Source organism: Diadema setosum, chromosome 18 (genome assembly GCF_964275005.1).
Source record: "Diadema setosum chromosome 18, eeDiaSeto1, whole genome shotgun sequence".
NCBI classification, from domain to species: Eukaryota; Metazoa; Echinodermata; class Echinoidea; order Diadematoida; family Diadematidae; genus Diadema; species Diadema setosum.
The window spans coordinates 14,020,999-14,165,177 of NC_092702.1; the positions used below are offsets into that span (position 1 = coordinate 14,020,999).

Sequence of the window (144,179 nt, forward strand, 5' to 3'; positions counted from 1 at the left end):
GAAGTTCATCTTATCTCACTGAAAACATTGTTAAATGATGTACCCACATGCACATCATCATTAAGAGTTGTCACCATGACATAGAAAAGCTTGCTAAGCATATTTCCACCTAGACAAAAAAGTACACGTTAAAAGAAAACGAATGGATTCGGCGAAATAAAGACACAAAAAATCGGTGAAAATCTAAAGAAAAAGTAATGATCTAAAACTTAAATTATGTCATTATATCGTGTCATGATGTGTCCATCATGGTGTGATTTGTCTGGGTTAAATGATTATTAGGAAGACAGTATAATGATGCATGTCATCAAATTTCTTCAGGAGTTATAAAGATTATAACCCTTCCCATGCCAATGAAGGAAATGTGCCAAAATTTCGGGATCATCCCACAAGACCGACACCCACAAGTCATACAGCCCACGAGTTCGATATTGAAAAGAGGTCCATGAGTCATACAGCCCACGAGTCATACAGCCCATGAGTTCGACACTAGGCAAATAAAGCCCATGAGTTCGACACTAGGTAAAACGAGCCCACGAGTCCGACAGATATAACACGGGACTTAGTATCGGTCTCGTGGGCCTTGTTAGCTTAGTGTCGAACTCATGGGCTGAATGACTCGTGAGCTCTATGACTCGTGGGCTGTATGACTCGTGGATGTCGGTCTCGTGACGTGCACCCAAAATTTCACCCACAAACCTATGGACAAGAATTCAATGTGGCACGCAGAGGGTTAAGGGGAGTAGTCAGTAAATGTAGTCGCCGAAATTACTAATGGAAGAATGATGAGGTGGTGGCATTATCCAACATGTTAAATTTACATCAAACAAAACGTGAGTGTGACTGGTATCTCACTAGTTTCCGAAAACAAAACAAGTTAATTTGACTCGTGATTCTGTTTGTTTGTTTTACTCTTTGTTTTTATATTTTTCTTGTAATAGAGCCAACTTGAACATCGGAAGTCGAGTTCTCTTGTCACTATTCCTCCAATGTTCCATTGGATCCGTCCATTAATAAGAAACAAAACTATAATAGCAAAAGTATACGAGATCTATTACTTTCATTGCTGCAGTGGTAAGCTCGATATTGATTAATCAAAAAGGCATTTTATTTATCTATTCATTCATCTACTTTTTATTGTTATTGTTATCATCATGAACATTTTTGATATTTGCAACCATCCACCTCCACAATGTGAATCATCACTACTCGTATGATTATTGTAAGCTAATTACGCGTGTATAAAGGGAATGGAGGACCCTTAAAAAAATCGTTGTAGACTATGTTTTTGTTTTGTTTTGAGGGGACTGCACTTTTTTTACACTAAAATCTTATCAGCCCCCCCCCCCAAAAAAAATAGATTAAAAAAAAAAAATAGAAAAAAAAAATAGAAAAAAAAAATCGCCAAATATGATGCTTGCTTGTGCCGGGTTGCATCCATAGTCAACCAGACCTAATCAAAATTCGTGAGAGGACACCACGACATTAGTGTCAGTCAGTGTCCGGTGGGTTGTACTATTTTATTCATAGAACAGGGGCCTGTTTCATATATTGCGATTGATCTTACGATCGGCTTATTGAGCGTATACCTTCGATGGAGACTGCAAAATACGTCTCACGAGGAGACTGCAAAATACAAGCTTAGCTTTTTAGCATGTCTCCTCCATTTCCTGCAACTTTAGTTTTAATTCAATTTTCATTGTTTACTTTGCTTTTGTGATGCGTAGTATTGTCAACTTCACGTATTTTTCTTTGTTACTACATTGCATTGATGTTGTGTTATATTGAGTATGAAAATGTTGTTGGAAATGAAATAAATGAAACGAAAAAATGAATGATGTTGAGCGTAAGTCGTGTTTCATAGAGACACTCACGCTTGATTTCAAGAAAAATCAAGCGTAACTTTCAGTAGATTGGGCGTTAATTGCGATCAATCGCAAGGCAGTTCATGAAACGCAATTTGCAATTGACTGCAACCAAGGAGCTTCTAATCTTTATGCAACAGGCCCCATTAATGTTGTGTCAATTGACGTAGATGGCGCTTTTGAGAAAAGGCTCTGGTTCGTGTACTATAATACAGATCTCTATCGTGTAGAGTTCTTGTACACTGGGTCAGAAGGGAAATCTTCTGGAACGTTTCGTGCACATAAATAGAGAGATTTTCGCGTTGACGCCATCTGGTAGCAATCGTTAAAATGAGTACTGTTGGGATGAAAGAGTGAGAAAGGCAGTTACAGAAAAAGGGGTGTACCTACTTATCGATGATGATGATGATGATGTTGATGATGATGATAGGCCTAGTAGTAGTAGTAGTAGTAGTAGTAGTAGTAGTAGTAGTAGTAGTAGTAGTAGTAGTAGTAGTAGTAGTTAGTAGTAGTAGTAGTAGTAGTAGTAGTAGTAGTAGTAGTAATGATAATAATAAAAACTTACGCTGTCTTGTTTCTTTAGTTCTATTGTCTAGTGCATTGTACATTGCAAATAAGTGTATACAGACTGTAATTCTAAATCGTGTTCCAGGAGATTTTATCTAGATGCTCTATCTACACTCGACCTGAATTGTACAATTGGTTGTCTACTCACCTAAATATGATATTGAGCGCTAGAGAACTATCTTATACTACAGTATGTCATAAGTCACACAGTGCATGACATGATTTGGACGTGATAAATTGTTAGTTGTTCCCTACAATTTTTTTTTTTTCTGGGTGAAATCGATATTTGTGCTTTACTCAGGTGGGTTTTCAGATTAGAGATAAAAAGGTAAAAAGAGAAAACACTGCAAGACAGAAATACCGTGTGTCATCAGGGAGGTGAGAACTCCTTGGAGTCAGGGTGTGCTTCCGTGTGTAAGTGTGTTTACAGTAATTGTAAGGATGCGCTGTTCACTCATTTAAAAAAAAGTTTCATCAATGTTCTGGTAACGGCCGTACGATGAGGAGAAGCAGGAAAAGAACGTACAGAAAGGAAGAGCGAGAAAGAGAGAAAGAATGAATAGAAAATTGCTATATAAAAAAGGACAAAAAATTCAACTGAAATCATACACATGTCTGTTTTGATGGTCGAAGATGCCTTTCCCATTTTAAAAGTCGTATTTCCCTTTGACAAACATGAAATTTTGCTTGGTTGAACAATTACTTTATTTAACGTTTGATCAATTCATTTCTTTACTTAGCATTGATACTTTATGTATAATCATGAACATCATATAATACTTTGTACTTCCGTAAACTTTGTTATATTCTCGACGTATTGTATTCTTGCATGTTTCATCATTTTTGTCATTGACATATTGTACTAATTTAAACGCTTGTATTATATCTTTGGAACCTACATCCTACAAGCTTTTCTTTTTAGTAGGTTACTCATAATCTTGCCTACACATAGATGTCTTTATACAATTGTGCAATTTTGTTTCAAATTGACTGTTGTGTTAAACATTTTTTCCTGAAATCAAATGGAATATAAAACTTGCTGTATGAAATGTGGAATATTTAACAAGAACAAAAAAAAAAATTATCTTTCTATAGATTTATCTAATTTCGTGGTATCTTACGGTAATACACCACAGAGTTTAAAACAGAGAAAACTAACCCCATCTCACTCAAGAATATGCTGCCCTATTTACCCTAAAATAACGGTTGGACTCACATTTCTTTTCTTTCTTTTTTTTTTTTTGGGGGGGGGGATGTTCTGAATAAATGCACTTGAAATCTATAGTATTGTTTATACCCCTCCATCACGAAGGAAGTTTCCGGTCTTATTATTCTGAAGAAAACTCTGAATTACAGTACCTACCTCTATAAAACATAATGAATGGAATCCATTAAATTTTCGGAGTTGCAAAAGGGACACATGAACTTTACAGAGAGAAATTTTCTGAGGTTAATTAAACCAAGGAGGTTTTATATATACACGGAGTTCCAACTGGCTGTAATTATTCCAACAGTTGTCAGATTTCTATTGATGTACAAAAGAATTCCACAGGTGCACTTGTGCCTTTGATGATCGATGTTCCAAGCCGCCGTCTTGCTGAGCAATCTGAAGATTCATTTTGAACGTTATCATAATATTGGCCATATTTTACTTATTTATTTATTAAATGAAATGAAATTTCACTTGATAATAAAGCATGTAAAACAAAAGTCAATTCCGTTCAGAAATTTGCGCAAAAGTGTAAATCAGAGCTGTATTATGTGAAAATGTTTAAAACTGTACCATCCTGGAAAGCTGGTTTTATCACTTTTCGACTTAATTTCCCCAAATAAAACTAACATAATCTTCAAGTATTCTTTATTGATAAATATATCAGATTAGTGCCCGCGTATGCCCAGTCGAGTAATTTTCATCTTCATTTCAGCATTTTTTCCTCAATTTCTGTTCGTGCATCCTCGTGTCTGTACCACCTAGCTTTTATAAGAAGGGATAGCGAAAAGTAATTACCATCTTCCTTTGAAAGTGGCTGGTGATTATGCAATGAGACACGAGTCAATTGTCTTCGTATCGGCGCGGCAGATCCTGTTTGGCACGTGCTTCAAATATTTTTGAGCGGCGGCTTCGAACATAGATCAAAGGGAATAACTCTGTTGTTACTCCATCTTCAACCTCCTTGATTAAACGGTATATTGAGTGATTATCCATGAAGCATCACCACACAGTTTGCGTATCATTATCATAAAAGATCATTGAAATGCATGTACATGTATACAGTAACACAATATTATTCACCAAGCAAATCCGTGGAGAATTTTGCTCAGGAAATTGTCATCTTTCCATCACACCTCAGAATGTATCGGCGGGATAGTTTGGAATTAGTCTGCACGAACGTAAGAAAGATACTTGCAAAACTTTAGAGGGATTCGGGAAGTTTAATCCTGTGGCTACAAATCTAGAATCGCTTTTGAATTTTCCGGTGATTTATGTGATATGACATGTAGACTGTATCACATGAAGTGTGATACACCCAAAGATACACCTTACTGATCGCAAAAAGTTTAGGAAACGGTACAATCATATCACGAGATTGCTATGGACAAAATAGACAACAGAACCTAGTGACGAATGTATGCTCATCCACTAAAAATAGATTGGCTCCGTTTCTCTAGACCCTGATTGGTCAAACTATTTGACAAATAGGTCATATGATTTAGGAACAAGATTGTGATTGGCTGGTGCACTAAACACAATCGTGCACGTCTAGCTAGCTGCGCTTCGATTACCCTTTGTTATGTTGGACATTTATCGCCATGTAGAGCGTCGGAACTGAATGTGAAATCCTGCGATCGTTTTCGGGCATTTCTGCCACTATCAGCCACCCCCACATCATCAGAATCAAGATATTGATAACCTGCTAATCCTTCCGCCTGGAAAAAAGTCCATTTAATTCCCCAAACCCAGTAGATTCTCCCCGAAATACCGTGTTTCTTCGACACCTGGACGCACTGTCTTCATCGCATCATATCGGCCTGTTTGTTTTGTAAGTGTCAATCTGACGCCATATTGACAACCTTCCAAATAAACGCAAAGAACCTTTTGGCTTTGCTTAGAATTACTTCGTTAGTCCTTCTCTGTACGTATGTATGTATTTGCAGCTTGCCACTGCGTCCTCTTTAAATTGGAAGCCATGTATCAATATATGTTATACTGGTAAACTCTTTTCAAACCTGACTTTTGTTGGCTTGATATAGATGCCGAGTGACGTCGTCCTTCCCATATCCCGATCCTGGGCTACGTGCTGTGGCCGTAATCCGTATCTACTTGCGTAAGTTGCTACATCTCTCGACTTCGTCCCACGCCCAGCCAGCGACTTCCCGTACTCTGTGGACTGGATGGACGAGACTGCTGTGTGACTGTGTGAGCCCCGAGATTTCAAACTGGAGTGGTTTGTCCTACAGCGATAGAGTCGGAAACTGGTATTAGAGTTTGTTGTGTCGTACTGATTGGCTTGTGCATGCTGTGTAAGTAGACTTATCGGCAACTGGCTGATGAACGTCTATTGACGCTGCCTTAATTCCTTGTCTGAAAATGCCTCCCAATCCATCAAAAAGTATGGCACCGGTACAAATTCACTCTCCGAGCCAGAAAAGGCAAAAGGCAAATACTGTAATAGGGCTTGATGCTACCACTAACAGTAACAGAGAGAGGATAAATCTGAATGGCCAGATGACTGTAAAAGACAGAGGGCACAGTAACAGAGATGGGCGGCCAAATGCTAGAGGGTCTCCAAAAATGACTCAAATTTCAAACCAGAGACAGAGTCCGACAATGCCACCACACAAACAACCTATCAAGCCTGCTGTAGCTCCTTCAAAGTCAAGCCAATATGCAGGAAGAAAGAGCGTATCTCCCGAGGTTGGGTCTTATGCCGGCGCCAAATTCAGTGAAGCTCCAACTCCAGACAAATTGCCTATGCCTCCGTCTCACTGGTTGAGCACTTTCTCCATGCCTGTGAGGGTATGCAGTGGTGTGACTGCCAAAAGTTGTCCTCCTTCCTTTAGTGCTGCAAATGGACAATCACCATTTGATCAGATGGCTAAAGATCTGAAAACTCTGCTCAAAGTTGAGGCTTAAAAAGAATGGTTCCAAGTAATGGCATTTCCTACTTTGCCACGTGATTTACTGCAGCTTTTACAAAGAGGTGTTTCATGCTATGATTTTAAGTGCTTTTGTATGCCTGTAAAATTTGGAAGTAAGTGGTATTGTAAGGCCAACTCTTGCTATGTGTTGTCAAGAGATCGCCAATTAGCAAAAAGACTTGCGAAGAAGTGTGTATGGTGATGTGAAATGTGTGCAAATGTTGATCATTTTGAACTTGTCGCTGTTGACTATAAAGTATCAGTTTTCATGAGTGAGCTGACATGTAATGTAGGCATGATAACTGGTGCATTGTTGATGACTACAGAATTTGATTCACTCCTTTAAAATCAATGGTTTTCACCTCGATCATTTTTTTTTTTTACCATCTAAACCACAAATCTTTAAAATCTGTCTCATCTATACAAATCAGATGCTTCAGGACGATACTACTGTATTTCAGATGAATTGTACTGTACTCTACAATCATACCTTCCAAACAGGCTTTCTGTGGTCTGCATGGTTAGACCTTCTTCCAGTTTACAACTCGATGTTTTTTTATGCATTGCCAAAACATCACGGCACCAAAGGAGGAGCATAGATTTTTTAGGAGTGAATTTTACCTGTGTCATTTGCAGTGACTATGTGGTGTGATGATTGTGTAGGTGTGAGGTATTTTTAAAGTTTGTGTGTGTGTGTGTGTGTCTGGTGTGAGGGAGAAAGAGAGTGTGTTTGTGAGTGAGTATTTCTGTTTGTGTTCAAGCACAAGGGAAGCAATGATCAGTAATCTTTTTAATCTTGATATTAAAAGAGGACAGTTTTGCCAATGTGGACATGTTAACTCGCTAAGAATTTTACATGACGCATTGTTCTTTGTACTTTTATACAAAATTACAGATTTGTAAGATTGTAATTATGTACAAATGCATATATTGTACAAATTGAAAATCTTATGTGTATATTGGGAAGGTACTAAAATATATAGAGAGCCTGGTACAAGTAGCAAGCCCAGATGGAAAATGCAAATTTTCAAAGACATTGCATTGCTAGTTGATTGAATAAGAACAGTGCTCTTTTATTATTTCACCTGTGCAAAGTTTTTGATTGTCGCTTTGGAATTTAACTTTCCCAAACCATTCAAAGTAGCAAGTTGATAACTTCTGTTCTCCTATTTTGATTTGAAGTATCCCAGGACATTTTATCACCCTCAGTTTCAGTGGTTGTGCATCAGTGCATGTATTTGTATACATGTCTATTATTTTTTCCTCTCATGAATGTTGATAATGGACCTAAAAATGTCAACACCTTGAAAAATGTGTGCTCACGGCTCAGTGGCATCTCTATGTCTGTTTAAAAGATTCCATCCCTCTTTTGATTTAATGCTGATTCAGTCCTGTCATGCTGGCTACATGGCAGTGTACATTATGCCAAGATAATGTGCTATGTGCAGACAACCATGGTATTGTCACTCAGCTATACGTGTTTCACACCAGTCTATTGAACATGTACCAAACAAATTTTGCTGTTAGGTGAAAGTTAAAAAGAGCGCTGTTCTTATTGAAAGGTATACACATTAGAGAGTGAGGGAGAGGCATGTAGCGAGAGAGAATTGTGTAAATAGTTGGTGATGGTGCGCTTCAAAAGTGCCAAAGATCACCTGCTTTTTAGATTGCCTCAGCAACCTCGATTTCTACAGATAAAATCATGAAGTGTACTATGGTTATAGATTCTGAACAGGGGAGTAATGAAACAATAACACTTTTATGTTGAGTATGAGAGCACAACTTCAGGAGTTTATTTTACATTTATATCAGAAATATTACCACAAGCTGAGGCATTCTAAAAATCATCATGTCAATTGTAAGCCTTGTCATCATTGAAAACAATCAGAATTATTAAACAATGAAACTTTTACATGAATGATTGAGACATTTTCAAATTATCCAAAGATATTTTTTTTTTAAAGTTTCACACACACAAAAATGCTCTGTGAAAGCGACAAAGATGATGACAAGACTTCCAGTGCAATTTATGTGTGTGTCTGACATTCACAGCATGACAGCACATAATGTACATAGAAAACAAAGTATTTTTAAGTATCTTTATACCAGTGTCAAAGTGGTGCTAACAGCAAAATCATGAAGGTGTTTTTTCACTGCCCAAGTGATATGATCTCAAATGTTTGCGCCCTATCTGTGCACTGTGTTGTCCTAACAAGTTTTGATTTATCTGGATTGCAACATCATGACTGCTTTTACCCTTACTAGGAAAACTTTTGAGACATAAACCAAATAAGAAACAAGTAGTTCAGAAAAAATGTAGACTTTCATAAATCACATCAGTGATAGGTAGAAAAGCTGATGCTTGGAATGCATAGCACTCAACTTTGCCTGAATAATAGTGATTCATAATATGATTTGCTCAATTATAAGTAAGCCAGTGCCAGTTACGTATACAACGTCACGTTGCTTGCAGAGCTGCAAATTTGTAAAAGCTTGTAGTTTATATATTTTCTGCCTCTTATTTACATACCAACTGCTATATCAACACTCTACAAAAGTACTGAGATGATTTTTTTTTTTTTTAATGCCAAAATTTGTGAATCAGATCCATTCCTTTGAACCTCCATCCCCATAACTGAATGATTAGGAAAAACATGAATATTCAAAGTGGTGTGTACCGTTATTTGTCAGTGTTTTCATTCATAGGAATGTAAAACTAATGTAAGAAAACTTACAGCTGTAGCATGACTGATATCAAGCCATGGCTTGCCAAACTCTTAAAGAAGCATGTGTTTCAGGTGCTTGTGAACACTTGCTGGTAATGTGATTTTGGCTACAAGTCATCTCGGTACAGGGTCAATGCCTGAAATAGCTGAAAAATTTCCCTGGTTTTTCTTTTGTGTGTGTGTGTCTGCTCTTGTCCTTTATTTTACAGCAGATCTACAATGTATACAAATTATACGGTGATAGTGCATTTCCATTTTAAGAGCTTGATGTGTGAATGCTCGATGTTTCAAAACATTCCAATAATTCTTGTAAACCAATTTAGATGATTTTGTTTGTAACATGGCTAAGAAACACCTCGGTAAATTACTGCAAAAGCAAAATATACATGTATGTGGAACCTTTAAAGCGGAGACATTTCTGCAGCTGATGTCTTGCCTCCAGGACAATCATGCAAGTCAGTATTACAATGTATTTGACCTGCCACTATCTGATCAGTGTTTGAAAGACTGAACCAAGTGCTGGCACTCTGACGGATCCCTATTGCATCAGTGCTTCCAGCGGGGATCTCGATGTCCAGGCAGTTACAGTGGAGAGCAGCACAACACGGGCGCAGAAGTGGACTTCACCTTGAGAATCAGCTTCTAGTCCTCCTAGAGATTTCGTCCTCTGGACCAGCGTGCACTTGGCTGTCCAGGAACGTCTGACCAAGCCTGGATGCACCTGCCTGAGAAACTTCTTCGAAGTTACCACCTGCTACTCGGCAATGCCTGATCCAGCTGCAAAGCTGTCGTATCGGCAACCAAACAATTCTCAGCTTTCTCTCTTCACCCTTCTTTCAACTTGTCTTTACCTTTTTCTCTTCCGGCCCTCTTTAGGGCCACCAAATAGCCCAGAAAGAATCTGAATTTTACTCTCAAAATGGGATTCTGTGTCTGTGTGTGTGCGCTTTATGTATGTCTGTTTGTTTCAAGAGGGCAATGTGAAATGTCTTAGGTACAGTCAAGCCAGTTTTAGCAGCCACTTGCCCTGTGCAGCCACTAAAAAGATTCCCCTGAGAGAGGTTCTTACCTTGTCCGTGACAGCTACCAGTCCATAACATTCCCTTTTTGTCGAGCCCACAGGAGGGTGCGGGGAGACTAGGGGATCATTGCCTGCGGCGTTCGTCCGTCCGTCCGTCCGTCGTCTGTCCGTAACGCTACGAAAACTTCAATAACTCTTTACTCTGGGCTTCAATTGCAATCAAACTTCGAGGGAAGAGGGGTCATACAAAGTTTTACATTTTACCATACATGAAGGTCACCTCAAGGTCAAAGCTCACAGGCAGGTGTCAATAAACTTTCGGGCCCAATGTTAAGTTTTTATGGCACATTTCTAGTATGGGTAATAACTTTTGATCCATAACTCTATTTGTGATCAAACTTGGATGGTAGATGTCCTTTGGGGAGTGGATGGTCACCGCAAGGTCAAAGGTCACAGGCAGGGGTCAACAAACTTTTAGAGCACAATGTTAAGTTTTTATGGCGCGTTTCTATTATGGGTCGTAACTTTTGATCCATAACTCCATTTGTGACCAAACTTGGATGGTAGATGTCCCTTGGGGAGTGGATGGTCACCACAAGGTCAAAAGTCACAAGCATGGGTCAATGAACTTTTAAAGCCCAATTTTAAGTTTTTATGGCGCGTTTCTATTATGGGTCATTAACTTTTGATCCATAGGTCTGTTTGTTACCAAACTTGGATGGTAGATGTCCCTTGGGGAGTGGATGGTCACCACAAAGTCAAAGGTCACAGGCAGGGGTCAACAAACTTTAAGGGCTCAATGTTAAGTTTTTATGGCATGTTTCTCTTTTGCCATAAATTTTTACTCTGTTATATCTCTTTTTTTAATCTGTTATATCCCATTCGCGTACAATTTCTTGAACGCGAATGGGCGAGACACATTATGGCACTTGCCTTGTTTGTCTCCATAGGGTGGTCGCTATTGATGAATTTGACTGTACTGTCTTTTTTTTTTTCCAACTTTCTAATGTGTGTCATACACCATGTTGGTGTATTTTGGTCCTTGCAAATGCAACGAAAGATAATCACACCACTTGCTAATTATTCTAAGGCAAAGAAAACCCTTGGCCAGGGTCCTGTTTTATCAAAAGATATTTATTTGATTTAAAATTTCCTTAACACACAGGCTGCCATAGACTAACAATATGACAGAAATCAACTTTATAATCTTTAAGTCTTCATAAAACAGGGCTCTGATTCGATAACCAAACTGATTAACTTAAATAGTGGTGTGCTCTAGATCTAGTGTTGCAAGAACTATTAACTTTTTGTTTAGAAATTGGTTGTTTTTTTGTGGAAGAGTTTTCATGTGTGTGTGTGTGTGGGTGTACTTGTGTGTGCATGCCTGTGTATGTGCGTGTGTGGGTATATGTCCACTTATGGATGTATTTGTGCTTGTGTGATGATGATGATGATGATGATGAAACAGCATTTATATAGCACCATTTATCTGTTGAAACATTCAAAGGCACCCAGCTCCCACAAAGTGTCACACAAAGTGTGCCTTGTTTTTCATTTTTGTGTTTACAACTGTCTAAGTTGGTGTGCTAGTAATCTGGAAGGTGAAAAGTTGAAGCTGTCTGCAATGGGTCATGCAAGCAATGATAGCCCCAGTGTGTGTTCTGAGTGGGCATCTACGTCAGAACATCGCCCAGATGGGAAAACATTAATTATCTTTATCTTGTTTTAAATTTCTGTGGTAAATCTCAACCTTCAGCTCACTAATCCGCAGCTATTTCAGGACTACTGGCTCTAATGGTGCACCTTTTCATGTTGCAAGAGTTTTAGTTCGTCTTGATTTTCTTTTCCATTTTGGCTCCCCAAAGTTTGCCAAATATAAACCACCAACTGCAGGTAATGTTAATGCACGAGTTGCTATTTTCAGGTCTCCCCAAAAAAGTGATCATGATCCTTAACATGACCTTTTCACCACTGCCAAAGAGGGGGGGGGGGGGGGGGGAGCACTTCCGGGTTTCATTAAAAAAAAAGGTCCTCGGCTCATCTCTCCCCCTTCCGCTTCCGGTTTTGTTCAGCTCACAAGCAAAAAAAAAACAAACAAAAAAAGTCCCCCAGATCATCTTTCCCCTTCCATTTCTGGGGTTTGTTCAGCTGACGAGCATTAAAAAAAAAAAAAAAGGGTCCCCAGATCATCTTTCCCCTTCCATTTCCGGGGTTTGTTCAGCTGACAAGCAAAAAAAAAAAAGTGTCTTCAGCTCATCTTTCTCCTTCAACTTCCGGGTTTCTTCAGCTGACAAGCAAAAGTTTTTGCATACTTCCAGGTTAAGAATAGTGGGGGGGGGGGGGCTTGCTTAGTGACAAGTGCTTGCTTAGTACTCAATCTCTTGCTGTTACTCAGGAGTGCAGTTCACTTTTTTTTTTTTTTTAATGTATTCTAGAAGGAGTTACTACCAGCACTTATTACAGTGTATGCCTTCTCTAGATAATGATTATACCCCCGCCAAACGAAGTTTGAAGGGGGTATATAGGAATCGTCGGGCGGTCGGTTCGTTGCAAATCTTGCGTCGCGAACTACTTCCTCAGTTTTCAACCGATTCCCATTAAACTTGCATGGCACAGATGTGTGCCTTGGGTTGTAGATGTGCAAGACGTATTTTTTGACAGTACCCAAAAGTACGTTGCCATGGTAACGGCATATTATGGGCAAAAATGGGTACAAATCTTGCGTCGCGAACTCCTCCCACAGTTTTTGATCAATTTTTGTGAAATTAGGTACAGATGTTCATCTGAATATGTTAATGTGCAAGACACATATTTCCGCAGTGGCAAAAAGTGCGTTGCCATGGTAACGGCATGTTATTGGTAAAATATAGGGCAAAATGCTTCATGGCAAAACTGCTTCATCAGTGTTCTTCCAATTCTCATGGAATTCATATTGAATGTTTGTCTTAGGATATAGGTCAGCATGACACATTTCTTGACAGTGACAAAAAGTATGTTGCCATGGTAACAGCTCACATATTATGAGCCAAAATGATGGAAAATTTTGTGTTGCAAACTACTTCCTCAGTTTTTGCCCAATTTCCATGAAACTTGGTACAGATGTGTGCCTTTGGTTGTAGATGTGCAAGACGCATTTTTCGACAGTACCCGAAAGTACGTTGCCATGGTAACGGCATATTAATGGCAGAAGATCAAGGAAAGATCTTGCGGATTTAACTACTTCCTCAGTTTTTTGACCAAAGCTTATGAAATGTTGTTTTGACCAAAGCTTATGAAATGTCGTTTGGCGGGGGTATAACCAGTCGCTGTAGCGACATTTCTAGTTTTATTAGTTACATGTAGCTTTACTGTATTTCATGGAATACAAGGGATTATCATCTATATAGGATGTTTTTAGCGGCGCATTAAAAACGCGCATTGAAGTCCGCTCAATTTTTACCGTTCAATATCAGAGCATATTGAACGAAACGCATAGGCTAACGTATTAATTCCCCATAGGCTACCGTTGTTACTTGCCGTTCAAGATCATACCATATTCAATTCTGTCTCGTCTATTGCGCGAGCGCTTGCTGAATGCGCAAACGCTTGCTACTAGTGCGCGTCGTTTTTGTTACAATTCACAAGCGCGCAAGCATCTTGCTAGTTGTTTGTTTCATGTACGCAGTTTTAGGGGCTTCTCCTTTTCAGCGCTGGGATGTGACTGCTGAGTCAACTTCCAAGACGAGTAGAAGCCGGGTAATTTTGTGCAGTTTATGCTTGCACTACTTGATTGTATAGATGATAATAATTATATTGGATGGCCTTGATTCATGGAATACCAGGGAATATTGCACTCGTTAGGGCCAATATTGCACTCATCTTCGATTCGTGCAATATTGGCCCTAACTCGTGCAATATTCCCTGGTATCCCATTCATAGCCCTCCAATATAATATAAACATTGCATTGTATATTGCATTGTATATTTAACATTGCATAGTGCACTCATCTTCAAATTCTGCAATATTGGCCATAATTTGTGCAATATCCCTTTTTATGCCATTTTCATTGCCATCCAATATAATATGAATATTGATTTCACCCAGTCTCATTTCTTGCCCATGAGGAAGTGTTAGCTGAGATAATGAGAAAACTCTTCTGAAATATGAATGAGCATGTACATTGTGTAATTGTTTGAGGAATTCAAAGTTTATTTTATGAAAATCGATTTTGAAATGGCCGAGATATCCAAAACACACCGATTCTATTAAATAAAGATGGGGCCCACCTTTGATTAGGATTGTTTTCTTTGTTTTTGGATATCTCGGCCATTTCAAAACCTATTTACATCAAATAAACTTTGAATTCCTCGTAGAATTGTGTGCTCCTTCACATTTCATAAAGTGGTTTGTAAGTATCTTGCACGAACTTAAAAGCTGAATCCTAATCTCAACCAATGCTAGACACCCCCCCCCCCTTTAGTCCAAGGTAACTGGTAAACTCTCTCTTTGTGCCAGTCTGCCTCAATAACAACCTGGGCTTTCTTGCATAAAAAGATGCAAATTGAACATGGGTCAGAAAGTCATAAGTAAGTCAGGTATCGGCCAATCAGAATTGAGTACATGTATTCAGAGACATACATACAGAGTGTATATGTTTAAAGGACAAGTTCACCTTCATAGACATGTGGGTTTAGTGAATGCAGCAATATTAGTAGAACACATCAGTGGGAGTTTGAGGAAAATCGGACAATCCGTTCAAAAGTTATGAATTTTTGAAGTTACTCCTCAATCACGACTGGATGAGAAGACTACCATGGCTTGTGATGTCACATGAGTACAACGATATAAAGAAAGAATAAAGAAAATTCAACATATTTCCATTTTTCTCGCATAACGAAAGCACACTCAACTTGTCTCTTTCAGAAGGCAGGGGGAATAATACTACCCTTAAAGGAGACCTCCGGGTGATTTTCAGATTTTTACATTTGAACAACTATAGATTAGTTATACTGAGGACAGAATTTGTGATAATTGGGATGAAGAATAAGAATATTTTCGAAATTTAAAACAAATTGCAATGAACAAGGATGATGACATGGCAGAGTCACCAGAAGAATGCATGAGTTGGGGCTCAAGGAAGCAGAACAAAAGAAGAAGGCATGCATAGATTATACACAGGTGAACTCGCAAGCAAGCGGATATTGTAATGGAATTTCACTGCTACATTTCTGAAATATGTGAACCTCCTATGTCATCATCCTTGTTCAGTGTAATTTGTTTAAGGTTTTTCAAACGATTGTTTCTCTGCTCAAGAACCACAATAAATTCGACAAATCTATACACGGAGTTGTCGATTTATGTACTACATTATGTGAAATTATGAAAATTGTCTGGAATGTCCCTTTAATATACGTCAGTAACAAGTCGAAGAAATGTGCACTTTATTCAAAAGGTAAAGTTTTGTGAACTTCTCTTTTTATTTTCCTTATATCGTTGTACGCATGTGACATCATACACTGTAGTAGTCTTCTTATCCAGCAGTGACTGTGCAGATATTTTAAAAATTCATAGCTTTTGAACGGATTGTCCGATTTTCCTCAAACTTTCACTGTTGTGTTCTACTAATATTGCGGCATTCTCTCAATCCTTATGTTTATGAAGGTGAACTTGTCCTTTAATGTTTTGATGTACATATGTTTGATCTCAACTTTTGTGCAACAGGGCCCAGCACATGGTACGTTTGCTGCTGATGTACATGAACCAAAAATATGTTGCATTCACTTTCCTCCATGAATGAAGATGATTTGGAGATTTATGAAAAAAGAAGAAAGGGTAAGAATGTAACAAAAGGGCCAGCCACTGGGTTCATACAGCTTTCTTTCTGATGTAAACAATTGAGGTCACCTTAAAATGTTGCGTGTTTTGAAAGTTTACACAGCAATAGCCGATTGTATGCACCACAGAGTGGGTGTGAATGCACTATTTAACCCAACCTTGTACTAGAACATTCTACATGGTTCTTATCAGTATAAGTTCCTGTGACTTGCCAGGTAATTACAATGTAACTTCCCTTTAAAAAGAAACAAATAAAATAATACACTGTACAAGCTTGTCCTGGAAAGAACTGGTAAGTGCAGCTAACCCACCCTTACAGGAACAAACAAACCGTAACACCTGTGCACCCCCACGCAATTGGATATGAGTCATGTCTAGTTGCCATGGTGACGGCTGTTCAGGACCTGCTGGATGGTCTGTGTATTATGTGTTGTGTGTGTATACATGTATGTGTACACTAGCAGCTATCGCTGTTCAGTGTATAAAGAATATGTGCCAAAGATGACTAAATGTCATGCACTTTGTGGCGCCAGGGTCACCTCTCTTCCAAGCTAGGCTATGTAATCAAATACAATGTAATTATAGTCAAATATACTAACAAAAACAAGGCTCTGGTGGGAATCTACAGTTGTTACCCTTTATTGTGAGAACCAAAATGGATTATCCTGCCGGTACCGGTACATGATTTCTATAATCTGTGTGAAATATGTTGACTGCGTAAAAATTTGTGTCAAATTTGTAACCCCAGGGTCCTGTTTTATGAAGAGTTAAAATTGCTTATATAGTTGATTTCTATAAGTCAATGGCAGCGTGTTTGTTAAGGAAATTTATAATCAATTGTATCTTTTGATAAAACGGTGCCCGGAAGTACAGTATTATCAAAATTATACATACAAAGTATTATCATTAGTATACATTACAAAAGTTAGAGAATTTGAAAGGTTTACATGTTTTCACCAGTTATATTGATTGCAAATCACATTTGCAAAGTAGGTGAGTTGAAGTCATTGCCTCACAAGTCTTGTGCAAGTCTTCTCTAAAATTTCATTTTTGAGCTGACATTAAAAAAAAAAAAGTATGTACACTACACTACTGTAGGCTATGTAGAATTGTACAGTACATGAAGTAATTTAGCAAGTGGTTCTACAGTGTAGGTAGCTGCTAAATTTACCAAGTTATTTGTAGTACATTGTACGCGTTTATGTACAAAGCAAACGGAAAGATTCATTACAGTATTACCTCATTCAGTTCCCTCTTTGACTACATGTATGATCGACAATTATCAGGGTTTAAAAATGAAAGAAAATGTGTGAAACTCTTCAAGATTATTATACATTGTATCTCTGTTTTTTCCCCCATCCTGTTCTGTTCTTGTGAATTTGAAATGCAGGAAACATTTTGAAATCCAGTGTTCTGGAATGAAAACTAAAAAAATTTAAATCAGTACTGTAGAAACCTCCACGGCGACCCTTTACACGATTGTACGTGTGTGTGTTCACATCATCCCTGTATTATTGGTACCCTTCTTTGTAAAAAAGTGTTAACCTGTTCCTCCCGCAATTCTCCAAGCATCTTCAATGCTCCCAAATGAGATTCTTTTTGCAGGTCGACAGAGAATGGACAGGTTGGTAATCCACCTGTGCAAAAGCAGTCAAGCGGTACATTCACCTCCTTTCCATGGTCAACTACATGTGCCATCAAACAATGGAAATACACATGTACATGTATTGATCAGGCACAAGGGATGAATGGAGTGTGTGCTGATGGGCTCACAAACTCTTTTGTTATACACAAAAGATGCACCTGAATGGGGTCAGCGAAATCAAATACATGTACAATGTATATAACTGAACTCACCCTTGGCTTGATTGCTATGTACAGTATTATCTTGAAACGAGTTTTACCGCAAAACAAGCAAATACTACATTGGGGAAAAGGCAAAGAATACTACGACACACCCAGTTTTCATACAGAGAGAAAACAGAAGTTGATAGAAGAAACTCTAATCTTTCTATTGAAGCCGTTTTTCTAGGCAGCATAACACAAATTAATATGAATTTAGACCATGAATGCAGGTACTTTTGTCTACAATTTGGGAACCTATACGAGGTTCCTGTAAGGAATGGGTTAATCATGTCTTTTATTAATGAAATTCTGTTCGCTGATTGTCTACATAGCATTATGTGATTAAACATAATATTGCTATGATGGAGATGATGTAGAAAACAAGTTGCTGACTGAGAAAAATGTGCTGGATCACGACACTTGTGATATACAATGTCGTGACAAAGATCCAATGCAATCAACGAATACCGGTAGTTGTGTACACATGTACTTTGTGAAATTGCTATCTGTATTGACCTCATAGACCACTGTGTAAATTGCAGCCACTGCAGTACACTGATCAACGGGCACTACAATATGTATAAAAAAATTTTACTCATTTTGTTGTTGTTGAAGTTTTGTGGGAGGGATACAGTATGTAAAACAAATACGCCATGCACTGTTTCAAACCAGTAGTGAATGGGTTACACAGTGACAGAAATAGCACCATTTTCTTAAGGGCTGCTCAACTCTGAAAATACTGCCACCTTGTACATGTACCGGTATTAAAGGAACTAGAGCCTCTCAGTGCATGGTATACAATGTAAACAACTTCCTAGAATGAGGCGAGTTTGATATGCATAAAATCTCTTTTGGTGCCCCAGGGGTAGACTGCTACATGTATCATTATTTGTGATTGTAAGTGTGTGTGATATCCCCTTGGATAGACACAACATCTGCAGTATGAGTGCATATGTACACGTTTACCACATGAATGTAAAAAGAAGCAATAGAAACAGGCCTACTGCACCGCACGACAAGCAAAATATCAGGGGAAACCAGTCATTTTGTTTTGCAGAAAGCTCCTTATATTCATAATTGAGTTTTTACATGTACACAGAAGCAAAGTCATAGTTCTACAGAGTAGACAGAAACTGATTTACAAAATACATAAAAGGAAATTGCTGACAAATATTGGTTATTACAATGTGATGCTTTTTTTTTTTTGGGAGGGGGGGGGGCTTTTCTTGAAGCTATTATGAGCAACAAGCTATTCCTTCTACAAAGGTAGCTGTACAATGAGAAAGTAATGTGTGCAACTTAATTAAGAGAGACCCCTCTTCATGTACATGTGAGCAGATCTTTTAAAAACAAATACATGTATTTACAGGCATTTTGACATTCACTTGTCTGGAAGATTTTTTCCTCCTTTGTATATACACTGTAAATGATACATTGGTTGTTGTAAGTTATATAGGTCTACAATGATGTACATCAAGCTGCCTTGTACATTGTGTCATCAAACTGCACACTTTCTTAATATATTTGTACCTTTCCAACCTCTAAAGTTATCAAAGGTTACCAGAGAACTATTCATTGTCACAGAAATGCAGCTGGCACACTTACCTAAAATATGTATGTACATGTACATGCATTAAGTAAATAACCATAATTTTCAAGAGTTCTGTACATAACGTTTTCCACTGCTGACTATCTAAAACATTGAAATATACAACTAGAGTACATTGACCCTTTCAGCAAAGTCTTACATACCATTAGCAGGCATAACCCTGGTGATAAGTCTCTCTTGTTATGCCATTTCCTCTGTAGTCATTACGTACAGCATGTATCTATGTTGTTTAATCAAAAAGGGAACGCATACCGATTAACCCCTACATGCATTCCTCTGATATAAGTGTCCAAGCTTTCTCATCTTGTTTTGCTTCTACTAGTGATGCGAGGTAAATACATTGTACTACAATTGTCTATCGGTAGGGCTTCACATAATTTAGCAGTGGCCCAGGAGCCACTTACATTTGATGTCGGGCCACCAAAATTCCTTCTTGGTGGTCCGATCGGTCATCTAAGATTTAGAATGAATATTCATATCTCTTCTTATTTAGGGCCAAGACATTTCTTTTTCGGGCTACCAAAATTTCATATTGAAGATTTTAGTGGCCCAAATGAGCTTTAAAAAAAACCCAACCACAACAAAGTTAGTGTTTAGCTCTTCTATAGGGAACATCAGGTTGAATGACCAGAAATGCTTTTACTGTACAGTGTTTTCAAGTGGCAAACTGTACCTGAAAAACCTAGCAGACAACAAGTATGACACAAATCTTGGCTAGTGTGCATACAGTATGTACATTATGATGAAACCACACAGAAAATGCCTCAACGTAAGTTACTGCACAACCTTGGTTCAAATTACATGGCAAGTTAAATAGTACAAGGACAAGATGATTTAATTGACAACTCACAGCAGGGCAATGCTTGTTTTTGATTAAAAAACTATGAAAAATTAAGAAAAAGAAATGTAAGAAACAAACAGAATTGCTAAATTCCAAATTGGCAGTGGTTTGCTAACAATTTCCACTACAATTCTTGCAAGTAAAATTCATTCATTGTAAGTCCTAAGTAGCCATGCTTCCTACATATCTGGTATACAGCGATTACACATTACAGCATGAGTGTCATGAGGCAGACATGTATTGCGCAAGTTGTGACGAAATGTGCAAGTGTTTTTTTTAACGCTTCCTCTTATTGCGACACCTGAAACTACATTGTACATCCACTTCCTGCTAGTCTGACATGAGCTCTGTACACAATGAAGCTATCTTAATGCAGACAATACTTTGGTATACACAACAAACATGGCATTCTTGAAAGAACCCGCAGTGTATCTGCATCGTAACGGGGAATTCCCCTAAATGGGATTCCCCCTATTTTCCTTGATTCTTATCACATGCAAGCAAGCCCCATCAAAGGAACTGCTCCTCAACATACACAAGTATGATGAAAGGTCAGGAGTTCAAGAGAGCTAAGAGGTCTATTTACATGTCATCCACAGGTAACTGCAGGTACTATGTACACCTATGTAATGTTGTTATTTTATCAATTTAGTGCTCTTTTCCCACTTTCAAGCAACCTTAATATATTTGTATGTACATATTATCTTCACCCCACAACCACATGAGAATTGGCAAAGAATGCATAATTGCTACACATAAGGATATATTTACATGTTGGTTTTCCCAAAACTGCACAGCAGACAAAGCATAGTCTTACAAAACAGACGGAAAATTTAGATGGCATATTTCTAGGTTGTTTTTTGTTTTTTTCTAAACCCAATTTCTGGATACTTATATTTTTGTGTCAACCTACAAGAATGTTCCACGATTTATTTCAGAGTGGTTCCTTGAAACACACTAAAGCTCTTTTTCAATGAGGAACCACTGAAGTTACCCTTCTGTCGGTCATACTCTTCAAATACGTGCCCCTCCCCCCACCCTGGATCCGCCACTGTGTGCAAAAAAAAATGAATTGGGGGGGGGGGGGGGGGAGGAACTACGTGTATTGCTATTCATTATTTACTACTACCGGGCATATTTTTTCCATTTTAAAAACATTTCTTATAAAGCCACGTAATAGAATTAAATGCATAACTTTGTACAGTCATAGTTGGATTAAACATTTCATTTCACAGCCTTCTCATGCAAGGAAAGATAGTTCAGAGTTCCAGTTGTGATACACAATATATATCAATTAAAAACACACGGACTATCACCACTACTACAGTCAACTCTGCACAAGTTGAAGTCACACAGGTCACATTTCTGCCTTATCAAAGGTCTTGCATCAAACTGTGAATGCATGCAGTACAGTCACTTCATATCTGTCAAATATTGCTTTGTAGGTCTGTACATGTATATTCTTAGGTCCAAGTGAGATTTGAACTATGCAGTGCTGACTGTATTTCATAATCTAACTAAGTTTGCATTACATAGGTGTGAGATCACTGAAGACCCTCTTGCCTCACAGCAGTCTATGTTGGAGAGGGTACTGAGCTGCTACGGCAGTATCTCCGGGTGTTCAGTTCCAGCTCCTTCTGCAAAGAGAAAACAGAAAGAAAGGATGATTGAAATAGGTTTATTGTTTGAATCGTCTTCATACATTTCATTTTCAGTCTTGCACACATTTCCTCAATTAAATCTGCTATTTTCACGCATTTTATTCTCAGCACTGAGACAGCACAAGATAAACATACTTCTTTAATTGTTACTATCCATATTATCTCCGCCATGGGAGGAGGTTATGTTTTCATGGGCGTTGGTTTGTTTGTTTTTTGTTGGTTTGTTTATCCGTATGCAAAAAACAACAACAACAACAACAAAACAAAAAAAATCAAAAAGTTGTGAACAGATTTGGATGAAACTTACAGGAAAGTTTGAGAATGACACACAAAAAAACCCCAGATGATTAGATTTTGGTAGTGATCCGCGAATTTTATGGATTTTTATGAAGGACTTTTAATATATTGGCAGGTAGGGTCAATGAACTCGGGAGTTCAAGCTGCGCATATTTTTTTTTTTTTTTTTTAGGTTTGCATACGTGCACTTAAGTGCATGCTCTAGTTTCTGCTAGGGCGAGGCGCGCCACGCAGCTGGAATTGATGACGTAACAAAAGGCTTCAATGCAAGAGATTTTTAGGTAGAGGGGTGAAGGATGAGGTTTGAATTTTCTTCAGTTTGTCTCCCTCTAACTAATGAAATATCACATTTGATGATCTGTAATCTAACGAATTTCACTTGTTAGAGGGAGACGAACTTAGTGGGATTCACACGTAAGCGAATTAGCAGGACACAACCTCAAAATTTGCATCACAAAAATGCCACCAATTATCGTGATCTGCATCGTCACGCAAAGCCCAAGATATCTTGCGCTTATTTCTGAATTATCCTGATAATTTGACCTGCAGTGGCTGTGTGAACGCTGGACCTAATAATCTCGAGATTTTATATCCCATCATTCAAAACGCACATCACAACAACGTGCCCACCACGCCACTGTGACATGCAAGAACAAAGGGCAAAGAGAAGCGTACACAGTGAAGAGCACTGTGTACGCCAATTGGTGGGATATTTCTGTACCTGTGAACGCTTGCAAAAAAAATCTCGAGATATGGATCGCAGTTGTTATCCCGCTATTTTGTACATGTGAATGTAGCTAATGATGCCTGCTCGGGCAGATAGAATTTATGTCTCTTGTAGTACCCTGCCTAAGGGTCTACAGAAATGTAATGCCTTTCAAGCCATGAGACTGGCATGACAAAGAGCATTTGCAATATATTTACAATGTGGATTACTACATGTAAAACGCTTGCAACAAGACCTGAAATCAATTCACAGTTCTTGTCCTTTAAATGGGGGTCCATAAACTGTTGTAACAAAGAACAATGTTTTGTCAGTTTGTGTGTTGTTTTCATGCTGAATTTTCAGATAAGCCAATGATGCTTGTACTCAACTGCACTGCCAATCATAACAAAGGCTGTGTGTGTGTGTGTGTGTGTGGGGGGGGTTGAAAACCCCCCACATCTACGCACCTTCTGCATAAGTGTGCCGCTCTTTGCATAGCATTTTTGCTTCTTTCAAGTTTACACATATTTATTGGTTCGAGATGGAACCAACTGATTAGCTGTTTCTGATGAAAACTGATCATATCTTTGATGAGTGATGTGCATCGTCTTCCCTGGAGATGTTTGCCAAGTAAAGGCATACCTCATTTAGTCCTGCAAAGTAATGACAATGGCTGCATCATGATCATTCATTTTGATGCTGGCAGATGATGCAGTGTTCTTTGTGGGATTCTAGAGAATGATACTGCAAAAGCCTACAACAATGCATGCATTACCAACTCTTTACTGACTATGCCTATTGTAAAACATCTGTGTTGTAACTGCCTAAATTGATCACGCAAGTTGTTGATCTTTTCTGCAATGAACAGATACAGATACAGGCTTCATCTGTGCAATTACCAAAAATGTCAAAATCACGACAATTTCAGCATTAAGTTCCATGATTTTGCTGCTTGTCATTCAAACCATGGTACGTTGGTTTAGTGGGAAGAACTAAACCAGAAAACACAAACAAAGCCAACCTTGTGCACAAGTTTGTCATTATCTGTAATTGCATCATCTATAAGTTACCTCCATAACCTTTCGTTATATCTCTTCAGGCCTACCCTAATAATGATATCAATTGCCTTTCTGCTTGAATTCACTCTGTTTATTATATCCAACCTCAACATCAGGTGGCATCTCATTTGGTGATGCCTAGTCACAATTCAATTCATTAGTTTTTTTTTTTTTTTTTTGGGGGGGGGGGTGTGAAAATCTTCAAAGAAACAATGCACATTCTAGTGTGTGTCTTTGAGTTCATGCCATAACTTCTCTCTCTCTCTCTCATTAACTTTTTATTTTGTCTGTGTGCTTCTGAGTCAGTGTGTCTTTTTGTTCATGCGCCTGACTTGCATGAGTCTCTGGTAAGCAATTAATATATTTCACATTTGCTGGTGTCAGGACAAACAAATGTAGATTAAAAAAAAAAAAAATTTAAACCATCAGCACTATTCATTGTTTTATTGAAAGATATGCAGTTCACAGAGCAACGTAGATGCTGGAGAAAAATAAGAATACAGTAAACCTCGGATAAGTCGACGTCGAGTGAGTCGAAAATCACTTAACTCGAAGCAAAATAAAAAGTCCCGATTTTTCCCTATGTATTTTCTCTAAGAAATATTTGGATAAGCCGAAGTACGAGAGTCGAATTTCGGCTGTGTCGAAGTAAAACATTCAGTCCCTTTTGTACAAAATACACGTAGTTTACATCACTTGAGCCGAAGAAGATTTGTCTGGCATTCTCATTACATTTAGAGGAGAACAAAAAAATCGGCATGTCGCAGAACCCCGTCCCTGGCCTGCTGCAGGCAAGCATGCACACTCACCGTACCGCTCTGCACGCATGTCGAATACATACACATGTATACATGTATACACACAGCACATCGATCCATATACTTTATCCATACACACAGCACATCCATACTTTATCCATGTCAAGCCAGAACTCCTTGGTCAACCAATCGCTGCTTTAGTATTTTAGTGACAGGCCAAGTGGGCGGAGCTTGTTTGTGCGTGCCCGGCTGGCTGTATAGTTTTGTTCAATGAAGGTGGGATGGGCCTGGGAGAGTGTTTGTCTCAGGGTAGGTTGACAGAGATGGCTACCTATGTTGCACCATAGACATAGCACATGCACATTGCCACATTACAGCGCAGACATTCTCAGAACTACGTTTAACTACTAGTATTGATACAAATTCCATGTTCAATTTAGAACAAAAAAAGAACATTATCTTCAAGAACAGACAAATTTGAATGCAAACACACATATGCACGCACGCACGCACACACACACACACACACACACACATATGCATGCAAATGTACTATGATACATGTACATAACTGTGAGTCGAAAAAAAAATCGACTCTCGCGAGAGTCGAATTTCACTTAAGTCGACGCATTTTCGTCAGTCCCGAGAGCTTCGACTCATGCGAGGTTTACTGTATAAAAGAGGTGTATAAAAGGTAATACTATGAGGCAAGATGAAGAACAGAGGGAAAGAATATAATATATCATTAATTATTATTATGCTTTTGATAAAATCAGTTTGCCTCCATATAGAGATGTCTAGATGCTGTTTTGAAAGACAGGATTAGAAGAGTACAAATAGTCAGAAAAGTGTCCCATTGTCCACTTGCATAATGAAGTTTAAAGATACTTTAAGAAGCTTTGAATGGCAAAAAGGACCAAAATATGATGTAACATTTGATTACAAAAGAGTAAGGATCGATGGTATCTGTGTGTGTGTGTGTGTGTGTGTGTTTTTTTAAGAACGTAATGTCATGATTTGTTATTGACTGTAACTTAAGGATTTAACAAATCCGCATTACACATATATTGTAAATTAGCTGATCCTTTCTATCTTGTTTTGTTTTATTGGCAAATGGAGGAACACACAGCGATATGACTACCGAGATGAACTCTAGCATGCACGAAACTCACATATTTTTCCAATGGAAGCAAGTGAACACACACAAATATTTCATAATGAAAATCCCTTCCCCTAAAGTTGTGCATGTATATATATATATATATATATATATATATATATATATATATATATATCGTTCTTATACATTGTCTGATATGTTACTGAATTAATTCTTACAATACAGATCCCCCAACCTATCTGAGCACAAAATCGGTGTTGTCGAGAAGCCAGATTGATATCAAATTTTCGACTGGACTGCAAATTGCATTTCTTTCGTGAAAAAGAGGAATCTGGCATAAAACACAGTATGACAAGGACTAAAATATGGGAGTTTTTCCTCCATTTTCAGAATGGTTGGGAGATCTGCAATAAATATTTTGAGTATGAAGACTTTCTGATGACTATGCATTAGAGTGCCAATGGTTAAATGCCATTATAATATGGATTAACGCACATTAAGTAACAGTATATGTTGCATTACATGAGAGTGAAGGTAAACGAAAGGCTAGGCTTGATAAGTTTCAGTATAATATGTGTGGGACTGACCAGTCTTAGGTCTCAAGTGGCCAGTAGCCTGTGAACAGAGAAGAGAACAGAATGCACATATTACAGCCCCCGAAAAGGTGACCATTTTTGCTCTTTAGGAATTATCTCCATTCATGAAATCAACTTTCTTTTTCAAACGTTTGAAACTCAGCTTCACTTATCAGCCTCATGCATTTTCTCATCCAAAATACACACAAAATTCCAACCCTGGGTGTGGAAGTACACAGTGATAGAATCAGTCAACTTTTCAATGCACTCGGACATTTGAAAACAAAACTATTCTGAGATGTATCTTTCCTTAGTGATTCTGCTGTTTCTGAGCATTTCACTGTCTTCCTTGTTGAAATGAGGTACCATGGTCAAGAATTGACCCAAATAATACAGTCTGCAATATTATATCTCTGCACAGATTGAGAGTATTCAAGTGTGAAGAATATTTCATGTATTTAAGAATAAATGTGCTAACGAAGGGTATCAATCATACTTGAGTGTCAATCATATTTCTATAATCTTGATGACTACATCATATCCTGTATTTTCAATTATTTGTCTAAAAGCAAACTGAAAGTCGGTCATGTAGACTCCAGCAATGGACATCTCATCTGAAATGAATTTCTTCACAGGTGTCTGCATTTATTAGTAAGTATTGAGTTAATATTCAGTTCTACCTATGAGTAATAAAAATGCCTCTGCTCTCTTCTATGCTCCCGTTGATGAATTGTAAGATGAACTAGAAATGTCGCTATGGCGACTGGTATGCCTCCGCCATAATGCATGATTTTCCTAATAGGTCTATAACGGTAGTACATGTGGACAATGTGTGATTACATTTTCACAAAATTGGCAAAATATTAAAATGACATGTTTGTCACAAATGTGTTGAATGTTCACCTTCCTTGACCTACATTTAATTGGATGAATAGGAGAGCATGTATTTGGGGATTTAAGTACTTTAACTTGACTTTGACCCTTTCATAAGTTTATGCTTTGAGTAGTTTTCAAGGTATGGAGAAAAAGTGCAATTTCTGTATTGAATAGTAAATTGTTACCATTTTCATCTGGCCTTTGACCCCAAAATTCATAAGAGAATCACTGTCAGGCACAACATGCATAAGTTTCAAGATAACTTGAGCCACTTCTGAGATATGGAGGAAGAAGTAAGTTCAGCACTTTCAATTGATCTTTGACCTTTTGACCTTTGACCCTTTTGGCAAAAAAAAACAAACAAACTTCCCAGAGAATCTCTATTCGGATATACATGCATACACCAAGTTTCAAAAAAAAAATAATCCTGCTGGCATTGCATGAATACGAGGGAAATAGTAAAATTTTGAAGTGTTGCCCTTGACCTTTGACCCCTGACCCCATGAACCCAAAATTGCCTAGATAATCACTGCCAGTCAGTGGATGCATATATATTACGGTCAATGAAGATACCTTGAACAATTTCCAAGATATGGAGAAAAAAATGAAATTTTAACATTTTTACTTGATCTTTTGACTTTGACCTCACGACCCCAAACTTTCACCAGAGAATCTTAATTGGGTAATACATGTATACACTAGGTTTCAAGAAAATATCTTCAGGCATTGCATAGATATGGGGGAAATAGTGAAATTTTAAGCATTTGACCTTGACCTTTTGACTTTTGACCTTGAGCATGTGCACCCAAAAATTGATAGGCACAACTTCACTCCCTAATACACATACATGCCAAGTTTCATTAGGATACCTCCAAAGGTTTTTTAGTTACGCTGTCCACAAAATTCATTACGGACGGAAGGACGGACGGACAACCCGAAAACATAATGCCTCCGGCACCACTTCCTGGCGGAGGCATAAAAACATGTGTAATGATTACGTGAAATACAGGTTGATGCTGGGGAACTGCAGAAAGCTGACATTACATAGTGCTGTTTTTATGTAAAGTTAAAATGGATGGGATTTAGAAGATTGAGGGTGCGTTTCCAAATGCCCGTTTGTAACCGTCTGATTATCCAAGTTAAAATTAGATTTATTGACTGTAATTCAACTTGGGCACAAGAAGTATCTGAGGATACTATACTAGTATTTCAGAGATTCATAGAATGATTAAAAGACAGACTGACCATTCACATGCATCCAGACTAACTTTATTTTTAAAGAAGCGCAATCTACACTTTCAAAAGTTTTAAAAGTAAAAATCTACACATTAAATGCACACATTGTACGTGACCCAGCCCCCGTATGAAGGCTAAAGTGCCCTCAGTTTGTCCAAAATTAATAATTAGCTGACAATTTGGCTTCATTGATGTCTTATTTCTTTGATGGATGAAAAGAATTTAAGGTTTTACTATAGGAGTGAAGGAATCATTCAGTGGGCCTTTCAGAAAGAGTATTCACCAGTATGTAAACGTGCAAATGGTAGCAGACAGCAGAGCATTCTGTAACTAGCCATGTGACAACAAACTATTTTGGGACACACCTTACAATGCTGCTACGTATGTAGGTCACTTTCAACATTTAGTTTACATTTCTATCAATGACTCCTTTCTCTTGTATATGTGGGTTATGTATGTTTGTGCGTGTCATGTGTGTGTGTGTGGGCGGTCACTTTCAGTTGTGCTCTATCCCCACAGACTCTCACAATGATTATAGAAACAGAGGTTTCACTTCCAACAGTAAACAGCACAGCACAGTACAGATTGGCTATGTGCAAGAAGCCTCAGATATTCTGTCACTGCTCAGTGCGACGGTCTATGCATGGTGTCGGGACCAAGGATGAAATGTTGCAGGTAGTTTGGGTTTTTGTCGTTGATGAGTACAGTGCAGGGGAGTTGGCTTTATTGTCTGTTCTTTGCTGTTCTAGTCTAGTTTATTTGTCTGTTTTTGTTTTGTTTTTCCTGTGGTGTCACCTCTAATCCCAGGCAAGTGAAATCTAGAGCCATTCCATGGTTCACATGACTCACTTTGATGTGATGTAACCCCCTCCCCCTTTTTTTAAATCAATAAACGCAGTGAGTTCCTGTTGCACGGTTATCACACTATGTTTGCACTCTTAAGTTTTTGTTTAGGACAACTGGAGCTTAATTGTTTTGCACCATATCATTTTGCATACAATGCAGATGGACAGCAAAAAAAAAAAAAAAAAAAAAAATAATAATAATGAAATAAAATGATGTATTGACATTGGTAGGGAGGTCTCTATGAAGCCAGACAAACTTTGTTTGGTCATATGTTTCTCTCATATACTTTTGATGGGATTTGGGGGGGGGGGGGGGGGTATGTGATAACCCGAAGTGTGTTACAAGCAGCAACTGTATCACCCAAAGTCTGCCTCCAAGCATTGCACTTGTTATTTTGACAAGATGTTATCTGCTCCACAGCATTTGCTCCGGCGACAATAGCTCCCATGAAATATCTGCATGCTAAGCCAAACATAAATTCTACCCACACACATAACCCTAACCCTAATCCTAATAACAAACTAAACCTAAACCTGATCACAACCCTAACCCTTACCCTAAGTCTTTGGAGAAAATAAGACAGGGGCAATTGTTGCAGGAGCAAATGTTGTGTCACCTATGTTATCATCCATCTGTGATTTCATGTAACATCTGTAACTAGATTGACTGCCACCTGCAAACAACTGCACAGGTTACTGGTTTACAGTCTGAGGTTAAAGTCTAGCCAAACAAAAGGCAGACACAATGGATAGCAAAGATTATTTTTTCCTTTCTCATACTTGGCTTTGTCACATCCAATCTTCTTAGAAATGCAGACTCTAAGGCAACAATGCAGCCAAAATGTCTCTTATATTTGTAGCTGGTGCCATAAAAATATGCAACGCACCAGCACACCCACCACTTAAAACATCTTGTGCACTGACAGCCTTTAAGCATTGGTGTGGTGTATGAATCAGCACCACCTGTTGGCAAACTGAGACTACTGGTGTGAAAAACTCAGAGATGGCCAGATAGAATTAAAGAGAGGTCTTGAAAAAAATATCTATATGAAGCTACCTTGTACACAAAAGGGCCTGAGTTTAGGCTTTTGCAGGCATGAAAACTGGCATCGCTGAATAATCTGCATCCCCCTGTACTACACCCACAGTATGGCCCAAGGGTTGCGTGGGGTCAAACCGACTTTGTGACATTCACATGTGTGTACTGTAGAGCATGCATCTTGCAGCTAGACAAACGGTGCAACATACAAATGCGCATTTTGCACAGGTTCACTACATCTATCTGAGAGTGACCATTAGGCTTAATTGGGTGATTCTTCGTGATTACAAAGTGCATGGCAAAGGACAGGGCTAGTTTGTCCCCCCCCCCCCCCCACCTTGTGATGTCCTACTGCACCTAGTGAGAGACCATTGCTTTTTGTTCTCTTTAAAAAGATCCCACATTCATGTATAACAGGGAAAAGGACATGTAGCCCCTGTAATAAATCATTTGGAGCAGATTTTTTTTTCCAAAACAACTGAGTTTATCATGAAAGATGAACTATGCAGGGAATATGATCTAGAAATACTTGGGGTTCTTTGAAAAAAAAAAAATTCTACAACTGCAACTTGACTCGCTGATCAGGAGGGTTCTATGAAAGTAACAGTCATGAAAGGTGATGCTTTATCTCAACATTTGTATCAGGCTCTTCATAGAAGAAACTTAGCCTGTAAACCCTGCATGTGCCACATTCATAACTCATTTCCACCATGGTGTCACATTCACATTTATTGGCCCCAAAAATTCATCTAATTCAACTGAGTGCATGGATTAATCTTTTTTTTTTTTTTTTTTTTTTTACAATGAAAGGAAGCTAATATCATAGATCTGAGAAAGCTAATACACAGGTATCTGTTTTACCATATTTTGAATTCCAGAATATGCATAGTTGATGAGATTTCAATTTAGGGTGTGATGTTTGGTGGTAATATGTTTTGCCCACAAAACCCCTCTGATAATTTGAGGTTGAGTATATTGATGACCCATCCCCCCCCCCCCCCCCCCACCATGATGCTGTAAGTTTGACCAAGATAGCATGCTTGCTGCTAGATGAACAAATGCATATTGAATGAATGAATGCTGAATGAGATGTGAATACATACAGCAAAGTCAGTGTAGGTCCCACATGAGGAGGCGGTGGAGAGGGTGCTCATGTTAGTGGACTGAGTGTGGCCGCTCAATACCGTACTGGTGCTGAAGGCGGAGGACATATCGTTTCCGTTCTTCTCAGCCAGGACCCTGCGGTGGGCCAGTCGGGCAGGGGTGTTCCTCAGCGTTTTAGGGGTCTGGGGAGAAGGAGATTACAGTTTTACAAAAGATATTGAAAAGAACTTGGGGGAAAAAATTATTCTCAGGAGTTAAACTGTATATATTCAAACAAACACATTACGAAAACTGGGCACATCATCGTATTCACAACTTTTACCATGTCACCAATTGGTGTGATATAGATGACTTAAAACGAAGCATAGGAATACAAAGGAATGATGATTTTCATTCATGATAAATTGGCAATATTCAAACATGACATCACGGAGGCAGACACTCTTCTTTGTCTAAAAGCCATTGTTAATTTGCTGCTAACCCTACACTAGCTTCCCTAAATCTCTCCTGTCCCCTATCTCTTCTGCTGCCTCACAATTGCCCATTGTCTTCGCATTAAAGGGAAGGTAAACCCAAAGAGCAATGTGGATTGAGTGAAAGCAGCAACATTAGTAGAACACATCAGTGAAAGTTTGAGAAAAATCGGACAATCGATGCAAAAGTTATGAATTTTTAAAGTTTTGGTGTTGGAACCGCTGGATGAGGAGACTACTAGAGGATATGACGTATGAGTGGACAACAATACAAAGAAAATATAAAGGATATTCAACAAAAATTCACTTTTCTAGAATTATGAAAGAGCAGTGGACCAACCGCTTTCAGAAAGCAGGGGGAATAATTGCTACCCTTAACATATGTCAATATCAAGTTGATGGAATTTGTAATTTTCATGAAAGATGGATTTTTGTAGTATTTTCTTTATATTTTCTTGATATTGTAGTCCACTCATACGTCATAACCTCTAGTAGTCTCCTCATCCAGCGGTTCCAACACCAAAATTTAAAAAATTCATAACTTTTGCATCGATTGTCCGATTTTCTTCAAACTTTCACTGATGTGTTCTACTAATGTTGCTGCTTTCACTCAATCCACATTGTTCTTGGGGTTTATCTTCCCTTTAACCTTTCATGATTCCTGTGCTGCTCCTGCCCCCAACTGATGCTTTCTTCACATATTCATACATTAGTGGGGGTCAGACATACAGCATACGGACATAGCCATTGGGGTAGTCATTATCTTGATAAAATACAACAGAGGTTGTATTCATGAGATGATATTATTTCAAAGTCCGGTAGATGTTTCGCAGCATTATAATCACATATGGAAATTCTGTAGTCCTTTCTTTCTAGGTGCTGTGAACTTTAAACAGACGGGTTATGGTATTACAAATATCATCACATCAAAAACAGGTGACTTTAAAGCTATGTGGTGGATTTAGAAAAAATTCAAATTGTGGCAAACTAAGACACTGATACATGACACATTTTACTGTCAGTACAACCAGGATGGCTCATAAATTACTGTCAGCATGTTGCCCGAAAAAAAAAAAGAAAAAAAAAAAGAAGAAAAGTCTTCATATTGTGCAAGAATGTGTGTTTTCACAATCCCTTGTGGCTGGGGTGGGCTGAAGCTAGGATTGTAGTTTTCAACCTGAGACCACAGTGAATGAGTTTTAACCTACGGTCAGAGATTATTATTCCTTCTTTTTTTTTTTTTTTTTTTTTTTTTTTTTTTTTGGGGGGGGGGGTTACATTTATGGACACACTGGCTTTTTTTAAAGAGAATTTTTACTTTTGGAATATTGTCCATTGTTGGCATGGTGCCCAACATGTCTCACAAAAAAAATGAAGTCTGCCAATGCAATAAGATAAAAACCTTTCATGGACCACCCTCCTACTACGAACATGATTTTGGAGTTAGGAGTACGTTTGGTGTAAAGTGAAGCAAAGTGAAGTAGATTAAAATTGATTCCTGTCAGGAAGGCCTGATAGGATAAGAAAGATTGCAGGTCGTGGGGTTACTTACTGCAACTCTGGCTGTGTATGAAGGTGAAGGGAAAGGAATGTGCGGGGGTTTAGTGGATGACTGTGCAAGGCAGGGAGAAAAACGAAAGAATGAAAGTAAATATAGGGATCAGAAGCATGCTTGTGAAAAAGAAAAAATAAATTAAAGAATAACAAGATTGGAGTCTGCTGAGTCTCTCACTGTATGCCTGAGTGTAATCTACTGTCTGTACTGGTACATATATTGTGTGTAAGGCTGCCAACTGCTGACAACAAAAACACAAAATAAACTGATCGATGCATACTAACAGACATTTTGAAGGCTAAAATCATCAAAGTGCTAACACCTCCATTGCCAAGTGTGACTTCCGGTACAAATGCAATAAGAATACACATACAGTGCTTTCTTCAAGTGCATTTCCTTTATATACTATAAGCTGCCATATAATCGTAAAATCATAACTTGATCTGTGCTATTTAGCATACCTGTAACCTATATTCTGTGTCTCCATATCAATCTGGCAGCCTGGGGTTCCAGAGCACAATGGGCGGTGAGTTAGGCAGATACAGCTAAAAAATCCCCTTGAAATAGTGTAATAATTTCAGGAACAAGCTCTATTGATAATTTTCTTTCAAGTGTGTTATGTAATGACTCATAAACAAAATTATAATAAAAGATCAAAACAAATCAGAAGGAAAAACATACAGAGTTTTGAAGTGGGATTACTTGAAACTAGACACAAGCTGTGATGAAGGAACATGATGACGAATGCTATGAATAGTGATTTCATGCATGTGATACTGAGGAGCTTTCTATTTGTACACCTGACATGATCTGCAACACAAAATTTATTGACCATGGTGCTTCCTTATGGAAAGTGCTACATAAACGCTTGCCTAAAGGCCCGGGGAAGTGAAAAACAAAGTCTGGCAGGTGTTTTGGAATAATTAGAAAAATGCTGGCCTGAATTGGGTGAGCAAAAAGTTTTGAAACCACCATTCATCAATTTTCCCCCTTCAAACCAACAAAGTCAACCATACAGAAGTCCGAAGATGTGTAATGATGCAGTGTGCTTTAATTTTACATCAACAACACTGCAAGCTATACTGGCCACATAATTTGGCCACAATCTTGAAGCTTTCAATTTCTCACCACAAGCCATCATTACCGGGAATGCAGTTGCGGGATTGGGGTGCCAACGCCTTTTTTCAGCTTGATGCATACAGTGTACAGAATGTTTTCAGCGTCAAAATTGAGTTACAGATCATGACGGTTGTGCAAATCCTGAAATTACTGATGCCAGGACATGCAAGGAAACATGAGTACAGACGGAGAACAGCGGTGAACATGGGGGGGGGGGTGCATAGGGACAAGCATCCTTGTGTTTGGTCTCTGTCTTACCCTGGCAGTGGAGATGCCCTTGGGTGGCTTGGAGCTGGCCATCCTTGGGGACGGCATGATGCTACTGTGAGTAAGGCCAGGACGTGGTGAGGCTGGGACACCTGTCCTGTTCATCTGTGGCAGAATGAGAACGGTTGAAAAATGATTGCAACCTTCCCTTTCAATTCACTGTGAATTTCAAGAGAGGGTATACAATATACATGCCAACATTTTGCATTGAATTTTGTGAGTCACATGATAGTTGTAAATTTTGAAACTGGGCAAATTATTGCAATGTATAATTATGTTACGTTCTTGAAAAGAGATCTCATACTTTGTACTAATACTGTTCTATAATCCTCTCTCACGAATTAAACCACTTGAAGAATTGTCCTAAACATCAGAGTTCCCAAATTACATGGTATAAATAGATTTCTTCTTGAAAATCAAAACAACCGAAATACTTTTTAAAATGGAATAGAAAATTGCATGCAGTGTCAGGGGGTCTTCCAAGCAGAAGCAGACAAAGGAAACATGTGCTAATAAGATATTTGGGAACTAGTATCAGTTACTACAACTGATGTGTCAACTCCTTAAAAAATGGATAAAGCTGATTGGCTGTTGCAAAGTTGCTGCTATAGGCTACCACTCGGACACATTCGATCACTTCATTGTCTCTCCTTCTAGCGCGAGGCATCCTTACTCACCCCTCTGGGTCTCTTGTTTGGTGTCTTGGAGGAGGCTCCACCAAGGAAACGCCTCTTGACAGGCGTGTTGGGCTTGCTGCCATGCAGCATCTCTTCCTCCGTCTGCTTTTGACGGGCCCGCAGCTGTGGGAACACACCACATGGTGGGGGGGGGGGGGGGGGAGGGTATCATGTAAATTCACATCTCACATCCCTATGAACAGCATTACAGGAGAATTTCACAAAGCGGGTCTCGAACGGTAAATATGAATATGCACATGAGTGAGTTGATGATGTCCTAACTTCTTTCCGATTCTGATGAAATTTGCAATGTTGTGCTTATAAAACTTCACTCTTACTTTCTTATTTCACTAGTCCGGAATTTCCCTTCAACACATCACAAAGTGTGCTTACAACTCCTCACCAGAAAATCAGAAGTTGTGTGTTAGCATGAATACATCCTATAGGAAAGATCAGTAGATTTACATTTTTACATCAGCATAAACAAAACTACAGACATCCTGTTGAAATGCTGGAAAATCAAGCAGATGTCTTTCTAGTAAAGGTGCAAATTGTGCGAGATGAGGAAGTGAAAATTGATGAAGGTTTGAGGATGCTGCTCTCTTCAACACATTTCTCAATTTCTGCCAATCAAGAAACAAAACAAAACTATATATGCTCATAAATGAACTCATATTTGTTTTCACTTGTTTGCTCTGGTTAGAACAAATGGGAAACAAATGTCCCATAGGAGAGGAAGATTTGACATACCCTTTCCTCTTTAATCAGTTTCTTGTGGTTCTCATGGGCAGCCCACTGGGCAGCGACGTAGTCCATGAAGCGACAACCGTCTACCAGAAAGTCTCTTCCAGTCTCCTTCTCAAATTCGGCAATGCGCTCTCCAAGATCAGCCTCAATCTAGATAAAAAATAGGATAAAAACAATGCTACTAGATGGGATTTGTGGGACACCATGCACAATATTTCCGAGCTAGAGTAAGAGCATTTTCTCCACGATGAACTCTGAACAAAACTGATTAAATGCTGTTATTATCAAGCTTTATGCCCAGAAAGAAGAGCCACAGACCATTTTAAACGATCTACAATCCACCAAATGTAAGAACAGAGCCTCAAACAACATTAAAGGAACATGTTGATTACGGGCACACAACATGGTTGAAAGGGTAGAAAAATGTAATTCAACACATTTCTTCATTTCTGTCAATCACACTACACACTACAGATGAAAAGGAGAAAATGCTCTTTGAAACAAAGATCATAAAATTGCATTTGGACAGGCAACATGCACAGATACAAGTTTTGCCACATGAAAATGACATGAGAAACATTGTTCCAGAGGTTGGCGCAAACACTCAAGACACCATGCCTTGTTTCACATGAGCAGTTACAACAACTGCAACTTGCCACAAATGCGATCAATACCTACAGAAATAATGGCAATGCTCATGGCTCTCGTTGCTGGCTTCTATTACCCAGGTACCAGTATATTATCATGAGCTACTACTGATACAGCTACATTAGCCTCTGTTTAACTGACCATTTGGATTTGAAACAACGTGTCTATACAGTGGACTCCATTACAACAAAGTCCTTGGGTCTGGTTGTTTTCTATTGTTATAGCAAAAATTTGTTTCATAACCAAACAAATAAACAATAAAAAACATAGAGGCAATAATTTTGCCGCCTGAATTTTTATTTCGTTGTAACAAAAATTTCATGATAACCATATTCGCCACAACAGGAGTGCACTGTCGTCAAGACTTGATAATTCTAGTGCATGTCCAGGGGGGCATTTCATGAAGGAACTTGTCGGATAAAATGTCCGACAAGTCAATCATATCCGACAAGTTCAGAGAAATCAGCCAATCAGACTAAAGAATTTCTCAAAACTTGTCGGATATAATTGACTTGTCGCATTTTTTATCCGACAAGTTCCTTCATGAAATGCCCCCCAGGCCTCGAATTAACCGACGGCCACCGACGGCCATGGCCGTCGGTGCCCCTCTCGTTGGCCGCAATGCCTTTTTTTCCTTGATCAAAGTTACGGCCAAAAAAAAATGTGCCCTTTTTCTTGTGGCCATGGTGCCCTTTTAGAATGAAAGTTATTATTCATGACGTATAATATGCCGTTTCTCAAAGTCTACACTTTAATAAGCTTGAACTTTCCTGATCTCAAATATCATACCTTCAGTTCACTCGCGTCCAAATATATCTGATTCAAACTCAAAGTATCTTTCCGAGATACGAGACGACGTGTACGTACATGTATGCCCGACCGGCTTTTACCGTCCCGACTGCCTCCGCAGCGCAGCGGCCATAGAGTTACTAGCTAGGCAGCGGCGGGCCGGAGCAAGTGGTCGCAAGCCATGCTAAAAAATGCCAGGCCTGTCGGACGGCTGCAAGCATTGCCATCTCTCTCGCTCTGCATTCATGCCGCACCCGCATGCTCAAAGCAAAATGGCGCCAGAAGTGCTCCAAAGCGAGCGTGGCATATGCGTTGAGAACGTACTGTATTACAGAACCTACATCGTATTGCGTATGGCCTACTGCCTAACGTCGTCTGCTGCGGAGAGATCTTATGCATGCGTGCGCTGCTGGAGTGTAGCAGCACAGTCGATAGCATACAGCTCTATGGGGCATTCACATCATGTATAAACACCCAACATGCCCTTTCCAATGTGGCCTTGGTGCCCCTCTGACTGACCTAAGTGCCCTTTAATGGCTGGCCTCTTGGAAAAAGTGCCCTTTTCTAAATGGCCTTGTCCCTCCAAAATCCTATTTCAAGGCCTGCATGTCATTCACTATCAATAAATATTTGATAAGGGGCCAACATCTTTTTTTTTTTTAATTTTCAAACAATTTCATTCAGGAGAAATATCCCCAGACATATGACTTTCCCATCTTATTTGTAGAAGCTAGCCTTTATGATGACTTCATGAAATGATTTAATGATGCAAAGAGCGATGCTCAAATATGTCTGTAAAGATAGAGTGGAGCCACCTCTTAGTCTGCAGCTCTACTTTGTCAGTGTGATTTTGCATATTGTGAGCCCCGCCCATGAAGTAGTAGAGAATCACTGTATTTCAGGAAATTCGGTTCCGGGGGTTACCTTGGGTAGGTCCTTGTTGAGCTTTCTCCTTATCCTCTCTTCTTCCAGCAGGTTGCCTCCCCGGTTGTTGAAGCGGTTGGGATCATTGGCTTTTTTCTACAAAGAAAAACGAGAAGTTGTGACTGGTGAATATTTTGTATGTGTGTGTGTGTGTGTGTGCTGCTGTATGCAAAGTACATATTATTATTATTGTGGTTCTCCTTTGCTAGAATATTGCTGTGAAACCGCCATGTGAAAATGGCTTAGTCTTGTCTGGCTGTTCATTTTGGTTACTATGCATATCCCCCTTCAAAAAAAAAAAAAAAAAAATGGATTGAGTCAGTGCTAATAAAGTTAACGTTGAGTAAGCTGAGTCTATTTGGACTGAAGAGATAGCTTCGACTTGGAGAAAATTTGACTTATGAGGGATTAAAATCCATAGAATATGAAGAGAAGACGACTTGAAAAGACCTTCAACTTAGGCGATTATTCGACTTATGCGAGATCAACTACGCAAGGTTGACTGTATTTGTATTTAAAAAAGAAAAGAAAAGAAAAAGAAGACTTCCCCAGCTACCTCAAACTCCAGCATCTTCTTCCACATGTCCTCTCTCCTCCTGACAGCCTCAAGGAGTTCCTGGTTACTCTCGTAGTAGTTCTTGACCTGCACCAGGGCCTCATCGTGGAGGGTCAGCAGTTCCTCTGTGATCACATCTGAGTTTGACAAAGAAGTAGAAATATTAAAATCTTGATCATGGTTCTTCTCCGGACTTACTGTCCAGTGCATTGAGTCATTTTGTTTTGCTTTAATTTTTTTTTGTGTGTTTTTTTAAATAGAAAACATAACATGGATGATGGATGGCATGGTAGGTAACACACAGAATGTTCCATCCAAAAGGTTTTAAAGGATAAGTTCACCTTCATTAACATAAGGATTGAGAGAATGTAGCAATATTAGTAGAACACATCATTGAAAGTTTGAGGAAAATCGGACAATACGTTCAAAAGTTATGAATTTTTGAAGTTTTTGTGCAGTCACTGCTGGATGAGTAGACTACTGCAGTGTATGATGTCACATGCGTACAACAATATAAGGAAAATATAAAGAGAATTTCACAAAATTTCATCTTTTGAAAAAAGTACACATTCCCTTGACTCGTTACTGACATATGTTATGGGTAACATTATTCCCATTGCCTTTAGAAAGAGGCAAGTCAAGTGCTCTTTTATTATGCGAAAAAAAGTGAAAATATGTTGAATTTTCTTTACATTTTCTTTATACTCTTGTACACATATGACATCACGAGCCTTAGTAGTCTCCTCATCCAGTGGTTCCAACACAAAAATTTTAAAAATTCATAACTTTTGCATCGATCGTCCAATTTTCCTCAAACTTTCACTGATGTGTTCTACTAATACTGCTGCATTCTCTCAATCCTTATGTTTATGAAGGTGAACTTGTCCTTTAAATGCTTCGAGAGAGGTTATCGGTCTACATTCTCATAACCTCCGAAAAATATACCTTCAAGACCCAAGACTAGAACATCCTGTACATGCCCAAAAGTTAAAAGAAAAATAAAATAAAACAGTAATCACTAGTTTCGGTCAACATACTCTGAGAACAGATACTTTCAATTTGTAATCAAAGCTCTGAAGCTGAATTGTTGCCTGCATCCATATTCTGCTGTTGTGAGGTAATCTTATATATAACAATTCTTCTTGGCAAGGTAGAAATATGAAAATGCCCACCCTCTCCCTCCCAGCAAATATCACAGAGCCAAACAGCAGTGATACGAATTGAAATATTGCTTGTAGCTGTACAATTCTTACCTCCCTCAAGGAAGGAGAAGGTTATGTTTTCATCAGCGTTTGTTTGTGTGTCTGTGTAAAAGTTGTGGACGGATTTGGATGAAACTTGCAGGAAATGTTGATAATGGCACAACGAACAGATGTTTACTTTTTGTTAGTGATCCATGAATTTTTACGCATTTTTAAAGGATTTTTGATCTGTTGGCAGATAGGGTCAATGAATTTTGGAGTTCAAGCTGCGTGTATTTGAGGTTTGCATTTATAATCTATACGCTCTAAATCATGTGCTCTGCTCGGGTGGGGCACCGCGCAGCTGGAAGCTGATGACGTAAACAAAAGGCTTCTTTATTGGAAAATTGGGCAATTTTCAGCACGCATGTGGGGATGGAAATGAGCTACTTTGCTTATATAGTTCTCAATGTTATCATTGTTTTTTTCAGGTATACTGTTCCACAACCTCTCCTTTTCATCTAGGAAACCAGTACCACCAATCTAAAGGTGACATACAATACGGGCATTACAATATTACTGTATTGATGCCGCAGAGGTAGCTACAAATCAAGATCAATCGGGCAAACTGGATCAGAAGTGTCATCATAAGCAGGCAGTCCAACCCACCATCGTAGAAGGCCTCAAACTGGTTCCGCTGCTGCCGGCTGTAGAAGCACTTGTTCCACCATGACTCCAGCTCCTCACGGATCGCGTCCACAACTTTCTTCAGATTCTTCTTCTTCAGGTCCTCCAACTTGGCTACCTCCTCGCGCAACTAGGGAAGCCGACATGAGACAAATACAGGGAAACCCCATTACAAGGAGGTCATCGGGGGGGGGGGGGGGGGGGGCATTTCATGAAGCGTTTTGTCGCACAAATTGGTTGGACAAACTTGCTCTCAACCAATCAGATGCAAGGATCTCAGTAACTTTTAACGGTTTGTCAGAAAAAATATCTGACAAAACGCTTCATGAAATGCCTCCCCAGGAATGCCTTGTTGAACGACAAGACCTTGTTGAAAACTTACTAAAAAGTAACCAACTAAAATACACTAACAGAAAATTGGGACCTCTGAATTCACCTCATTAAATGTGGTACCTCGCTGTAAGTAAGCTCCTTATAAACTAGAAAAGCGGACATAAGACAAATACAAGGAAACCCCGTTACAAGGAGGTCACCACAATTGACTTGCTGAAAGAAAAGACCTTGCTGAAAACATACCAAAACAGTGACCAGCTAAATACTGTAACAGAAATTTGGGACCGCCGAATTCACCTCATTAAAAGTGGTACTTCGTTGTATGCAAGCTTCTTAAAAAGAGGTTTCCATGTACATCATGTATATATCGAGGGTACAGTTTAATTTGCTTTGTAAATGTGAAAGTCTGAAGAGGGCATCCATCCCAGATGGGGAAGTCTATTCTACTGCATGCGACATTGAGCTGCAACTTGTCTTTGTGTGCTGACGAATAAACGTTGCTATCTTGGATCATTTCTTCTCTGACAAACGACATCTTCCATCATTCAAGTACTTTGTTGGAAAGTTCAAATTTTCTTCTAGAATGAGGGCAACAAACATTAATCCTTTCCCCCTTTCTGTCTGTCTCAGTGTCTGTTTCTTTCTCTCTCCCTCTCGCTCCATCTCTTTCTTTCTCAGTAAAGACAGAAAATAAAAGGACTGAAAATACACAAACAGATAAGATGAGAATATCATTATAAGAACATACAGTATCCTTACGTAACAACGGAATGAGGGACCATTGCACATTACCACATTCCTAACAGCATTTCTTGGTTGCTATGTTAATTGAAAAGGAATACTAGGACCACATTTTCATGCTGTAAATTCTACAGCCATGGGAAATGCAAGAAGTTCTTCCTCTGAAGAAATAATGATGTGGGCTGAGTGGACAGTGTTGGTGCTTTCCCCGTTTTCTAATGAGCTAAATTGTTAATGGTTTTTCCTATTATCTCACACACTGAACTATCTCTGTCTTATCTAGTGGATTCTATGCTTACGGTTGTGAGTGTGCTCGGTTTGTGTCCCTCGAGCTTGCCGGCTGACACATCTCTCTCCTCCTGCGGGATGGAGAGTCGGTTCCACAATGCTGTCACTTTGTCCCTCAAGTCCTCCGCTATGTGCTTATTCTCTGTGTCCTTGAATTCCAGCTGGAGAGGGGGATTCAAAACATTTTTCATTCATAATTAACAAGTGTGTACAAGAGTTGAACTTTAACCTGTTGTGGACGAGCTGATTTTGCTGACACTCATTCCCACAGACATCTACCTGAGGAGAGTCGGGTAGTTTTAACTTTAACGGGATAACATGGAGAATAACATAGAACAGTCTTGCCTGTGACATTTTATTTGATCGCATCTCATTTACAGCAAAATCATGGCATGAACTAATATACATGCACTGTAGTACCATCAATGTACCAACAGGACATTGCTCAAATTTAGTCTCTCCTGGGGTAAAGGCACTATAGTCTCTCAGCTGTACTTATAAGGCATGAGTGTTTCATGGGGGTGGCTCTGATATGCAATTTGTTTCCTATTCTTTTTTGCTTATTTGTTTGTTAACCCTAACTAGGCCTGGGGGGGGGGGGCCCTCGCCGTTCCGTGCGATGTATCGCTATCGCGAAAAGCTATCGCCGCAATGTTTCATGACTTTTTTCTTTCGAGTCTCCCGCATCTTTTGACACCAAATTCGCGATGCCCGGGCGCGCGGTTCCGAAGTTGGGCATAAATATGTACGCGCATGTCGGACCAAATATTGCTCAAAAACGTGAATTCGTGTACAATTTCAATGCAAATTATAGAATGGGTAGCGAGAATCCTGCGATCTGATTGGTCGAGAGCTATGTATTCATTTTTACTGGCCGCACGCTGAGTCACAGTGGTAAACATGTTATCGCGCACTTAGCAAGAGTACGCGTACTTGTAACAAAGGTTCGCGCACTAAAGCAAGCGTTCGCGCACTCGGCTTGGCCATGCATCCAGTAAAAACTTATGCATGGCTGGCCATGCATCCAGTAAAAACCGTAAGTACGGGTATGCATGCCCTTTACGGAAAGCCAAAAGGAAATGCATCCAGTAATTTTGTCATCGGGTAACACGATAGAAAACTGGGTTTTTGACAAGAAAATTACCCATTCTATAAATCAAATGACGCACATGTCTTTTCGTGCGTCAGTCGGAATATAGTGTGCATGCGGTAACTATGGAATTTAGCCTAAACCCACTCGGCTTCGCCTCGTGGGTTAAGCATTCCATAGTTACCTTATGCACACAATTCCGACTGACGCATCAGACCTGTGCGTCATTTGTATACTGTGCTTACAGGCAAATTTCATAAAAGCATGATTATTCTGGGGTTTCATTGATTAAAATCAATTAATAACATATTTTCTTGTTTGGAGAAACGTCTCGGACAAATTTCAGCGAAAAAACAAAAAAAGTCAGAAAAACAAAGGAATACATAAGAAATTCAAAAAACAATAAAATACTTAAAAATTTTTTTTTTTTCTGATAGCACAAATTTTTCTCTTACGTTTGCTAAGGACACTAAAAAGAACATTTACACAAAAATGTGCCTGTTTTGAGCTTTATTTAGTGATTTATACCAAATTGTCTGATTTCATGCATCGTTATGCATAAATTAGCATAACTTAGCATACATGATAATTTAAAAAAAAATTAACTTCATGGTACTGTAGATTACGTCATAGGCAATGTGTGTGCCAATTTTCGCGCGTGATCGATGGCCGAGATCTGGAGGGGGGGCCTGGGAGCCCCCCCCCCGGCTTTATCGTCTACCTAAATAGCCCGGCCTGGTTAGGGTTAAGGATAAGTCATCTAATTCAAAACTGTGAATGAATTTTACCATCATTACAAGTCTTCAAGAGCTGTTGGCCCATAGGTTAGCGTCATGGAAGTGATAACTATTTTTTTATGTGTATAGTTCTACTCTATGATCACACATTTCAAGCAGATATCTACAAACTTCTCGAAAGTTGCTCGGTAATTATTTTAAAGGCACACGGTTCCGGTGGTTTAGTCAAATGCGTACGCGGGTGCATTGCGCAAGTTTCCTATAGAGACCTACGCTATCGACTCCTCTTTAGCGCTTACGCTGTGACCCACTTCCCCGAGTCTGAAGAAGTCCGATCCACTGTAGTCCGTGGTCCGATAACATTTCGGCTCATGATTCGGCTGAGAGGAATGACAGCTTTAGCAAACTTCTTTTGTGAAGTCATAATAAGAAGCACATGCACGCACCCTGGCATTACTACAGACTGCGCAATGCGCAGAGAAGACAACGAAGGCAATGTTACTTAGCAACACCTTCGCACTTTACTTTTGATGACAGCTAAACTTCAGTCTTCATATCAATGCTAACGGTGATCGACAGTATCATCAACAGCGCCCTCTACACTACCGGGACTATGCGCCTTGAAGAAAATACAACTATGATAAAAAAAGAAAGAAGAGGAAAGAATCCCACCTCTTGCTGAAGGTCCTTGAGGGCCTGGATGTTCTCCTTGGACAGAAGGAAGGACTCCTCCTCCTCACAGATAACCTCCCTCTCAAAGGAAGTCTCGGGCCCCTGCTCCAGGTGGTCCATGAGGACCAGGATCTCTTTCTTGGTGCTAGTGAAGGTCTTGTGCCTCTGGTCCTACAAAGAAAACAAAATGTTACCAATTACTTTGAAGTCTTTTGCTCAAGTCAACTACTATCAAATACCCTAGTCTTTGCAAAAGCTGGAACTGTAGGATTAGCACCTTAGCACAGGATGTAAGCTAGATGGGCATAGTATGGCTGAATTCACACTGAACATGTTTTTGTGATGATACTTTTTTGGTAAACTCACCAAATGTCAAACCTCATTATTGTCAGAACATAGAATTGCATACCACTTTGATATAATAGATATTTTTCAAGTGACATATAGTGCTATGGTAAAACCCCAAATGTTCACATGCACTTTAATTTTGTGAATTTTGCGAGAACCAAGATTCACAAAATAAAAATGCATGCGTCATCATGCAAATGTTCTTGTCAACACTACATGCACTGAATGCCAGTAGCAATTTGCGAAAATGTCATGCTGCAAAAAGTTTATCTGGTCAAATTTTTGCAGATTTCATGCCACAAAAATTTCTTGCTTAACGGTATCTAATTTCGGGAGGGGAAATTATTTCTTGCCATGTCATCTCTTTTTACTGTACAAGAACCTAAAAAAAAAAACCAAACAAGCAAAAAAACAAAACACTGACTGCTTTTAAGATGTCCCATGACCAACCACCAGGCTATCTGCAAGTGATGGAATTAGTTGTCAGAATAGCAAATGGATTAAGATGCAAACCTTCTCTGTGGATAGCGTATCAATGTGCTCCTTGAGAGTCTCTAGCTGTTCCTCAGTGGGTACCGTGCCCGTGGGGATGTAGTAGGGCGTGGTGCAGAGGATGTCACATAGGTGCTGCTCAACCTTCTTCAGACTCTCAAGTGACGTCATCCGCTCCTCCTTCTTGGTGCTGAGGGCATCCACCTGGAGACGCAAGGCCTTCTCTAGCTGGAGAATGGACAGCCCGGTCTCCGGCTACACACATAAAAATTCAAACATGCTAGGGCAAGTCCAAGATAACGCGCACGTTACGTATGGGACATTCAAAGACTTTTATGACCTGAAAAATAGTGTTAATGGCCTTTGATCATATTGAACTTTATCATGGTGATTGATATCTAGGAGAAGTATAACCATGTAAAAAATGGAGAAAAATGACCTTGTCAATTATATTCTAGAAGAGAAAATATGTGTCGTTACGTATGGGACCAGAAAAATTTTGTTGTTTTTTTACATTTTTTTCAACCTCAAAACTCTCTGAAAGTACTTCATTCTACAACTTGTAACTCATTGTGATGAAAGTCATAACACTCAAGATTATCAGAGGCAAGTTTCAAGTCATGAGGCAAAAAGCACTAATTACTAATTAACGACAGACATGACATGTTACGTATGAGACAGTTACAATGTACATATGGGACACTTTGTCCCGCATTCGTTTAGTGTGTGGAGAACCACGTTAATGGGTATTTTGCATAATTATTGAAGTAAAATCAGTTGAAACTACTCAAATACTGATCCACATTGTCAAGGGAACAATATTCCCCAAATATTTACCATCATGATCATATTTAATCATATTTCATAATTTGACCAACCGGAGTATTCATGGGTCAATCCACGTCAAATCAACCAGTGGTGTTAACCCGACCCCCTTCAATTTTCTTTAAACTTGCACCAAATGTGCCCCCAAGTGTCTGACGGAAGATTCTAAAATATTTTGCCCCAAGGTCAAACGGTTGCTAAGATACGGCCTCCCATAGCAACCAATGCGTGGCCAAATAACCGAGTTTAAATAAAATTTGCTATTTTTGATTGACTGCTGCAGCCAAGTTAGATGAGATACATTGCTCATTTTCTGTAAACTTGAAGAACTTTATGATGCTAACATGCACAATATGTTACAGCACGGATCTGACATTCGGTTATTGCGCAAGAGGTCACCGAAAATGGCGTTAAGCGTCAACGTTAATGTTTTTTGGTGCATGTTTGGAAGCTGATAACTTCAAAATTCAATTAGCTTAGAACCCAATATTATGCATATATAGAGACTCTCACTTGCTCTATACACCTACCAAAAATCGGACAAAAAGTATGCTCCGTTTCCTTGAAGGGCGCCCTCAAAGTTGGCTTTTTTCAAAAAGTTGCCAAGTTCAAGGTCACAAATCACCACTCGTCCCATCGAGAAGTGACACCAATTTTTGTGTATTGATAGACAGTTACCTATATTTTCATGGGTTACCAAAAAACTTTTGTAACCGGAATGTTTAATAGCTTTTTTATGCATTCGAAAATGGTCGTAAACACCCAAAAATCGACGTAAATTGACATATATAGGGTTTTCAGCATATTTCAAATGGTGATAAATCAGAGATGAAGTGCCAAGACACAATGGTATCTTCTGTGATGATAGTCTGTAACTAGTACTAAAAGGACATACATCACAACTTGTTTTGTCATATTGGCAATGACCTTGAAAATGCAGCTTAAAATCACAAAAAACAGTAAATTGCTCAATTTTCCGTGACCATAATGGTGCTAAAGTGTGTTTACATCAATTTTTAATTGTGTGCCATTTCAGTACCCATGGTGACTTTAAGCTGAAAACTGCTAATCATGTTCCATTTCTATTCTATTTCAAGCTACAAATAATATTTGAAGTCATCTCCAGATATTTTGACCTTGACATTGTTCTGAACACAGCTGTAAATTCCTTAATATTAGCATTATTCCCAACACACAAGTGATTTACAACTTTGCACACCATTTCAAACTTGAATTTCTCTCAGACAGAATGCCTGATCATATTTATATTTACAGTACTGGTAGTCTGTAATGAGCATTTAGAGGATGTAGTATCAACTGATTTGTCTCAAATGACATTGACCTTGAAAATACAGCTGAAAATCATAAAAATCAATAATCGTTCAAAATATTTTGCAATACACATTATTAGAGCCTGGGGTTTACAGTGACTCTGAATTGTGTATGATTTTTATATTGATGATGAGTTACAGCTGATAATTGCAAATTATTTCTTCCTTTTGTTCCATTTTGAGCCAAAAATAATATCAAAAATCATATGACCTTGACATTATTCTAAAAACAGTCATGAATGCCTTTGAGCATAAGAATATATCCACAACACACATAAGATACTGCTCTACAACATTATTTCGAAATTGATTTTCTCATCGACAGAATGCCTACAGTGTATGAAATTCAGAACCAGAAATTCGAAGTCAATGACATTACTAGGATGGAAGTAGTCTTGAAATTTATTCTCTTGATCATTCTATTTTTATGGCTAAAATGTTAATGGTGATTATGCATCCATTTTCTATAGGCATACAACTTGGATAAATTGGACACTACTGTAAGTGTGTGCACTGAGCATCATAGATCCTCAAAGTACCCATTACAGACTACCTTTAGTGCAAATATCAACATGACTTGGCATTCTGTCTATGAGAAAATCAATTTTGAAATGTGCTGTAGTGCTCAATGTGTGGTGAATATGCTCATTTTGAGGCATTATGGCTATTCTAAACTAAGGTCAAGGTCAAATGATATGTACATATGACTTTTGATATTATTTGCAGCTCAAGTGGAACAAAAGGGAAAATAATTAGCAATTATAGGCTGTAACACATCATTGATATATAACATACACACAATTCAAAGTCGCTGTAAACACCATTTTTAATTAAAGTGTGTATTGCAAATTTGAACGAATATTGATTTTATGATTTTAAGCTGTATTTTCAAGGTCAATGTCTTTGAGACAAATAAGTTGATACTACATCCTCTAAATTCTCATTACAGACTACCAGTACTGTAAATATAAATATGATCAGGCATTCTGTCTGAGAGAAATTCAAGTTTGAAATGGTGTACAAAGTTGTAAGTCACTTGTGTGTTAGGAAATGCTAATATTAAGGAATTTACATCTGTGTTCAGAACAATGTCAAGGTCAAAATATCTGGAGATGACTTCAAATATTATTTGTAGCTTGAAATAGAATAGAAATGGAACATGATTAGCAGTTTTCAGCTTAAAGTCACCAGGAGTACTGAAATGGCACTTAACTAAAAATTGATGTAAACACACTTTAGCACCATTATGGTCACGGAAAATTGAGCAATTTACTTTTTTTTGTGATTTTCAGCTGCATTTTCAAGGTCATTGCCAATAAGACAAAACAATTTGTGATGTATGTCCTTTTAGTACTAGTTACAGACTATCATCACAGAAGATACCATTGTGTCTTGGCACTTCATCTCTGATTTATCACCATTTGAAATATGCTGAAAACCCTATATGTCAATTTACGTCGATTTTTGGGTGTTTACGACCATTTTCGAATGTATAAAAAAGCTGTTAAACATTCCGGTTACAAAAGTTTTTTGGTAACCCATGAAAATATAGGTAAATGTCTATCAATACACAAAAATTGGTGTCACTCCTCGATGGGACAAGTGGTGATTTGTGACCTTGAACTTGGCAACTTTTTGAAAAAAACCAACTTTGAGGGCGCCCTTCAAGAAAACGGAGCATACTTTTTGTCCGATTTTTGGTAGGTGTGTAGAGCAAGTGAGAGTCTCTATATATATGCATAATATTGGGTTCTAAGCTAATTGAATTTTGAAGTTATCAGCTTCCAAACATGCACTCAAAAACATTAACGTTGACGCTTAACGCCATTTTCGGTGACCTCTTGCGCAATAACCGAATGTCAGATCCGTGCCGTAACATATTGTGCATGTTAGCATCATAAAGTTCTTCAAGTTTACAGAAAATGAGCAATGTATCTCATCTAACTTGGCTGCAGCAGTCAATCAAAAATAGCAAATTTTATTTAAACTCGGTTATTTGGCCACGCATTGGTTGCTATGGGAGGCCGTATCTTAGCAACCGTTTGACCTTGGGGCAAAATATTTTAGAATCTTCCGTCAGACACTTGGGGGCACATTTGGTGATAGTTTAAAGAAAATTGAAGGGGGTCGGGTTACAAATTGTCTGAAAATTGGTTGATTTGACGTGGATTGACCCTCATGCCTTTTGTCCCCCATGCGTTTAGTGTGTAGAGAACCATGTTCATGGGTATTTTGCATAATTATTGAAGTAGAATCAGTTGAAATTACTCAAATACTGATCCAGATTGTCAAGGGAATCAAATTTTCCCCAAATATTCACCATCATAATCACATTTAATCATATTTTATATTTTTATGACCAACCTGAGTATGCATGCCCTGTATTTTTATCAGGATAGTTACTACTAACAAATTGAATAGCAAAGTGTTTACTTTATTGATGAAGGGCAGTTTGCCATTCAGTTTCAATAAAAAACAACTTGACACAAGAAATATTAATTTTAATGAAGCTATGCAATACCTGCTGCGTGGAACCCCAGTGATCGAATAGATATATGTCTGTCTAGCCATCTGGTTGTTGATTCGAGTCACACCTTAGTATGTATACCCATGATTTTTGTCATGGCTACTACCAAAAACTTAATAACTGAGATATCCAGAAAAATGGTGTCCTAATAAAAGGTGGGTCACATATTTCATTAGGACCAATTCATTTTACTTTGTATTTGTTTGTTTTCTGATATCTCAGCCATTTCAAATTGGATCTTCATAAAATAAACTTAGAATTCCTCTAATCTTAGAATTGTATGCTCTTTAATAATTCATATAAGTGGTTTCCAATCATCTTGTAAAATGATGAAAACTGAATCCCCATTTCTATGAAAACTATACCATCCCTTTAATGCTGATTTTCATTGTGTATTTTGGCATCTCCCCCTTTCTGAAAATTGTTCAGTCAAGTACATGTATTGTTTCAAGTGTCTATAACTCAAAAGTAGCTGCAAAGTTGGGATGCTTTCTGCAGGATGATTGACGATTCGTGTATTGAGAGACCTTCCCAGCTACAATGTAGCTACATTTTGTACATGCATTCACATGCAATATGTATGAGGATGTCCCATTGCCTAATAAAAAATATTTCTTTTACTATTTTTTCTTCTTTCTGTGGTATTTAACTTCTGTAAACAATAGATTAGAACTTCCCAAAAGGGCAATCAAATAACCTTAGAAATTTCAGAAAAAACCTAAAAAAATGACCTCAACTTGTTACGTATGGGACATGTCATGATAGGACATGAGCTAATTTGCATACTCATTTGCATAATCCCTAAATTTTCATACCAAGTTAAACTATTTTATGAACTTATGTCCACATATTACTCAAATATAATTTGCTTTCCTATGAATAAATATGAATTTTTATAAATGTCCCATACGTAACGCTGTATTTCTCATTTATGCAAATGAAGCCCTTGAAATTTGCATAAATTTACATAATATCATATTTTTCTCCCTGGAATTCAAAACTTACCTCATAAGCTTCAAAATGATACCAAATATGTCAATATTCAGCAAAGATGAAATTTTGCCTTCTGAGGGGACCTTATCTTGGACTTGCCCACTAAGGTACATGCATGAAAGTATTTGGGTCCTTAAAATCTGATATTCTGGTGGGCTAAAAAATTAAGAAATGTATTGATTATATAGGATACACAGCAATTCACTTAGAATCTTAGTTGCCAAATCGGTCAGCAAAAGATCTTCTTTTTGAAAATTTGGTGGCCCCAAATATCAATTTTTAGCATCACTGGGCCACTGGTAATGTTTAGCCGTGCATAACTAATCTCTGCCTCCTGATCTTCACTGTATGGCAAGTGAGAGGATTGGTTAATACCAGGTGATTACCAGTACTCAATAGATCTTGCCAGGGCTCAAGTCAGGTGTTGTTTAAACACATTATTTCGCTGAGTTTTTATTATTGCAAAGTTTGTGAGTCTGATTACTTCAGAATTAAAGAACATGCAAGCATAATATCAACTCTGATCCCAACATGAATGTGATGTGCACGCATGTACTGGCAAGCAGTGCATAGACCATACATAAGTACCATGTATGATACACTGTGCTCCACAATCGCAGATTTAACGGTTAAGGCCACCGCACACTACACGATCAGACTGGTCTTAAAGTCTTAAGCCAAGCTGGGTCTTAAGACCAGTCGTACGACTGGACACCGCACACTATACGACCCGACTGTAAAGAGCGCGCAGTGCGCTTGCATTTCACTGCTTTGTGAATGGCTGAAAGCCTACGACCAGTCGTAGAAATTCAACATGTCAAATCTCTATGACTGGCGCTAAGACCCAGTCGTACGACCAGAAAATGGCATGAATGAATGAAAATGGGCAAAATCGTGTAGTGTGCGGCGGGCTTTAGTCCTGATGAACATAAAATTAGACTGGCTATGTAAATGGCATATTCATACTAGGTGACAGCATTTCCTGACTCACCTCAAATGGTTGCAGGCCCAGCTCCAGGCTGAGCGATGTGACCTTCTCCTTGGAGGTAGTGACGCTCTTCAGCAGCCGCTGCTGCAGGGACTCCTCCTCTTTCACCATCTCGCCCAGCAGGTTGCGGATGTGGAGCAGCACCACATTCTGCCTGTCCACGCGCTGCTCCTCGCAGATCCCGATCTCGTTCCAGATGTCGCGCAGCTTGTCCAGGGCTTGCTCCAGACACTGGCCGATCTCCATCTTCATGCTCTCTCTACAGATCCACAGCGGTCAAAGTACAAGCAAGCACAATATGAATGTAAGTTGATATTACTCAACTGTCATTCAAAAATGGTTTGAACACAACATTTCCTCCAAGACAAGGGACATGGTTGTAATTTGGCATTCTGCACATTCCATGCACCCCGGTATGTGCAATTCAAATCCCCCCCCCCCCCACTATGCACTGTTTTGACCTGAAAATGACACTTATCTTTGGTTTGTGTATGTACTCTGACATGTTTCTGTTTCTCAATGCCACTGCAAATCAAATTCGGCAAATCATTGCCATCAATGTTGCCTGATGATACAGAAATCACACATTTACTGATTTGTTACTCGCTTGCTATCTTGCGCTACTCCCCGAAATGAATGTGTACACCTAGTAGGCACATTATCTGCTGAAATTAGCCAGTCACTCTGATGGAAAGCTTGCATCTGATGTGATGCTCTTAAGCCCAGTTGTGAGAACTTGAAAAATCAGACGCAAGTCACCCAAATTGTATGCAACTTTGCATTTGAAGACAAGTCCATTGCTGAAAGGATGTTTGATTTCGTACGCATAATATCAAACGCATCTTTGACATAAACAGGTGTATGTAGATTTATCAAATGCAATTTCCAGGCGATAGTGTCTTCTTGCATTTGATGTGCAGTTGCATTTAATTGCATTCGCCTGACTGTGACAAGTCATCACGCTTGCTGGCTAATTTTGGCAGAACCGGGCGCCTACGCCAGGCATACAGTACATGCATAAGATAAGTAGCAAGCAAATCCCAATAAGTAATGGCATTCGTAATTTGTGCATGCACTCGGCAATATTTATTGCGATACCGGTAATTTCATTGTTGGACCATGCCCTACTGAGTCGGCAGAACTTGCATTGTAACTTGAAATAACATTGAAGAGGAGCTGAAATGAGTGCGAATGTTGAATTCTGAAACCTAAAACAATCATTTGATCATGGCGATTGGAGTCATTTTGAGGTCAAAATTGTGTGTAGCCACTAAACCCACCGATTGTTGTCTGTCCAGAGGAGTTTTAAATATAATCTTTTTTTTTTCTTTACTTTAGTTTAAAAAGTTTTATAATTCTTTTTTAAGTCCTCCTCAAGAGAGGGGATACAGTGATTTGTGAAGCCAAACAGAGTCTCACAGAACATATCCTCGACAACAAGATACAGTAGACTCACACTGATTTTTCGGTCAAATTCTCTAAATACTGTAGTGATGCACCTGCAACAATTAGAAGTAGGAAAATTGAGCAAAGAAAATGGGAATCCATCGGAATTAGAAGTAAATAGAATCATCACTTAATTCATGCACTCTCTGCATGTGTGAAAACGGTCTTACGACTCGAGTGTTGAGTAGAGCTCGAGTTATGTAGTGTTCCAGGGTGGTCCACAAGAGGTTTGAGCATGTGGCTGCAACATGCTCAAATTCTTATGCAACATCCTCAAAAGTCAGCAACATACATTTTGTATGCCATGCAACATGCAACATCCTCAAATACTGGCAACACGTGTTCAAAATAAAATGTAATCAACATGTGAAAAACATGTGCAAAACTTAAGAAACATCAAACTACTTTGAAAATTTGTGCGCAAAACGGGAAACAGAATAATGAAGTCAGCACATGTTGTAAAGATTGACAACAAAAAAAGCACTAGGTAGAATATCAGAATATTATTAAAGAGATGAATCAAAACTAGATGAAAGCAAAGGTGAATGGGAAGGAAAGAAAGAATCATATGTACAGGTTGAAAGCAAATTGAAGAAAAGGATACATGTAGGTACAATGTACATCAGAACAAAACATAGGAAAAAGATATTGGAGAGGAAATAAAGGAAAGGTTGATCAATGGAAGGAAAGATGTAACTCATGAAGGAAACAAAGAACAATTAGGCAGAAAGTAAGATTGAATAGGAAATTAAAAAAGTTAGAGAAGAGAAAACCCAAAAAACAAATAATTAACAAGCTAATAAGAAGGAAAGCAAAGGGGAAGTTACTTGTAGGAATACCTGAAAATGAAAGAAGAAAAGACAGAAAAGAAAGAGAAAGATGTGGGGCTGCACACACACACACACATATGCATGCATGCACGCCCTCAACTACTTTGTATAGAAGAAGCTACAGTGTACCACCGCTACCAAAAGACTTGGCTGAGGAAAAGGGAAAAAACAAATTTTAGCTTTTCAGAGACACCATAGAGTAAAGCTGCTAAGATCGCTGCATCCAGATCAAATGACCGACTCTTTTTACTGCACGTAATTACTGTGCGGATTGATTGCTTGTGTAGAGCAGCATTTTAACTGTGCTGTGAAGAAGCAATTGAGATTTTCTGAAACTTGCAAAAGTGTTTTTAAAAACTTAAAATTTCAGTTCTATTCAAATTTGGAGACTCAGATGCAAATCATGTAGAATCAATTCAGGATACTGAATACCTAGCCTACACTGACCAATTGGCAGCCATTTTAATACACGTTACGGTGAGTTTGTACCTGTTTTGAAATCATTTAGAGGAGGGAGGTGGGAAAGCTAAAAGTATCTGTAGTACTATAGCACCGAAATAGAGTACAAGTGTAATTATGTGTGTCATCATAGATTTTAGTACTACACTAGTAACTGCAACCAGCCCGAACACGAAGTATTTAAAACTCATTCATACATAACACTGAATAACAATGATCACTGTGTGAAGAAGCGCCCTAGTCTAGGCCGGGGTTAAGATTTTATATCTAACGTAGTAAGATTTGAATAGATTGTCTTGGTCTACAATGGGCATGGCATTTAGAGATATTTACAAGATTTTCACCAATCTCAATAGATTCTGCCTAGTTAGATTCACTGCATACGTGTAGATATGTATGCGTATAGTAAGGGCACTAGATCTCGCGCAGGGACTTAATGGTCGCCCATAGCGAAACTGCGAACAAGCAATATTACGCGTGGAACTAAGCGCAAAATTTACTGACATGCCCATGGAATAAACATACCTAACAACCACTAAACATGAGAAGGAAGCAGGTAAGAAATTTTGATTTCGAACAAATTTTTCACTAAATTTCCAATTTTTTCGAACAAATTTTTCACTAAATTTCCAATTTTTTACCTTGTAATTTACCTACCTTACCTTAAAATCTGTAGAAGTAGACGTGTCGTCTCGCTTGTCTCGTTCGTAGCTGACAGAATTCGTAATTTGTTCGATCGATCGTTTATTCTACGAAAGCCAAAGCACGTTACAGCCGCAAAGGGGCAGACACTTTCACGCATGAAACTACATAGGGCAGCTGCGCGACCTTTACATACTTACATAGGCCTACCCCGAGAAATTGAACGCATAATGCCATAAAATTAAGTCCGACATACAAACGGCGACAGCACACTAGTCTACTCCGTCATCGTATCATCAGGAGATTCTGGGAGGTGATTTTTCTGCATTTTCGTGATATTTATTGAGAAATTCAGGTATGATTGTGGAATAACTTCTATTATATTAGAGCATCACAAATTTTCGTGCGCGATATCTAGACCCCTCAACCATACTAGGAGTGGAGGGTCTTGTAAAGGACACAAAAGTGTATCGGTTTCAATGCTTGACAATGGCGCTGCTGTTCCCCATACAACTTCAAGCCCAGCCAGACGCACGCCATATGGGCATGGCCATGCAATGCAACCAGGCCATGTCCACACACGCGTACACATGAATAGCCAACAAGTCTACGCATTATCATTGATTGGGCCGGTAATCGAGAGGATCGAGGAATCGAACCCTCTGTTTCTAAAACCCTTTTGTACCCATAGCATTTACAATCTGTAAAACATGAATAACATCGATATAGTCATGAAATTGGTGTGATATGTATTTTACCTGCGTTTTGCTTCCATTGTCGAGGATTTTCTGGCGTCCGCGTTCGTCCAACTGTTTGCCCCACCTTTAACGCTGCACAACACACAGGTGACTTGTGTTTCGTATGTTGTTACAGTTTTGAATTGATTGCTGAAGTGTTTAGGAGCGAGTCGATTGGTCAATGCCGAGCGCCATAGGCGCAACGTTTTTCTGTAATTCCGTAGATGGCGCTATTCATTTTTTTTTCCAGAGCCGTAATAATTTTTGATACTGCTGAATACTAGTACTCTAATCTTGTACAAAGTCTATGGGTTAACTGTTAAGGGCCTTTTGGCATGAGGCCACTTATCCTTTTTGCTTGTTTTGAATTTCAAAACATGAAATTTAAAATTCGTGAAATTTATAATTCGTTTGTTTCAAAACAAGCAACGACTGAAAGGCCTACTCAAAACACATAAATCCAAACATTCTATCAAGACATTAGTAGATATGAAATAGTTTCATCATCCACCATATTCTCTGCAAGAAACATAGAATTGGGGGACGTTAATCATATATGTAAGTACAAAATACACCTAGTAATACCGGTATGTAATAGTCATGTGTATAATTTTCATTTCATTTCATTTCACACATGCATGTTCACATGCATGTTTTTTTATTTTCATTTCCAATCAAACACAGGTAATACACTTTGACATGATTACATTATATTGGAACATAATAATACACATTGGTTCTTAAAAGAGCTTCATGGAAATGAAAATTGAGGGGCTGCTAAAAAGCGAACTTGTAGATTGCAGTCCCCTCACTTACGTTACATTACTACAATACATCAATTATATATGACTTTATAACACAATACAACGATACATGTACCGTACAAGCTAGTCATTGAAAGTATACAGTTTTCATTCAATCGAATCGGATGGTTACACGAAGTATACGCTTTCACATGTATACACATACATATACACATACACATACACGTACAAATACACATACACACATACACACACACACACACACAAGCACACGCACACACACACACACACACACACACACTTACGCATACACACGCACGTACACACATACACATACGCACTATTAGTACATTTATAAACTTTGATAAATGTGATGATTTACTGGAATGATATTTGGCACTTATCCTAAAAAGACAATGTATAAATTAGTAAAATATGGATTGAAACTCGAACACTTGGAAATGCATGTATACCGGACAAAATGATTTATTCCAATTTCATTTGATCTGTTAAAAAATGTGAAGGAGCATCCTGGGCAAAATAACGAAATGAGTCATTGGTGATTGACACTTAAACACTCAAAATTATGTAATACATGTTCAGGAAAATATAACATTAGTACAGTTGATTAACACTTCAGCAATCAGAAATGTGATACAGTGTATGTGCACTGCGTGGGGAAATGTACGGTGATTAATTGATTTTGTGTAATTGTTGTCAACCTCACAAATCTGTTGTGAATATAGCCATATTGTTATTTGTCCACTGTAAGTATTTGTAAGTGTGTCATTACCTGCCATGTAGTGTCCAGAATAGGGCCATGAACCATCGACATGTCCTTTGTTTTTACTTATCAATAAAGACATGATTACGACGACATGAAGTCCCCAATATAGGTTTGGATTCAATGAGATTATCATGACATATAGTGACAATAAAGGTGAAGATAAAGGCTTTCCAGGAATATTCTGATTTAGCTATTGAGATAGAGAAAAATAAACCAAAATAGTTATTTTTACATACAATTGTCATCATTTTCCATCAAAAATGTATTTTATAAGATTTGTCTAGGGAAAATTGATTTCGTATCGGCAACAGTCTATTATGTATAATAATCAAAAGCATGAGTAAATTAATTTTCAACGCGTGAAACTATCGTCTCTTCCATAATTGTGTTAACTAACTTCAAATGTAATCCATTTTCCCCGTGAAAGTCTTTTCATGAAAATCATTTGACCCCTGTAAGTATAAAAGTACTGGAGGCTGCATGTCAGCAAAAGTAGGGGCCTGCTTTGTGCATGAATTAATAACACCATCAACTCGTTTAATTTTACAAACGTGTTATAGGAATCATGTAAAATAACTCTACTGAAACTCCAAACTTTTTAAATTTGACTCTTAGGCAAACCACTTTTTTTGTGCAGCAATGTGTTAAGATATTATATCATTATCATTATCATTATTGTTGTTTATATATATATATATATATATCACATAATATATGTACATATATATATATATATATATATATATATATATATATATATATATATAATATGTATAATATTGTTTGTTCTTTTTTTTTTTTTTTTTGTCTCGCCCACCGGAGGTGAAGGCGAGACTAAGGGATCCAAATGGCGTCCGTCCGTCGTCCTCCGTCGTCCGTCCGTCGTCCGTCGTCCGTCGTCCGCCGTCCGTCCGTCGTCCGTCGTCCGCCGTCATCCGTCGTCCGTCGTCCGTCCGTCGTCCGTCACAAATGTTAAAGTTTACCTGCAAGACTCTCTTATGATGCATAACTTGGCAACTGTTACAGCAATGGCAGCCACACTTGGGTGAAGCACTAGGGGTATCTTCATGTTATGGTGTTGTCGGAGGTCATGTGATGATGTCAAAGGTCATTTGAGGTCTATTAAAGAGTATGTGCAAGACTCTCTTTTCTATGTTAAACTTAAGGTTTACCTGCAAGACTCTCTTTTGACAAATAACTTCACATAAGTTGCTTGGATTACAACCTAACTTGGGTCATAGATGCACTGGGGGCACCTTCATGTTATGGTGCCGTAGGAGGTCACAGGATAAGGTCAAAGGTCATTGGAGGTCATAACCGTTAAAGTTTACTTGCAAGACTCTCTTATCACACGTAACTCGACACATGTTGCTACAATGGCAATCAAACTTGGGTGATGGATGCACTGGGGGTATCTTCATGTTATGGTGCCGTAAGAGGTCACATGATAAGGTCAAAGGTCGTTTGAGGTCATATGTTAAAGTTTACTTGCAAGACTCTCTTATCACACCTAACTCAGCACATGTTGCTACAATGGCAATCAAACTTGGGTGATGGTAGATGTCTCTTGGGAAGTTGAAGGTTTCCACAAGGCCAAAGGTCACAGACAGGGGTCAACGAACTTTTAGGGCCCAATGTTAAGTTTTTAGGGCGCATTTTGTTTATGGCTCATAACTTTTGATCCCTTTGTCCGTTTGTGACCAAACTTGGATGGAAGATGTCCCTTGGGGAGGTGAAGGTCGTCACAAGGTCAAAGGTCACATACAGGGGTCAACAAACTTTTAGGGCCCAATGTTATGTTTTTAGGGTGCGTTTTGATTGTGGCTCATAACTTTTGATCCCTATGTCCGTTTGTGACCAAACTTGGACGGTAGATGTCCCTTGGGGAGTTAAAGGTCATCACAAGGTCAAATGTCACAAAAAGGGGTCAACAAATTTTTAGGGCCCAATGTTAAGTTTTTATGACGCATTTCGATTATAGCTCATTACTTTTGATCCCTTTGTCCGTTTGTGACCAAACTTGGATGGTAAATGTCCCTTGGGGTGTTGAAGGTCACCACAAGGTCAAAGGTCATAAGCAGGTCAATTAACTTCTGGGAGTTATAAAAAATATTAATTTCTTGTACGTGAATGGGCGAGACACAATTTGGCACTTGCCTTGTTTTTTAATTCAACATCAATATTGCATCCTGAATGCGAAGAATGCGATTAAAAACCTGTTCCTAAAAATATGGCAGGCTGATGGATTTCAAAGCCATTTCAAGTTAAGTTTAGTATCATTCAAACACACACACATACACACACAAGAATCATAATAATAATACGTATCAAACATTATGATATATGATTGTATATATACAACACATTACGTTATGTATATATTATATTATACACATAATATGATATTTAGCAATTATCCCTATTTCATTATTTTACGATCGACTTCGGTCATAAATTTGTTTGATCACATAGCATTGAGCTTCAGAAGAAAAGCTGCAGCTCACTCTCCTCCCCCGCTTGTTTTCATCATTCATCTATCTCTCCCTCAGCTCTTCACTCACTCTCATTTGAATGGCAAAACAAAAGCAACAACAAATTTAAACACAATTAATGAAAGTATATTTGCATCAGTTACGAGTACTAACACGGTACTATGCATTTGTCTTATACGACAGTGTGGGACGAAATATCGGCACAGATTATGTACAGGTGTATTATACAAATAGACATACTCATATACATGAAAACTGTGTACATCTATTAGCGATCAAAACATCTTGGCAGGCATAAATCAGTATCAAGCAGAGTAGATCATATTCCTTTAAATCCATTTAACATTAATAAATACATTCAGCTGTTGTGCGTTCTCTCATTTACAGGAAGATAAAGCAATCGATAGTTTAAAAACGTATTTTTAATGTGTTTTTTTTTTTTTTTTTTGTAGCAGACACAAGAGGTTGACAAGCCGTGCTTTGCAACTGATATAGGCCTATTGTCTGATATGTAACGTGCTCGAGCCTCGAGCAGTCACAATGAAAAGTCGGCTCTCCATGAGCATAACAGCTGACTTGGGGCCTACACATTCGTCAACCTGATGAACATTATCCAAGAGGCGGTGTCCATACAGGCAGGCAATTAATGTGATGCATTATACACACGAGAACATTTGAGAGGAAATACATACAAGGAAATATCATCACAGCTATATCTACAAGAAAATTATTCTGTATATAGTACAGTTTTAATCTTCCTCTTACTGATCACTATACAGGTGGAATACATTCAGGTTTACTGCATACTTCTGTTGGTTGTCCTTATCACTCGGGCATATTTTAGATAATCATATCGATTTCTCAAAGATCTTGGCAGACTACAATCTTCTTATAGTGTCCATAAGGAAGATTTTAGTGCCTGGAATACTAGCATTCTAGTCATCGTGCGTCTCAAGATTGATAAGATCAACACTTGGTTCACTGATTAATGTGTTTACCGATTGGTAATGCCATTTAATATACTTTTTATGTGCATGAATGTACACACCAGTTTACGAAGTGATAATGAGCGTTCTTTTGTTGGCAGTGTAGTCTTACGTCAATATAAAGTTTTGTATAGTATGAAAAATTTGAAACGTTAGCGGAAAAAAATTGCATTCAATAATTCGAATGACTGTTCAGTGGGCTGGTTAAACTACAGAATATTAATCATATCAAACGATAAGAAATTAACGTTGAAACACTACAGTTTGATATACCAAGAATCATCCGAATGCTAGTATGACAAAATGTAGACAAGGTTTAACTAAGCACATAAGGGCAGTTTCACGTATATTATCAGCAGGCCCGTTTCCTAAATGACTGTGAATGAATGGAAATCAGTCCTAGTCATTACGGCCAACAATATTACTCTGCTGTAACATACTATGGGAAACTGCACTATCACGCGTATCCTAAACTGCCTATGTGTTCTATTTTGAGTTGATTTATGGGGATAAGTTTCCACGAAGAAATAGTCTCATGTAACAAACTCAATAATGCCCAAATTCAGTACCCACAAAATGTACAACAATGCAAATATAATTTCCCCTGCATGTTTCTGAGTTCTCATACTAGTACTACAATGTTTGTTTGTTTTTTCTGCCAGAGAGTCAACTGCAGCTAACTTTAAACTCACATACTTTTTATCTCCCTTGCGATCCCATCTACAGTATAAATGCTAGTTTACATCCCCAACACCGTATTTTTACGGTGTAACCATCAACCCGCTCTGACAGAACTCTAGCGCCCGCACACGGCAAGTGCCTTAAAGGTCCAAAACACGACCGAAGTGGCAGATGGAACAACTTCTTTCTCAACATTCCCAGACTGCCACGTTCTTTGCGTTTGAAATTCTTGGAATCAAGCGGCCCTACGCTGGTCTTCAAGAAACATGCGTGTCCAACGCATCTGCCTTTAAAACAATTACAGGTTGATGAATCACCGGACGTGAAGTTTATCATACCAGACCACGTGACCTTGATTAAGGTTTCAGTGCTATTAATCAATATTTGCCAAGTCTCACTCTCGGTCTTTGACAATATTGAGGGATGTTACTTTCGAATGTCCTGCTATACAATAATACAGACAGAGTGTCTGCTTGGGTGCATGCTATATAAAATTATCAATAATAATATTTTCATCTTAAGCATACATAAGCAGGTTTGGTTCGGAAGTAGCACATCCCGGCGTCAAAATGTCAAAATGCAGACATTGTAGGCCTCACACCTGGGGTATCACTTTGTGTCGTACCACAATACTACAATCGCGGAAATCATTTTAAAAGCAAGCCACACCAGCATTATATGAGCTAATTGACTGTAACTTTTTAGAGTGATCTCTCTACAAAACACACCTCGATGGAAGCTGGGTATATTTTTTTTTTGTCTAGATCTAGAGGAACTACAGTAAACCTCGGATAAGTCGACGTCGAGTGAGTCGAAAATCACTTAACTCGAAGCAAAATAAAAAGTCCCGATTTTTCCCTATGTATTTTCTCTAAGAAATATTTGGATAAGCCGAAGTACGAGAGTCGAATTTCGGCTGTGTCGAAGTAAAACATTCAGTCCCTTTTGTACAAAATACACGTAGTTTACATCACTTGAGCCGAAGAAGATTTGTCTGGCATTCTCATTACATTTAGAGGAGAACAAAAAAATCGGCATGTCGCAGAACCCCGTCCCTGGCCTGCTGCAGGCAAGCATGCACACTCACCGTACCGCTCTGCACGCATGTCGAATACATACACATGTATACATGTATACACACAGCACATCGATCCATATACTTTATCCATACACACAGCACATCCATACTTTATCCATGTCAAGCCAGAACTCCTTGGTCAACCAATCGCTGCTTTAGTATTTTAGTGACAGGCCAAGTGGGCGGAGCTTGTTTGTGCGTGCCCGGCTGGCTGTATAGTTTTGTTCAATGAAGGTGGGATGGGCCTGGGAGAGTGTTTGTCTCAGGGTAGGTTGACAGAGATGGCTACCTATGTTGCACCATAGACATAGCACATGCACATTGCCACATTACAGCGCAGACATTCTCAGAACTACGTTTAACTACTAGTATTGATACAAATTCCATGTTCAATTTAGAACAAAAAAAGAACATTATCTTCAAGAACAGACAAATTTGAATGCAAACACACATATGCACGCACGCACGCACACACACACACACACACACACACACATATGCATGCAAATGTACTATGATACATGTACATAACTGTGAGTCGAAAAAAAAATCGACTCTCGCGAGAGTCGAATTTCACTTAAGTCGACGCATTTTCGTCAGTCCCGAGAGCTTCGACTCATGCGAGGTTTACTGTATGTTTTATTTTTGAGAAGATTCGAATAACAAGTGGAATCTTTGAGTGTTTAAACCGTGAGTCCCTTTATAAAACATACCCCACGTTTTGCAATTTCCAGGACTGCGCTGAAACAAGTTGATTTACTTCGAGATGAAACACGAACGAAATGGAATCTTACGTGTATTTACAAATGTTTCTTTTGTACGGAGAATTACCTACAGGCGTGTGACCTGCAGCTGTAGCCTCTAACAGACCATTGTGTATATCGAACAGACGGGGGGAAACCCGGGCCTACACGCAGTAGTACTGAGACGGGTGTTTCAGACGTCTCAAACCTTCTCGAAGCTCCTGGACAAAGTCCTTTGGTTGAAGAACAACGACCAAATTTGTCTCTGTAGACAGTTTTTCCAGTCTTTGTTTGACCTGTATATGGAGGAGAAGAAGGTTGAAGGAGAGAAGGAGGGGGAGGAGGAGGATCAGGAGGAGGAGGAGAGTATGAAGAAGATTTGGACAAAGCCGAAATAAGCTCATGAGTACAACACGATGCACCTGAAGGCGAAATATGCTGTATTGGAGTCAGTCAAAACTGTGTGTTCATATTATTCCCTTTCCCTTTCTATTTTTTCCTTTTACCACAATAATGATTGATCAGCAGTACAGAGAATTATCATGCAGTTCCATCAGCTTTCTTTTACGGTAATCAGCAAGAGGGAACAGTATTATGAAGTGAGGACAGGATATAAAGTGAGACAAGAAAGTAATGATGGAAAGAATATTTGAGAACAAAGAGAGACTCGAATGAAAAGAAGAAACAAAAAGGGTAACAATTGACCAAACGAAGATTGATCTCAATTATTACATACCTCATCGTGAGGACACTTGGCGATGGGAACACGCTGATTGGCTAGTTCTGTGACAATCCACTCGCAGCTCTTGCCGCTGATGGCGCCCGTTGTGCGCAGATTTATTCCGCCAGCCAGGGCAGGACCGCCCACGCCTTTAACCTAAAATGATCAATGTGATTGAGAAGTTAGGGTCCTAATGTATAATGGAGTCAGAATGATGTGAGCTGATTAGTCTCAAATGCACACCGAACTTTTGTGGAATCCAGTGACAATTGTCTGTGTGAACCAGCGAAAGGAATTCAGAGAGTGATTTAAGGATACACAAGGGCTTATTATGTCAATGGGTATACTCATCGTGAAAAAAAATCTGCACATTCACATAACTGCTTGGTAAAAAGGCTAAGAAAACAGACAACGGATTTTAAACGATAATCTCTACTCAAAAGCTTGCAAAATAGTTAACCCTGTCAGGGTCGCTTTGTGTCGCTCGTTCTCTGACAAGATTTTGAATATTAAAACATTCACAAGATGGCCCTGTGGCACATCGAGTGTAAATTCGCAATGTCATGCTTCATCACTGTGCCAGTAGCTGGAATGTTGATATTTGTTCAGACATCTCTTGATAGTGACATTATTCTCAACACGTTTTCGTGTAGTGGGGGTGTATTTTTTTTTATCTTGCGTTTGAACATCATCTAACAGATCAGTGAGCAAAGTTCGACAATGTCTAATATTGAGTCACCACAGTATAACACAATGGTCTTCTCAAGTTTGCCCGCTTTGTAGATAGTGGCAGTCAAAGAATTCAGGTTTGCAATGCAACCAAACAATCGGAACGATGAATTGTAAGATACGTAAATGTACGAATAAATGACTAAAGGAATGAACAAGAGAATGATTGAGTGAGTGAATGAATGTATGAATGAATGAATGAATGAATGAATGAATGAATAATGGAATTAGTGATTGAGTGAGAGAGTGGATGAGCTAATGCGCGAATGAATAAATGAATAAATATATGAATGAATGAATGAATGAGTGAATGATTATTGCCACGATCCTTACTTCATTCTTGCTCACGTCGAGACCCCAGCTTTTCACGTCCGTCGCCTTACAAAGGCTCTTAATTGACGCATGAGGTAGGCGACTTAACACCAGCACGATCTATTCCGTATGGCATAACGAAACCAAACAATAAAAACAGAGTGTCATTCTCATAAAATACCAATAACGAATTCTAGATTGTATATGAATATAAACACGAATATAATTCATAAAACCGTGTTTGTGTGTGCTGAGGTTTAACCAGCTTATCAGGTCCAAACTTACGTACTCAAGTAATATGGTCACATAGTAGACACACCAATACTGCCAACAATAATGTACCAAGCAACTCACACCGTCACTACACACTCAACCAAAATGTCATCGTCCTCATTATCATTCGCTGCTTTCACTGTCACCATCGCGTCTTCGGCTGTTATACCTTCACCGTCACAATCATCATCCGTCTCCACCACCACCATCATCACTGCCACCACCAACAACACTACCTCTACCACTGCCGTCACCATCACCATCACCATCACCATCACCATCACCATCACCATCACTATCACCATCACCATCACCATCACCGTTCCAACTTTCACCTTCAGAACAACGATGACGTCCTTCACACTGAAAGCTGCCACTGCATCAAGTTTTATTTTGTTTTTGTTTTTGTCTTTTTTTTTTTACTTCTGCTACCAGTCTACCAATTTCTTAATTCATCTAAAGATGTACATCTCGCCTTGCATTATCTCCTTGCCATCTGGTGGCGCTTCAACATCATCACTTGCTGAAAATATTTCGTCTCCGAAAACTGACATATCCACACTGTTACCATAATGTTTGAAACTCCTTTGAGATGTTGGGTGATCATGTTTATATTACTGAGTATACAACAGAAGGCTGTATTTTCCGTAGTTCAGTGTGTAAATGCAACGTGCAATGTGCAATGGCGAAACACCTCAGAGAATCACCTCAGCATATACACTCATATACCAAGTGGCATGTGTCACACCGTGACCGTGCACACAGACTAACTAAATAAAGGACAAACCCTACCTCTTCTTTGGCAGACGATCTGATGAAAGTGTGTGCGCTCTCACAGTCATGCACGAGCATATCGTTCACCTGCGCCAATCTATCCCCGACGTGCAGTTTGCCGTACAATTTTTCAGATAGCTCCTTCTTCCATCCGGCGACCCTGTCCAAATTACATGTAGTTTTCGTGTACATATGAATTAAGATGCATTAGCACTGTTCGTCACAACTTTATGTACGCATTAGTGACAATGTATGCTCATGAGCACACATTACACCTAGTGTGAGGGAAAGGCCACGGAAGGCTAAGTATGCATAATGTAAGAAAGCAGCAGAGACGGGCTAACCCTTTCAGAATGACACACTGTCTCAACATTCCATTGCTCTTCTGCAGCAGAGTCTTGCCTCCACGGAATATCGCAGGTTCATCCAATGTTATTGTTTGTTTGCTTGTTTGTTTGTTTGTGTAAGCGTCCGTGTGTGTGTATGTGTTTGTGCGAGTATTTTCTGTTTGTTTTGCCTGTGTTGATGGTTTCCCCTATGATCTTTATAATATCATGTTAGGGTGATGATGGTGGCAATAATCCTCTGGATATGGGAAACTCTAATTTCGATTCCTCCACCACAGCAGTGGCAAATCTGAGCAGCAAGTCCTGAATAGATATAGTAACCTTATTAATTCTGAAGTAGTCTAATGTATGTAAAGAGTATTTTTGACAACCCTTAAATTGATAGTGGTTTGTGGCAATTTTGAATGAAATATTCATGGACACTAATAAAATCCTTCACTTTTGAAATTCGTCTTATGGGAACAGCGAAAGGTAATCTCCAAAATATTGCCTAATGTATTTAACCTCACTCGATGGCGCGTGTTGTAGTCTCTTTTTTTCCCCTTATTTTCTTCTTTTTCCTTTTTTCTTTCTTTTTTCTTTTTCCCTTCCTAAGTTGATTTCATGTCAGTTGATATTGGTTTCTTTGATTTTGTTTCATGTAATGTTTGTAGTTTCATTAATTCATTATTTGTTCTCTTATGTATTTTCCGATCTGTTAATGCATTGTATATAATTTCCCTGTTTATTTAATGGAAATGAAAATTAAAAGTTGAAGTTGAAGTTAAGACATAATGGGGGTACTTTAGTTATATTTCACTTGTATTATGACTTTGAATTTGAATTCTACATAGATTTAAGGTGTGAAACATTTTCTGCATTCAATGTTAATCGAGTTTTCCGCTCGTCAGAAGACTAAAGATCAAAATCACTGAATGTTTTCTACTTTCTTTCACTTTTATCCGCTTGTCCCACTTCTTTCTCCTCTTTTTCTTCTTCTTTTGCACTTCATTCGATTTCTTTGCTCACTGTTTCTCATTTATTATCCGTATTATCTGTTTCACTCACCAGACTCCACCGTTGATGACGACTAGCGCCAGTGTGTTGTTGATATCGGCTTTCTCCATACAAACTCGTATTGTCTGGCACGACTGTTCGTACTGAATATTTCTGTTGAAAGGAAAAGAGAATGGGAGAACAAGTTGAGCAGTAATTTTGGCAATGTATTGTAGAGTGATAACATATTCGGATATTGAAGAAATTCTAACACACAAAAAGTTGTGCTCCTTGCGATTCCCTCGATATAAATGTATCGGTATAGTACGATTTTATGTATGATGGTGACGACACAAAAACTAATCATATAATCAAATCGAATGTAATCAAATTAAGTTTTTAGACGGCATCTTTTTAAAGAAAGGGAAAGTAAAGTATAGGAGAAAAGAAGAGGAAAGAATAAAATGAGAATGATAAGACAATGACAAAGTTACCCAATGTCCTTCCAGTCTGTTTCCTGGTTGGGCTGTGGTAGCGGCCTCTTGTCGATGAGCGTTTTGGTGGCGAGTCTTGCTCGGTAATTGTCAGAAGGCACACAAACCTCCTCCGATGGGGCGCTCCCTTCCTCCACACTCTTCTCATCAGGTTCTGCTTCAACCAGGCTCCTTTTCCGATAATTTGACAGACGATCGTAAGGAGGATCCACCTGAGCCTCGGGGTCCTCATCGGGTCTGTCGTCTCGCTCGGTCTCCTCCGTCCCCTCCTCTCCATTGCCAACATCCCTACTCTCGCGTTTGGGGCGGACCGCCGTCTTGATGTGCCTCAGCAGACTGTTCCGAGAAGCCACTCCTATCGGCAGCGATCTCCCTTCCAGTTGCCTGGCAATGTCTTGCGCTCTACTAGCTGTCTTCCATCCAGCCACGGAGGCGTTCCTCTTTATCGGTTTTGGAGGAATGGATGGGTGGAGTCCCTCCGCTATCGCAGCGGTGTCCTCAGGCCCACTGGGCTGCCGCTGCTTTTTAATGAGCAGCCTGTCGTAGTCAGGTTCTCCGGTTTTCGCCGGCGGATTAGGCCACGTGGACAGTCTCATTGTGACGATGTTCTGGCGGATCTCCTGCAGTGTTGGTAGTGTTCTGGGAGCAGCTTCAGGCTTTTTGTTCTCCTCTTCTTCCGCGATTACCTCGAAGTCACCTCCGGTTGGCTTCAAGAGCGCGTCGTACGTAGATTTAGTGCTCGAACCCACGAATTGTTCTTCATAGCGGTCTGAGACAAAGTTGATATTGGTGAACGCATAACTTGTTTATGTCAAATCGTTTCAACGTCATATTTCTCACAAAACGTCATCACTTACGATTTAGCTCCTGAGGAATGTATTGCCTCCGTGAATGTTAAACTGTCATCGGCAAATTATCTATCATAAAACATTCTTTAAATCTTCGTTTTTTAATTTTTCTTTAAATTTTCGTTCATGATCTCACTTCTTTATCGTTTATCTGGTAGGACGCATGCAAGTACATTGTATTTTAGATGTACATTACATATTTCGATTCGGGAAAATCATTCATTTCAGGCGACCTGGATAACACGTTTTGCTCAGAAACGCATAGGTCTTTATGTTCAAGCTGATTTGTTGAACACGGTGTTCTTAAAGGTAGGGAATCCCGTTTGCATGCCTTAAATGAAGAGTTGTATAAATACAAAGGTATGTTGAAGAGAGTATCATTTTAGAAACTCCCATAAAGTATTGAAAGTGGAAGGTAACCTTTAGTACATTTTTATTGACCGTTAGATTTTGAATTGATTTTTTTTTTCGGGGCTCACCATAAATTCCAGTACATTACTAGGCTACCTTTGCAGACCCATGCACTGCATGTGTGTCCATCATGTATATTTTGTGAAGAAAGTTCATCAAAACTTACAAACATTTCTACATACATTCTTGCCACACACTCTATATGTTATTACATCAGCTCTTATACTTTTAGATTTGTGTTTATAGATAAAAAATACAGAAGACTGCAACAAAAAGGCTTAAGTGTGACTGACACACAGAACTACTGAGTAGTTGAGTTTTGTGCATTATTCAAATTGTAGATAACTGTTGACTTCCAAATTTCTCAGCAGTGGACTAAACAAGTCCCCTGAGGTTCATATTTAATATTTTGCTGCATTTTGGGAGGTCTGTAAAAGGTATCCCCTACCTTTAAACAAACAGTATTCATGGCAAAGTTTTCCTATCAGATTTCTCTCCTATTTTGTTCCTTTGATCTTATCCTTTTTATTTAAGTCAATAATATTCGAATTCCCATGCATTCTCCTGATCCTTTGCAAGCGGTCACATGAGAACTGAATTTGTTTGCAGTATAGCCTTAATATGGAATTAAAATATTTTTTTATCCTATCTTTTTTATATTTTTGTCCTACAATATTTCAATACACATGACTGTGTGAAAAGAGAGTTTTTACATTTGTGAAATTAGGTGCTGTTATATATTGTTAGTTTTCACAAGTTTGGAAATTACCGTACAGTAGTGATGCGTCTGTGAATTTTATTTTACCTTTATTAAGAACCATACGTGACCGTCGGTAGGACCCTTCGTGTCCAGCGGTCTCCCCTTCTTCACCTTCAACAGCGCCATCATGATCGAACTCGGAAATATCCATCTCGATCACGGTAGGGAGCAACTGGACGGCAGCCGCATCTGCCGCCGTGGTATCTATCCCGGTATCGACTCCGGTCTCTTGTCCTTTTTTCTCGTCCTCCTCTTCCTCCTCCAAAACTTGGCTGGACATCGCCGAACATCTCGGGGTGGCTGGCTCGCTCTCAATGCCACTATCTTCATGCGACCGCTTCTGATAACAAGAACATCATGCAGTATAGGTATCGGTCCAAGCAGAAAGCAAAATAGGTATTTAAATACAAAAGAATAGGTAATGCTATTCCACATTCACACGTGTTTTTTTATTTTTTATATCTGGCAAATACCCAGTTTATATATATATATTTTTAAATGCTTGTCTAGTGTGGTAAGAATCACTGCAGCATTTATCGTTACATGACAAATGTAGGCTTACGCTTGTTTAAGGTAAATATTGCATCAATGATGTAGATGACTATGTATGATCAAACGTCCCTCCAAGTTGTTATTTTTACAAGTTGAACAAAATCGTGCTTCTAGGCAAGGATTGTGTGATACCTCCTTCGTTTAGGCTTATCATAAACGTCACTATTTAGAATTGATAAATTACCATCATCAGTGGCGTATCTAGGGAAAACGGCGCCCGGGGCAAGCGCGAAAATTGCGCCCCTAATTTCTGAAAAAGTGTTCAACCCCAACCCCATCCTGGTAGGGACTCTAAAAAGAGGTCCACATGATATACTTTTTGAAGCACCTAAGAGGCACCAGGGGTCTTTTGAGGGTGATTTAAATGAAATAAATTTTGACAAATTTTGGCGAGCGAGCGTAGCGAGCGAGCCGAAAATTTTTGTATTTCAGCTTATAAAACATGGAATTCATGTCATTTTTTCTTATTAAATATTACAATTCTAATCTAGACATAGTAATGGCCTTATAGATAACGATTTATACCAACAAACTAAGGACTTGAAAAAATACTCTAAATTAGTATAATCACATGCGCGAGTGAGCCGAAATTTGTATATTTCTTCGTCATCATCACGTTTTGTTCTTATCTTCTTCTTTTTTTGGATAAATTTTGGCGAGCGAGCGCAGCGAGCGAGCGGAAAACTTGTATTTCAGCTTACAAAACATGGAATTCTTATCGTTTTTGCTTATTAAATCTTACATTTCTAATCAAGATATAGTGACGGCTTTAGAGATAACGATTAATACCAACAAACTAAGGACTTGAAAAAATACTCTAAATTATGCGCGAGTGAGCCGAAATTTGTATATTTCTGCGTCATCATCACGTTTCGTTCTTATCTTCTTCTTTTTTTTGGGATAGATTTTGGCTAGCGAGCCGAAAATTTTTGTATTTCAGCTCACAAAACATGAAATTCTTGTCTTTTTTGGCATATTAAATCTTACAGTTCTAATCAAGATATAGTGACGGCATTATAGATAGATAGTGATTCATACCAACAAACTGAGGACTTGAAAAATACTCTAAATGAGTATGCGCGAGTGATGAGCCGAAATTTGTATATTTCTGCGTCATCATCACGTTTTGTTCTTATCTTCATTTTTTTTTTTTTTGTTAATTTTTGGCGAGCGAGCGCAGCGAGCGAGCCCAAAATTTTTGTATTTCAGCTTACAAAACATGGAATTCTTGTCTTTTTTGCTTATTAAATCTTACAATTTTAATCAAGATATAGTGACGGCCTTACAGATAACGATTCATACCAACAAACTGAGGACTTGAAAAATACTCTAAATTAGTATGCGCGAGTGATGAGCCGAAATTTGTATATTTCTGCGTCATCATCACGTTTTGTTCTTATCTTCATTTTTTTTTTTTTTTTTTGGCGAGCGAGCGCAGCGAGCGAGCCGAAAATTTTTGTATTTCAGCTTACAAAACATGGAATTGGGAATTCTTGTGTGAACACAATAAACATTGTTATTTGTCCGCGTCATCATCATGTTTTGTTTTGATCTTGTTTGATTTGGTTTTCTGCGCCCCCCCCCCCCCCCCCCCCCCCCCGGTCCGGGCGAGTTTTTTTTTTTTTTGTTTCCTTCTTCTTCTTCTTCTTCTTCTTTTTCTTTCTTTTTTTTTTCTTCTTTTTTTCCCCCCGTTTTTTTGCGCCCCAAGGAGTGGCGCCCGGGGCACGTGCCCCCCTTGCCCCCCCCCCTAGATACGCCACTGACCATCATCGTTTGCAATAACTTCATTAGTAGTTAGCTAACATGCCAAGATTAATCTGAAGCCAACTCCAGAACAAGCAATTAGGTCAAAAAGGAAAACGTTATGAAGTATAAACGTCACGGTATCTTTATCCTTTATGACATCGTATAAAAAAGCTGTGGTGTGGTGGTCATAATATTCACGTAAAAAATTCAGCCTGGCGTGCGATAACATTCCATAAATATAATGTTGTTGATATATTATGTAGTATGTACATTGTACTTCCTTTTGCTGTTACAAAGTCCATCTCTACGCATAGACATTGTGTTATACACAGCACAGAGACGTACAAATCTAATGTACTTTGCTAAGTATTACAACCTCTGTGACGCACACACACACACACACACACACACACACACACACACACACACACACACACACACACACACAATGCTTCCCACTTTCTGTAAGTCTCGATTAGTTTTCTGTAAAGTTTGGCAACAAGCGCCACTATCAGAGGGAGAAGGATATGCGATCAAAAAAAAAAAAAAAAAGACCATCAAAATATTCTATAGTATCGTCTTGTAAAAGATAGGAAACAGCTTCTAGCAAGTCACACTTTAGTGAAGCCTTTTTGTTGAAGGCATAGTTTATAATTTGCAGATGAAACAAAAGCCCAGCTTCAGTGCTTCAAAATAGTTCTAAAATATGAATTAGGGATAGAACCAACCAATCTGAAATTTGAATCAGTATAATCAATGTTAAGTATAATTAAATATGCAAAATGTGAACAATAGTTATAATAAAAATGTTTCGAGACTAAACGGTCTACAGTTATGGTTTATTGAGAAAAATAGTGATATCTCCTTATATTTTAGGCGTTATTGCATTTTTTTTTACATGGTAGGATGTTTTGTGATACAACTGACCTACGCATATGCATCAAATGTGATATCTCGAACATTTTTTTTTGAATCACTGCTCCCAAAGGTAAACTGTACCTTTAATGTGACATAACTGGTACTTGGACTGGGGACCCTCTCTCTTGTTCACAATCAATCAACTTATCTAAAACCGAATGTCTTTTGCACGGCAGTTGAGATTGGGAGGGGGCAACATTTCACTTTAATCTGAAATCAATTTAATGAAGCTAAAGCCATGCAGGCCTATTTCGTAAATTGGGAAGTCTGTTGATCGAGAATAGATCGTATAACTTTGCAGATGTACTTACTGGTTTGTTCTCTCTGTTTGCCACGTCGTGTTTCTCTCCTATTGCCTCAGTCTTCTCTTCTTCCGGTGACCCTTGACCTGCCAAGGCTGCTTTACGTTCAAGAGCGTTGGATACCTTGTGAAATGCTTCCACCCATCTCATCAGGTCAACGCTGTAGAGGATGAATGCTAATGAAGAACTCTTATCTCACGATGACTGAGGCATATATATATATATATATATATATATATATATATATATATATATATATACATACATACATACACGTATCCGGGCAATTACCCCCGGCTAAGTACTTGTTAGTGGCAAGGTTAGAGTAAAGATTAGGGTTAGGGTTAGGATTAGAATTAGGGCCAGGGGAAGGGTCCGGGGTAACTGCCCAGGGGGTAATTGCCCTAGACCCATATATATATATATATATATATATATATATATATATATACTAGTATACACACACACAAACACAAACACATAATCTTCGCTGTATTTGACAGCGACATTCACCATCTTTACGATGTAGTTGTTGTTTTTTATGTGTAGAAGGCAAATTCAGTTGAAAAACAAGCATTCCCCATCGTTTGTTGCATCCATTAGTGTCCCTAATAAATTATATTTTCGTATTTTCAAATCTTCCAGATCTACAAGCCTCTCAAAGGAGATGAGTTATAGAACTTTAAGATTGAAAAGACAAACAAACCTATAACACAAAAACGGTTTGAAAGTCGACCAATGGGTATATCATATTTATTCAAAAACAAGGACAGAGCTATTTAAAGCTGTATGAAAACATACTTCACAAGAATGGACGAGTTTTAACTTTAAAAAAAAATCATTGAAATCTGGAAAGACAGTAATCAAGATATTATCAACATTATACTTTTGATCGAAAATATGTATGCCATATTAGATACTACATTATGCCAATGAGATTAAGAGATGGTGCCAACACTTCACAACTTTACCATTGGGCAATGTTGGGTTTTTACACAAACTGTGACAGTCATATTTTTGGTCGATAAGTTACCAACTACCACCCCTTTCGTCGTAGAGTTATCGTATAGCCAGGACCCTGTTTCATAAAGCTGTTCGTAAAGTTACGAACAACGTACGAGCGACTGGTGATCAGTTCTGATGTGCTATACTTATCAGAATTTCCATAATTCAGCACAAGAACTGATCACCAGTCGCTCGTAAGTTGTTCGTAACTTTATGAACAGCTTTATGAAACACCCCCTGATTATATTTGTATTTCTATATGTCAATAATTTCATGCCGGGATATGTCGTTTTCATTTCAGAAAAGGAAGTCTAGTGACGGTTTTATCAGTGTCACGTTTCATAAAACTTGCTATCAGTAACAACTGCCACATGTCTATGACAAATTTGTTCTCAATCAATCAGATGCAAGGATTTCAGTAGCTTAATAACAACTATCGTAACTTGTTATTGACAAGTTTTATGAAACGGGGCCCAGGACAATACAGGGCACTACGTGTTGTGACGTGATTACATCACCACCTCATCAATTTCTCCCTGCTATAATGTGAAGTTTAGATGTCCTAATTTCCTTGTTCTGCACCTCATCTTATTTTTCTTTTCTTTTACCATTCTGTGTATTTGACTTTAATCTTTATATTACAGCCAAAGTATAAGCTCAACTGGGCGGTGCTTGTACAAGAACACTATGGGTTCTGCAACCGCCCATGAACCGGATACCTAAATATTGTTGAGAGTCCGATACTGCACTGGGCAACAAGAGCTCAGTGGAAAATCAGAATTGGAAAGTAATAAAAAAAGGCCGCTAATCAGATATAGGAGAGCAGTGTGACTGACAAACTACTGCAATGACATTGCTAATCTTTTGCTTCTTCAGTTCTAGCGAAATAAATTATGAGGAAAAGAAATCTTTGCATTTTGCATCCAAGAGCACAACTTAAAATAGATCATTAAAGTTTGCTCGGTTATTGTATCAATGTGTTTGTGGCTGACAAATATCTTTATCTGGGTTATGTGTAACTGCATCTTGTGTCTACAAATTGGGTAAAAATAAGATCAAAGTAGCTAGAAGGATTGAGGGTGCGAAGTCAATACACACATATGCCACCCAATCATGGTTGAGGGTTAAATGTTACCTTTTCGATGGTTTCAGATATCTCGGCATGCCACCGTGCACAATGATAAGGATGCACTGGGGTTTCCCCGATTTGCCGATCTGCATGTCCAGCGAGTGGATGTGAATGTTCGTCGTAAAGTGCATAGCAGTCACTTTGGAATTTTTCTTCTCCCTCTTCAAGAAAGCCTTTTCATCCTTGAATAGTTGGAGGCAGAACAGGAATGGACCCGTTGTCTGCAACACACCAAATCGCTTACCGTTTTTCTGGAAAATCAGAGGGGAAATGTCTCTTCTGAATAGAATTGCCTTTTTTTACATCTATTCGGAAAAAAAAAATCTCCTGTCACGTGTCTGTATCTGCACTTTTGTAGTATTACGTGCTCGTCTTTCTTGAACTGTAAAATTATTCAAGAATACAGAATATTTAAAAAGGTCTAAGAAACTCTGTGAGAGTAAAAAAAAAACCAACAACAACATTTATCATTCATCAGTGATAACTCCGTGAGAGTAAAAAAAAATCGATCATTTATCAGTGATTTCATCACTTGGAGAGGAGCAAAATGTAGCAATAAAACTTGGTCACCAATGACAAAATAATTCCATTCTCTCTTTTCGTTCAAGAGACTTACTTTCTTGAGTCACATATTGTTATTTTCTGCGGTGTGGTGAGATTACTGCTAACCTTTAGCATCTTAATGTGCGACAGTGTGATTGTCATTGTATCGTTTGTGATATCTGTATTGACAATATACAAGAGTTAGAACGTATTCACACAATATGACAGCATGTCTCGCATATCTCCTAAAATGCCCCTAATCTATTGTGTTACGTATACATACCCCATGCCATGAATTGAATACATCATTATCTGTACTTTTCACACCCCGTGATAGTCAGTCATGGCTGCTGCTCGACTTCAGGTTATCAAGGTGCAGCTCACATAAATGTTTTTGAAGGCATTTTCGTCTTTCGAGAGAAATTCCTCTCAGACAAACCCGCTTATTATATCACATTTCGCGAGAAGGAAGTACCACGCAGATTTCAGCGTATGCACATAAGAGTATGTGAATTAGCCTATTATACCAGCAGTCAAACTCACCGGGAATAAAAGAGTCAGGCCTCCTTCCACTGTTTGATGTTCTCCCACAGTCACGTATCCCTGGCAGAGTATGACGCCCTCGTCGCCACCGCCTTCCGCGTCGACCTGACGCGACTCAACCTCCGAACTTTCTCCTGCCATTCTCGACGTCGAACCAAATATTCTGCCGAGCAGACTTCGATTCTGTGCAACCGACCTCGAGACTTTTCGACTTGACGCCGAACACGGGGAATGCGACGCTTGCGATTCCAAACAGAAATCTCCTTCCGTCTCAGTATTACGCATTATAGGAGTGCACTCATCCAATCTTTCCGTGGAAAAAAAAAATGTTTTCAATCTCTCGAACAAAACACATCAAACTTTGTAGGGTCACGCTCAAATGGCAAGGTATTTGTTGGTCTTTCTTTTTTTTCGATGAAGTTGTTCCTTCTTCCACACATGCAGGGAACAACCCCTCTGCGGCGTATGTTTACTGATCAACTCCCTATTTGCCGTCTGACCAAATATCAAACTGAGGAAGTCTTGTAGAGAGATGATTATCTCTGTCTAACTACCGCGAGCCAGAGTTAGAAAGGGACAGAAAGAGTGAGGAAGAGAGATAGACAAAGGGGAGGATTAAACAATCCCTACAAGTTATCCAAATCTAGTGAAATAACAACAGGAAATATCTGCTTTAACTATTTAAAACCAGGCTAACTGGAAACACACAACTATCCGAAGCGAATATGGGAAAGGCCATGACATTCTCAATGTTGCAAAAATCCCATTTTTTTCTTCGGTACCCTGGGGAGCGAAAGTCGTAAGTCTATTGCTGCTGTACCAACTAAACCCAAATTTTCGACTCCTTGCTTCTAATCATAATTCTCTCATGAAATACATTTCCTGTTTCTTTAGGGCTAGATATACAGAAGCACACACACACAACGCACATACACACACGCACACACATTCAATCTGAAAAAAAAAAATTAGCTATACACATACCTCTCCTTCCTTCTTCACAACGTTAATATAAAGTATATATTGTATAATGTTATCATGAGATATACACTACACATGTATATCTAAATTTAGGTATAGTTATCATGGTGTGACAATCTATTCAAAAAATAAAATTAAAAGAACAATTTTAGGAGATCACCTTCAAGTACGTCAACACACAGAGTGTAAAATGGACTCATACAAAGGAGTTGAATCGTGCCAAAATATAGAGGGGGTGAGAAAACCCTCCATTCACGCCCCCCTCCAATCTTCCTTGATTGGAATTAGTCACGTGAGCACTTAGGCGCAAAGTTAGTCTGGCTTCCAGACCCTCCGCTTGTACTAGTTTGCTGTACAGAATATTGACGCCCTCAATGTCGAAAACTGGAGCAAGTTACGGTGGATTTGCCCTGAAGGCGGTAACTTCGTCGCCGCGGTCGTGGCGCATTTTGTAAGAGGAGTCCAGTTGGCAAAGGGTCTGGAAACCAGACTAGCGCAAAGTATGTTTGTTTCGCAAAGACCCTTCTAATGGCTCACACCTGTAAATAAAATGTAATGTCCTTGACCGCTTCACAAAATCGTACCAAAGATACTAGAATAAATGAAGAAACAAAATGATTAACAACCAGAAATGCAGTTTGGCCAAAAAAAAAAAAAAAATGAATAGCTGCAGATATTGAATATGAATTACTCTACAAACTGCAATTTGGTTGGAAGGTGAAAGCTTTTATCATGAAATTTGAAGGGACTATATTTGGGCCCTGTTTTATCAAAAGATATAATCAATCTTAAATTTCCAGCTGCCATAGACTTATGATAGAAATCAACTCTATAGTCAAGTTTAACTCTTCATAAAACAGGGCCTTGATTAGGTGCATGTACAGAAAATAGGTGATTTTTTTTTTTTTTTGAGTGAAAAGAACTCGTAGTCTGGCTTTGCGAACCCTTCGACAGAGCTTGAGCTGAAGAACCCCCTGGGAAATTTGATGGATGAAAGGGTATATCTCACTTATCCAGGTTAGTGAAGATGAAACACCTCATTTCTCTAGCTATTTTACAGAATTTTTTGAATTTTGAATTGTGTGAGCCCCTAACGAAAAGTAGTCTGGGCTTTCGATCTAGTGCAATATCGCCCTCACGTGAACACATAACGTAAAGATGCTTCATCATGTAATGTCAACACAAGTGTTCGCTTGAGGAAGCCTGTCAAGTGTTATTGTTTATTTGTCTGTATTTGCAGTAAGAATCTCCACACAACCACATGTGGAAAATAGTGGAAAAGGTTGGCTTGTTCGAGATGTTAGATCATCGTTTACAATCATGCTATGATACTCGATCACAATTGATCTAATAAGCTTAACAGATCTGAGAGACATGTTTAAACTTTGAAAGAAACAAGAAAGCTCATGACTTTTGAATTGTCACACGTTTTTCACTGAACCGTGACACCGATCGCAACCACGTACACATTAGATAACGTGATGATTTTCAAAACTCTAAACTCTCCCGCTTTGCTTTACACAACCACACGTAATCACATCTCATTTTAATATTTGATTACGACTTGCATTCCTATTTCTAATTTGCATATGGAGTTGAAATGAATGGGAAAAATGGATATATTTTCATTTCGCTTTTCAAACAGTGATGCCAATTATTGTGACATAGCACACCAGGGATGAGTTAACCTCACAGTCTTGTAATGCGATTTACCTGAATTCAGACTTTAGAAAAAGGGAGGCCAGACCCCATATGACAGAAAAAAAAAAGTGGGGGGGGGGGGGGGAAGGGGGCTCATCTATTAGCTCCATTATTTGTCAATGACAAACACTTCTGAACGTAGGATAGGAAGCTTTGTGTTGAATATACCGAGCATGACTTCCCTTTTGCTGAGATCTTTTGTTGCGGTTTACGCACTGATTTTGCGTCTTGTGTAACGGCCGCCTGGTGAAAGGGTCTCATGACATCATAGGGAATACCCTCTGAGGAAACGACATCTTTTTTTTTTCAACTAGGCCCATCCATTCCAGTCTAATTTGTCATTATTCTTGGCAATCGCCAAAGTGAAGAAAAGTCAGTTTAAAGATATTTTTTTTTCTCCAATAAAAACTTCAGAATTCTAAGGCGCATAATGAGGTTTGTGTGAGCCAACTCTAGGGTATGATACTTTGAAGATTGACAGAAATAAGAAGTAAAATGATTTCCCGAGACAAGGCGCTGAATTAAGACTTTGCATATCTGCGGAAAGTTGATGGAAATAAGATATATAAAACATATATATTGGTCGATTGATTGATTGATTGATTGATTGATTGACTGATTGATTGAGTGAATGAGTGAGTGATTGAGAGAGAGGGGGATGAAAGAAAAAAAAGAGGTAGAGAGAAATGGGTACAACAGAAATATTACGCAGTTTTAGATCTGCGACGCTAGGGCTACGACGCGCTTTTCAGTATTAGGCAAAAATTATTCTGCGCATGTGCAAAACAGCTGTTCCCATGTTGGGCGCCTAACCTCGGAGGAGGCGTGTCATAGCATCAGCGTCATAGATCTAAAGCTGCCTATGGACAGGGACAAAGAGAAGAGGTGCAAGATCGCACATCAATATTGAATAATTGCACGAGAGCCTTCAAAACAGTTTTGTTGCTGGTAGACCTAACGAGATTTCTTTTTTGGTTAAAATGAACAATGAAATCAAACCGTCGCAGCCAACACACACAGTATCCAAAGAATATGATATACGAGAGCCTCGCAACTCACACATTAGTATATTTTCCGACGAGGCGTCTGTACATTTCCCGTTTATGCAATTTTCTTGACTTTTACATTTCCCGACGTTTGTACAAATCTCGGCTCCACAAAGACATGCTGTCGTATAACCGCCAGTGGAATTTTTCAGGCTCCAGTAGCAACTTCGTGAGCGGTGGGAAAATCTTCCGTATTAGGAGCCACCATGTTTTCCTTCATCATGTGTCTTTCCGGTAAAAACTTCTTAGTGGAGATTCACATCTTAGTGTAGAATTTCCATCTTGGTTCCGGTGCCATCTTGAGACCTTTTGTAGGCATCGTGCTAATTGCATTGCTTCAGCTGTGTGATTGGCTCTTGATCAAGTTCGGGGCCAACTTCGCATGAAATTGCAAATTCCATAATTATTTGTATTCCCATCTTGTGTCAATTTCGGGACAGTGTGACCCCCACCCCCAGCTGAAATCTGAGTGCTTAGAGGCAGTTTGAGAACTGACTAACCATAGAAGACAAGTTACCAGAGGTAAATGTCCTACCTGTGCATGAAACTGTATCATTTTGTCCGTTTGTCTGCCTACTAAATTTGTTTGTCTTTCTGTCTGTCTAACTGGCTGGGTGTGGGTATTATCTGTAATTGACTATCTGTATATATCACGATTACAGCTAGTGAGGCATCCGTTCAGAAGGTAGACAACACCTTAATGCTAAATTAAAAGACACGATTTTTTTCCCCTTCAACATCCGTGCTATGACGTCACAGAATGCTCCTCACGTAACTTTCTTGAAATTTATCTAATGATAGTATATCTATGTATATTGTTTGGAAATGGAAATGAAAAAGAAATGAATGAATGAATGAATGAATGAATGAATGAATGAATAGTGTTACAATGTGACAGTGTTACAATGGCACGCAGCTGACCATAATAAAGTATCGTTTCTGGGACCGATGGGGAGCAATTTCATTTTTTATTTTGGATTGCAAATCAGAACAAAAAACATTTATGGCAATGCCCATTATAATCAACATCAATTTTCAGAGGAAGATATACATATTTCACAATGCAGACACAGTGACATTTCAATCATCTTGTATTTCAGATAAGTATTTGCCGCAGAATATCCTGTTAAACCAGGGAGTTAACTGTAACGAGCTTGCTCTATAGTAAATCCTTGGATAAAAAAAAAAGAAAGAATAAAGAAGTAAGTAATATTGTCATAGTAACTCTTTGGTTAAACACATACTTTAAACATCTCTTCCTATCGCATAAGTTCCAGTATTAACCATAATAATCACCATTATCATTTATGCACACAGAATGATGTACAAGAATGAAAGACTCAATACAAAGAAATAGATTTGTGCTATTACACATGCAGTGAACAGGGATTGTCAAGGTATGGAAAACATTGCGCAGCAGTACCAAACGCGAAATCTTTTGTACAACAGGGGCTTGCAAATACATTGTGACCGAATATTCGCCTCTTTTTGAAATTTTCCCACTGCACTGGTGCTACGTACTGTGAGTCAGCCTGCAGGTCAGAGTACATAATATATTAAGAAAAGACAGAACACCATAGGTGTTACTGTATATTCATGAGATTTGCATTCAACGGAGAAAATACTGGACCCTGAATATTTGCAATTGCAACCAAATACCAAGATCCTTAGACAAAGTTGTTAGAGCCCTCTCTGAAAAATCTGTAGTCTATTTCTTTGGTTCGTTTGCTAGAACACAATTATCACCTAATTTTTTACAGCCTGAAAGTAAAGCTAAAGTATATGCTATTTTCTGAGGCTTTGACATTTTACTCTAACTGAAAGAATAAGTACATATTAAATATCAAAGATGACATGAATTTAAAGAGATGAACCTATTGGAACAAAACGATTCTTACGAGATGTCGTGAAGACTCGCACAGTGGCATTACTGGTAATCTTGTCCACTGAGATACAACTACTACCGTGGCCTTTGAGAGCATGATACTAACGAAATACCATGTTCATTGTATGATAATGACCAAGTATGATATCAATGCTGCTGTTATGGCAGTGATTGTCATTCTCGTTATAAATATCACCATTGTCATTAGTCCGATTATGGAATACTATTGTGATGACAACATGATTAATATATAAATATATATATATGATGTCATATCTATCATGGTTAACTTGTTCAGCGTTGGCGCTGCTAATTCAATCTGACTTACATGAATGTTTAATACGCTCTCCCCATGAAACTGAGAAAGCTTGCAAAATAAAAGATAACCAAAATTGTTAATAGAAATATGGATGAGAACATAAAAGCAAACAACATTTTGATCAACCTTTAATCAATCATTTGGACACATACAATACTAAATATAGGCATATATATATACAGTATGTCCTATATACACATTTTATGTACACATCTACAATTTCATACAGATTAATTTATCATACACATACAGAGAGACACACACATAAACCTGCGTAGAGTTGAAAATCCGATTAAAAATAGATACGTTTCAGAGTTGTTGTTGTTGTCGTTTTTAAGGAGTTTGTGGATACCGACTCCCTGATGATCAAAGGGAAATTGTTCCACAGCTTTGATGCAGTAACAGTGAAGGTACTGTCATCAGCTATAGATTATAATTGGGCAGCTGAGTTGAAGGTTGCAATGTGAGGATCTGAGATATCTGCCAGGGGTGTATACAGTTAAACATTCGCTATGTACCTAGGGACCTGACTATGAAACAATTTACTTGTCATTGTTGTTGCGTCAAACGGCTGCTAATTACTCATTTATATGTCTGTGCAAACGGGGGGGGGGGGGGGGGGAGGCATAGAACTCCTTGCCAAAGGGTGTAAGCCCCTCGCAGGATTCAAACTCAAGTCTATGGCCTTTAATCACTTTACCACATTGCTCCAATCTATCTACGTTGATCATTTAAAAACTAGCACTCGTCGCTATTTTTTCACGCTTAAAAATGATATGTATGTTACTTTAGTAAGGCAGACATTACAATATTGAATTCAGAAGTATTAAAAAAGTCTTTTTTTTTTCATCAAGCATCATTTCTCACTTACATAATAGTATATTATCACATAATCATATTAGGTGATCAATAGGAATGACTGGAATCAAAATATTGTTGATTCTTCTTTCAACCTTCATTTTTTGTCTTAATAAAAAAACTCGATCATTATTATAGTCGTATCTCCCCTACCCCTTCCCGTCAACGTATGTTTATACTGTAAGCTTCAGAAAAAAAATACAAGTCGTACTTATACGATCAATTTTTTCAGCATCTTTGATCTCAAAATACTCCAAAAACAACCCAATATCCTGGCAAACCGCGTAAGCCAAACAAGTTTCAAGGTAGAATCTTTTGATGTAATTATCACAAGCAAATTCCAAATATTGGGTGGTAGAAGGCTTCACGGTGCACCACGTATTCTTTCTAGAGTATGTGAGTGGCCCTGAAAAGGGCCTACCCAGTCCCGACGTTTCGGCAAGCATGTTCTCGCCGTTCTCAAGGGAAGCCTTCTACCACCACGGAAGCCTTCAAAGATTTCAAATTCCAAATAGTTCAAGATGAATTTTGAGCCCTTCGGAGAACCCTGTTTTGGCTTGAAGCAATGCGTCTAGTGTCTGGGTACAGCCTCATTGCGACATGGTATTTAACACTCAATTTGATCGATCAGGACGTCTTCGTATCAAAGGGAGGGTTCTCATGCAATTGACTTCCTGTCTCGGTATCATCAGTAGAACTGCGACCCGCGCTTCCTTTGTGCATCTGCAAATTTCTTCACCAGATCGCTGGGCTGGACAACCAGCTGAAGACAGTTTGAGTCGCCAGACATGATCTTCTCCTTCACGAAGTCCTGGGACATAAAGCACACACATAAAGTAAAACTTGAACTACTAGCAGTCATTTACATAGTAATGATGGAGTGGCGAAATGTGTGCATGTCTTGACAACGAAGTCTCCTCTGTACACGAAAGAACACTCGCCAGCTTCAACACAATTTAATGCAATTTTGGACCCCTCTTAACGCATCGTAATGTTCATCTGAAAAGTTAATATCTTGTGTGTTCTCTCACATGATCTGCGACTTGGTTGTGGCATTACTAGAACTGTTATACAGCTATGTATTTACAATTGAAAATGAAAGAACTTTATTCAGCAGCTCATCCACCAACAACTGCACCAAATTGATCCGTGAGTAGTTGTAAATGTAAAAATAACGTTTTGTTTTCATCAGCTTCATTCTATCAGTATATTTGTCTGTTTGTTTCACATCTGCCCTATGATCGCTTTACCTGGTTTGTTCCGCTCTTTACAAGAGGAATCGGCTTGTTGGCTATTTCTGTGATGATCCAGTCACACTCCTTCTTCGATAACGCTCCTGGTGCCTTGGTGATCAAACCAGCCTCCCGCACTTTTCCACTCTGGACTTCCTTAATCTACAGAAAGGATTACAAGATAAACAAAATAATACATGTGGATAGATATACGAATAGATAGGCAGGTATATGAGATGTAGATACCGGTTAACAGATAGATAAATAGAGAGAGAGAGAGAGAGAGATAGAGATAGATAGATTTTTTCAATTCAATTTCGGTTTTATTAAAAAAACACCAAATAAAAGTCCGAAGACTAACCATATTTGGTTTACATCAAACTTTACAGCTTTACAACAGGGAAACATAAAGAAAAGAAATAAAACAAACTGACATTTTACACAACTGATACATATGGACACCCCCGAAAAAAAGACAAACAATAATCACATTATGATAAAAATTGATAGCACCAATAATAACAACAAAGATAAGGCATCAACTGACGAGAAATTGCACACACCCTCACATACAATATACATATATTATGATAAAATTCATTATATATAATTCACACATTAAAAAACTTTAAATGTTATCATATTGATAGATAAATATTGGAGTAAAAAACCAGCAACTAAAAAGGAATGCAGTCATACACAGAAATTTAAATCAATTTCATACTAGTGCAAATAAAGTTATGAGGAAAAAAAAAACGCAGCCTAATGCAAACATCATAATGTGTCATGACAAAAAAAAAAAAAAAAATCAAGGCTATCAGTATTCAAGAAGAGAGTGAGAAAAGAAACAAAAAATCAAGGGAGTTAAATAGGAGACGTTGAATAAATATTCGCGAACAGGTGTGGAAGCGGATAAGAAATAAAAGAGGACAACCAGAAACTACAAGAGAGAGAGGGAGAGAGAAGAGACTAACATAGGGATCATGACAAGGAGGGAAACAAAGCGGAGCAGAGAGAAAAATAAGTACTCACGAGCAGGTGTGAATAAGTATTCGCAAACAGGTGTGAAAGCGAATAAGATAATCAAAGGATAGCAGCAACATATACATCGAGAGAGAACGAACGGAGAAATCAAAGAGAAGGGGTAAAACAGAAAGAAACAGGGAAAAAAAGGTTAAAAAAAACCAAAAAAAAAAACCATAGAAAAAATCCAAAAAAAACAAAAAACAAAAACAAAACCAAGATACTAATAGATAGATAGATAGATACATGCATACATAAATACATATACGTATGCAAACGTATACAAACACACATACATAAATACATACAAGCATTCAAATAACACATATATTAGGTAAAGGTAGATTGTAGAAGAGATGTAGATGTGGAGAAGAGAGGGGGAGAGGGGAGTGAGGTAAGGGTAGAAATAGGATGGCGTGGAGTGATGTTGATAAAAAGCGATAACATAGAGATTGCCTACAAAGTCCCTTGTACTTCAGGACTGGCAAAGAAGTCACTTGTAAACCTGTTTACAGGTTTAGGTGCACCTTTCGTGCTGATGCAATACCCTTCTTTGTCCTTTTTAGGATTGCTGCAAGTAAACTGAAGCATGTTCCTCTAGACTTTGTTTCTTAAATCGCACATGGTCAGTCGATGTACGGAGGTATTTTCTAAGCGAATGTTATCGACAGCAGCCTGAGCGGTATTCCTTCTTTTCTATATACAGGAAACACTATTGAGGAGGTGGATAATAGCCTGGCCTTTACTATCATTGTTGTAGTAATTCCGCCATTGTACGTACCATAGGACCGTATACGGGTACTCAAACGTGTAAGTGAATAAAAAGGTTAAAAAACTGTAAGAATGACAAATCGTCATAGACACCGTAAAGACTGGGGATTCTATTACTGAATATTTTCCTGCGTTCGTTGGATTTTTTTTTTTTTTGAGGGGGGGGGGGGGGAGAGGTGGGTGTTGACATGGCTATATCCATCGGGCTACTGCATGGATAATCTCACCACCGCTCCGTCTTGGTTATTTTGTACACTAGGATGCAAATCAGTGTGAAAGCAGGTATATAGAAGTTTAAGGAGAAAACTAATTCTATTTAGACTCCATGAGCGAGTGTAAACGACTCTAAGAGATAAAAATTGACACCATTACTGAAGTGAAATATTTATCAAGTTCTTATCGTTGCTAATGACATGAGCATCTAGTCATTGTCAATAGGACAATTCCCTTTTCACAATTCAACTATCTTTACACAGGCTTCAAATGGTGACTGCGAGACGAAGATATAAACCTGATCTTTGAACCTGACTGCTAAAACATGATTAGTATAGCAGAACAATAATTATTTGCTCTCTCCCTCCTCTCTCTCTCTCTCTCTCTCTGTCTCTTTGTGTACAAAAACGATAAGTGTTGAGCGACTGGCATGACCTGGAATCAATGGACCCCGTAATTGCAGGCATTTGTTTATTCATAGCAATTTATACAATGAAAAATGCGTCGAGGTACAACCAAGACATTAAATATCAGGATGGGATCCACGAACTTTAAAAACAACAAAAACCTCACCGGTGAAACTTCTTTCATGAAATTTTACGTCATTTATTGTGACTGCGCTGTAGCATTATCGAACTTCGTTAGGCAAATGTGATTCAACAATGTCATTTAGATACAGAATATAAGCGTAGCATAGATATGATTATTATTGTGCTATTAACTATAGCATTTCATACTGATATCATTTTACACGAGCTGAAAAAAACCTCCCAAATTTTGCGGTCTTTGTGGCTTGATATAGTAAGTCATTTTCATGTGGCGAATTGAGGTATCAGGGAACCTAAACAATCATAAACGCACTTATTTGCTACATTATTGGAAAATCGTCAATTCTAGATGACTCGCCTCTCTGTCCTGCCCACTTTGATAAAATCAAATGAAGGAAAAACACTCACGCGCTTATACACACACATACACACACACACACACACAATAGAAAGTAGAAACAAACCTCATTTTGCTTGACCACCAGACCCCAAGCCACTGAGCTATCAGATCTCTGTGTGGAGATGATGCAGGCTTTGCTCAGGCGAAATAGGGTTACATCGATCTGGGGAAAGGAATTTTATGAAATCATTCTAATTATCTTATGTAGTTTTGATGATAATGATGCCATGTCAACAATCTTATTTCGTTGTATGTTTATTAAAATTCGGTCAAAAATTCACAGAAATGAATTATATTGTATATCACATTTTGTGCATTCACTCAAGAAAGTAAAACTCATTGTAAAATGTAAGCAAATGCAAAATCTTTAACATTATAAAATATGAAAATCAAATTACTGAATGTGACATTTGTAATTTGATGGAATGTGATGAAAACTCGATGATACACACATAGATAACGAAGCCTTGTTACCCCTCTCTAATACAACATAAGATATTGCTCCTGTTGTTGTTTTTGTTGTTGATGATGCTGTGTTGTTGTTAACGTTGTTGCAGCTGTTGTTGTAATAAATCACTTTACTTTGTTGAAGAACTGATGTAATATTCCTCCCGACCAACAGAGACCAGACCCCTCGTATTCTCGTAAATGCGATATTATTCATTTTCCCGCTCTTTTTGTGCAAGAAAATCCCAGTATGGTCTAATAAAGCTGAAGTAGATACCGTATTACTGGCGGAAGACCGGACGAACTCGGCAAACAGGTCGGCAGTCTTTACCTCCTGGTTGTTCACCTGTTTGATCTTGTCTCCGACGTGGAGCCTCCCGTAGAGGTTGTTAAGGTCCTTTTTCCAGCCCGCTACCCTGATGCATTATGACCGAACAATTAGATAATCAACGTCATCATCGTCTCCCCTGACCATGTGATAGGTGTACAAATTTTCCCGTCACGGGAAATAAGGGCGGCAAAATTTGAAGAGAATTACTACCTCTATAAAAGGATACTATAACGTGATACCTCTCTGGTCGTAGTCATAAGATCATAATACCGGTACTAAGTCATTCCAGTTTTCATGATACATGTCATTTACATTCATTTAAAGCACTGGGAGGTAGGTAGGTTGTATACAGAATGTCCATACCATACTGTATATTCTCCTATGGAAGATATTTTCGAATAAATATTTCGAATTCTTCTGCTAGCGTCCTTGGACCAGATATTTATATTTATCATGTCTCTCTTTAAATATCAAGAGGAGACAAAAACAGAAATGCTGGAAGGGATGAGGTTAGTCTGGTTTCCAGACCCTTTGCCAACTGGACTCCGCGGCGACGAAGTCGCCGCCCCGCGACGAAGTCGCCGCCTTTGCCGAAGGCAAAGGCGAGAAAATCAACTTAAACTATACTAGTTTTCGACGTTGAGGGCGTTAATATCATGGATAGCGAAATAGTATGGGCAGAGGGTCTGGAAGCCAGACTAGGATGAGGTAAAATTGATGACACCACGTCTGGAATACAACAGAAGACAGCTGAAGACACCACCAAAAGACAAGGCTCTTATACAGTGTGCAGTATGCTCACTGGGTTTAAAGAAAGCATCTTTATCAGTGTAATAGGAAAAAGGTCTAAGGATCTTTCCACTCTCCTTTCCTGCACTCACCAGGTTTCTTCCCCGATGGTTACCAGTACCAATGTGTCGAGAAGCTCAGCTTTTGTAAATGTCACAACGATGCCGTCAAGGTGTTTGCTCTGTTGCCACCGTAGTTTTCTACGAATGAAATAGACGTGAGTTCACAGTGACAAACAGCTCTCCGATCTGATCTCACCATAACACCAATAATGTCAACTGCTTTTTTTATCCATAATGTCCTTGTCAAAATGATACGGCAATACTGTAAAAGACTTAGTTATGAGGTAATCACGATGTAACTTGAACAATAAACACTTTTCCAGTTGATAGACGATTCAAAAAAGAATATATTCCTCCCAATAACTTCACGGTGTGCCATTTTTTGCCCATGTTTCAATAGAAAAAAAACAACAACAATGGTCAGGATTGACTTACTCAATATAATGAATGTCATCGCTGACTTCATGAGCTTGAAAGTGTCCCGACAAACGGCTCATATCGAGGAAGGCTTTTGGGATAGAGCCCGATCGTGGTATGTTTTCATAATCTACGGTCCTGCTCCGGTGAATCCGAACGTAACAATCGGAAGGCCGAGGTGGCAAAGGAGGTGCGCTCGGCGAGTCTTGGGTATCATATTTGTCGATACAGGGAGAGCTTTTGCATCTTTCTTTAGGTCTTTTTTCAGGCAAGATAACCGATTTTCTAGGTAGTACAGGTCTATCGCCATCTTTGGTTTCACTGGCGTCATACTGATCGACCACACTGTGATGGATTATTTGAGCATATATTGCGCTCTCTGGTGCTTCGTCGCAATTATTCTTGTAAGTACCTTGCTCATCAGAATCTATGGGAGTAGATAATCAAAGTTGACAAAAATTAAGGATTGTTAGCATTTGTTTTCACATTAAGATTTTGGACTGCTCGAAGCTAGAAGGGTTGATATAACTAATTGTTATGTTCTGTTGGTTCTATCTGTGCTGTTGACTAGGTAATACCTTCCGATCATTATCTTGTTCAATGTTGCATTCAATACATTTTTTCCGTGTTTTGTATTGTACTTTAAACGCTACATATACGCTACTTATACTTTAATGATAATACCACCATGATGTAATCACGATGATAACGGTTGACGTGTAAGAAACGTGACAGAGATACAGTTGAAAATAGAGAACAAGAAGAACAGTGAAGAAAAGAGAGACAGAAATTAAAAGAATGAGACCAAACATGTGGGAGCATTGATGATGATTCACTCTTGATACGTTTTCTTTAGTATATATCCAACTTACCTTTGTCTCTCTGATCCAGTGTCCAATCGTTGTCTTCGTCGTCGTCCATCTCGAAGTCAAAGTTTATGTTCTGCAATGTGCAACTGTCATCACTTTGGTTTCCCGCTGACGAATGTGATGAAGACCGAGAGGATGCCGAACTGTGTCTGCTACCACGCTTTTGATGAGAATAAGTAAATTGGATTATCATCGAAGTGAACCCCCAAAAAGGAGGGAAAAATACAGCAGAGTTTGCTGAAATCTAGTCTTTGGTACAAATATTTGATAAGACGGCTTCGAGATACTGAATAAGGCATGAGGACTCATAACAAACATGTACACAGTATGTACAAACATTTTTGTAGACATACAAAGAAAGTAAATAATCTGAACGTTTTTCATACATTCTTTCACATTTATCTATTCATTCATTCATTCAAGTTCATTCATTTCCATCTCCAACAGAATCATTAAAATATAAACTTTTACAACAACAAAAAACTTGTTCGCATATTTTCAGCACACACAACAAACGGAAATCATAAGTATATATAACATGTAGGGTATACATTTCATGAGTGTCGTGAAAATGCTGAAAATGAAGAGGAATGCTCAAAAAGCATTGCTTGTATTGGTTTATTCGCAGCAAACATGATTACAAAAAATTACATAATTGACATGATATATTACATAATATGCCGAACAACAAAACGCAATAACCCGACTATACAACACTACTACTATACTACTACTAGGCCTACTACTGATGATGGTGGTAATAAAAACCCAATTAGCCCTAAAGAAGCACCCGGACAGTTGCATAAAAAAGGAGGGAGAGATTAAAATAAAACACAAACACGCCCAAAACTGATAGTATGGCGTGAAAGGAAAAGGTGTCGATGTCTTAATGAAGAAGTAATGGATAATCGAAATCGCTGAGCAAACGCTTGAAGTTATAGATTTTACCTTCTTTACGTCTTGCAGCTATTGATTAATGCCTTACAAGGTCTTCAGTTTCATAGTATAAATGTATACATTTTTCTCCAAGGAAGGCATTTTAACAGTATATTAGATAAGATGAATGAGAAAATGACAACGAAACAGCCATAATTGTGTCTGCATTGATTTTCTTTAATTTTAGCAGAGTGATCAATTGAACGCTCCACTGTGACCATGTTACCATTTTGACATAATTGACCTGTTTTGTTGTTGTGAGTAACTGGGGGATTGTGCCTTGAGTTGTGCTGCTCCAAAGCTTTGGAATAAATTACCTGAGAAAATGAAGAAGGCCCCATTACTTGGTGTCTTCAAATCTTTGTTGAAGACTTACCTTTCTTAGAAGCCTTTGATTAATTTATTTATTTTCTGTGTGTCAAACAGTAACAATGTTAGGAGCTCTGTTACATCACAGCGCAGTAGAGTATATCTATATAGTAGCCGCGCTATACAAATTTGTCTAATTCTTAATCATTGTTGTGAGACGATGTTAGAAAAACTTACTTGGATTGGAAAGTCTGGGTCAGCAGGTCTATCCTCTTCCGTGCTTTCATAAGAAGACTTTGTGTTTTTACGATTTCCACCTGTTTTACTCATTGACGTAGAAATGTCTTTAAACACGCCATGCCAGTCTCTGAGGTCTTTCCTGTTAGAAAAAAAAGATACAAAATTGTATTTCTTATATTTCTGATTGTCACTATGAAAGCACACAAAAATGTTTTTCTTGAATTCAAACGGACAAGACTTCAAAGGTTTAAAAAGGTAGGGAAACAGAATGTGTCTTTTTTGGTTTATTTGGTATGTAGTAAAAGAATAGTAATTTTGCAAATCTGGACAAAACTAACATGATTAACAAAAATATTTCATTCCTGTGTACTACTTCTTTTCTTTTTTCACACAGTACAAGTTGAAATGAAAATTTGACAGAGACACTTAAGTTTGTCAAACTGATAACTCTTAAATTAAAAATGCAATTGTACAGCTAAATAGAACGGAAAAATGCTACAAAATATATGATTGAATTTACACACATTTTGCACACTCACACACACATAGTTAAAAGTGCAAAAACTAATACACACACACACACACACACACACGAAAATACATGCCGCATACGTGGATTCTGTACGTATCTTTTTATTTTTTTTATTTCTATTTTCTGCAGAACATAACACAATGTACGAAAATCACAAATAATTTTGCGTGCACAGTAGTTGACTGTATACCACGATATAGAAAATATGGAGAGGCATTTAACGAATTAAAAGCATGCAAAAATATAATTAAATTCAATCCAATCTTGTGACATCACCCATGCTTCTCAGGAGAGCTTAAAGCAGACTATGAGAAATGTGACTGTTTGCTTGCTTCTTCTGTGATATATTCCTCTCAACTTCAACATTAAGCTAAATGTTGAAGGTGAAGTGTATGCAGAACAAACAAAACACTACTTATACTATTAAACCAACTGGAAAGGGTAAAATGTCTTTGCTCACTCATCATCGATTTTGAAGTAGTTTGGAAATGCGCCGTGCATAAGTATGAGCACGTGGTTCACCTTCCTCCCTATCTTCATGTCCAAACAATGGACTTTGACGCTGGTCGTGATGGCAATATGAGGGGCCAATGTAGTGGAACTCTTCCTTCGACCTCTGGGGCGGCCGGAGCTTTTCCTCTTCCCTTCAAATGTCTTCTTGTCCCTGAACCCCTCGAGCGTGAAGTTTTCATTTGAAAAAGACCACAGGACGAAGAAATACCTGTCCGATTTCTACACACAAAATAAGCAAGATATTCAAGAATGATAACGGTAATTGACAGCTCTAATATAATATTTCACCTAAACAAGTTTTGACAGTGTTTTTATGCTCTGTCCAAGATAGAATCACAGTTCTGTGTTATATGTCTTCGGACTATCGAAGAACTCTTATATCATTAATGCCTAAACAGGATGGTGATGATGCTGCTCAGTCGGAAGCGCACCTTCCTTGTTCAGGTTCGAGCCCAAAATGAATCTATGTCTGAATAATGTGTTGTGTAACTATGCTGCCCCTCCACTCCTCCTGCCCCCCCCCCCCTCCCCCCCCCCCCCGTAGAGTAAGAGGCAAAACACAAGATTTTTATCCCTCGCATTGGACAGTGAGTGACAGAGTCACGACTTATACACGTAAAACAAAATCCCACTTCATTAATTCACCGCAAAGAGCATGGAGCTAACCCAGCGAAGTGGTTCACCCATACAAACAACAAACGAACAAACACACACACACACACACACACACACACACAAACAAAGCGTTACACAATGGAAATAGTGATTAATTGCACAATAAAAAAATAAAAAAAAAATTATTTCAATTGAGTCACAGTTACATGTGTGGTTGCAGCCTCCTTGAACCGTCATTATTCTTTTTCGTGAAAACACGTGAAACATTAGAGATCCACACTCTTCTCGTTTACACCAGCACTTATTTACTGTTACTCTCGCTATCAATATAAACTTAAAAATGCTGTTGACCTTTCACTGTTAGGGAATATACCTCCATGGTATATCTTCAACAAGGGCTTGAAGCGTTGAAAGGGTTTAGTTGATGAAACAAATTATCCTTTAACTTTACTTAGATGTTATATACAATCTCTGTTTTTTTTTTTTATAATGGAATAATAATGTAATAATGTGCATAATTATACCCCCGTTATCCAAATTAATATAAATATGCTCTAGATGTTCAGTGTTAGAGTATATACTTCCATGGTATCTTCAACGTAGGCTTGAAAGGGTTTGGTTGATGAGACAAGTTATCCTTTGATTTTACTTTGATGTTATATACAACTTATGTTTGTTTTTTTTTTTTCTATCATGGAATGTAACATGAATCTAAGTTTTGTGCCTGCGTGTGATTTGTCTGCATAATTATATTAAAGATATTGTATGGTAATATAGCGTGGCTTTTTTTCTGTACTAAGGAACTTGCAACAGTTATTGAGCGCTGTTTTAAGTTTATTCAATTTCTGTATGATCGAGATTGATAAACTGAACGTGACTGAAAAGAACTTTGTATACCCGTTTTATGCTAATTTCGTCGAAATGGTGGAAATAAAGATGCTCTCGTTATTGTCCTTACTCATTGGTGCATGCGACGGGGCTTCATTATTAATTTTGTAGATAAATGTTTGCCTGCTACAATCATAGAGGTAATCACAGAATCATCAGGAAATCGCTGGAAGAAATAGAAACGGAACCAAAACGGACAAATCTTATATAATACCGCAATACTTCAATCACTTGAACAACATCAACAACAACAACAACGCCGATAACAGCAACAAAAATGTCAACAATGCCGTGGTCAACATCACACACTCCCCTAGACATCTTTATTTATTTATTTTTTTGGTAGGTATAGCCTTTTTGAAGTAGCTTTACAGCATGTGACTTCCTCTTCGATTGTTGTTGTTGTTGTTGTTTTTGTAATCACACTTTGGGGGGGGGGGGGGGTAACTGTTTATTACTACGATTATTTTTTTTTTTCCAAGCTGTAAATCATCCTCCTGACTTTGCACAAACTTATATCAAAATATTGCCTGGATTGCGGAACTTCCTAATAAAATATTTACCAAAAATACACACATGCGCGCGCGCGCGCGGGCACAAAACAAAATTACCGGAAAATCCCTTCTATTGTTCTTTTTTTTTCTCTCAACAATGTAATTAGCAGTCGTTAAGTCGTCATCTCCGACAAAATCGTTTGATTTATTCATTTGTTTGATTCAGAGTTGCTTCAACGTAGGGATCGGTGTCAGAGGCAAACGTGTCAATAACACTGCAAGGGGATAACTGTGATATTTGGACTAATATGTTCCTGTTCTATTTCTTGTGACCTCTTTCCGCTGACAGTTTTGCCCAGGAGCAAGTACCACATAAGAAATACTGCAGTATCGGTTCAATTTACAATGACGTAACTGATGACGCTCAATTCCGTTGTCTGCTCATGACGTAATGCACAATCAAAAGTCAAAACTATTCAACACTGAACGATTAAAGGAAGAAGAAAAACGATATCTTCAAAACTTCAATCCTACCTTAAACTCTACAGTGATGCCGCCATCAATTTTCTTTTCTCGGCCAACAGTAAGGTAGCCCTGGTGAATCTTATCCCGCGTGTCACTCGTATTCTCTGCCATCTTGACTCAACAAGATGCGTGGCGCTGTTCCAGTGTTAAGTCCCCGAGCAGAAAACAAACAAACAAACAAGCAAAGAGATTATCAAAACAAACAACCAAAGCCATCAAATTGATCATTTCATAATAAGTCAGTGATAATAAGCTGATCTTTTTTTACCTCTGCCTGTGCATATTTTATTCTGACGAGCTTTTGAAATGGGACTGCTATTATAAGCCCCCGTCCTTTTGAATTTTATTCATACAGTGAAATTAGCATCAGCAAAATGATCAAACTATAAGTCCTGATTAGGAACGCACTCTATACAAACTCCTCAATAGGTTATCTGTGCTAATAACAGAAAGCATACTGTATGCATGGTACAGAGTAGATCACTAATCATATTCGGTGATGGCATTTTATGGATGCATTTTGCCAAATATCGTGAAGAGGTTGTATGTCAGGATATGAATACATTAATGTACACATTGCATTTTTCGATTTCCGAAGAAATCTCAATTTCATGTTGTTATAATGATCTCGTGGGTAGGTATATATGTATTTTATGAAAAGATATCAACACAGATCCAACCGTCTCTCTCCTTATAAGGGAAATTTAAAAACTGTTTCGAAGCCATGTTCGCATCAATATAGAAGAAAACCTTTCATGTTTGATATGCATTGATGGGTTTGCTCGATTGGCTCCCACACGCCAGCAAATATTGGTTCTTCATTTTGCCGTTGTTTTGATCAATGTGATTGGCTCAGAAAGATGGCTCAGAAACAGGGAAGTGTAACTGAACAGACTTTTTCACTTCCTCCTATGACTTGAGGAATTGTGTAACATCACGCAACTGTAGATGGTGACCAAATTTTGTCGTTGTTCTTCTAAGCTACACTGCAAGGCTATTGCTTCCTGTTGGACCTGGTTTCAAAGAAGAATGACGAATACTGGAAATGAAGTCTAGTTCCATTGGAAATAGTTTAGTTTCAGTCTGATTGACTGCATTTATTACAGACGCATAGATTTTTGTGAACGAGTACTACACACGAACCTTTGTCTTGCGTACGAAAGCTGGATGTGCCAATCTAACACTGTTTTCGATATCTCCTTATCTCATTTAAAAACATTATATTAACTACATTAACATACCCATTGTAAGTTTTGTTTCTTAAATAGTGTTATGAACATGTATTAATGTGAATTAGTGTAACGTGTTCAGCCCACGTGGGCCAGAGAATGATTCTCTTTTGTTGAAAAAAAAGAAGAATAAATAATAAATGAATTTAATTGAATTTAATTGAATTCGAGACTCTTGGGACTATGGCGATCGAGGGGGCGCTGTGGCATAGTGGACAAGACTCCCGACTCCCGACTCCCGATCGGAGGACCCGAGTTCGAATCCCGCCCAGTGCTCACGTCCTTGGACAAGATGTTTTTACCCACTATGTCCCACTCGACCCAGGTGTGTAAATGGGTACCTGCATGCAACGCTTATGAATAATGGCAGGGTCCTCTGGTAGAGCAGTGGCAACACTGAAGAGGCTACCCTGGATAAATAAGACCCCTATTATTATTATAAAAAAAGTAATCTTTGATTGAAGACAGCATAATGACCAAATTGTCCTGCGTTGTTGGTTTTATTTTCCTGGGTTTGCATGGATGTTTCTGTACATGTTTGTGTTTGTGTGTGTGTGTGTGTGTGTGTGTGCGTGTGTGTGTGTCTGTCTGTTTCTTTGCTTTATTTAAACTTTATGCTCTTCTCTCTTCTCAATCGGAGTGTCCAGTCGTTTACTTACATAAGTATACCTACGTGTATATATATATATATATATATATATATATATATATATATATATATATATGAATGAAAAAACAACTGGTAACACATTTTTGGCCAATAAAGCATGAGTTTATCCGACTCAAATTTTCGGCGTCCAGAACCTTCTTGACAATGACGGTATCAAAACAAAGCAAAACAAAAATTGAACATGAAGAGCGCGCACTCATTCACGTTTATGAGTGGAAATCACTGATGTCATTTGGAGACCAAGATCAGTGTTGGAAATAAGCTGCTTGGCGGAGGTCTGCGCTCTCAGAGTGCTTCTCTAGTTTCCACTACAAGTAAAAAAAATGAGTTTTTCATTTGCGGAACTTACTTCTTGTACAAGGTTTGCTCTTTAGTAAGTCTCCTCCATATTCTTTACAATTTAGTGCTGCTTCAATTCACATTGATTTCAGAAAGATCAAAATATCTGTATATAAAGTGGATGTGGAAAAAAACCTTAAATGAAAATGAAATGAAATGAAAATGCCAAATGCCTTTACAAAAAGAAAAACTGACTTGTAACGATTGATGTCCCGGCTATACATCAGTATTTCTGCAGCTGCTATGTAGTTTGCTTCTGATGCATTTATAGTTATAAACGCGACAGAATTGTGCACATATACTTTGTACGGTCCTCTTAAGAGAGAAATGGGAAACCGGGCTGAACGTAAAGGCATTGACAATTCTATAATCCAGGGCAATTTCTCCTTCTCATTCAAAGTGCGTAATTGTGGAAGGGACTTAGGCTTATCTAGGATTTTTGTTGCTTTCTTTGTGATGTTTCACGTTGTTTTTGATAGGTTGTGAAATGTTGATGGATATTTCTTCCCCTCGCAACAGGGAGGTGGGCCTCCTACTTTGTGGTTGTGCTCAGTGAATTTTGTTGATTAGTGCGGATTGCGCAACGTTGCAACAATCGCAAGGATCTTCTTTATAACAATGTGTGGAATGCGCAGACTCAAACTTTTGATAATCACTCCACCGAGCAAAGGTTAACAAAAGACCGAATTCCTTTAAGGGGCAGTCGTTTTGTGACTGCCGAGAGGCTGAAAATGAAGGAAAGGTGTATGAACATGAGAAAAAGAATTCAAAACCGGTGGATCGAACCATTTTCACCTCCAGTTTGGCCTATTTGAAATGTGATACACATAGACTACTGCCCTACTTTGGCAAATGGAAACAGATTACTAAATTCATCCTCATCTGAGTTCATAATGGTGTCAAATTGGACATGGTTGGCTCTACTTGGACGCCATAAGTCATCCGCAAGTGGGGAGCAGAAACAAAGACATGAATAAGTCAAGGTACCATTCACTACTGACTGTTGACGTGGATAACAGATTCATTGTGTTCGATGGCCAAATTGATGAGAAATTCTCTTGTCATATAGCGTTTCCTTTATCAAAGTTGATTGGCACATGATGAGAAATGTTCATAGGCTGAATAACCCAACGCCAGTCAGAACCTGCATAAAGAAACATCAAATCATAGTCACGTAATAGCGGACCATTTGTAACGTTCATCCCATGGGTATTATACACTGTACGTGTGCATCTGCACAAATAGCAAGGTGGGAAGAAGGCGCAAAGACATCGAAGCTGAAAAGAGTAATTGTGCAACGCTAGCAAGAGTTGAGCTTCTTGGTGATGCTGATGTTATTGGTGATGATGATGATGATGATGATGATGATGATGATGATGATGATGATGATGGTGAAGATTAAGATGAAGGCATGCGTTTCTCTCAAAATACTTGATTTAACCCATCATAGAATTTAACAGCTGCTGATATTGTTTGTCTTCAAAATACAAAATGTTTTGTTCTGATCTCAGCGCTTAAAATGTTGCTTCGACGTTGTCTCGGGGCTTTACGAAACCCTCTCAATAGCATTTCTAACCCTTCCGTGTATGACAACTTCATTACAACTTGGACACGTTGTGGAATAGGAAGTTTACTACACTTCAGTGAACTTCATTCTCCAGTTCGTATAACATTCATCACCAAAATATATCTTGATACATTGATACCTTGATGCAGTAATCCCATGAAGCAGCTTGTACATGAAGCTATACTGTGATGAACTCGAGCTGTGTGTCGTGAGGGGGTGGCATTCAGTGTATGTACAAGTGTCTCACTATCATACAATAAAATGTGAGTATGACTGCTGATTGATTGTGCTCTTGATTTCACTATGGTTAAAGAAAACAACCTGTGGCTGACGTTTCTACACGCTCGAAGACAACTGTCACATTCGAACATGATAATTATACCTTCCAAACAGATGGACTTGTGGGTGGATATATTTATAGGCAACGGAAAAAGAAACTTAGGGACCATTAACATGCATTGATCAAAATATTGTCAAGTAGAAAAGAAGATCAGCGTCCAACTCCCAAACTAAGATTAATGATCAATGTTATTAATATTGTTTCCGTTATCAATATTGTTTGAAGGAAAAAATGCACAAAGTAAATCACATCGCAATATAGCAGTCAATGGCATAATAAACTTCGTGACAAACAACATCATGCGAGTGACAATAGTCCTTTCCTATACATACATTAAGCAAAGAACGAGCTTAAAGCAATTTGAAGAACGTAACTTGCAACAAACACTATTATCTAATTTCCTGGACATCTCACTCTGGTTTTTAATGTGACAAAACATACAGGACATTTAGTTTACTTTACCAAGACAATGCCATTCGTTCGCGATTTCGTCTTTAACGGGAAAAAGATAAACAAGACCTAACATGAAAAGAAAGTTTATAGTTCGTTATTCAGAAGGTTCGATTATCCGAGAATGAAATAAGGTTCGGTGAGTATTCCCAAGGTTCGTAAATCCGAAAATGAAAAGGAGGTGCGTATACTATTCAACGAATCTTCGGAATTACAAACCTTGTTTCGTTTACGGATTAATGAATCCTCGGATTAAACGAACTTTATCTCATTTTCGAATAGACCGTCGCATTTTCGGAATAATGAACATCACCCAAAAGGAAACAGACAATGCAGATTAATAAAAACAAATTTATGGACATAAATCAACTAGAAACAATTCATCGATAAGTAATCAATCTTGTTTTAACAACGCTAAAGGGTCAGAAACCGAAAGTACTCGTTGTTTAGGTATAGATTTGACTGATTAAAATTATCATCTCATTCATTTTATTCATCGGCTTTGTCACACGTTGCAGGAACAGATAGACCGGGATATGCCGTTTTGGAAGGCCGACAAGTGCGGCCAGAAACTCTTGGCTGAAGTTGATTGTTTTCATACCCTGGAATCACAAGGTTTTAAACCCAACATTGCTCTTCCGTGATAGTTATGTCTATCCCTAAACAATGTAGTATAGGCCCTGCTAACATGGATTATGCTCAACTTGGTCAAAAATAATGGTTAAGTAATATATGTATAGCGTTCGGTGACCAGGCATTTAATCTTTTTAATGTACTCGAATATTGTATCTGGTGGGACCATCGATCTATATGCTTTGCTTTTTAGTGGGTCCCACCATCTCCATCCCTCAAATTATTTCACGTTCAAATGCTTCACTTCTTTAATTCTCGTCAAAGTACAAAGTAGTCTGTTTTTTTTTAATCATTTATGTTGACATCTCTTTCCTTTATTCATTTGTATGTGTGTGATTGTGTTATTGATTATACCAGAGATCATGTTGGAGATGGAGAGAAAAAATGAACTTGTGTAAACTATAGAGATAAATGAACTTTTGTAGACTATAGAGATAAATGAACTTGTGTAGATTATAGAGATAAAACAACAATTTCTTTATCGTAGGATTGAAGGGGTTTTGTTTTGAGGAGAGAGATCAATTACACAGGGTATGCTTTTTATTTCATTGTTATGGTTACAGTGAATAAAATCGTATTCTCGATTCTCAGTACTATTATGAACGCCTCACTTGAATTGTGAAAGCCATATAACTCGCCCTATACTTTCTGGATATCAGTGATCTTATAATGTCATTGTAATTGTATCGTATGTGAAATTCCCTTGTTGAATTATCGCCGTTCAGAAGTTATTGCGTAATGTTATGTAACCGACCATGACCTGTAAGTGTTCACCTGTACCTCGGTGAGAAAATACTTTGCTATGCTTTACTATTCAGTGATCCAGGTGATCTAACTTTGTGTATAGTGAAAGCAGACAGACCTCTCCTCTCTCCTTTCTCCTATCCTATCTCTATGCAAGTCACCCCTCCCCTTATTTTCCTATATGTTATGTATTATGTACGAGGGCTGCATGCAAATCAAGCAATGCTTAAGCTGTAGCCCTTCTGCGTTATTCATTGCATCACTGATATGTTCTGTTGTACATTGTAAAGGCAACGAAGAAACTGTATTGCTGTACATTCTAAAGGTAATGAAGAAACTTACCTTGTTAGCGCTTAATGTTTATGTATATCCATTTATATGTATGGTACCAACAGTGTATATGATATATGTGTATGTATCTGCATAAGCAATGATATAATGCAGGAACCAATAAATCAAATCAAAAATCAAATCAAATACTGGAGGCCAATGAATTTTGGGTTACTAGTATCTCATGCACCTCTGACTTATTAAAAGTGTGTTATCTTTGTATTCAGAGGATGTGATGCATTTATGATCATTTGAATTAAAGAAAAAGGAAATTTACTGAAAATGTGTATATTCAGGTTATTTGAAATCCGTCTCCTCGTTGGCATACTTGAATATGATATGATACCATGGCTTTGTGAAATAGATAAGACTCTATTATTTTATTGCTTCTGCTGTTAGTTCATGTCTTACCACGTTCCACAGCCTAGTTTGTTTGAGTTCTTTTTTGTGTGTGTCAAAGTAAGCTTAAACAATGAGCAGTTTCATTTAATCTAAAACATTTTGTCTAGTAAACGTTGCATCTATATCTTATCAGATTGCATCATCTGGGTTACATGATACTCGAATGTATGAACTACATTCTGAATCTGACTGTGACGCTTTAAACTGTTACGGGGAAGTAAACAAACTTCAATGCCAGCCCAAATCTGCCTCGTGTAGTAGCTTGTCATTAGGTGCAAAGTTTGCGAGCCTGATTAACGTCATTGTTTATCAGAAAAATAAGAGCACGATAACAACAGTGGAGAACATACCAGAGAGTTACAGTTCGTTAAGGAAAGGGTCCAAGACGTGCAGGAGGCATTTAACGAGTAAACGTCCACCTCCCCCCAGGAACTCGAGGGTTTGGACAGTGTCAGTTTACCTAACCACGGTCTCTTGATAGACACGGCTGGCTCTGAAGCAGAGCCACGGGACCATGCAATCGTTGATGTCGACTTACCTGTCGTAACGGAGATTCTCTTCAGATTTTTCTCCTGTCAGGTTGTCAGGACGTCTTCACGAGGTCAAACTTTTAAGACAAAGGGTGGCCACCGCACGAGCCCTCGATTTTAACCGGAAAACTTTTGACTGACGACTGGTTATCAGTTCGATGCCTCGATTGCGCCACTTCGGAACCAAGGGTTTCATCAGCTGGCGTTGCGCTCTCCAGTCACGGTAGCAAACGGGAATACAGACCTCCGAAATGTCAATGAGGAAGTTCACACGTGTTATTTTTATCGGTACCCGACTGGCATGATGTACATGACACGATAAGGGGAGGTTCAGGTTCAATGCGTATTGAACATTGTGCCTTTGTCCCTATGTGTTTGCTCCTGCTTTATGCAGGCATGCCTACTTCTGGGACTCCAGTGGCTCAATATTACCTTTCTCTATAAATAATAATTATATACATCATGATTGTTTTAATATGCAATAGAATGTACATATATACATACACAAACATGCGCACATATATGTATGTATATATATATATATATATATATATATATATATATATATATATATATATATGTATATAATGTTCATCTTGGGATTTTCCACGTGTTGGACTTCGAATTTTATTATACGAAGAAGAAGGAGTCTCGAGTACGTTATTTGTAGTTCCAACAAGGTTTTTATTCACAAAATTTTTGGCCAGCCTCAGGCCTTCGTCAGTGAATAACGAACACTATATATATATATATATATATATATATATATATATATCCCTAGTTGGCACCTTAGGGAGACATATTTGGGGGAAGTGTCTTCATTAGGGAGACAACTGGTCATTAAGGAGACAACTTTCGTGTCTCCATTGCGTAAACTGCCATTGAACATGTATATAATAAATTTGCATATAAAACAAATGGAAATGTCTTCCAAATGACCCATCTAGGAGTATATATATATATATATATATATATATATATAATAAGAAATGATTTCCAGGTTTATATGTTACAAATGTAACACAGAGGAGTGCACTCTGATTAATACTTCTACTACAAAAAGGAAACCGACGAAGAAAATAACACTTGACAATGACCGTCATTGTCAAGACTCGTGAAGAAGGCGTAGGACGCGTGCGCCGCAATTATTATGATTTCCAGGTTTATTGTTGCTACTATACTATAGGTTTTCCCGACCAATTTCGCACTTTTGTCAGTCCAATTCCTTATTGCTGCATTCAATTTAGCAAAATTTAGCGTAGATGACATGTTCGGTATTTCAATTTCATTCAGATTCATTTTGGAGCATTCAAATTACCTTTAACCTCATTCTAATTAACACTTTTTTCAATTTAAATTCTTAAAACAAGCACCATTTCGTTATTCGTTCATTCAATTTAGAATGATATGGTCACGTGATCACGTATATGTTGCGCTCGTTCATTCGAATTAATTTTGGGGCATCCAATTTTACAACTTTTGTAGTCAATTTAGCACACACGTATATACAACATAGTTATTGTTTTGTAAGCATCATTACACCTCATATTTTCCTATTCATTTTAGAGATTTTGGCAAGAGTTTTTGTTTTCAATGTGCTTATTGAGTCTTCCAGTCCGAAGATAGTGCATGTGGCCACAACTTATCTGGCCGTTGAGCTCTTTATTCCGAGTGTGTCGGCCAGCTCCAGGAAGTCAAGGTTATGATCATCGAATGTTCCTACAATTCTTTCTCTGTCTTCTTGAGATATACGTTTGTATCTAACTTGCGCTGTCATGAGTGTAAGATGAAGTTAATCTGTAGTATTGGTACATGTAGGCCTATATGTATGAAAGAAAAGGGGCGTCACAGAACAACAAACTCGAGTTATATCGGGTCGAAAAAAAATTATACTTTTACTACTTAACAGTGTGTGGATGAAACAAAAAGTCACATAGAAATGTATACGTGTAAATGTTCTCACCTTTTCAATAAGTAAATAACATGACTTTAATTTCAATGAAAATGTTTGGAGTTTGACTGCCCATTCGCGAAATTGAATGACTCAAATGCCCTTTGCGGCGAGCGGTGGCAAAATTGAATGAATGTAGAGTACCAGCCAATTTGAATGCCCTTTTTACGAATTTGAAAGCCACACGTGCAAATGTCATTGATCGAAATGCTAATTGAACGCAAATTGCAATTTTGAAAGACAGACTGTGCGATAAAGAGGGGTTTAGCTAAATTGAATGAACCTTCTATCAAATGGACTGACAATAGTGCGAAATTGACCGAAATTGGCGAAATCTTTCATAACATATTCAAGAGGACTTTTTTTTTTCTCTCTCTCCTTTTTGTAGTAGAAGTATCAATGAGAGTGCACTCCTCTGTGTTACATTTGTACCTTTGAGCAAAGTCAAAATAAAATCAGATTATTCAGTAAGTAGTTAATACTTTTCTTCTTGATACCGACGAAAAACACAACGTTACAGGTGTCATGGAGTACGTGCTTCTTCGTGAGAAAAGAACCGGGTTTTAAGTCTTTCACAGTTTTTTATTTTATGTGAACACTTTGTGAATTCATTAAGAACATTATATAACACTTTACATGAACTCTGAGAAATGAACAGATGAGTCTCTGCTTATATGGAGTGGTATAAAATGTCAAAATCGTAAATGTTTTGGTTTAGTATTACATAGTGAGGTATTTCGAAATTGCGAAATGATCGACACAGAATTTTTTCCCTCCTTCTCACTGACTTGTATTTTCAGTCTGTTTGCTTTGATGTACAATTGTAAAGCGCCTTGAGCATTTAATCAAAGTGGAGAACGGCGCTATAGAAATTGTATTAATTATTATCATTATTTTTTTTTTCGCCGACATGGAAAATGTTACAGATTGCGATCGCTGTAATAGCAGCTTTGGAAAGAAAGAGATGAATGGGTAGAAGAACAAAAGCGAGAGAACCGTATTGAAGTTATGGTCTCTTGAATGAACACTGAGAAAAACAACAACAACGTGCTGCCTTTGACAGAGTCAGTCGTAAATATTGAGTGCTTGCCATTATAGTTGCATTCTGTACTGGATGTGAGTTGTGAATAAAGTGGAAATACACAACGACTAAGCCAACCAGAGAATCCAGATAAAGCCGTCAGCAAAGCGTGTTCCTGTAAACTGAATGTTTTGTTCCAATAAAGAAAAAAAAAGGGCAAACAAACCGTATACTTCATCGATTGAAAGCATACTGCGGGAAGCTTGCCAAGGAGTGGGAAAGATAATAGGACCAATGTGGAAAGTGGAACCTTTGCGCGCCACCGATTTTTTCCCGAAAAAATCCCCTTTCTGTTTCCCATTCTGTACAATGACGTCAGGTGTTGATGCGCATTCGGCGCCTATATCAAAGGTCGTATACGGCTGCGGTTGCACACTTGAAAAGACTGAAGTTCGAGTGGTTCAGGGTGCGATGGATATCTTCTCTGCTGGATAAATTCTCTTATCTGCTCCCCCCCCCTCCTCTCTCTCTCTCTCACACAATTTCCCTCCTGCACAGACACGCACACAAACGCACACACGAAATGACACACCATAATCAGATATCACACACTCATCACACAAAATACACATACACACACACACAGACAAACACAGAATCTTATGACAAACATTTTAAGTGTAGTTGGACGCAATAATTTTTCAAGTAAGGTGTGAGGAGAAAAAGTCCCATTGCAAAGTTTCAGCAAAATCAAACATAACATTAAAAAGTTATGATATTTGAAAGCGTGCATGGAAAAAGATATAATGTCTCTAACACACATGATAACTGGATGACGTGATGACAATAAGAATCCATGTCTTCCTTAACATGGGTAGCCTCTTCAGTGTTGTCACTGCTCGACAAGCGGGCTCTTAGTCCCTTATCAATACTCTAGCCTTGCCAGGTACCCATTTATACACCTGAGAGGAGAGGTACAAAACAACAAAAGATCCTGCCCAAGGACTCCGGGTACTATAGAGGGTGCAAGCTCGCGACCACCGATTGAACGTCAAAAGTCTTATCCGCTAAGTCAGAGTGCACCTATATGATGATGACATTGTAATCACCTATAAGAGATCTCTAATCGACATCATACATGCACATAGATTTTCGGTTAACCTTTTGTTTGTTTTTGATCAAAAGATGAAAAAATCTCATGGGATTATTGTTGCGTTGTAATAATGATTCCATAACATTTGCTCCAGTGACAATTGTTCCCATGAAATATCTGCATGCTAAGCCAAACATAAATTCTACGTATCCCCAAACATAACCCTAACCCTAATCTCAGTACTCACATCAAACTGAATCTAAACCCCTATCACAACCCTGAAATTACCCAAAGTAAGACCGGAACAATTGTCGAAGGAGCAAATGTCGTGTCATCCCCATCAAATGGACATGCACACAGATTTTCACTTAACTTTGTTTTTTATTAAAAGAAGAAAAATCTCTCTCATTATTGTGATTATAGCTGTGTTGTAATAGCCTAGCATTTGTTACTTTGCGTGGAAGAAGGTTGATATCAGTAAATCATTGGCCGAAAACAGATTGATTTTCGTAATTATCATCCTTGTATTCAAATGAGTACTTAATCTAATTTAAACTAATCTAAACTGAATCTAATTTGCGTATGGTGATGTGACTTTTCAATATCAATGTGAGCTGAAATGTTTAAGAATCCGTAATGGTCTGAATTCATGTAAATGATTTTCATGAAACAGTACATTCTTCTATCAATGTCATTATTATTGTTATTATTATTATTATTATTTTTATTATTATTATTATTATTATTATTATTATTATTATTATTATTGCTGTTATTATTATTATTATTATTATTATTATTATTATTATTATTATTATTATTTTTATTGTTGTTATTACTATTATTATCATTATTATTGTTATCATCATCTTCATAACCATCACTACTACTACTACTTCAAACTTTCTCCAATCCATTTAACGTTTCGAGCAATATTATCAATTTCCTCGGAAATGCTATTGAAAAAAAAAATCAGCTTTCATATTCCTATTTCGGCGCTTAAAAATCAACAACCCAGAGTTCAATTTGCCACTTGCGCCAAACAATTTGACACTATGAGCAACGGTATTTGTCAATGGTCATTCAAAAATTTCCTATGCCTATTAAACATCACCGTTCCTTCGAACATTAAATTACTGCACTCAACTTCAGAATGTGAGGTTCTTATCAAGAAGAAAGTCAAAATGGGAGGGGATTGAAAAACTCTATAGTTCAGGTCAATACTTGGGCTTGGTGATGCTTTGCTCGTTTTGCAAATAACATGAAACATTCTCCTTCTCTTTCTGTTATATCTGGAAAATGTGGGGAATCTGAGCTCTGTTATGGGAGTGGAGTTTTGATTTCCTAAGGGAGTTTATGCCCCTTTTCCCTTCTTAGATTTCATCGCGTAATAGATCTGTATATACTATGTTGTCCGTCACCAGGAGCAGGTTAGTGGAATACTTATGATGTAATACCTGATTTATCTTGTGTTATGTTTTGTTGAAAAAAAAAAAGAAGAATGAAAATAAATGAATTGAATTGAATTGAAAAAATTGAAATACTTGTTAAGAGGTCCATTTACATACTTATGAATTCGACTACATATGTACAGTATAATATACTCAATAAGCTCTTACGCCTTCATTTGGTCTGTATTCTGCATTCATTCCATTTCATTCTTCAAACTTGACTCTGAAAGACAAAATACGTACAGTACTGAACTGACTAACTGCCAACCTAGACAGAAAAAAAAAGTCTGACCATCATCCAGTACGCTACTGATGTTACTGACACCACAGAATAACCGAGTCTTTTGAAGACAACAAAACGGACTATCTTGAAATGGAGGACAGACTTGGTGTCAAGCGCCAGACAGCTAGCTACGCTGATTATAAGTATGTACGTAAAATATGTACATAAGGCATGCAAAAAAGAATTAAATGGTTATAAAGAAAGCAAACATGGAAAACAACAAAAAAGAGGAAGAAAAGGGAAAACAACTAGTCATAAATGGCATTAAAGAAGAGAAGCAATGTGAAAAAAAAAAGAAAATGAAAAAGAAGTACAGAGAATAAGGAAGTGGAAAAGAATACACGAAATTGGAATGTAAATAATGTATATACTTTTTCACGTGTATATATGTAGGATCAAAAATGTATGTTGCGTCCACACGGATACATCGTGTACAATAACAATTCTAAATTGAATGAATGAAGTAGGAAATCGATTTCCTAAAAACTGATTTGAATGCTCGAAATAAGCTCACCAGCCGTGACTTCTTAATTTGATTGCAGACATTTCAAATTACACCGCACATCAGTAAAATCATAGTGTGTTCATATTAACACTCTAGATCTCTCAAAAACGAAATTGAGTGCTTTTAATAGCGAAACTAGAATCTTATTAAGACTTCTTGATCGCGTAAAATCAAAATCGAGTGCCCAAAACGAAATCGACTGCAGCTTGTGTTAAACTGAATAACCGATAGACACGAAACATATGGTATCGTTGAATTTGAATGACCATTTTGCGAATTTGATTGGCAAGAGTTTAAAATTGACCGGGTAATCATATAATGCTGTCATTCATCTTCTTCTTCTTCTTCTTCTTCTTTTTCTTCTATTACTATTGTTATTGATATCATCATCATCATCATTATCATCATCATCATCATCATCATCATCATCATCATCATTAATTTTATTATCATTATTATAAACATTCTTATTCTTATCATTACTATTTTGCTTTTTGATAAACCGCACATCGACTCTGCTCATTGAAGGTAACCTAAACATGCCACGGCACTCCACTTTAATGGAGGGGTTCATACAAATACCGCTTGAACTGAACTCATTAGCGATGAGAAGGCAGTGCAATTCAAAAAAAAAATGGATAGGTACGTTACTATGACAACTAGAAAATTTAGACCGACAACCATTCGAACGTGGCAAACAAAATCCACATGTTTGACTTCTGCAATCTTGCAACACACAAGTACATGACGATATGGTGCAACTGCAATCAATGTCTTTGCGCTGATAAATATCGCATTCAGATTTCTGCGCACGTTGGCAAACAGAAGAGAAAAAAAGAAGAAAATGATAACTTGCTAGCTAGCTGATTTTCAGATTTTTACATTTGAACAACTATAAATTAGTTATACTGAGGACAGAGTTTCAGAATTCATGATAATTGGGATGAAGAATAAGAATATTTTCAAAATTTAGAACAAATTGCAATGAACAAGGATGATGACATGGCAGAGTCACCATAAGAATGCATGAGTTGGGGCTCAAGGAAGCAGAACAAAAGAAGAAGGCATGCATAGATTATACACAGGTGAACTCGCAAGCAAGCGGCATTGTAATAGAATTACACTGCTACATTTCTGCAATATGTGAACCTCCTATGTCATCATCCTTGTTCAGAGTAATTTGTTTAAGGTTTTTCAAAGTATTGTTTCTCTGCTCAAACACCACAATAAATTCCACAAATCTATACATGGCGTTGTCGATTTATGTACTACATGATGTGAAATTATGAAAAATCGTCTCGAATGTCCCTTTAAGCTACTTCGCACTTTTGGCTTTGTACATTGTAAACTTCTTCCCGTGTGAGCTCTCTAAGTGTGTGTGTGTGGGGGGGGGGGGTAATGTGAGAGGAGCAGAAATATAGTGTTTTGTGTGAGGGATGAGAGAAAGAGTAAAAAAGAGGGGGGATAGCAAGAGAGCAAGGAAGAGAGACAGAAAACGAAATATAGCTCCAGATTGTGAAAGAGATAAGTTGGGGTAGAAGAGAGAGAGAGAGAGAGAGAGAGAGAGAAGAAAAAAAAAAACCCTAGCGAAAGAGAGGGAGAGAGTGAGTTAGAGGGATTGAAGAAATTATTGTTGTCATAATTGTTAGTTTGGTGCTGTGTTTCCAAAGAACATTGCAAAGATTATGGAGAGATTTTTTACCCTTCGGGCAAAAAAAAAAAAAAAGAAAAAGAAAAAGGAAAAAAAAGAAAGAAAAAGGAAAAGAATGACTAAAAGAACAAGTAAATGAACAAAACTGGATTTTATTGATTGAAAATTATCATCTATAATTGCCAATGAAACAAACTGATGTATGAAACTGATATTACAATCAAAGTTACGTTACCCCCCCCCCCCCTTTCGCATTTCTTTACGATGACGCATCCCTTAAAGGCATAATCTACCGTTTGCAGATGAAACAAAAACCAAGCATTAGTGCTTCAAAATAGTTCTGAAATGTGAGTTAGAGATAGAAACAACCACTGTAAAAATTTGAAACCGTATAATCGATGTTAAGTATTGTTAGATACACAAAATGTGAACAATAGTTATAACAAACACGTTTCCAGACTAAACCGTCTACAGGTATATGGTTTATTGAGAAAAATACTGATATCTCCTTATATTTTAGGCTTTGTTGCGAAAATGTTATATGGTAGGATGTTTTGTGATACAAAAGACCTACACACATGCATCAAATGTGATACCTTGAAAATTTGTTAAATCACTGCTCCCAAAGGTAAATAGGACCTTTAAGCAATAAAGCAAACTGCAGACAGTAAGATTTGCTAGGAGACCGATGGTTAAATTGCTGAAAAATTGCTATTCAGATAGTGAAAATGTGTTTCCTTTTTCGCTGACTTTGTCTAGTGCCCATGCCCTAAAGCTACAGGGACATGCAAAAAAAAAAAAAAAAAAAAGATAAATAGATGAATAAAAACAGTCTTTCAATAATTGACCAGTTTGAACCTCGTGACACCAATCCTGTCACGTTAGTTTATTGTCTGATAGGAGCCATTCTTGGGAAATAATAAAAAAAACCCCACAATGATTCGTTACAGATTTGGAACGATTGAATGTTTGCACGTGTTGAAAAATTTAACAAATAAACTCTGAACAAGATTATGTAACTCAGCTGACGAGAGTCTCGCAACCACATTCCTATCAGGTACCATACTCGAGAACTGAATCGCATCGCCGTTCGTTCTTTCCAAGAACTGTAAGGAACTGGAATTCCCTGTCGTCAGAAATTGTTTCAGCGCCACCTGTGGAATCATTCCGAAACCGACTAACGGTTGATCACAGTGGCTAGTTATTTTCTTCAAATTTTATATGTGCTTGTAAATATCTGTAAATAAACTGTATTATAATGTAAATAGCACAGTCTGCAAGAATATTCAGCCTATTGAAGGAGGCAGACTTAATCAGAAGAAGAAGAAGAAGAAAGTAAAGTTTATACCCTTTAAGATGAGTATAGAAATAACTTCCGAAGCAAAAGAATGTCCGTCCATCATATTTACTTGCGATCTTCGTGTCCTGTCAGTTTCAAGCATTACCTTTTTCGTCAGAACGACACTGGCTCTGATAAATCACCATTTGAAACTCTTATCATGAGTAATTACTTACAGAGTAAGTACTCGTCATTGTTTCGAGGCACGCAGACAGCTGATGTTCTCTTTCACTGTTATTGTGTGATGCATTGTTATTTATGGTCCATTTTTCATTTTGCTCGTCTCAAAATACCTCCTTGTGCTGTATTTTATATTTCTTCCTCTTCCTGTTCTTCTCCTTTCATCTATTTATTTATTTATTTATTTATTTATTTATTTATCTATCTATCTATCTATCTATCTATCTATCTATCTATCTATCTATCTAAGTAAAACAAGTTTCATGTGGCCGTAATCAACGATGATAGTTCTTATAAAATGTGTCTCTGCATATTCTACCGGAGATCAACGACGAAATCATTATCTGATCATCGTCAGATATCAGTTAACACGCCGTGATCATTGCAGGACTGACATTTCGCGCCAAGAATCTCATCCGAGGATGAACACGAAGTTTTAGCACCATGTTCTCAAGTTATATAGAGCACTAAATTCACTATAATACCAATAGCATCCCTGTATAATATCCAATTGATGCCATGGCCGTGCTTTATGGCGAGGAATGTTTTGACAGAGACAAGAAGCAAGAATGCTGCAAAGGTTCTGTGCAAGGACCTTAACATGGGAAAAAGGAGTATTAGAAATAATAACAGTGGTTATTCCAAACATTGACGCATGACTGACTATTACCGGATACATAACGGAAGAAGGAAGAATAATGATTATGTAACGCAAACGTTACTTGCCCTCTAAACCATCGGATCTGCAAGAGTACAGTGTTCATAAACTCTGAAAACGATGATAAAAATTTGATGGTAAATATTGACAGTCAGCGTATACTGTCCACCTGATTTTGTTTTAGTTTTCTGTCCAATATAGGAAGTCCCCTCTTTGGACGATGTGACGCAAGTATAGGAGCAGAGGCAAGCCGCGAACGGCAGTTTTATTGTGACGAGTCAGTCCTCTTTGAAAATAAAAATCCCCTGAAAGAGGAGCTAGAAGCAATTCCCACTTGTACAACTACTGACATTCAAAGTCCCACTTGTACAAGTAGTATTGACATTCAAAGTCGTGTGAAATGTATTTGGGGTTGTCATTCCTCTTTTTCTTTATGAAGCAAGGGGGCTTTTCCCCACACGTAATGGCGTTCTCGACCGCCATTGGGGAAACAAAAGCTATGTCTGCCATGGTAGATTGTACTAGGCATTGAATACGTCCCCCCCCCCCCCTCCGCCGTTTGTTGTTAGAGGTAGGGAATTTCCCTTGACGTAGCTTGCGCTAGTCTCGCATCCAGTCATCGTAATGATATTATATCTTAGAAAATCAGGATACGTTGCAAGAGTGTATAAGGAAACAGACTGAGAAGATAAAGGTTGCGAAATATGCATTTGTGGGTTTGGTCGAAGGCTTGGATACGGCAAAACATACAATCAGACCTTAGTGTGCTAGGGGATTTGATAAAACACCTGTGAATACGTCTAGCGTCTAGCTATTCAACTCGTCACACTCCACTTCTTCGTGACTTCACAGTTCAAACTCGCGGCACTCAACGTTGGTTGGGTCAGTCTGCTGCTAGCTAACGAAGACATTAGGCACGAGCAAGGTCCTCTTGACAGTTGCTTAGAAGTCCAGACGACTTGCCTTGAGATTTTATTTTCTTTTTTATTTCCGGTAGCTTTTGTGGCCGCAAAACAAAGTGGGATACTACACATCGAGGACACGTTCGTTTACCTGTTCATAATCCCAGTTCATCCGCTATCAATCTTCAATCACATCAAAGTTTATCGGTAAGTTGTGTTAAATTGAAGTTTGGTGAATAGTTTTGAAAAACTACATCCAAAATTCCATGCGCTTGTTGTGAGAATGTTTGTTTATATATTTTTTCAGGGGTTTATGTTTTCTCGTTTATTTGTTACTGTGCTACCTTTTGGGAGTTATTCATATGTTATTGTAATGAACTGATACCACATCATGCTCATTGATTTGTTTCATGCTACCGGCTCATTATTCTCTTATCCTTTATCAGCCCTGTAGTTGCTCGTCTGTAGCAATGAGAGAATTTCAAGGAGAAGTACAATTAATTTCATGAAGTCTCTCATACCAGTGCATACGTATAAGTCTTATGAGCGAAATGTCTCTCATACATAAGACTTTCACGAAATGAACCCCAGATTTTAACGTTTTGCTAGTGTGTTTGCGTTGTGCATATGCGTCCGTGATGTTAGTCTTCTGATGTTGCTTGTGTATGCATTTTTAATGTTCCTATCATTGCTACTCATGTATCTTTCGGGTATGATATTATTTCCGGTGACCATTCTTGCCACCTAAACATGTTCTTGGATTATTCGGACAGCCGTTACATTTAAATACATACAGATAAAGTGACTTTGATAAGCAGAAACATCTGTGTCTCCACACTGCTTAAGAGAAAATTACACAATGAACGAAACGAACACTGAGGTGATAAGACTTCAAATACTTCAGAACAGAGCCTTGCGAACTGTTCTGAAAATGGATTATAGTCACAATAGACTTGAGACTTGAGATTTGTATGGGAGGCTGCATATTGACTGCCTCAGTACCGAAGTGAAAAATAGACCTCGTTGTTTTCATTTATAAAGTCTTAACTAACCTCCTGCCTGATTTTCTGACTTATCAAGTTAACATAAAAGTATCTAATTACAATCTCAGGAACTCGGCATTTAAAGTATTGTTTCCAAAACCAAAAACCAATTTCTGTAAAAGTAGCACTATTTATATTATAGCAGCTCAATTATTCAACCAATTATCCGAAGCCACGAGAACATGTACAAGGTTAGCAAATCTCTTGAGGACATCGATTCTGTTTTCTTACTTGATTTATGAGTTTTCTATTTCTGAATAATAATTTGTTTTGATTTCTCTTCTTTCCGATATTCTTTTTTCCTGCGATTTACTGTTTTTGTATTTTATTCTGCCAAAGAGCGTTGTGTTGTATTCTTTCTCTCATCTTTTTTGTTTCGTTGTACTGATTATTGTGTATGTATACATTGATTGTATCACTACATGTTTTTTCTGTATCATCCTGACTTGCTGAAAAACAGCCTAATGGCTGAGTGTAAGTATTTTAACCCGTGTTTAAATAAAACAAACAAACAAGCAAACAAACAATTTGAGGCGCGATGGACCCCATTCGATGCAAAAAATGAAGTTGATGACGTTGAGGTCGATCAGCGGCATCGTACTCTTTTGGTTTGTCTACTCAGACTCGCTTACTCAGCGTATAGGTTTTGGTATCGTTATATTCATCTGGTTTTTATATCTTTGGTATTTATATCTACAGATGTCGGTATATAGTTGAGATATATTCTAATCTTTGCCAACATGAGCTCGGCAGTGACTTCACCCTCTGCCATACAAAGAATGGTGTATCTGTTGCGATTTTAATTGCGCAGCTAACTATAATGCATTCAAATTCTATTCAGAACTTACGGCAAAAGTTATTGTTTTTTCACTCATATATAATTTGAAAACTTGCCCCAGGCTTTTTGCAAACATCACAACAGCTGTAATGAAAGCAAACTCAATTCCTTAAATAATGTATTGAGTAGAAGTTTGTAATATTAACAAAAAAAAAATGTTTCTATATGGGGTCTGTAGATAAAGAAAACTCACGAACTTTAATGCAAACGAATTAGCATACTTGGCAAATCCTCCAAAATACATCCTAGAAAGACATTTTTTATCCATTAGATTTCATTTTATCGAATTGATTTCATGTTTTAGAACTTGACACCGCAGACGGTCGGGACTGCATTCCAGAATAATCGGACTACCAGGTTGACAGACAGTCAAAAATGGAGTCAGGATCAATTTTACACAAAGGATATCTGGTTCCTGGTGAAGAAATTCTGATCAAGGGAGGAACAACTTTGCACTTTCAAGTGAGTGGAATGTGGTACTTTTCTATGAACTTTCCCTCCCCCTGAAAACAATTAAATAAACAAATGCAAAAAAAAAAAACCCCTACAAAACCCTAACAAAGTGAGGCAAAGCATAAAATGCATAAAGCGTCTGTCTTGAGAACGAATTTCCAACTTCCTTCGAAACATTTCCCTCTTTCCTTATTATGGAAACATTGAGTGCACCACCCTGATTGTATTGCTCATCACATTTGTCTTGTGATGGATTTGAAGAATGAAGTGCTGTTTTGTACCGAGATTCCCTCGTTTGTTTCTTTGGAATGCATACAGTGAGTTTGGTAAGCAATGGAGAGGAATGGGTAGTCTTGGTAATCCCATTGTAATAAACAAAATGATCTGCTTGTATAATGTGCCTACAGTTTACAAAACCCCGACCTCTCAAACAATGCCCGTGAGTTCCCGGGTTACGGACGCCACTCGTCCCGCCCTGAGGTTCTTGAGCTGATTTTAATCCGACGCAACTCCCTCGCACTAAATATGCTATACAGCTAACGCTCCCTGCCCGGTTAATTCGTGGGCAGTATCTATAGTCCACGGAGGTGGTTGCCTGGCTGTCGTGAATGCGCCAGGCAACGAGCCATGCATGCACTCAACAGAGTACTGTCGGAGCGCATATCATATACCTCTGAAGTTTGCGTATCATCGTCAATGTTTTCGCAGTATACAGGCCTATTGCCTTTGAAATCATGATCGCTCCTTTGTGTGGTTGATAAGTAACTGCTCTGATCGGTTTGCTTGCAACAAAGTGAAATGAACCTCATATGACAACGCCTTCTCAGAATAGAGTGATATACCTCCTGCCTATTATGCAGAAACGAAATAAACACCGATTATAGGCTTCACATATTCGCATTATGTCCGAGAAGAATGAGCAGAGATGGCTGTGTGGGAGAAAGTTTCAGAGGTGGAGTGAAATGAATCTCTATTTTCATTTGGTTTCCTCAATCAGGGAAGCCGACTTCTAGAGCAAAATGGGGAATTTTCGAAGTTATGAACATTCAATTTGTCATTCAGTGTGCAGCATGTGGTTCATTTGTTCTCTTATATTGCATTTCAGAAGAATTTTCTATACCCCTGAATACAATTGTCCTTTTTCCTTAGTTTTGGTCCTAAGTTATTTTGTTCTTCACACTATTGTTTTTATTGGTACCTACGCTTAACATGCATCTCTAGCATCCTTACTTAAATTTCAACCTTAATATATCGACCGCCATGTTCTGTGTTAATAGTATTTTACCCTACATCCAAGCTGGAAAACGCGTATCATTTTATTTTGTTAGATGGCATGCATTTTCATTGAGAAATATGTAAATGAATTGAAATTGAAATTGAAAAATATATCATTACAGAAATGAAATATTCACTTAGATATCTATTTTGGTAGAAGTAACATAAAACACTAAAATATGAAATCATAACAGACGCCCACAAGGTTATTGTTCAGTTTTCATCACTTCGTCTTGGCAGGCATCGAGTGTTGGATATCGACAAGACAATAATTATAAACACGTGTTATGGATATAGAATAGATTGACTGGGATGCGAGGTAGCTCAGCCGTATAATCTGCCTTTCAGTCGAATGTCTCGGGTTCGGGCGCGGGTTCGAACCTAAGTGAGTCTTACTGAGCCATTGTTGTATTTATCGTGCCGTCTTCTCTAGATAGTAGAGCCAGAACACTCTGTCATGTCTGTCCTCGGATAGGACATTAAATGGAGCTCCCGTGTATGAAAAGATCCTGCTTCATTCATTTATAGCAAAGAGCAGGGTGCATGCATGGTCCGCCCCAAGTACTCACACCTGAACCCCATGGCAGACCAGCTACTGCAGCTGAATATGGACTATCCAGCCAACTTATCAGATTTGAAAACTAAAAAAAGAAAATAACAACGCCATTGAATTGAGATCAGAAGTTGAATTGGGACATCTGTGATAAGAAAACATATTAATTGAAATACAACAAAACGATTTCAGAAATAAGCAACATTCCTTAGTAATAATATGTGAGTTTACAGCAACTGCATTGATAAGTGGTTCTACTTCAAAATCTGTATAACCTTGAAAAAAGTTTTGATCTCTGCTTTCTTACTACAATCGACATACTTGCACCGATAGACAAGCAGTACATTGTTGTGATCTGTTGTTGCAATGATTATTTTTTTCATCTGTATAGTAAATTCAATATTTTGTGAAAATGTATTTGCAAACTCAAGGGAGTTTTGTAAGTGGTTAAACAGTTGTACGCTGACGTTCTTGTATTTTCTTTGATTTTGATTTCACTACTTTCGCTAGCTTCGTTGGTTTGATTTCACTCTATATTAAAGTCACCGTGAATGTTAAACCACGTTTTCTCAAACTAACAAAACATCGTAAACATACCCAAACCAACACGAATTGGCACACCTGCGCACAGCCGAATCATTACTCCCCTTCCCCCCCCCCCCAAAAAAAAAGAGGCATGGATTGTAACTGTGGACAGTAAATTAGCTGCATATGAACATTGATTTGGTTTTAATCTCTACTTATGGGATTATATTTTCTTTTCTATTTTAGAACCACGGAGTCTGTGCATACAGTGTTATCGATAAACCTCTAACCCCCGGAACAAATAACAAATATGTGTTCCGCATTCTTGTTCATTCCTCAATAATATCTACCTCTCTTCCCTATCGAAACTGCCAAATCAGTTTACCGGCAATATCTCAGTCATTGTTAATAACTTACTTACTTCAGAAACTGTTGGTCGTTGAGTTAATTTTCAATCTTCTCTCAACGACTTTCAAACAGGAAGTATGGCATGCATACGTAAATATACTAATTATAAACACGTAAAACATAAAACGTTTCAGATATTACCTTCCCAAATGAGTTGTCTACTTTTTGTTTAAGGTAGAAGAAACAACTCTCATCCGTCATCAAAAGTTGCTGCATACATAATGACAATGTTGACATAAACATAATTACACTGTGAACTTTAGCGCAATACCACAAAAGTTGTTTTCATCGTCGAGAATATTTGAATTATCAAATGAAATTACCACAATGAGGTAAATTATCAAGGCTCTTTTCAACGAAATGCAAACGTCTGTAAGTATCTATGGCAAATTAGAACGTCTCTTGGGTCATGACGGTATAGTCTGCTATTTTGTTCGATATCTGTTTCACTCCCCAGCGCACATGAATATCAAAATATCAACTTTTTTTTTTCTGAGACTAACTTAATCCTTCTTTTGAGAAACGTCCATTCTTTCTAAAGGGAAGAAACATCTTCATAATAATCGTGTCTAAAAAATTATCATGTTATTGCATGGCATTGTCACAAGGACAATCGAAATCAGAATATCAAAGATCGCTGTCAGATTGCTGTCATTCAGGAAGAAAGAGGAAATGAACTGATTTTTGTTCCCTCTGACGGCTTCACTTCGGTGACAACCAGGCGAGGATAGAATCATATGATAGGTTATCTGCAAGCCTACTTGAGGTAACATCAAATGCTGATTAGGGTTTCCCCCACTTCATCGTCTTCATAAAGAACTGGGAGTACTCAATATCCGATTGAAACAAGAAATAGATATTGTCTGAATTTGACTTCTTTTTTATGAACATCACTAACAGAAACAAACGTCCCATTTCCTCTTTGCGCATGACACGCAGACACCCGCAAATGCGTAAATGAAAACATATAACGATTTTTATCTGTATGACTGCGTGTTCATATAGTTTTCGTGTGTGTTTCTAGATACAGAACTCGTTTCCATTTGGGCAAAATTAGCGATTGCATCATTGTCATAGTAGAGTTTGTGAAATTCTTCTCTCTATCTGATGGGCAAAGGTATGTGAACATTGTACTACACCGTCGTGCAAATGTAAGTGCGTCATAGAATATAATATTTGCAGAGTTTGATGAGAGCATAGAATACAGAATTGGACACTGGAAATCAATGACTATTGCTGAAAAATCTCTTATTCTGTCTTTTCTTTTCTCTTCTTTTCATACATACAGAAAAAGTCCCGCCGTTACTTCGTTCTCCAGACCGTTGGAGGAAGCAGCCTCATGCTTTATGGATACAAGGACGAGAAAGCCATGAAGCGTAGCTCGGAGACGAACTCGACATCGGGCCGGCAGAGGAAGACATCCGTCAGTCAGTGTACCACCATCCATCTCATGACGTCACTTCTGGTACACAAGGTTGTGATGAAGACCAAGAAGAAAGCGGAGAACGTGCTCATCGTTGTCAGTGGATCACATCCGAATTACTTCCGTCCAGACAACCAGTAAGTCACATGCAAATTTCACTTCAAACACGAAGTAAAAAGAGAGCAAAAAAACTCCACGATATTTGTTTGAAGCTGACTTTACCCTAAAGTAGAGTAAAAAAAAAAATCATCGCTATTATAAAATTTTCTTCTTCTTTCATTGTCAGAGATGACATGGCAAAATGGTACGAGGTGTTCATGAACTTTGCGACCAACAAGAAGGTAAAGCCGAGGAAACCACGGAAGATGATCGACCTGAGGACGAATTCTTCTGACTCGATTCATTCATCAGATAGCACCCTGGACAGCCGTCCCGCTTCACGACCGGAACCGGTAAGGCAATAATCATCTCCTGTTGGTTATGGTTTTAGCCCCAAATTCGAGAATATGCTCTGTTGTAAGCCGGTTAGATGAGACATTGTGGGCGAAGAAAAGAAACAAGAAAATTGTGCGAGAGCCTATGTGTGCACGTATGTGTGTGTGTCTGTCTATTACATTGTATTAGGGATATAGCGGAGGGTTGGGTGGTAAGATGTATTTTCACGTGGTTGTAATTTCTGCCCGAGCCCTAAATAATGAAAATATTGAATACATGAATAAAAATAAATGAATGAATAAATGAAAACGTGAACACAAGAGAAAAGCAAAGAAATGAGTAGTTGATCAATACTGGGTGTATAGTGTATGTCAGATTAGTTGCAAATAACAGATGCCAACGTTACTGCCACTATAATTTTCATGGCGACAGTATCGTGACAGCGGCGTCTCCGCGTCGTCTCGGTGTTCACAGGGTTCGGATCGATCGTCGACATCGAGTGACGAAATCTGTGAGTACTCTCCCTGCGATCTGCCCTCGACGATTTTCTTCGACCCCGGGGAGGAAGACTCAGCCATGCTCGGGTCGGACTCTCCGGTATCTTCACCGCGGTCGTCAGAAGGAGCCGGCTTCGGTTCCAGGAATTGGAGAAAATCCATATTCATCAGAAATACACTTGGTAAGCCTTTTGAAGCCAGAAATATATGAATATGATTATGTATACTAAGTGTTTGCCTTTACCTGCATTATTCTATTTCTTGCTGCATTGGCATGCTTGTTAAATGTGTTTGGATGTAATAGGATGATACTTAGACGTACAAAGATTGATATTCGGAATGTGTTCATAGACTGTCAACATGGCGAGTAAAGCATTTACCCTCACTGCCGTGCGAGAATTTTATGAAATGAAAATGAAATAAATGTGACAAAAAGAGATAGACATGCTGAAAAAAAAAAATCTAGAGAGGGAGATGGAAGAGAGAGAGAGAGGATACCGTACCACATGATCTTCCTGAAGAAAATGTTAATATGCGATATCATAGATAATTAGTTTGACCCCATTTTCTATATCGTGACAGGTGAGTACGAGGAGAGACAAACCCCACAAATTAGAGACAGTGGGTTGTCCCGCGAAAGTGGGTTCGGTGACTCGAGCTCACGCCAAAACTCCTGCGCAGTAGACAGCGACGAGGAAAATGACGAAGGAAGTCGCGTGAAGTCTGAGCCTCCATACGACACTCTACCATTCCAAAAGTCGATGAACATGGCGTCAAGCGACAAAGCCCCATCGGAGGCCACACCAAGCATCCCCGTCAAGACAAACCCCAAGAGTCAGACACAACCCGCCAGGGACTCACCGGACGGCTCGCCTTTGTCTCCGCTGCTTGAAAACTTCGCCATCAACGCTGGCATCACAGACCGCGCCGAATTAGACAAAATTCTGGACGACGACGGCACCACGCACACATACATTAACCTGAAAAAGCCCGGCGGTAAAAGAAACTCCTTCATTTCGGAGGCAGACCCTGAAATTTCGGCGGACACGCCGCCAGCATTACCACAGCGGAAATCGTCTCTGCCAACAGTTACCACCCCTCCAAGTTCGGACATGAGAGTAATGGGGGGACTCCACAGGAGAGAAACGTGCCCTGCCATGTATCCGCCGCGGCCAAGTCCTCTTTTAAACCATTACGACACCCTCGGAGCTGTAACGTCAAGACCTACCAACCTTCTCCGCTCCACTGAGTGAGTTTAAAGCCACGATTTAACATTGGGAGTAGTGATTAAAAATAAAATGTTCAAATTATTACATTATACTGTGATACATACGAATAGTTCAGTTGTATCACAAAACATCCGACTGTACAAAAATTTTGCAATAAACCCGCAAAAGAAAAGATATCAATAATTTTCTCGGTAAACTATAACCTGTTGATTCTAGAAACGTTTTATATTTTCATTAGAACTATTGTTCGCATTTCATATATTTCAAAATAGCTAAGTTTGAATATACTGATTAACATTTTCATGTAGGTTATTTTACTCAAGTAAACTTGAACTCCTTGATGGATTGCTCTCTCAGTAGTGGACGTAAAACAACCTTAACTTACGTGTATTTTGAACATCACATTTAAAAACATTTGCAACTTATACTTTCTCCTGCGTGTGAGATTTGTCATTTCACTTAGTGATCATTTAAACTATGATTATTCTACTTTGGTATATGTCTATATGCATACATATATGTACGTTCATGGTTTATGATTATTGATTTATTCTTTTTTTTCCAGTAATCTTATCCGGGAGCAAGCCCAAACGAAACCGATAGCTGTCGTCTTGGAAAAATCCATCGTGAACGATGCTCTTGCCCTAGTCGAAATCCACGGCAAAGTCTGGTAAGTGTCTCAGTGTCTCTTAAATAGCCTGTATAAACCAATGTCTGCCTCGCTGTCATTGGCGATAGAAATTCTATTATGTTTATAAATGGCGAAAATAAATGTAGAAAATCATCTATGCTCGATCGAAGCCTCACTATGTCCTTAACCATGTTGTCGAAAATATTGCAATTTTGATGAAAACACATGTTGTTGTTTTTTTCACCAATACAACATTTTCACTAATTTATCTATTTTGATTGTTTTGTCTACAGTACAGGTAACTTATGAAGGAGTTAGGGTTTATAAAAAAAAAACACTTTAAGTTAATTACGAACGAGATTTAAACACCAATACGTATTTACTTATTTCTAAGACGACAAACAGCACATTTTCAGGTAGCTTTAAATCAAGCTATCCTATTTTTACTTTCCATGACAATTCGTCAACGTAAAAAGATGGGGGGGGGGGAATCGATGTTTAATTAAAAGGGGAGCTTTGAAATGTTTGCAGTAATGTTCTTGAATAATTATTTCATTCTTCTCGTTGTTGTGGTCAATCATGTATAGGATTGCTGGTTGGAAGAGCTCCTTACACAAAGATATCTACGGAAATTTCCACGTGGGTGACCAACTCGTGCAAGTCAACGATCAAATGATTACTCAAGCCGCGTGGGCCAATACATGTATCAGCACATCGTGCAAGGAAACGGTAGGTTCTACTTTAATACTCGCTTATTTTACTTCTCTTTACTCCAATGATTTATCAAGATTGAGCCTGTTCATCGATCAAATTCTCATGTGTTACTCTCCTTCAGACTATAACAGTTTTGTTAACAATCACAAGCTGTAATACGAGTAATTTACTGCATAATGCGCCCTATGTGGTCATTGCTAGAACCAAGGAGGTATGTGTGATAGCTCGTTGCTATAGAATGCAGGACTTCATGTTTTTTTTTTTCAGTCTGTGTGTAAAAAAAAAAGAACATCGAGTTGTTTTGGTAGCATACATGACACATTATATATTTGCTGAATGCACAGGAGGTCATGTAAGCATTACCTTGTTTTGGTCTCTAGTGCTGATGGATATATAAATTGCAATGGCTGTTTGTGAACTTACAAGTAGAAAAAAATATCAAAAATAAATCTCAAATCTTGAACATTGTGTCAGCAAAAAATGTACTGATTTAGAATATTTTTACTAGAATGATTAACTTTATGTTGCCTATACTTATGTACAAAAATATTTTGCATAATCATATAGTTTTGCAGACACTTTGTACATATTAGTACACAAATGAACAAGGGAATACAAAACTACAACTGTATTGAATAGAGCCATGTGAGAGTGCAGGCATTAAAGACCTGTTCGCTTGTGTTGTTTTTTCACCGCTGACTCCTCGCTACAGATCGCACTTCATGTACGCCGCCTTCCCCACGGGAAGATAGTCAACTGCAAACGCATCTCCAACGAGACGCCATGGGGTGTGGACGTCAAGGGGAACGAGGTACGACAAGTTTCATCTGTATTTTGTTCTATCTTTCATTCAGTGAGCGTCTATTGCCAATAATTCAAATGTAATGCTTGAAATACCGACGAGGGAGCGCTGGTGAATATGAGTTAGAGAGGAAGCAGACAAGGATTGCACATTCATAACAATGTTAACACACAGCTGATTGGTATAGAACTTATTTCATACTCAATCTAGTTTTCTGAGGGGTACAATACTCTGCTCATAAAATGTGAATAGAAATAGAATAAGATAAAGGGGAGTGACAGAAAATGTATACCCAAGCCTATGAACTTAACCAATTTTCATATTACATCACTTTAATAAAATGAGCGTCTATCATTTCGTGGCCACTGAGCAAAAGAAATATCAAAAACTGCAGATTCTTCTCACTGTGTATGTGTGTCAGGGTAAATCTGGTCGAGCTTAAACGGACTTACAAAAATTTTTACTTATAATTGGCGATCTTATCCAATAATTGGCATCAAATTGCCGATCTTATCCAATAATTGGCATCAAATTGCCGGAGGTGAACATAGCTCAACTGTGAAAAGAGAGCATAAGACATACACGCACACGCACACGCACACGCACACGAACTCACAATTGGTAAATTGCTCACACACAAGCAAACACACACACAGACACACATGATAATTTACAAATGAATCAAACTAAACATGTTCATTTATTCATTTATTTTATTATTATTATTTTTTTTTTTTTTTTGGTCGGCCGCTACAGATCATTCAAGTCCATAATGGACCAGTTCTGGAATCCGGTCTACCACGAAAGGCAGAGGCAGTCTCGTCGAAAAAACAGTGCGAGTGGACCATCACAGAAATCGCCAACCAGCCCGTAAGGTTCAGCTGTGGCAAAGACGAGGTGAGCATACCTGTGTTTAGGTAGTTTGAAGTAAACGAGAATAGAGGCGCCAGAGCGGTTGGAACAAGGGAGGCTCCCTGGTTGGATCCCCACACTTCCCTTGTAGTATACCAGGGAGGCGCTGGCACATCATTGTGTGCGCATCAGTACTGTTTTTTTTTTTCTCTCTCTCTCTTATTCGCCGATGACGCTTGATAGGTACGCTCAATGTGTGCTAAATAGATGAACGGATTTTGTTTGGAATCACCGTTTAATCATTATCTATACCAATAATGCTGAAGTTAAGGTCTTGATCCATAACATCTGATGAAAAGTGGACTCTAACACTGAACATCGTTTCCACGAATCTTGCATGGTGAGCATTTTGCCAAAATATTGACTAAAACACAAAATAAAACGAAAACAAAAAATACCATGTTAGAAAATTATGCAACAATTTCTCTTGCAATTTCGAAAAAAAAAATGAATTCGAAATATCAAAACATCCTATTTCACATTCTGTTATCATTTTCTTTTGATAGATATCAATTATTGCTACAAAGAATACAAGAGTTGATCTTTGCATTTTACTCTAAACTTTAAGTTCTTTGTAAACCCAATTGCAATTGATAAACCAAATTGTCTCGTTATGTACTTTGCATGAGCTCTTTACAAAGACTACAAAAGAAAGAAAAGTAAAAATGCCTTGTGACCGCTGACGTGTCCATGACTTGTCTGTTGGTGTAAAAACAAGCCCTCACCGTGACACTTTTTGTGACTTTACAATCCATCCCTTTTCACTCTTGATATCAGTAAAACGTGAAGGATGAATTCATGGCACGATGAAGCGAGGCGACACTTTTGCCAGCTTTGTGTTCTTTGTCTCATAATCAATGATGTTTGGTGGTTTTTTTTTTCCAACTAGAGCGGCATTCAGCTGGCAAATACGATTATGTTACCCCCCCCCCCCCCACACACACACACACACATGCTATGCAACATGTGGTCACGGGACAATGCTTACCAGTCTCCTACATGGAGACAGTCATCTGGGGGTCGCGAATATGCGGGATATGTTTAAACAAGTCATAAAAGACAACAACAAAAGGAAGAGACCGATTTGATATTGACATTCTTTTTTTATTGATTCATTATTTAACCTCCCATGGAGGTGTTACGACATGCTATGAAAATTTCCCACCATTGAGGGAGAACAGAACTGCAGAAAAAAAAATGATGAGTAAATATAAAGACTCACTGTCATCTTGTAATTTCACTGCACAACAAGGTAAAGTAAATTCTGCAACGGGATTCGTACATTTTTACACAAAATGCAAATCGGGTCACAAGGGGGGGGGGGGGCGGTGGGTATAGTGTGTCTTCGAGTCATAACAGCGGATACAACTCGTCTATCAACGGCTGTTAATAGAGCTCTTTTGCAAAGCTATACATAGCATAGCTGCTGCGGTAGATGAATTTGGTATATTGTGGGAGATTAGTGAACTCAGGTCGACAGAATGATGAGCATACCAACTACCGTATGTTTTCTTTTCTCTATTTTTTTTTTCATGAATTCGGTTTGCGTTTCTTTAAAAAGTTGGATTGTAAATATCAAGTTGTGCATACACGCATGAAATACTATAATGCACCGTGATATTATGTGTGCGTAATGGGGCAAACGGTTCTATTTTTAGTCGAAGTAGATCAAAATCACTCTAAGGTCATCTCATCTCAAGAGTATAGGAATATTAGATAGAGTAGTACAGAAAATATGAACGCTAACAACCAAGAGGGAAGCGAGCAACAGAAAATCTACTTCAGTAGCATACTCCAGTTAAATAGGAAATTTTCGACAAAAGTCGTTCCTCTTTTATTGTGCAGTGGGAGAAGGGAAGGGAAGTGACGGGGAAAATTCGGTCTGCTATATTATTTGCTCGATAAGCATCATAACCAGCGGTTTTCCAGCCTGTTATGTATTCTAGAACCTTGTACACCGCAGTGAGGTATTTTTTCAATAGAACTTCCCTATTGATCTGACCCCAACCCTGAATTAAAAGACAAGAAAGAAAGGAGGTAAACAGCCCATTGTGTGTTCACATTGTTTGAGGTCACACAAACCGTGTCGAGCTTTACATGTGGCGTTGTATGGGGGAGGGGGAGAGACATTCATCCCATGCTTCACGTGTATTATTGGGCGCTTTGCTGACGTCGTCTTTTGTCATCTGCTACTGTACCGACAGAACTCAAAGAAAAACTCTATTAGGTCAGCTCAGCAAGATCTCAATTCCAACGAGTTTATCAAATATAACTGTCCTCATTCCCTTTCATTATACAAAACACAGACATAAACAGTTTGCAAAATGTGCATGTATATTGATTTGTATTTTTGTTGTTGCTTTAACTTGCATATGTGTCTTTTCATATATTATAGCAATTGTATCATATCGCATGAAAAATGAGTAAACACTGAATAGTTTTGTTTTTTTTACCGCTATCATGACTTGTTGGACAAAGATGTCATGTCAACATGCTGGTGTTAATACTGCTATTGCTTTATTTTCTGTCTCTTCTTCAGATCAAATACATCTTCAACAACTGCTCCTTGGAACTACCTCTCGTTGTTCATCCCAAAGACTTCGCGCAAGACCTGAGCAAGGCCCTGTCAAAGCTAAAGTATGCATCCCAGTTCTTCGCCCGTTGAAAGAGGGAGGGAGAGATGAAAAGCTTTCGTTCTGCTGGAGTCTCTACTCACGCCTCGCTTTATGCTCTTGACATCGACAGGTAGAGGGCGGCATTATACTCCGTATATAGCCGCGGCCGGGGACACCACCGTCGTCCTGAAAAAGTTCGGCGGAATCTTGCTGGCGGCCAGAATTCATCTGATTGTTGAACCAGTCGAACGTGGTTTGCACGTGAACTGGCCTTATACCGAATGGTGTTGTTTTTGAGCGCTTTAACCATGTTAGCGGTGATTTTTTTCATTGTTTTCATGTCTCATTGACATGAATGACACCTGAATTCCTGAATATTGATTCTTGATTACCGATCACAGTGATTGCTTTCTTGCTAGTTTTTGAGTCACTGAAGACTTGCGACATTATGTACGACGATACCAAAAAGCATTTCAGTGGATTCTTTACTAGCATTTAATAATGATACTGTAGAAATGTTGTGATATTTGCTACAATACCCTGCAGCAATGTAGAACCAACATTGCTGATTCAGAGACTTATATCACTGAAGCGTGTCTGGGTGTATCATTATGATGTGCAGTCTGACATTTTTGTCCTAGATAGACCATGTTTGGACACTGCTTGCTATTAGATTTCTCAGGATTACTTTGCTCTATCAACGTCACGATGTACTCTACTTGTGTTTGTCATTATTTTGATGCTAGCGACATGGAGAACGCAGATATTACGCTGTATAGGGCCCTTGTTGATAAATCACCTGATAGAAGAGGCCTTGGTCAGAGATGTTTTACACCCTATTCCCCTTTGTTATTCTGGAGGCATAAATGGGTATCCAAAGGTGGGATAGCAGTATGACAATGCACACTTTAACAACAGTGCTTACACGGAAGCGGTGTTTTGAAAAGATGTCTCCATCAAAATAATTATAATTATATTGCGTGTGCAATATAATGCAAGATTTAAAAAGCGGTTATCAATATGAGCTATGATTGGTATACACACTGTAAGTTAACTGTACAAGAAAACATTAGGGTCTTTTCTATATGGCAAATATATGTATAAGTATAAAATGTTTGTTTACTCCATTGGTGCGGGCCACCAGTGGCAGACCTTTTGTTTAAGTTACCAGCATTTTGTCCTTCCATCTAGGCGCATTTACAGATATATGATAAAAAACCTGTTATCCACTGAATATTTTCTTGTTGTCGAAATCTGCCCTTCAAAACGTCTCGACATGACATGTTACAGCATTGTATTATTCAAGGTGGTTTTTGTTCTCATTAATTTCAGTCATGGCAATGCAATTTCCATTCACTTAAAATTACATTTATAAGCTGCTTAATTATTACCTTTATGTCGAAAATGCATTAATTGTCATACCTTGGTGACGTAACAGTGAGTTCGATCATTTTGTGTCAGAGATGAAACATTTTAGAAGCAGTTGAAGAAAATGCCGCAAAATATAATTTCGTTTTAACCCAAGAGTTTTGTAGATTTTTTGCTTTAAGAACTGCTTTAAGCATTATCCTGTATGCTGACTCCAATATCATCTTTTATATCATGTTGTTCAGACCTATCAGTATAGAAAAACCAGAGTGAAATGTGATTAATTGGGCAGAGCTGATGATAAAGTGTGCAACAAACTTCCTAGGTAACACTGGAACATATTCAATTCAAAGTTCGTTGTCATTGTTGCACTAAAGACCATTAAGTTGTATTGATTATCAATAATGTGTGGTTTCAGTTACTCATGTGAAAAATTTAATGCATGCGTATTGATAAATTGAATAACTATAGCTGCCTTTCAAGCCGGCGCTTGTAGATCTGATTTGCTTTTTATTGAATTGATTTTGATATATCAGTGATTATGATGTTTGTCAGCTGTTCATGGCAGGATTCTGCTCAATATGTACGTACATAAGGGTTAGCGAATGTGGGATATATGATATAGTACTATACATAAATGCATGTTTGCATGGATGTATGTGTATGCCTTCTCAGTTATTTATGTCCATGACTGTATTCCAGGCCAGTATAAACACTACAATGACTATGACTGACGCTCTTCCATCCATCGGTTGCGACGCTTCGCTTCTAGTAAAAAGAAAGGTGTGATATTTATGAAATTTTACTTGGGTGCGTAAATTATCTATTTATTCAGTTCGTAATTTTGCTCATATCTGATCAATCTCAGTGATTATGAATATCACTTGGTCACAACCGCTGTTTGAAGGTTTGAAGATAGAAAAAAAATCACAATCACATGTTCAATATGCATTATTTTAGGTGTTGGATTAAGATCAGGATAGCAATCGCAAGTCACATATCACTCCAACGCAGTTTGGGGTCAAAAGGTCGGTAAAACGCAATGGGTTGTTGTCGAGTTTCCTAATTCCATTTCTAAAGCCTTATGTTATGTCATCTGTTTGTAATGTATATCATTATAAAAGAATGTGTGCGTGTACAATAAAGCCTAACTTCCGCTTTGTTCTCGGCACGTCACGGGTGAATGGACATCAGCTCTAATAACAGGCTCACTCACAATAAAGTGTAGGAGTTTGACACTGACATATTTCATTCAGCGTACCCATTTCTTTATCGTTTGTCATTGTATTTGTGCTGTATTCTGGTTTATTATGTTGTGAAATTTGTTCCTATGAAATAACGCAGTGAATGGGGACAAAGTGATTTATATAATATACCAGTATGGACCTCTCACCATACTTTCTTCTCTCCCCCTCTCTCCTCCTCCTCCTCTCTCTCTCTCTCTCTCTTTACACACATATGTATACATACATATTATATTCGTTCGTTCGGTATCATCATCATATTCACAATGAACGCAAAGAAACTGCAGATTCTAACAACCAACCAAACAAAAAGACTATAAAAAACCTACAACAATGTATGTAACTGTCTTACAATACAATATATATATATATATATATATATATATATATATATATATATATATATATATATATATATATATATATATATATATATATATATATATATATATATGTATATATATATATATATATATTTATATATATATATATATATATATATATACCAAATTATGGAAGGGAAATTGGGGGAATAAGGAAAAAGGGAACTATCATAGTGTGAGACGTTCTCCAAGTTGTGTAGAGAATAGAATCGTGGTCATAATAAGTTCACTGGAGCTCTGTTGCAGGATGTCGTTGCCTTGATTCTGGGGATGCCAAGAAAAACTATTGATGATAGACTTATTCGATTAACCCTTTCCTCACCACTAACGTTGGGCAGTGTATACAATGCTATGAGGTACTAGTACTCTGTTCCAATCAGTGCTCAAAGCACACAGACACTGATAGAAGCTCTACAGCTATGGTTACAAAGACTCTTAAGAACGATGGGTTCGCCCGAAGCTCCGAGTTTCTTCGAGTTCTGGAATATTTGAAGACCTTCGCGAAGGTCGTATACTTTCTGACGGCCTCCTTACGAAGTTCGTTCAGCTGCCGTTCAATTCGCATGAGAAACTCAAGGCATTCCTGAGAAAATCAAGTGCTATCATGGGTTTTATGATGGTCCTAGAGATCTTAGTTATTCGTAAGAGTTCCCAGGGATCTTCGCACAGCATACTAACTGCCATCTTACTATGTTCATTTCTTTTGTAGTAAGAAGTTGTTATACGACATCTCTATGTGCAACTCGGAGTACGCTCAAGTCGTTGGCACGAAGATCTTACGACATTCAGTACATTCAGTCTGTGTACATAAAAGTCTCACCACTCACGAAAATTCTGTGTCCCCGCATCCCATCTTGAATTTCTACCTTTTTTATCACATGATTTATTTTCAAGCCTCAGTTTATGCTTCAATCAAATCAATACTGGGTAAGTAACTCTGCCATTCACTTGGCGCCCTTCCCCTTTTTTCATTATGGTAGGCAGGACGTCCTTGAAACGAGTTTTTGTTTTTGTTCAAACCATCCGTCCTTTGTGATCTTATCCACTATCTGCTTGACTATGAATAGCGCCACCTCACTCGACATCCCGACGCAGTCGTCTGCCACAGTGATTTTAGGGCTAACACCCGTAAATACAATGGAATGTCCCAGACCCCTTCACAAATTCGTACCAAAGATACCAAAATAAATAAAAAAAAATAATTAAAAATCAATGATGTAGTTTGGCAAAAAACTGAATAGCTGTAGATATTGAGTATGAATTCCTCTACAAACTGCATTTTAATTGGAAGATGAAAGCTTTTCTAATTGAATTTGAGGGGACTATATTTCATTGGGTACGTGTACGGAAAATAGGTGATTTTTTGAGTGACAAGAACTCGTAGTCTGGCTTTGCGGACCCCTGGACAGAATTTGAGCTGAAGATTCCACCCTGAAAATTTGATGGATGAAATGGTATACCTCACTTATCCAGGTTATTGTGAAGCTGAAACACCTTATTTCTCCCAGCTACTTTACAGAATTTTATGAAATGTGATTTTTAACACGCATCCCTATGGGGAAATATTTATGGGTGTGAGCCCTTTACCGTGCTCGAGCAAGACCCGCATTTCAATGGGTAGAGGGCGCCATTTCAAAATACTGCGGACAATTTAATCAAAGCGTAGATCTATTCGATGTTCTTTATTGATTTGGTTTACATAATCATACACACCAAGACTGAGAGACGGACACAACGGATTGCAACATGATTTTTATTAAATTTGACATAAGATGAAAATGTGAAATTTTGAGTTTTAGCTTGCTTGTAAATGCGTAGACCTACATACACGGTAATAACGGTCGCAATCACACTACGCATATCGGTAGAGTTTATAAGGTCTTAAACTCCTAGACACGAACATATATAATTCAGTTCCACATTTTTTCGAAGTCAGTAATTCAGCAAACAAAACAATACACAAATTTATAATTAAGCCTTCATAAAAAAGTCCCATAGTAGCAATCATTACTGTACTGTCAAAATTTTTGTCTACGTCTTTGTTTTCTCGATCGGTGTGTGCATGTGTCTGTGCGTGTGTGTGTGTGGTGTGTGTACATTTGTACTAAACATCACAACTTCATCTCATTTGCATATGGATTGTGGCCAATGTCTCTGTGTCATGACGACATTGAATTAAGTATGTTTCTTTTTTTTCATACTCGATTTCAATGAAACTTCTGCCTTGTCTGATCGCTTCCATTCACTAAAGTCGGCTTCAGCACGTATTCTGATGTTTGCCGCACAGTCATAATAATGTTGTGTCCAAAGAGCGTGCAGGCAATCATATTGCAGTGGTTAAAACCTCTTTGGTTGTATCTTAGCAAATTCAAAAAAGGCATGAGGCGCAATTTGCACCCCATGCGTTTTTTGCCGTATTCACCCAAGTGCACACATTCTAAACTAAACTGAACTAAACTAAACACTATACAAGTACCACACACTACAGGCAACGTTCATTTTCACAAACTCACACAACAGCGTTGATCTGATAAATACGAAATATGACGTGACAATAGACTGACTGAAAACAGTGCTACTAATTGAAGGTGATGATTATGCTCTTCTTCCTTCCAAATCTCACTTATGATCTTTAATGTTAAACAAGGAATTCAACAACAAAACGTGAACTAGCGATGGGTAGTGTGCCCCCCCCCCCCCCCGAAAAAAAAAAAATACAGTAAAGTCCGGAATACGAAGAAATTAAACAGTTAACACATTTCATAATTATGTACTATATGTAGTCTTTATCTGTGCAAAGTACACAATGCACATTATAGTTATAACGTACATGTTATGGAAACTTCATGAAAGATTCCTACGATGAGTGATTCGACCTCACCACATCACAGTTCAGTTTGTTTTTTAAAGGTGATAGGGGCGTACCCGCAAATACCGTTATAACATATTCAACCATTGTCAACCGATTTAAAATTTCCCCTCAATTCAAGCGACATGTTTGTTTGTTTAATCATAATACAGGGATAAAATCGACCGCCAACGACCATTAAAAGAAAAAGACAAGTTAACGTTATTTTACATTCAACTGGTATAATTTCTTTTTCACAATTCATCCAATACGTGTTTGTTTTTTGTTTTTTGGCTTATCATAATACATGGATAAAAATGAACATGGTTGATTTTTTTCCACAATTTCTAAGGCTGCCATCTATCTCCGGATTCCCTTTCTTGTTTGGCAGTGAATATGGGTTAAGCATACTCTGGTTTAAAAACACACCAACATGCTTTAAATCGTTCGATTGGATGTCTCCTTACTAGCGGCTACTTTACAGCAGTAAACATCGGTACTATTCACAGTGCTGGTTCCATGAATGTCAATGCACACACAAAATTTCGCTAAAACTAGTGCACATAGTTCCAGTCGTATAAGAAGAATACAAGTAAAAACTGCAACCTCTTTGATCCTGAAGAAAACCGAATCGCTCTCTTGTATCTGGCAAATAGCCTTCATATAAAATAGTTCGGCAACGAATGTGAAATTTGCAGCATAAACCAGTTTAACAAGACACGCAAATCACGTGCATTATCTTCAAAATATATTGTTTCTTCCTTTTCCTTGCTGGGCATTGGATTGCCGGAAATGTTATCGAGCACAATAATGAAATACAGGAAAGAATATCACAAACGTATGACAGCCGCAATGGTGTGTTGGGAGAGAAAACGGCATCATCGGCACTAAGTTGAATCTTCTGAATGCAGATATTCCTATCGTCACACTGCCTACGTGTGGAAGGTAATACAAAAAGATAGATAAGCGTATAATTACAAATACCCCAGTCAATGCAACTGCAAGACTACAATAAGAGTTATGTTCACTTGATACAGACACGCCGGCAAGATTATTCCTATTACAATTACAAGGGACATGACTATATACGTGCTCTTTCGATTCAGAAAACAATTATATCTTATGTCCCTGCTGCCTTATAACAGTTGGTCAACTTATTCCAATCAGCAAATAATTTACCATTCATTAAAAGATCTCTTCTTTAGGTCAATGACACAGTATCAATATATCCTATATACATAGATATCTTTATTCTAAAGAGGTAGCCCCAAACTATTTCTATTTCAATTTGTCTTGATTCAAGGTATTATTCTCAAGCCCGACTGATAAAACCATTGTCGGACGCATGGGCGCAAAAACATATACAAAAGAAGACACGAGTGAACGAGGATAGTGTCATAATATCATTTACTGTTCTACAAGAGGCAGAGAGGAGAGCGTCATTAAGACGTTGATAAAACGCCGACGAGTCAGCATTTGCACTAATTGCATTGCGGAGTCTTTGTGTGCGGGATTGAACAAAAAACGTAAAAATCCACGTTACTGGACGCGTTAGAAAGAGATACCATGGAAACTCGATATAAGGAGATCTGATATGACAAAATACCTGATATAATAACCTAATTTCTTCGGTCCTAATGAATCCATTTCCTTTGTTTTGTATTGTTTATTGACTACTGATATAACAAAATATTTGATATAAAGAAGAAATTGTCACGGTCCCAAGTATCTCGCTATAGCGAGTTTCCCACTGTAACATGAACTAAAAACTAAAATCCTTACAAATGTACATTTGAACTGTGATCATAGTGGATTCGAGACGATGTTCACGCTGGCATCAACAACTTCAAGGGCTAAAGACTCATGGGATCCGACACTCCCCGAATGGTGGAGGCCTTCATCTTCTTCGTCAAGAACACATTCCGCCTCTTCATTCTTCTCGTCACTTAAGCCCTCCCTGCTCCTCTTTATTGATGTCTTTCTACCGGTACCTAGTGTTTCTTCTCTCACAAAAGAGCCCGAATGAACCTTCTTGCACGAGTCCCCTTCAAATGATGTATTCTCTAAAGAGCCCTCGGTGTCCATATTATTCGAAATGTAACCTTGTGAGTACTTTTCCGGATCCGACTTCCCTTGGTCTTGGTCAAACCCAACAATATTGGCGTGAGAAAAATTCCAGTGTCGGTTCACCGATAGGAAAATCCACAAGAAAAACCAGAAAATTATGAAGAGAGTATCAAAGACAACACAACAGAGCATGCGTCCGTCGCCGCTAAATCTGTAGATGGCCAGGTACTCGATCATGAATGGTGTTTTGCAGCATATAAAAACAATGAGAGCGCACAAAGCCGCGATTTGTGGCAAGAATCCATTGCATTTAAACACGAACATGGACTCCAGATATACTGAATCATCAGTTGTATTGCTTTTTCGCTGGCTGCGTTTCAGCCTTCCATACCCGTACAAATACAAAATGGCGGCCGCAACGAACACGGTAATGTTGTTGAGAAGAAACGCGGCAATGAGGGACGGAGCAGACGAGAAGACCGGCGGCCTTTCAATTTCGAACTTCTCCCAGCCGTACCAATGAAGCTTGTAGAGCAGCGACATTCCGATAAAACCGAGCGCGTACTGCACGGCGTTCATCATCAGCTGGCAGGAGACGAGAAGCGCGAAACCCTTGTGACACGCCCAGAAGACGTCTGCGTAGCGTATGGCGTACAGGAAGAGTGGTACCACGTAATTGAGGTAATTGATTGTGATGACCACTGTGCTGAAGGACTCACCAGGAACCTTGATGGGAATGGTGGTATACTCCAAAGGAGGGGTTGGAGCCGAGGACTGATAATCACTGAGTGAAGGGTAGCTGTCAGTGGGTGTGTGTGAGATGCCGTCTCTTGATGGTATCTGGTCGAGATAGATTTCTCCGACCTCTGAAGTCCAAATCAAATCTAGAAGAAACAGAAAATGAGGGATAACTAAAGTGGTTAAACATTCAAAAACATACAGGAAAATATTGGTAATTTTCATAGATCTCTTGTCATAAAATATTGGGTTCTGATCTTTGGTTCTTTGCCTGATGAACTGCACCAATATGAATCCCTTCAGGTTTCTTGTCTTGGTTATAAGTCTCCTGGGATATACAATCTATGGCACATTCTATTTGCCCATCTCCACATTATCATGTTATACATTTCTGGCTAACTTCCTTTTATCATTCAAGTACTTATCTAATAATATCATCGTCATCTATTGTCACCGTAGATTGCCTGTTTTTCTTAGGCTCTATCCCAAACGAGGAATATATGTGTCTCGAGGAAATGGCTAATCCACCAATGTTGTCTAACATGCGCGTTCGTGTATGTATGTGTGAACGCGTATTTTCATGTGGGTTTACATACTACAAAATAGTCTGACAGTAGAATAAGATAAACCTTTAGGAAGGAGACCATATTGGATGGCTCTAGCCTGGAGGAACATGACTGGTAGGAGGAGACAGAACGCCGAAGTGATGTGGATAGTCGCTCCGATGGGTCCCAGATGCCTCCTGGATGCCTGCAAATTCTGGACGACGAGTTTCATTTGCCTCGTCATGGACTCGAGTCCGTCGAGGTGTTCATCGGATGCATCCGTCCTCGTCTTTCCTTCTTTCCTCCTCTTTCCCTTGGCGCCGAGCTTAGATTGGTCGTTGGCATGGTTACCGACCTTGAGGTACTGCGTGGGTATGAAGCCAATGATGAGGAGAACCGCCCACACGATCAGGCACTGGTAGAGGCGGAGTTCCGGAGTTGGGCGCTCCCCCTCCGGCCACGGGAGCGAAGCGTAGTAGTGGTAGCGACGGTTGCCATCGACGACGAGGAAGATCGTGATGACCACGGAGAGGTTGCAGTACCAGATGGACTCAAGGGAATTTAGACGGATGCGGGAGGTATGAAAAGGCAATCCCATGCTCTTCAATTCTGGACCTTTTCTACACCTGTCAACACTCCGGCATCTAGACACTCTAATATTTCAGTTCATGAAGTATAGTTGTCCGCGATAGGTAAGGGATGTGCGACTACCGATGGTAACTATAGGTGTTGAAGCGGGGATACCGAGTACTCTGCAAGATTATAAATGAAAGAACGGAATAAAACAGATTGCAAGGAATTCTTGGAATAACATTTTAAACAGTTTCCACATGAATGCTTTATCTCCATATTATTTCTTTATTTATACCCGTCATACGACTCATGTCTCATTTACATACATACATACATACACACACACACACACACACACACATACATGGAAATAGTCACATTAATTCATGCATAAATGTAATGTATGTATGTAATATAAGGTAATCATGCATAGATCAACATATTGATAGTGTGAGGTATTTCAATGTCGTTTTACTCGTAGGTTGGACGTCGTCTATATAAGTGGACAACTGAATACAATAGTCATAAATCCAGTGAAATGGCTTTCATGTACACAATGTGAACACACCGTGAAATCTCTTTACACTGTAAACATTGAGAACACATTGTGAAATGTCAATTCAAAGTGTTGAACACATCATCACTATGTGAACTCTCTGTAAAACAAAACAACAACAACAACAACAACAACAACAACAACAACAACAACAACAACAACAACACACAAACCACAGTGTGAAATCATCTTCATAACGTTAAATTCGAGCGTTTTCACAGTCTACTATTATGTGAACACATTGTGAACACACGGTGGTACACTGTGTTCTTTCCAGCGGGGTTATTCCGCCAAGCTGTCAGCCTTCTCAGCCTTGGTCGCAGCTGTGCTTGGCTCTAGTCAGTGTTTAGGCCTCTTTGTAAGTTGTATTATTTGCTCTTTACGGCCTAACATCCTCCAAGATGTAGAAGTTATAAGAAATTCCAAGCAATAGTATTAGTAATTTGTATCGATTTTGAGATGTCAAATGCCACATCAAATAAGTTTCCTGTGGATATTGAAACAACACAGAATGATTAAAAGAGGCTATACAATTTAGACAATTCAACAACATCATCATAACAACAAAATGCTCCTCACACTGTATGATAGTAAAGAAGTGATGACGATATTGTGGCGCTAGTTTTCTTAATATACCTATCTGTGCCCCTCTTAGTTTGTCTGTCTGTCTGTCTACCTCCCCCTCTCTCTATCTATCATGTATATATATATATATATATATATATATATATATATATATATATATACACATGTATATATATATATATATATATATATATATATATATATATATATATATATATACATGTATATATATGTATACAGTCAAACCTGTCAATAGCGGCCACCCAAGGGAGACGGGAAAAGTGGCCGTTATAGACAGGTAATCCATCTTTGTGTGCATTGCTTACATGTACACGTGTCACTGTTGTATCCGTACATGTACATTGTAAATGTATGTGTGTACGTACAGTATGCACACGTGTGTTTCATGCATTTAACCATGCCAGTGTATTGTTGCACCAGTAGTATGTGTCCTATCGTGAAGAAAGCTTAACACTAGTGCATTATTATGACTGAATGAGGGATGAATGCAGCGGTGGCGATCACTGAACGTTGCCCGCACGGCTACAAAGCAGAAAAACACACTGAATTATCGGCTCGCCTACGGCTCCATTGGGTTTTTGGCCGCTATAGACAGGTTAAAATCTACCGCGGGAAACAAAATGTGTAGCCGCTGGCCGCGTTAGACAGGTGGTCGCTATACACAGGGTCTTTAACACTGCTTTTCTCTCGGGGGGATTTTTCAGTGGCCGCTATAGACAGGTGGTCGCTATAGACAGGTGGCCGCTAAGACAGGTTTGACTGTGTTAATACCTCTCTATCTCTTCATCTATTTTCTATCTATTCATCTCTCTCCCCCTATTTCTCTACCTCTTCGGCTGCTGCATGTAGTTAGCATGTTCCCTGACACCAACTATGCTGCATGTCAGTTGCTCAAATTCTTACAATGCTGCAGGTTTGTTTATCAACTGTCAGTCAGAAGCGGATACTGATGACAAGATCATCAGCTTTTAATGGTATTATGATTATTGAACCCGGGATGAAAGGAGTAATATCACTCGGCGACGAAAACTAAACGAAACGGTGATGTTAATATAAAGAAAAAAGAGGAAACCGATGACAGCAAAAGACGTAATACGGACATGCACTGATCTCAGTACTAACTGGCGTGACGGGTATGTTCATTTGTTGAAAGTACACAAAATAATTTCCGGTCTTCCTCGTAATTCGTGTTCTTGTTTTCCTATAACATTGCCACTGATTGCCCGGGGTGGTGGATTCATTGGATTGAACTTGTCCGTGTTCCCTGAAATGTACTGATATTCAGCAACAACAACCAAAGCAACGTTAACAGCAACAAACCTAACAAAATGACTACATTATATTACCCACCAACTGTTTACGCACTTAGTCGGCATTGCAATTTAATTAGTACAAACACCCAGTGTCTTAACAGCGGCCACGGATAACACGGGTGATTTTCGTTATTCCGAAGGTTTGTTGATCCGAAAATGAAATACGGATTGTTATTCGAAGGATTCCTTTACAGAAACACAAAAAATTCCCAATAACTTAACTTGAGGGTCGTTAATCTGAAAATGTAATAAAGGTTCGTTACTTCGAACATTAATGTGGCTTAAAGGCAGCCGGTCGTCGCAGGCGATTCGCAGCGCAGTAGAAAAGCACGACAAGCTGCTCCTCCCGTTATTGTACCCCCGCCCGTACGTACCGAATGCCGAACACGACGCTACGCAGCGCACCAGCGAAAACCTGATGGGGCACGAGCGCCGTGCGAGCTGTCCACTGTAATTTCAACATGGACGCCCGAATACCTACCGAATGGGGCCAAATGGGTGCATGCACAAAACCGCACAACAGCCATGCGCATGAAAATCTCTCCCGGTCCGCGACACAACAAGTAGTGAGAGCTGTAGGGTGTACGTACGTACGTATCTGGCTCCAGTCTCTGTTTATATGCACTATGGTGCCAATTTCAGCAATCTATATTATAGGCAATGATATTTAAAAATGTCTGAAAATATTATATAACAATATCATAAATTATTCATATATTACGTTGTTTAATATTTGGTATTTATAAATATGCTTTGATGAAGAAATATTAAAACTCTAAGCTTCATGTATAGCAAGTTGCAATGCATATGGCCATATGACAGGTTGTTATGATCTCATCGTGCAATGTTGTCTGCTGCGTCAGCTGCATGTGTTATACGTACAGCTTACAGTACGTTGGGCCGGATCGTAACATAACAAAGTTGATAGAAAGTCGTCGGTACCGGTATGTCAGTATCAATATTGTGTGTGGTATGCGAGTACTGTTTGCAATAAAAAGTGCTGTACTGTTTCGGCTTAGCCTTGGCTTTGGTTTAGTAATGAAACCTCACAATGGAGATCAAACAGCCGTCCAACTCGAGGCAACGTATCTACTTGTTTGACGCTATCGACGAGTGGAGAACGCAGAGAGACGTGTTCTTAGCTGGAGGACAAGTAAGAGACCAGAGGGGGAGGCTTCAGCGTGCCGATGAAAATTTTGCTTTCCACTTGCTGGAGTTGCATGAACAGTTTTGCAGGAATTTTTATTTAGAATGTGCAAATTCGTGTTACGACATGCACGGTGGAATTGTGTTGCCACGGCTTACGCCAATCAAGCAACCCCAGCTGGCCAAGTCAACAACTTCAAGGAATCCAGATCCAGATGATGTGTAAGTAGAAGTCTACACATGAATCAGTGATTGAAGTGGAATGACTTTTTCTAATCTAGTATCAGTAACTTTAGGGCATTTGCGTTTGATCGACAAGTAGGCCTATTTTTCTATGTATAATTCCGCGTTCTCATTTATGTCAAATTATGATAATGCCGTAATTGAAATGACATTTGCTGGGTCAGTTTAATGTGATTAGTCCCATTAAATGAGAAGTTTTTCATATCAATCATGTTATGCAAATTCCCCAAGAATATGATTTAGGATTTGCAAATAAATAAAAAAAAATGAATAGATCTATCGCAAGCTCCATCATACATGTAGTCTAACCCAATAGATCTGGTAGAACTCTAACGCTTAAACAGGGGAACTAAAGGTTCAAAGATGATAGATCTAACAATAATAGATTCTAGTTTAGGCCCTACTTCGACTTGAAGGTATGTCGGTTGGTGCACGGCCCCCTTCTATCACGGCCACAGTTACACTGTGCAGTGCAACTGTGGCCGTTGGCCCTGCACGGGCACAGTCGCTTCCGGTCCCCGTCCTGAATTTACACACGCCAGGGCAAGTATGGTTGGACCTACTACTAATCGACCGCCTAATGTTTATCTGCTTGATAAGAATATTTAACACTGAAATTCACGTAAAAAAACTTGACCTACGTGATTGAGAAAATCCAGCTCTATCAAATGCCGTTGTTCCGTTTTCGATTCGAAGTTTCAGTGCAAAAATATCGCCGACGAACTTGCGTGGCCTCGTTTCAGCTCCCCGCGGTAAATCGCGTTAATAGGATCGACCGCTGTTTTTGCATTGACAATGCACGCAAACCGAGTTGTATTGAACACCGTGTTGTACGAAGCTTTTTAGAAGCCTTTTAGAAACTTCCATAGACATTACATTGTGCTGTCATTACGATTCGGTGAAAATATTCATTCGAAATTTTGTCCTTGATTAAAACCATTAATGAACAATGAATTATCGCGTTTTCCCACACCATCCTCATCTACATTCAAAGCCAATCCATTTTTATGTGCTTTGCGCGCTGAGAAGTGCGTACTAAGTGTTCAGTGCGCGAATTATACGCGGTCGGTTTCAATAAGGGTGGTCGATATGTAGTAGGGCTACACAAGACACAGGGTCTCCGACCCAATCGTCCGCGTTCAGAATGGACAACTCGGCGGTAATATCCGCTACCCATGACGATGTGTCATCGTCCATGATGGCCACCCTACCTATATATAATCTGATCTGACGATTACAGTGTAGTTAACGACTGACGACGATCG

General features: G+C 38.4%; 5 protein-coding genes across 6 annotated transcripts; 1 reads left to right on the forward strand and 4 right to left on the reverse strand.

The window, feature by feature from the left end:
• Positions 1–21,545: 21,545 nt before the first annotated feature.
• On the reverse strand, positions 21,546–56,890 carry LOC140241693 (protein regulator of cytokinesis 1-like). 2 transcript variants are annotated; one of them, XM_072321436.1, is made up of 14 exons: positions 56,828–56,890; positions 52,696–52,951; positions 46,050–46,283; positions 45,189–45,359; positions 42,701–42,850; positions 41,310–41,457; positions 39,460–39,596; positions 38,904–38,999; positions 36,546–36,692; positions 35,796–35,918; positions 35,110–35,223; positions 33,730–33,789; positions 31,704–31,886; positions 21,546–22,066 (listed from the first exon to the last, which is right to left on the reverse strand). In XM_072321436.1, the coding sequence occupies exons 1-14, from the start codon at positions 56,842–56,844 to the stop codon at positions 22,004–22,006; spliced, it is 1,899 nt and encodes a 632-aa protein (XP_072177537.1). In that variant the 5' UTR covers positions 56,845–56,890; the 3' UTR covers positions 21,546–22,003. The 2 variants fall into 2 exon arrangements, with proteins under 2 accessions (XP_072177537.1, XP_072177538.1); XM_072321437.1 differs by lacking the exon at positions 33,730–33,789.
• Positions 56,891–64,313: 7,423 nt separating this feature from the next.
• On the reverse strand, positions 64,314–76,764 carry LOC140242011 (uncharacterized). The gene is made up of 9 exons (XM_072321754.1): positions 76,640–76,764; positions 74,509–74,659; positions 71,027–71,321; positions 68,963–69,731; positions 68,541–68,642; positions 67,165–67,306; positions 66,121–66,219; positions 65,074–65,214; positions 64,314–64,633 (listed from the first exon to the last, which is right to left on the reverse strand). The coding sequence occupies exons 1-9, from the start codon at positions 76,762–76,764 to the stop codon at positions 64,502–64,504; spliced, it is 1,956 nt and encodes a 651-aa protein (XP_072177855.1). The 3' UTR covers positions 64,314–64,501.
• An 8,433-nt stretch (positions 76,765–85,197) lies between these two features.
• Positions 85,198–96,774, reverse strand: LOC140242108 (uncharacterized). The gene is made up of 10 exons (XM_072321871.1): positions 96,673–96,774; positions 94,089–94,360; positions 93,094–93,235; positions 91,615–91,771; positions 90,761–91,169; positions 90,356–90,463; positions 89,421–89,559; positions 88,761–88,859; positions 85,760–85,903; positions 85,198–85,320 (listed from the first exon to the last, which is right to left on the reverse strand). Exons 1-10 carry the CDS (start codon positions 96,772–96,774, stop codon positions 85,198–85,200), a joined length of 1,695 nt encoding a protein of 564 aa, XP_072177972.1.
• Positions 96,775–115,026: 18,252 nt separating this feature from the next.
• On the forward strand, positions 115,027–129,334 carry LOC140242125 (uncharacterized). The gene is made up of 11 exons (XM_072321892.1): positions 115,027–115,138; positions 117,117–117,274; positions 121,315–121,586; positions 121,736–121,901; positions 122,317–122,563; positions 122,964–123,630; positions 124,176–124,280; positions 124,829–124,970; positions 125,668–125,766; positions 126,514–126,654; positions 129,209–129,334. The coding sequence occupies exons 2-11, from the start codon at positions 117,188–117,190 to the stop codon at positions 129,332–129,334; spliced, it is 2,052 nt and encodes a 683-aa protein (XP_072177993.1). The 5' UTR covers positions 115,027–115,138; positions 117,117–117,187.
• A 5,675-nt stretch (positions 129,335–135,009) lies between these two features.
• Positions 135,010–139,214, reverse strand: LOC140241749 (uncharacterized). The gene is made up of 2 exons (XM_072321499.1): positions 138,562–139,214; positions 135,010–138,078 (listed from the first exon to the last, which is right to left on the reverse strand). Exons 1-2 carry the CDS (start codon positions 139,073–139,075, stop codon positions 136,931–136,933), a joined length of 1,662 nt encoding a protein of 553 aa, XP_072177600.1. The 5' UTR covers positions 139,076–139,214; the 3' UTR covers positions 135,010–136,930.
• Positions 139,215–144,179: the final 4,965 nt, after the last annotated feature.

Excerpts from the sequence above, each read along its gene's own strand:
- LOC140241693 (XM_072321436.1), bottom strand. Across the intron at positions 46,284-52,695 it reads TGGGCCTGCAACCATTTGAG|CCGGAGACCGGGCTGTCCAT; the intron begins GTGAGTCAGGAA and ends TTATGTGTGTAG. Across the intron at positions 42,851-45,188 it reads TCAAGGACCTTCAGCAAGAG|CTGGAATTCAAGGACACAGA; the intron begins GTGGGATTCTTT and ends CCCCCTCTCCAG.
- LOC140242011 (XM_072321754.1), bottom strand. The coding sequence starts at position 76,764 with ATGCACTTTACGACGAACATTCACATCCACTCGCTGGACATGCAGATC. Across the intron at positions 69,732-71,026 it reads ACGTATGGTTCTTAATAAAG|ACCGCTATGAAGAACAATTC; the intron begins GTAAAATAAAAT and ends ACTTTGTCTCAG. Across the intron at positions 64,634-65,073 it reads CCAAGTGTCCTCACGATGAG|GTCAAACAAAGACTGGAAAA; the intron begins GTATGTAATAAT and ends CTCCATATACAG.
- LOC140242108 (XM_072321871.1), bottom strand. The coding sequence starts at position 96,774 with ATGGCAGAGAATACGAGTGACACGCGGGATAAGATTCACCAGGGCTAC. Across the intron at positions 91,772-93,093 it reads ACCCAGACTTTCCAATCCAA|CGTGGTAGCAGACACAGTTC; the intron begins GTAAGTTTTTCT and ends TCTCATCAAAAG. Across the intron at positions 91,170-91,614 it reads ACTGGATCAGAGAGACAAAG|ATTCTGATGAGCAAGGTACT; the intron begins GTAAGTTGGATA and ends CTACTCCCATAG.
- LOC140242125 (XM_072321892.1), top strand. The coding sequence starts at position 117,188 with ATGGAGTCAGGATCAATTTTACACAAAGGATATCTGGTTCCTGGTGAA. Across the intron at positions 123,631-124,175 it reads AACCTTCTCCGCTCCACTGA|TAATCTTATCCGGGAGCAAG; the intron begins GTGAGTTTAAAG and ends TTTTTTTTCCAG. Across the intron at positions 125,767-126,513 it reads TGGACGTCAAGGGGAACGAG|ATCATTCAAGTCCATAATGG; the intron begins GTACGACAAGTT and ends CGGCCGCTACAG.
- LOC140241749 (XM_072321499.1), bottom strand. The coding sequence starts at position 139,075 with ATGGGATTGCCTTTTCATACCTCCCGCATCCGTCTAAATTCCCTTGAG. Across the intron at positions 138,079-138,561 it reads ATATGGTCTCCTTCCTAAAG|ATTTGATTTGGACTTCAGAG; the intron begins GTTTATCTTATT and ends TGTTTCTTCTAG.